Raw genomic sequence first — 144,179 nt, 5'->3', positions numbered from 1 at the left:
ACCATTTTGTTGAGGAGTATATGTTGCGGAGACCTCATGCTTGATCCCAACTTCATCACAATAGGCTTCTATGTTTGTGTTGTCAAACTCCTTCCCATTGTCACGTCTTATCTTCTTGAGCTTCACTTCAAATTCATTTTGTGCTCTCTTGGCAAACTTCTTGAAGCAAGATGCAACTTTGGATTTGTCATGAAGGAAGAATACCCATGCATACCTTGAATAGTCATCAACAATCACAAGACAATAAAGATTTCCTCCCAAACTCTTGTATGTTGTTGGTCCAAATAAATCCATATGAAGGAGTTCTAGCACTCTTGCGATTGACATGAAAGCTTTTGTTGGATGTGTATTTGCAACTTGCTTGCTGGCTTAACATGCACTACAAAGCTTGTCCTTCTCAAACTTCATATCCTTCAACCCTCTCATCAAATCATTCTTCATTAGCTTCTTGAGTGAGCTCATCCCAACATGAGCAAGTCTTCTATGCCATAGCCACCCAAGTGTTGTTTTGGTGAATAGGCATGTCTTCAAGTTTGCATCTTCAGAGGTGAAGTCCACTAGATATAGGTTGTTGTATCTAAATCCTTTGAATATCACATGATCATCATCCTTCTTGGATACAACAACCTCCTTCTCAGTAAACAAGCATTGGAAGCCAAGATCACACAATTGTCCAACGGATAGCAAGTTGAAACTCAATGAAGCAACATATAGCACATTTGAGATGGAATGATCATTTGATATTGCCACTTTGCCCAATCCTTTGACCTTGCCCTTTGAGTTATCTCCGAATGTGATTCTTTCTTGACCATCTACATCTTCATCTAGTGAGGTGAACATACGAGGATCACTGGTCATATGTTGTGTGCAACCACTATCAATAACCTAATGACTTCCACCGGTCTTGTAGTTCACCTACACACAAGAGATCAAGCTTTAGGAACCCAAACTTGTTGAGGGCCCTTCACCTTCTCAACAAGTGACTTTGCAACCCAAATTTTCTTAGGCCTATTCTTGTTGGGAGGACCTAAGAATATGTCTTTCATCTTTCCACTAGAATCCTTTCTAAGCATGTAGTGAGCATTGAAGGCAAAAGGTCTAGCATGCTTGGGCAAGGGTTGTGGTGGTGGAGTTTGGCACTCATGAGCAAAATGGCCTTCTTGTCCACACTCAAAACATCTCTTTGGCTTTGGCTTGGACTTATGTTGTTGTTGAGCTTGAGCCTTCTTCTCTTGATTTGCCAAGTACCCAATGTCACTTCTATCCATCTTCATGACGGTGTTCATTAGTAGCTCACTTTGAAGATGCTTGCCTCTAGTTGACTTTCATCTTTCCACTAGAATCCTTTTTAAGCATGTAGTGAGCATTGAAGGCAAAAGGTCTAGCATCCTTAGGCAAGGGTTGTGGTGGTAGAGTTTGGCACTCATGAGCAAAATGGCCTTCTTGTCCACACTCAAAACATCTCTTTGGATTTGGCTTGGACTTATGTTGTTGTTGAGCTTGAGCCTTCTTCTCTTGATTTGCCAAGTACCCAATGTCACTTCTATCCATCTTCATGATGGTGTTCATTAGTAGCTCACTTTGAAGATGCTTGCCTCTAGTGAACTTGCTTAATCCAATCTTAAGATGTTGTTTTGCCAACTTGAGCTTCTTGTTTTCTTCCTTGAGAGCATCATTGTTTTTCTCTTCCTTGAGCTTCTTGTTCTCATCTTTGAGCTTCTCATTCTCAAGGATCAAACCATCATCATGAAAAATAGTTTCTAGCACAATAGATTTGGTGGTTTTGAGTTCTTTAAGATCTTTCTTGAGCTTTTCATTGTCATTCTTGAGCTTAACAAACTCATCATAATCATTGGCTTCAACCACTTGCTTGCCCTTGCTACTAGAACTTTGCTCAATGCTCTCAATAATCAAGTCATCACATGATGTAGCTATATCAATCTTAACAACATCATTAGTAGCATCATGTGGCTCATTGGATAAGAATTCTTGAGCAATAACAAGATTATCATGATTAACCTTAAGAGTAGTATATTCTTCTCTTAGCTTGTTGTGGCTAGTGATGAGCTCATTATGTGTCCTCTCAAGTTTATCATGTTTTTCTTTAAGCTCTTTCTTAGAAGATTTGAGCTCCTTGAGTTTGGATGATATAGCATCATTTGCTTCTTTAAGCTCAACACTAGCCTTTTCTGCTATATCACATTTGGCTAAAAGAGAGTCATTTTTAGCTTCTAGCTTTTCATTTTTAGCTCTAGTTTTTATAATGATCTTAGTGTATTGTTTTAGCAATCTAGCAAGATCATCATAAGAAGGTGATTCATATTCATCATCATCACTATCACTATCATCATCACTAGCATGCTCATCATCACTACTATCATCATTGTTAGATACCTTACGGTCACCCTTGGCCGTAAGGCATAGGTGTGTAGAGGATGATGGCAGTGGTGGCGATGAAGATGATGAAGAGTTGATAACAATTGTGGCCACCTTCTCATTGTCACTATCATCATCGGATGAGGCACTAGATGAATCAATGTCCATGAGCCAATCATCGACAATGTATGCCTTTCCATTCTTCTTCTTGTGGAAGTCCCTCTTCTTGCCATCTCTCTTCTTGTAGGGCTTGTTCTTCTTCTTCTCTTCTTCTTCTTCATTACTTGAGTCATCTTTCTTGCCCTTGTATTTGTTCTTGAACTTGTCTTTCTTGGGCTTAGTGCATTGGTGTGCTAGATGACCAAGTTCTCCACAATTGAAGTAGTCCATCTCAAAGATTGGCTTTCTTCTAGAGCTAGTGAAGAACTTCTTCTTGCCATCAAACTTGATGCCACTCTTGTTGAGCTTCTTTAGCATCTTGGCGGTCTTCTTCACCATGAGAGCAAGACTTTCATCATCAACTTCATCATCATTGAGCTCTCATACTCAAGTCTTGCTTTACCCTTCTCTTGACTAGCTTTGAATGCTAAGTCCTTATCTTTCTTCTTGGTAGAGGATGAGCCATCTTGTGGTGTGATGTGCATGTACATCTCATGAGCATTGATCTTTCCCAAGATTTGTGTTGGTGTAGCAGTGGAAAGATCACCTTGATGAAGCACGATCACAATATACCCATATTTATCAATGGGGAGGACACTCAAAATCTTTCTTACAATATCGGATGGTTGCATTTGAGTGAGTGCAAGCCCATTGACTTCCTCTACAAGAACATTCAAACATGAATACATCTCATTAGCACATTCTTTAGGAAGCATTTCAAAAGAGTTGAGCTTTTTCATGACAAGATGATAGCATTCCTCATGCTCACTCTTAGTTCCCTAATGGAGCACACAAACGTCCGACCATAGTGCATGGGCGTCTTTGTGGTTCCTCACCTGATTGAACACATCTTTGCAAAGGCCTCTAAAGATGGTGTTTCGAGCCTTTGCATTCCACTTCTCGTAGTTCACCTCATCGCCTTGTAGGTGAGTAGCATCCTAAGGTTTTGGGAAGCCTTATGAGGTAGCTCTAAGTATACCAACATCTAGAGCTTCTAGATACGCCTCCATGCGAATTTTCCAATAAGGAAAATCATCTCCCTCAAAGATAGGAGGAGGTCCATCCCCATGAGACATCTTGCTTGAGGTAGTTAAGCCTAAATACATGAGCATGAGGCTCCAATACCAATTGAAAGGATCAAGATGCCCAAGAGAGGGGTGAATTGGTCTAATTCTAAATTTCTTTGCAATAATTAAATCCTATGGTTAGCCCAATTAACCACTTGTGCCTAAAAAGTGTTTCTAATTGTTCTACCACACAAAAGACTTGCAACCTAAGTTCCAATCCTACTCTAGCATGACAATTCTATGAATGTAAAGACAAGAATTGAATTGCTCAAGGTAAATGCTCAAAGTAAATAGAGAAGGAGGAACGTGGCGATGTTTTGCCGAGGTATCGGAGAGTTGCCACTCCCCACTAGTCCTCGTTGGAGCACCCGCGCAAGGGTGTAGCACCCCCTTGATCTGCACAAGGATCAAGTGCTCTCTATGGGTTGATTCTTCGACACTCTGTCGCGGTAAATCACCCACAACCGCTCACAACTTGAGTTGGGTCACCCACAAGCTCCGCCGGATGATCACCAAACTCCCAATCACCACCAAGTTGTCTAGGTGATGGCGATCACCAAGAGTAATAAGCATGAACTCTCACTTGACCACGACAAGCCTAATGAGAAGGGTGGATACACACTTTGCTACTCTTGATCTTCACTAATGAGGGCTCTCTTTGGGTTTCTCAAATCTCAATCACCTCACTAGGACCTTACTCTTCATGGCACTCTCAAACGTGTTTCTTAGCTATTGGAATGAGCAAAAGTACCCCCACACACGAGTGGAGGTTGTATTTATAACACCGGCTAAAAAACAAACCGTTATGCGCCTCTACGGGGTGACCGGATGCTCTGGTCATGTTGACCGGACGCTCTGGTCATGTTGACCAAACGCTTTGGTCAGTACTCCCCGAACTCCAGTGGTTAAGTGTTGACCGGACACGTCCAGTCATGTTTTCCCCTCACTGGAACCTTACTGATGTCGACCGGACGTTGGACCCCCAGCGTCCAGTCACTTACTGAGCAGTGTCCGGTTAGTAGCCAGAACCTGATCAACGTCCGGTCAGCATTGACCGGATGCGTCCGATCAAGATTCTCCCTCTCTAGGACCTTACTAGAGTTGACCGAATGCTGGCCCTCAATGTCTAGTCACTTCTAGATACTTTCACCTTAGTCAAATGAACTGACCAGACCCTGACCCAGCGTCCGGTCACACCGGAGCCAGCGTATTGTCAGTATTTGACCCTCCATTCACTTCCAACTCTCGATCATATGTGAATGAAGTTTGCTCCATTAGATCAAATGGCTGTTATGGAGCTACCTAGTGCTAGTTTTAACAAGTTTGCACCACACCTAACTCACTAGACTCACCTAGGTCAAGCTACCCATCTATACCCCCCTTAATAGTACGGCCAAAGGAAAAACAAAGTCCTAAACTACTCTAAGTGTCTCTCCAACTCCAATCGACACTTAGAACTAGTCCATCCTTAACCTTGTCGTCCATCCTTTGAAAACCAAAATGATTTCCATCATAGGGGCATGACCACCTTGATTGCCCAATCGATCGCCATTACCGTGACCTAACTTAATTGCCTCTGCAAAACACACGTTAGTCACAGTAATCACGTATTGTCATTAATCACCGAAACCCAACTAGGGGCCTAGATGCTTTCACTATGCATGCTCACCCAAGGCAAATGTCAGCGTACGTCAGCACGCACCTGATGTGTGCCCTGTGCGTCCATTCGTGCCAACACGCCGCCTATCAACATGTAACCGGACGTGCCGATTGAGCCAGTGCCAGCGTCCAGTCGATCCTCCTCGCTCTCGGCCAGCCGAGCTACCTCGCTATAATTGACTAGATCTGGCAACTAGCATCTGGTCAGGATGTGGCCAGCGTCCGATCAATGTTGTCTCCTTCTTTTTCTTTTTCTAAGTCCACAACCACTTCACCCTTGCTTCTATATTGCTAACCATAAAGTGTAGAATTTGTGTGCATGTGTGCTAGCATTTTTCAAAGCATTTTACAAGGGTTAAAGTTAGCACACTAGGTTCATAAATGCATATGCAAAAGTCATGTCACCTAGTGGCACTCGATAAACCGTTTAGCCAAAGATTTCCCCTCTTTATAGTATGGCTATCGATCCTAAGTCACTCACACCCTCTATGGTGTCTTGAGTGCAAAACAAAAACCTATCTTATACCTTTGCCTTGATCATCTCGATTTTTGTTTTTCTCTTTCTTCTTTACCAAGTTGAGCTTGATCATCATCAACAAATGTCCATCTCCATAGACTTCATCATCATGCTCCATCACTTGGTATGTACCAACCTTGCTTACATTACACTCATGACAAAGGTTAGTACTTAGGTTTCATCAATTAGCCAAAACCAAACTAGGGCTTTCAACAACATAGGTAGGTACTGCAGTGCGATGTACCTTAAGCATACCAAAGTGGATGTTGTGAGCTGGCAGTCCTCCTAGAGGTGGGTGCTAAACTAGAGGTGCCTCTTCATCCTCCTTAATCTCCTGCTCATCATCTGGGCTGTCAATATCTGAGCCTCTGTCAGTGCTCTTTCTCTTCCTATGCTCAACTCTGTAATCCTCAGTCTCATCATCATCAGAAGAGGGGCTGCTACCATCACCACTCTCTCTATGCTGTGGAGCACCCCTAGCTGATCTAGTTGGCCTCCTACTACCACCTTGATCACCAAAAGTAGGATAAAGATCCTGCTTTGCTTTCTTGTGCTTCTCAAAAGCATGGTGATCATTTTGGGCCTTGGACTATGGCTCAAGCCTGCCATCCTTGTGTCTCCCCATACCTTGCTGCCCTATATCCAAAGGAACGGCACACAGAGAGTTGTCTTAGAAGCATATCCAAAAGATATCTCTTTTTAGTTGAAATGTAGGAATAAGACCAATCATCTAGTGCTTTGCAATCACCTCGACCAAACCTAGGTCACAAGGTCTACAAAGCATTGCCAACAACTGATCTTAGCCCTAGAATCAACTACTGAGAGGATTGAAATAAATGGAGCAGAAAGCCTGCTCTGTTGTCGGATACCAGACGCATTCGGTATGCACGTCCGGTATGGGCGTGCAGCACCCCCACCGAGGGCATTTGATCCAATCCTCACCAATCTATTCTAAACTTTAACCATGGCTTCTAGACCACCAATGTAGCATCTTGACAAAAAGAATTTGAAATTGAAACCATATCCAACAGATCAGACAGATTTCGGGATTTGAAATACCTAGGATGGGAGATGTGAAATCAATTCCAAATCCATGGTGTAGATCCTTGATTCTTGCTATGGGAACCCTCCAATCATTCTCCCTTCTCTTCTTCCCTCTCCTTGCTTGGCCATAGTCCGAGGATGGCAATGCAGGCTGCTGTGGTTGCTGTAGTGGGCTAGCAGGCTGCTACTACGAAGGAAGGCATCAAGGAAGTGCGTGCGTAGGCATGATAGAGTAGAGGCAGTGAGGGGAAGCCGACTAGTAGTGCAGAGGCACTGAGCCATGGTTAGCAAGGTGTGGAGGTGAGAGCGGGGCAAGAGAGAGCGACAGTGGCGCCGACGGTTGTGACTGAGTGAATGGGCCTCGGACCTAGGCCGAAGGGGTGACTTAACCTAATTACCCTGTGGATACCGGACACATCCAATATTTGCGGGTGCAGCCCAACTTGTTCCAAATATGATTTCTTGATTCCTTACCCCTTCTCTAACATATCTTAGTCCATATCAATATCTATCCTTGATCCAAATTGAGTGTAACTATTTTCTTATCCAAAAGCCAAGAATTGAACCTCTCTTTTCCAAATAATCAGCATATATATGATTTTGATTACTTGAGATAGATTTAGTGGGACATAGGGGTTTGAGGATTTAAGAGAACCATGTCATGTGTGATTAGCGAATCAATCAATCAAGGAGAGCTATAATCACCACATGACAAGGCTAAGTCACAAAGACCAAGAATCAAATAGTTTTTCAAATCTACACCACATACACATACTAGTTAGGGTTTTTTTCAGAAATATCTATCCTATGTCACAGAAATGCACATTCTAGCACACAAAGGCCTTAGATACACTTACAATGTGTAAATGTAAATACACACCTTCACCTTGAGCCCACTAAGATTTCCACTAAGAAGGGGTTTATAACATGATGATCATTATGTTGACCTTTGTTTGCCAAACAATCACGCTAAATTTTAAAATTAATTTCCATCCAAAGGACTACAAAGTGTGCTAGATGAAATCGTTAGTCCACAAAGGTGCAAAATATAAATATGAGCTCCCCCTCAATAAGTGCCACAAGTAACTTGAATAACTTGCCACAAGCACTTTACTCAATTATGAATATGAGAGAGTTAATTTCCTATTTTGACCAACACATGGTAAGATGCCATATTTAGATTGAGTTCAAAAGATGCTCACTATCTACTTAGAAATAATGAATCGTTAGCTTCTAAGTAATCTAGGGATATATGAAGTCACAATGATCAAAACTCAGCAGCAATCAAACTTGTTGTTCTACCCCTTGAAATATCGAACACGTCCGGCAGGTCTGGTATATTCAGGATATAAATAGTGAACTTGTTGGTTTGTGATTCTTCGTTAGGTTCTAGTACTTCTTGTGTATACCCACATCTCAACAAATAAATTGCTTTGCAAGAGAGCCATTAAAAGCACCATATGGCAAGCACTAGTATTCTCAAATAAATCTAATTAGCCACTTTCAGTATTTCACAAATATGCCTATTTGTGAGCTATTGAGCAAGTTGAAAGCAAAGTGGCTATCCTATAGGGTTTAGGTACTCGTTACCAAAGGTGAGAATGAAATAGAGGATATGATCAATTATTATTCTTTGGGTCAACCATATAAGAGATTATGATAAGCAGTGGTTGATAGGTTGAGTGAATATTTCCAATTAGATTGCTCAATCACCTTGAATGGCTTCATCTCACCACCAAGTACCTACATCTACATTCTAAGCACACTTGGGTACCCAACTCTTGTTGTGTCCTTTTGAGTTAGTCAATAAGTGCTTAGGCACCCAAATGGCTTAGTACTAGTTTGTGGTGAACACATCACCTTGCTAGTGCTAATTTCATTTGTGGCTCTCCTAAGCTTATTATAATAACCAAATGTGTTCGGCTTAGGAATGTTACCATTTGGGCAATCATAGCTTAGATGCCCCTTTCTTCTACAAGCGTAGCAATGCGACCTTGATTTGCTCTATGCTTGTTTGCTTGTTGGGACACCTATCAATCATGTGCCCCGTCTCATTGAATCCATAGCACCTTCTTGTTGTAACTTGGGCTCTCCTTCTTACCTCTTTGTACAAGGGGTAATTCTTGGTAGGATGGCCTAACTTCTTGCAAATGAGACAAGCACTTAGCTCATCTCTCTTCACTTGCTTGGCCACCTTGGTAGAATCTTTTTGTTCGGTGGCTTCAACCATGTCAGCCTAACTCTTGTGTGGATACATAGCCCATTCATGTCCATACAATCCACAACCATAACATAATCTTTTTTCCATGCTTCTTGCTCTTGGTTGCTTTGACATTGCTTGAGTTGTGATTCTTTTGTTGGGTTTTGGAGGGAGCAAGGTTTGAACCCTTCTCAAGCTTCTTCACCATGCCATCACAGTTATCTTGAGAAGGTTGTGCTTCCTCCTTACCCTTCAACCAAATCACATCCTTTCTTAGCCTTTTGACTTCTTCTTTGAGCTCATTATTTTCTAGGAGATTTTGCTCAATCGAAGATTGGCTTGCTTGAGAAGCACACTCATTAGTACAAGGAATATTTAATTGAGATGGTGTACAAGTGAGTGTGTGAGTGGAAGGTTGAGATGATTTTACTGATGTGATCACAACCTCATGAGCCACCTCAAGCATGAAATGTGATTCGACTATGTAGGACACTTGGACGCCTAAGAGGGGGGGTGAATTAGGCAACTTAAATATCTAACTCCAAACTATGTCCTCTTTTTCTACCTCTAGCAAAACCTATGCAAAAGATAATCTATCTAGATGTGCAACTATGGTTTTGCTAGTGTGTTGCTATCTCTACCGCAAACGATAATAAAATGATTGTCGACGGATATCGTCGGTAGTCCACCGAGGGGCACCCCATGATGGTAGATTGATCGGTAGAGGAGCGTGTAATCGAGAACAAGAAGGCAACAGAGACACACGAGTTATATAGGTTCAGGCTATCGGTATGACGTAATACCTTACTCCTATGGTCTGTTGGTTTGCATTAGCTATCGTATGATTTGCCGTGAATTCATAGGGGGTCCTTGCCCGCCTTATATGGCCTGGGGGGCAAGGTTACAAGTCGGTTAGATCTGAGAGATAACTGGAAAGTGATAACATATTACAAGAAACATGGGATCATATATATCCTATCAGATCTCGTAACATCTTTAGGATATCCTCTCCATGCCTTGCAGGGGTCGCCAAACAGAATCGTGCCCCGCAAGGCTCCTTCTTGTGGGCTGGACCGCCCCTGGAGGCATAGCCCATGTGACCTATCGTGGGTATCTGGGGTCGTACCCCCCACAGCTAGTCCTCGAGCGCCTTGTACCCGTTGCGCAATGCCGTCTGAGACTTTCTGAGCAGGTGCGAACCAAGACCGAGCTGTCCAAATCGTGGTCCGACCACCATAAGGAGTAGCCGGTCAGTTGTGAGCAACTGCCGAGCAATGTACAACATTGCTGAGCAGTGTGTTCCGAGCACGGCTTGTCATAAGGGTGTAAGGAGCTCAAGTCCAAAATTAAAAATTCCTGCATGGTAAAGTGAAGTGTGCCCACTTAGAATCCGAAAACAATGGTAAAGATACCTGGTTTATCCTTTGGATGCTCAGAGGCTTTTAGAAAAACAAACACATTCACTGCAAGGTGAAGTGTGCCCACTTAGTCCCCGAGCCCAACAGTAGGTGACGTAGTCATGTGGTGCCAGGCTCAGAAATTAATGAACCATCCGAGCAGGTAGCCAGTCCCCGAGCGTAGCCTCGAGACAAAAAACAAGCACATTCACCGCAAGGTGAAGTGTGCCCACTTAGTCCCCGAGCCTGACAGTAGGTGACATAGTCACGTGGTGCCAGGCTCAGAAATTAGTGAACCGTCCGAGCAGGTAGCCAGTCCCTGAGTTTCTGGCGTAGATATCGGATAAATCGAATCGCGGCGAGAAATTCAGAGTAATGGCCGTACAGTATCAGTTACTAAGCCTCATTAAAATGTGGAGAATTCAGAGAAAGTGGCGGCGATAAATGAGCGGCGTGGGCTACTGTGACGCGATAGCCCAAGTTGCGGCCCATCAAACCATTTTGGAGGAATCAATGTAGCGCTGATCGCGGGAACGGTTTCCCAAAAACCCTCAGAGTCAAGGCAGAGTGGGGGAAGTGCTTTATAACCGCGCCACCACTCACATCACCTCCTACCTCCATCAAGCTACCCTGCTTCCTGCCTTCGCAATCCCTATGCTTCACCTTCTGCACCAATCGCGAGCATTCACCTTCAACCCTAGGACCAAACCATAGGAGATGGCGCCCAAAAAAGGAGCTGTAAAGCCGAAGAAAGTGGCCACTGGAACTAGCCGTGACGAGGAGTGGGTGCTGTCGAGGACATCGGTGGCTGATCTTGATAAGATGGTGGCAGCGGGCGTTCTCCCCGACCATCTTACTGCTGGATGGCGGCCAGCTAGCGGTGAGCCCTTCCCGACACCACATACTAATGAGGCTGTAGTATTTGAGGATTATTTCTGGCGAGGGTTAGGGTTTCCTATCCACCCCTTTCTAAGAGATCTTATGGAGTTTTGGGCAATTAGCCTCTGTAATCTGCACCCCAACACCATTCTGCATGTTTCTATCTTTATCCATTTCTACGAGGCATTTCTCGGTGTTCTGCCGCACTTCAACCTCTTCAGGCACTTGTTTTGTCTGAAGAAGAAGGGGGGCAGTGGTTCAAAGGTGGTCGGCAGTGTGTACCTGTAGCTCAGGGATGGGATGGCCAGCGAGTATATCAACGTTCCACTGAATACCTCCCTGAAAGGTTGGAACTCTAGATGGTTCTATATCAAACAGAGTCACCCATTGATTCGATGCGACGTCCACCACATCCCAGTTAACCACAGTAACTGGTTGGAGAGACCCAACAACGCTAACATGGAGCAGGTAATGGAACTTCTGGAATTGAGTAAAGGCTTGGAGCTTAGGGGTGAACTAGTTGCAGCTAGTTTCATAGTTTGGCGCATCCAACCCTACAAAGAGAGGGCCCACCCAGCGTTCGACTTTAAAGGTGACAACGACGGTACCCGTGAAAGCACAGACCGCCTGTTGAAGAAAGAAGTGATGGACTGTGCCATGGATCTATTTTCTTCGAATGTCTCATTCAGCTGGCCTAAAGGGACGAAGGCTTTCAACTGCACCAACCCGCCTCCTCAGGTAACCATTTCGCTTCGCGTCTATCAGGGAATAATTGCTGAGCATAGGACTGACTCACTTATGAAAAGATTCATTCACAGGATAGGGCAATATACTTTTCAAATGTGCCGAGAGCCGATTGGCCAAAAGGAGTAGATCCTCGGCGGCCACTGTAGCATGAAGAAGGTGAGCCGAGCTCCTTGTCAGATAGTCCATCCCCAGTGTCAGAGAAGGTCCGTGGGAAGAGACTGGCAGTAGATGAGCTAGCCCAAAAAAGGAGAAAAACCGCCAGCTCTCATGCACACAAACCAGGAGGCGTCTCTCTTGGAGAGGTCCGAGCAGTTCGGCCACCATGAACTGCTATGCTGGAGTGGTTGGACGATAACGAAGACCAGTCAGCACTTCCACCGAGCACGACAGAGGTGCCGGCGGATAGTGTCGCTCCCAAGCGTCGAGTAGGGGAAAGTTATGGTCGGGCAACGGCGGACGCCCCGGCGATGCAAAGTATCGAAGCCCCTGAACAACGCACGGAAGGTGTGGCCTCCGAGCACTAAGAAGAGCGGCAGCCCACTGCAGAGGCATAGGAGTCCTCCCACAAGGTCGACCAAGCAGCTGCGCCTGGGGGGTCAGGCAGGCATCGCCGATTCAAGAAAATCAATCGAAAGACCAAACTGTGAGTATATTTGCCTTGGAGTAATTATATTGTTCTTTGATTTTGCCTTGTTACTGAGAAGCCGATATGACGTAGTGCGACACCGAGGCCCATGACCTCAGAAGAAAGAATGACGACTGCCCCCATCCAAGAGTCCCTGAGTGTTTAGCGAACAGAGGATGAGCCAGCCGCCACTCCCAGCAGACCTGGCGATGGTGAATCGTTGGCGCACATGATGGGCGCATCGACGATCGCAACTGTGGCTACGACCGAAAAGGTCATTACCGTGGAAACAGAAACTACAGCTGCTGTTGATGCGCTGGAGGTTACAGACGCCACCCCGTCAACTACTGAGGAGCAAACATTGTCACCCGTAGGGGTGCCAGGAGTGGTCGGAGCGGCGGTCCGACCATGGAGCCCCCCGAAGGTGCCTCAAGCGACGATGGAGGAGGACGAGGTCGTGGAGATCGAGCGTGCCGCGCCTGAGCCCCAGTCTGTCTAGATTCTCCGAAAACATAGGGAAGAGGTGGTAGTCGTCGAGGAAGAAAACACCACCAGAGAGATAAAGAGGTTGAAATCCGCCGTCGCCGGAGTTATGACTCAAATCGAGGTGAGTGCCACGCCAATAACACCGATAAATGTTGTCAGAAGATCAAGGTTTATCTTTTGCACTATTAATCCGTAGGGGATAGCTCGGACAGCTGAACAACGGCACCAACTGATAAAGAGGATGGAGCCCCTCGCCCAGGAAAATAAGATACTCCGGGAGGCTTTAAGTCTTTTGGAAAAAAGTATTCAGAGGGCCCAGCGGGAGTGGGACCTTGCGGAGTCGAATTCGCAGGACCTTGAACATCAAAATGGGGTTCTATCTGAGCGACTAACAGCGTCGTCCGAGCAGCTAAAGAAGACATCCGAGGAGCTAGCAATTGCAACCGAGGAACTTAAGAAGATGTCCGAGCAGTTGAGCAAGAAAAACATAGAACTCGATAGTAAAATTGAACAGCTCGACCAGAAGTGCCAGCAGTTGGAGGATGCATCCAAGCTGAAATCGAGTATTCTTTTTCACATAATGTGCTTTGCAGTAAGTGGCCGTATTTTTTTTGAGTCTTATCTTTTGTGTTTGCAGAGCAAGATGCAGAACTCAACCAGCTTCGCCAAACCGTCGAACAAATCCGACAAGAGAAAACGAAGGAGTCGGATCGAGCCGACAAACTGGCCGAAGAATTGAAAGGTAGGTTTCACCTGATCGGAAGTGACGTCGTAATTCTTTTTTTTTTGCCGTGATGAACCATTGTAATTCTTGCAGATTATCGACATAAAACCAAGGCACAGTTCGATGTGCTGGTGCAAGAAGCCAAAGTCCAGAAGGACAACTTCAACATTATAACTGCCGCAATAAAACCTGTGCTGGACTGTGTCAACGTTGAACCAGCGCCCCGTCCTGATGGTAGGCAGCAAGGGCCAGACACCATCATTCAAAGATGCAAGGCCACGTGGGAAAACTTCAAAAACTTCAACCGCAATGCCGTTTTGACTGCCGCTACTCATGCCCTTGCGGTGGTTCGGTCCCATTATCCATCCGTCGACATCCAGTCGATAGGTGGTGGGTTCGCCGATGGGCTGAGCAACACGCAGACCCAGCAGCTGGAGGATGACGTTGAGGATGTGGCAAAAGTGCTTGTCGGTGATATAGATCTGTTTGGCAAAACCGAAGCTACTGGCGAAGCTTAAAGAACTGCTCGGATATTACCGCCTGTAATACATGATTTATCTGGCTAAGAAGAATCTGTGTATTATCAACCCGATGCACTTTTTCCCAATATAAGCTGTGTTCGATCTTTTAGTTTTCACTAAACTAAATGCCTTTGTTAGGTCATGATCCATTACGCATAATGCGGAGCCCATGCGTATGTTGGAGAAATAGGCTTTGTCATAAGACCGTGTCCTGCCGGCCAACATGCCGAGCACCGAGCTCATGGTACGTTTGGTGGGGTGTTAGAGCCTTGTTGCCCTCTAGAATTACTATTGTGAAAAAACATTCTGCCCAGCAGCCAACGTGAATAACGTGGCGAGAGAAATGGCTAAAGCGGCATCCGAGCGGTTAGTTCATAACTGAAATCTAGGCCTTGACTAGCCCATAGTCCATAACGTCGAGCGTGGAGGCACTGACACGTGTGGGACGAACAGGCATGGCCAAGGAACCGCAGCCGACCAACCGTAATGCAGAGGGCAGAGCCCCTAAGCACGTGTAGGATGTAGTCAGGGACTGGGTCGTTTCCATAGAAAACAGAAGGAAAAAAGGTGTGTTGTTTGACGATCGGCGGGCTATGTTGCGAAAATTGAAAGTGCAACACCATCGTTGTTTTTGTAGGAAAACCTACGCGTCCCGGAGGAAACATAGTAGGCGATTTTTGGAAAAATCGTGTTCGGTGATTGGGAGTTAATGTGTTCGGTGAATTGGAGATGTCGTGTTTGGCGATTTGAAGAAATTGTGCTTGGCGATTTGGAGAAATCGTGTTTGGCGATTTGGAGGAATCGTGCTCGGCGATTTTGGAGAAATCGTGCTCGGTGATTTTGGAGAAATCGTGCTCGACGATTTGGAGGAATCGTGCTTGGCAATTTGGAGTTTTCGTGCTCGGTGATTTCGAGTTTTCATGCTCGGCGATTTGGATGTATTAGTCGAGCGTATTGGAGGCCATCGTGGTGTGGCTTACATCTCGCTAACAGTAGTTGGAGCTTATGATGAAGGAAAAAATGTAGAGAAATTATGGAGACCAAAACTTTATTAATATTAAAGTAAAGAATACATATCTATGTTATTTCAGGGGTAGAAACGTATAAGGTGCTCTATGTGCTAGGAGTTAGGAACATCGAGTCCATCTAAATCGCATAGGCGATAAGACCCTGGTCGAGTAACACCTTTTATGATGTAAGGGCCCTCCCATGGTGAAGACAGCTTGTGAAGCCCTTCGGTTTTTTGTTTTCGACGTAAGACGAGGTCGCCGATCGCGAATGAACGACCTTTGACGTTACGGTTGTAATACCTCCGCAGACCTTCGAGGTACTTGGTTGTGCGAACGCAAGTAATCAGATGTTCTTCCTCAGCCCGATCAATGTCTTCTGTCTAAAAAGCTGCGGCTTGGTCTTCATCATAGTTTTCTACTCTGGGTGCTCGGAATGCAATATCCACTGGAAGTATGGCCTCTGAGCCGTAGACCATAAAATATGGAGATACGCCGGTACTGCGACTAGCTTGAGTGCGCAGTTCCTAGACCACAGCTAGTAGTTCTTTGAGCCATCTGCTCAGGTGCTTCTCTTCTTTCTGATAGAGCCTTTTCTTGAGGGCGTCGAGGATCATATCGTTAGCTCGCTCGACCTGACCGTTAGCTCTAGGGTGAGCGATAGAAACGTATTTAACAGAGATGCACCTATCCTCGTAGAAGTCCCAAAAATGATGGCCGGTAAAAGTTGTCCCGAGGTCGGTGATGATGCTGTTCGGGAGACCGAATCTATGTACGATGTCCTCAAAGAGCTCGACTGCTTTTTTAGCAGTAGCTGCGACGAGTGGTTTGTATTCGATCCACTTGGAGAACTTATCGATGGCGATGTACATGTACCGGAAACCACCTGGCACAGGTTTGAAAGGCCCGATCATATCCAGTCCCCAGCATGTGAATGGCCAGGAAGCTGGAATGGTTTGTAATTCTTGTGCCGGCACATGTATTTGCTTGGCGAAAAATTCACATCCCTCACATCGTCGGACGAGATCTTCTGCATCGGTAATGGCCGTGGGCCAGTAGAAACCTGCTCGGAAAGCTTTGCCGACTAGTGTTCTCGAAGCCGCATGATTGCCACAGGAGCCAGAGTGAATTTCAGATAATAGCTTCACACCGTCATCTTGGATGATGCATTTCTACAGTATCCCCTCCTTGGCACTTTTCCTCATCAGGCTACCGTCCACCGACACGTAGTGCTTACTTCGACGAATTAGTCGTTCGGTTTCGATTTTGTCGGTGGGTACTTCACCGTTGGAGAGGTACTTGATGAACTGTTCCCTCCAATCGGCGAGCTGCGAAGGTATCGTGAGCACCAACTGCTCGGCAGGGGGTACTTCTACAACTTCCTTGTCTTCCTTAATGGATGGTGTCAAGAGGTCCTGAACGAAGATCCCCGCCGGAGCCGTGGTACGAGAAGATCCTATCTTTGATAGTTGGTCAGCTATTTGGTTTTGATCCCGTACCACGTGGTGGTACTCGATGACGTAGAATTTTCCTTCTAGCTTCCTGATTTTGGTGCAGTAAGCGTCCATCTTCTCACTAGAATAGGACCAATCTTTATTGAGTTGATTGATAACCAGCGCGGAATCCCCGTATACCATAAGGCGTTTGACGCCGAGCTCGATGGCTATACGGAGGCCGTGGAGACATGCTTCGTATTCCGTGGCGTTGTTAGAGACCGAGAAGTGTATGCGAAGAACGTATTGGAGTTTATCCTTTGTCGGTGTGATGAACAGAATGCCCGCACTGGCTCCATTAATATTAAGGGTGCCATCGAAGTACATCACCCAGTGCTCGGGGCAAGTGGCGGCGACGGGTTCTTGGATTTCGGTCCACTCAGCGATGAAATCGGCGAGCGCCTGCGACTTTATGGTCGGCCTACTTCTGAAGTCAATGGAGTAGGTGTCGGGCTCAACAGCCCACTTGATGATACGACCGTTGGCCTCTTTATTTCGAAGAATGTCTCCCAAAGGGAACTCGATGACCACGGCGATCTTGTAGTATTCGAAGTAATGTCGGAGTTTGCGTGAGGTGATTAAGATTGCATATAACATCTTTTGCACCTGAGGATAGTGAGTTTTGGGCTCGTTAAGTACCTCGCTGATGAAATAGACCAGACATTGTACCTTGTAGGCGTGTCTAGTTTCCTCGCGTTCGATGACAATAGCCGTACTGACAACTCGAGAAGTGGCAGCGATGTAAACCAGCAGAGTTTCATCTGGTCGTGGCGCTATCATGATTGGAGGTTTTGTTAAAAATAATTTGAGCTACTCGAAAGCTGTGTCTGCCTCCTCCAACCAAGAAAAAAGCTCGGAGGCCTTGAGAAGCTTGAAGAAAGGCAGCCCTTTTTCACTGAGGCGCGAGATAAATCGGCTTAATGCAGCCATGTAGCCTGTGAGCTTCTATATATCCTTGACACACGTCGGCTGTTTCATATTGGTGATGGCGGAGACTTTGTCGGGGTTTGGTTCGATGCCCCGAGCGCTGACGATGTAGCCGAGCAGGATACCGGATGGAACTCCAAAGATGCACTTTGAAGGGTTCAGCTTCCATTGGTATTTGCTTAGGTTGGAGAAAGCTTCTTCAAGGTCGGAGATAAGATTGTCAGTGGTTCTAGTCTTGATGACCACGTCGTCGATGTAGGCTTCGACGTTGCGGCCGATCTGTTGGTCGAGGCACATCTAGATAGCCCTTTGGTAGGTCACGCCGGCGTTCTTTAGTCCGAAGGACATAGTGGTGTAACAATATGCACCGAAAGGTGTAATGAATGATGTTTTAACCTGGTCTTCCTCCTTGAGGGAGATCTGATGGTAGCCTGAGTAATAGTCGAGAAAGGAGAGCAACTCGCAGCCGGCGGTGGAGTCGACAACCTCGTCTATCTGAGGCAAGCCAAAGGGGTCTTTAGGGCAATGTTTGTTAAGATCAGTATAATCAACACACATTCTCCATTCTTTATTCTTTTTCTTAACAAGAACAGGATTAGCTAGCCAATCTGGATGATACACTTATTTTATAAATCCGGCAGCTAAAAGCCATTTTATTTCTACCCTAATTGCCTCCTTTTTGTCTGGCGTGAATCGTTGAAGTTTCTGCTTGATCGGCTTAGCGGTCGGCGAGACATTCAAGGAGTGCTCGATCTTCTCCCATGGTACCCCCGGCATGTCTGCAGGTTTCCAAGCAAACACATCTGCGTTGGCACGTAGGAAGGAGATGAGCGTGCTTTCCTATTTGGGGTCAAGGTGAACCCCAATTTTCACCATCTTGGAAGGGTCGTCAAGGCTGAGGCCGATCTCCTTGACTTCCTTGGACTTGGCGGAGGCCTGAGGAGGCTCTGGGATCTCCATGTCGTCAGCAGATGCGGTCTTGGCTTCGGCGACCACGCTGGCCATGTAGATGGAGAGGTCGGTGGCTTCAGCGAGGGTGAGACTTTCCGTCTCGCAGGCGTAGGCGACGGAGAGGTTGGCCCATAGAGATAGGACTCTAGCAGGCGAAGGCATCTTCAACACCAGATACGCATAGTGCAGAACGGCCATGAACTTGGTCAGAGCCGGGCGCCCTAGTATGGCGTGGTAGGCGGTGTCGAAGTCGGCGACATAAAAGTTGATATGCTCCACTCTGTAGTTGGTTGTCGTGCCAAACTATACTGGTAGGGTAATTTCCCCTAGTGGTCTAGATGCCCTGTTGGGCACCACACCCCAAAATGAGGAGTCTGAAGGCGTGAGGTCTGTTGTCCTGAGTCCGAGCTCCCTTAGGGCCCCGGTGAAGAGTAGATTCAAAGCGCTCCCATCGTCGACGAGGACTTTCCTAAAGAGCACCTTCTGAACAGTCACATCAAGGACGAGGGGAAAACGCCCTGTGTAGGGTATGTCTGCCCACTAGTCGGCCCTACTGAAGGTGATGGAGATTTCGGACCACGAGCGATAGCTGGGGTTGGCGGTAGTTTCTTCTGAAGCTATGGCGAGCACTCGTCGGGCGGCGAGCTTCCGTTCCCTTCTTCTTTCATTGGAGGCGAGACCCCCGAAGATGGTGGCGACCACCTTGTCATGGTCCTGGAAGGCGTTATTATTATCCCCTGGTTGTCGGCGTCCTCTGTTCCCACCATTGTCGTCGTTGTACTTTTTCTCCTAGAATTCCTTAGCCAAACCAAGGCAATCTTTCATCTTGTGTTTGGCGTTCTTGTGCAGGGGGCATGGACCGTCTAGGATCTTCTTGTACTGCTCGTCGTAGTTATGCTTTGCGCGTGGCTCATTGTCGTTAGCGACAAAGTGATCTGGTTGGCGGCGGCGATTCTGACTAGGTTTGAATCCATCTGGCTGATCACGTCCGCTGTCCTGGTGGAAACTACAGTCGTCGTAGCAGCGATCGTTGTACTGTCGGTTGTCATTGCGGTCGTCATGGTGGTGAACGTTGTGCTATCAGTCATCGTTGTGGTCGTCGTGGCGGCGAGACGGGCAATTAGTGCCCATGTCTTCGTTAAAACGCACCTCCACTTCCTCGGCGTCGGCGTACTGATTAGCGGTTGTGATCATCTCATCGATGCCGGTGGGTGGCTTTCTATTGAACTTAGAATGGAGTTCTTGGTGATGAAGTCCTCGAACGAAGGCGGTGATGACTTCGGCCTCCGTGATGTTGGGAATAGAATTCCTCATCTCGGAGAAGCGTCTGATGTAGCTACAGAGTAGTTTGGACGGCTTTTGGTTGATGCAGTTGAGATCGTGCTTAGTTCCCGGCCGCCTGCATGTGGCCATGTAGTTGTTGGTGAAGACTCTCTTCAGATCTTCCCAAGAGCCGATGGAGTCTAGGGTGAGGCTTGTGAACCAGCTCATGGCGGCTGGCGTGAGCATGACAAGGAGATACTTTGCCATGACGTTGGTGTCTCCTCCGGCGGCTCAGACGGCGGTGGCATAAGCCTGCAGCCACTGAGTTGGGTTCATCCTTCCTTCATAAGGCTCGACTCTGGTGATTTTGAAACCACGAGGCCACTGGAGCGTTTAGAGTGCCCTGGTGAATGCAGGGGGCCCTTCCGGGCTGTTGGGACCAACATCGGCAGTGTTGCCGGCGACAATCGGCTCCAAAGCTAAGTCCGGGTTGCCGTATTCCTACTCGTACTCCTTGCGACGTCGTACTTCATCTTCATGGTGCCCGAAACATCGTTGGTCGATACGCCGTCGTGTGTCCCGAAGATTGCTGAGGTGCACTCGGGCGTCCTGTTCGACCTCTTGGTCGTGCTGGCGATGATGCTCAGCGTGGTGGCCTCCAACTCCCCCCTGGGGAGGTGGTGACTAGTCAGCGAAGCGACTTTGACTGGGGCGGCGATTGGATCTAGGATCAACTAATCAGCGGATCATGCTTGTGGAGCACGAAGGTCTCTAAACTTCTTGGATCTCGTTAACTTGACAGTGTGTCGCTTTAAGCATAGCGGCGACCTTGGTGAGCTCGGGCGTCTATGGGAGGTGAGCGAGTTCATTGGCGGCCACGGCCAAATTAGCGCTCGGAGTCCAGAAAACGTCATGGCTGTCAACGCAGAGGAATTCTTCGTTGAGGTTGCGATGAAGGAGCCTTCCTTGTGAATTGAACTAGTTATCATGAGCGGCCTCAGCCATCATGATGGCGCATTCATTATCACACCGTTGTGCGCGGTTGGCATTCCTGTTTTCACGGGCAGCGCGTTCCTCATCTGTTTCGCCGTTTCGGAGAGGGCTGTCGATACTGACGTTGAAAATCGTGCCACCCCGAAAAGGCAGGAGAGGAGGTTGCTTGGTGAAGGTCTCCGCGAGGGGCTTGGTGGATCCTTGAGATTCAGAGTCCGGATTTTCCTCGAGGATAGTTTGGAGAGATGCTCCAAGATCCCGGCCGGCGTGCAGCATGTTGACGGTTGGTGGAAATTGGTCGGCGAGTTGGTCAGCGAACTTGCCCCTCAGGGCGTCCTGATATGTAGTTGCGGTGTTGGCGAGCCCGAAAGGCAGGGCGGCGGGCCCTGGAGTCTGTCGAGCATTGAACGTTGACAGATTGGGATCGGAGGGTGCTTGGTGCTGAACAAGGGTGTCCAGAGCCGACTCAACAATGGAGAGGCAATCAGTGAGTTTCAGGCCGACCTGATCGATAGATTCGATCAGATCGTCGTTGTTGACATGCCTCCTCTAGTAGCAAGGAAGCGAGCGGTGGGTGGCTGATGGAGCCAACCTCGGAAGTGGTTCTGAGATTGGATCTGCAGTTGTAGATGCAAGGGTGGTCGGTGCAGAGCCGATCTGCACCGGCTCGAGAAGCTCTCCAACTCCGTCGGCGTTGATGACCCACGTGATGGATCCGACCATGAAGATCTGGCCAGGCTGCGGGAGGGACGAAGAGCCTACGAAAAAACCATCTTGTTCGATAAGGAAACAGCACGCACACCCCTACCTGGCATGCCAACTGTCGACGAAATATCATCGGCAGTCCACCGAGGGGCACCCCGTGATGGTAGATTCATCGGTAGAGGAGCGTGTAATCGAGAACAAGAAGGCAACAGAGACACACGAGTTATACAGGTTCAGGCCATCGGTACGACGTAATACCTTACTCCTATGGTCTGTTGGTTTGCATTAGCTATCATATGATTTGCCGTGAATTCATAGGGGGTCCCTGCCCGCCTTATATGGCCTAGGGGGCAAGGTTACAAGTCGGTTAGATCTGAGAGATAACCGGAAAGTAATAACAGATTACAAGAAACATGTGATCGTATATATCCTATCAGATCTCGTAACATCTTTAGGATATCCTCTCCGTGCCTTGCAGGGGTCGCCGAATAGAATCGTGCCCCGTAAGGCTCCTTCTTGCGGGCTGGACCACCCCTAGAGGCATAGCCCATGTGACCTGCCATGGGTATCCGGGGTTGTACCCCCCATAATGATCAATGTAAATGCGGAAGCTTAAAGAGCAAGGTAGAGATATGCAAACTCCCATCGACGACTCTGGTATTTTTACCGAGGTATCGAGAAGTGCGCAAGCTCCCCCCCAGTCCTCGTTGGAGCCCCTCGCAAGGAATCCCTCGCAAGGGCCAAGCTCCCGGTCGGGTAACTCCGTGGATAGCCTCGGGCCTTCCCCACGCGCAAGTGGGTCTCTGATGTGCCTTTCAGAAAGCCTTTCCCGGATGCTCCCCACCGTCTTCACTATCAAGCTTCCGGACGAAACACCACGGGCCTTGTTCCCTTTGGTACACGGTGGTGGCCGCACCACAAACACGGTTGGTGCGATCTCGCAAGACTTCAAGCCCCTCCAATGTACAACTCTTGTGCTCGCAAGCACAGGGTGGCAAGAGGTATGCAAACCTCACTAAACACTAGGCATACACCTAGAGCAAGCGCATAAGCGGTGGTCTAATCAACCTAAGCACTTCGCAAAGCACCTACGCTAATCACCTAATGAAACACTAAGCACTATGCAAGTGGAGATCACTAAAATGGTGTATCAACACCCTTGGTATGTTTCCTTAGCTCCACACTCTTCAAATGGCCAGTTGGGGGTTGTATTTATAAGCCCCACTGAGAAAGTACCATTGGGGTCGAACTCCCGCAAAACTGCTACTGACCGGACGCTGAATCGTACTGACCGGACGCGTCCGGTTGTCCCGACCATTGTAGCCGTGAACTACCGATCGGACGCTGCCAGTGTCTGGTCGCCTGCCACCAGACGCGTCTGGTCACAGCTTTGCACGCCTGGAACCTCTCTGTACTCGATCGGATGCTATGTTCCTACGTCCGGTCGGTTGTCGCTAGCGTCCGGTCCTTGCGTCCGGTCGCCTATCTGTCGAGCCACCGGTCCAACGTCTGGTCGCACTTCCAGTGTCCGGTCCAGCGTCCGGTCGCCTCTATGAGCTCGTTTCTTCGCGATCTTGCGTACGACTTGGTTCCTATCTTCATGCTTGGACTTTGCTTGATATCTTGGGTCTTCACTTGTGCTGCTAAAGTCTTGCTTGAGGTGTTGATCATCGGATCATTACGTCGCCTTCGTCCAAGTCACGTCTTGCACCCTATTTGACTACAAAACAAACACTTGCAAATTCATTAGTCCAATTTGGTTGTGTTGGTCATCAAACACCAAAATCCAAATTAAATGGGCTAAGGGTCCATTTTCCTTATAATCTCCCCCTTTTTGGTGATTGATGCCAACACGACCAAAGCAAGCGAATAACAAAATTTTTAATTTAAAAACTATCTACTTGCTAGGATGCAATGCAAGGGGCAAGGTTTTATGATGCTAAGAGATACTACATGAAAGACTATGATACCAATTGAAGACATAGCTTGCCCTTGCAAATGTCCCCATGTGGCATTATGGATTAAAGTCTTGCTTCTTATAAATTCTCCTAATTACTTAGACTTAAATCATAATCCACTATCCTCCCTTTCTCGGACCATCACCATTTGTAGACATTAACTTAATGCTTGCCTTTGGTCCTCCAAATTCTCCCCCTTTGGCATCAAACACCGAAAAGGAAGACATTAGTAGCACAAGTGAGGGTCAAACTTTGTGATCCTTTGTATGTAGAATTGAATAGATCACAAAATTTGACTCTCACATTATATAGACTAAGCTCCCCCTAAATATATGCATACATATGGTGGAATGCAAAGCATATGCATAATTTGCAAATTATTGCATAAAGGAGTTTAATCTATATAATGCATGGAGAAAGCATATGAATATTAAAATGAAGTCAACATGATGATACCAAATGAAGAATAATGCTTATCTCCGGGGACTCCATTTTCCTTGCAATGAGACTACTACACACATGATAAACTTGAAAAGGTGTTAGTCTCAAACCATCCATCTTGTAGATGATCCTCCCCCTAAATTTGTGCATGCAAGCGTGGAATACTTGTAGTACTCATGCACATTGATTTTAGAATCAAAATATTATTTGAAGATGATATTTGAGAGAGAATTATCTACAATTTGGACTTTGGCACATATTAGTTAAAAAAATTGTAAGACAAGCTATGTGCCGTGCTTCTAATAAATTTTAAACCATATAGGTTTGCTCCAAAGGTTAAGAATGAAACCGAGCAAGCCTACCATAAGATATACCTATTGTATGCATGGCAAATGATTTAAACATGTAAATGCAAACATAGGCATGAAGAGTAACTAGATGCTTAAAGATACCAATTGAAAATCTAATTGCAAGATGTACCAATTAAAAGGTAATAACATCTAGTTACCTAACATGGGAAGGGGAATTTGGGTCCATAGTGTTCACTAACCCACTTGGCAATAACTTTGTCCAACATGATGCACCCCATGAAATGCACCCATACTTTGCCAAGTCTCCAAATTCCTCGAAGTCCGACAGACTTCTCACTTCCCTTTTGGGATCCAAACCTTCTTGGTGCTTTTCATGTTGGAGATGATTTCCTTTGGCACCCAAAAGCATTTCACCCCATTGTTGGCTTGCTTGTTCACCTTGATGGCCACCACCTTGTCATTCTTCTTCTTCTTCAAGAGATAAGGTGTGGAGGCCTTCTTGTCCACCTTGTTGGTGTAGGTGTTGGAGAGCTTACTTGTTTGCTTTTTCTCTTTCTTCTTTTCTCCTCCCCCATTCTTCACCTTGCACTCATAGGACTTGTGGCCTTCCTTGTGGCACACGTAGCAAACCACGGTTTGTCCTTCATCAAGCTTCTTCACTCCCTTGACGGTGTTATCTTGGTGAAGTTGGGTTTGCTTCGCCTTGCCTTTTACTTGAGTCAAGTCCTTGGTGAGGCGAACTACTTCTTGCTTGAGTTTCTCATTCTCCTTTACAACCTCTTGTGTGCATGTATCTACAATCACTTTCTCAACACAAGCTTGGTTGCACAAGGGTGAGTCTAAATATAAATTATTGCAAGAAGTAGAGGCATCCTTTTTAATTATGTCATTTCTTTTAGATGCCTTGGTGGGGGTATTTTTGACGGCCTCAAGATTAGCAACTTTATTTGTTAGCTCATCACAATGCTTGCACATGATTTCCATTTTGGCAAGCAAGCTTTGATAATCATTTTGTGAGCTAGCTAACTTTTCTCTTAATTTTTCATTTTTCTTTTCAAGTTGCTTATCATTAATTGTGCATGCACTTGTTGTTGCACTAGCCTCAAGTTGCTCAATTTTAGTAGATAGTTCAACATTGAGATTTGCAAAGTTTTCATATTGTTCAAGCAAATTCTTGTATGCTTCTTGTGAACTACCTAGCTCTTCTTTTAAAATTTTGAGCTTCTTTTGTTGACTAGTGCAAACTTTAGCATATTTAAGATTTTGTTGCACAATTGTATTGTAAGAAGGCAAATCATCATCACTATCACTCTCACTAGAGGATGAGCTTTCATTACCTCATGCCATAAGGCACACACGAGAAGAGCTTGATGATGAGTGTTTGCGCCCTCGCCTCTTGTGATGGTCTTCTTCACTTGAAGAATCATCCCATGATCTTATTGATGTGAGGGTTTTGTTCTTGCATGCCTTCTTCTTTGTCTTGGGTGTGGGCTTGTTTGGATAAACTTCCACAAAATGCCCCACCTCGCCACATCCATAGTATCCTCTCTTTCTTTGCTCATTTCTTTGATTGGTGAAAATGAGGTCTTGGATTTGGATGGGCACACCCTTGACATTGAGCTTTTGGATCATCTTCTCCACCTTGTTGATAAGTTTGATTGATTCTTCATCAAGGTCAGAGGTGGAGGAGGAAGATTGATCATCACTTGATTCTTCTTCTTCATCATCATCATCCTCATCATATTCTTCTTCACTTGAGGAGCTTGAGCTTGAGCTTGACTCAACTTTCTTGCCCTTCATCTTCTTTTTCTTGCTACATGCAAGAGCTTTGCCTTTGCTCAATGAAGAGGCTTCTTCTTGACCCATCTTACGTGACATTTCAAATGCCACTAATTTGCCAATGACTATACCCGGGGTCAAGTTGCTCAAGTCCTCCATGTTGTGAAGAATGGTGATGATGCTTGCATATTTCTTTTGTGGTAGCATGGAGATGATCTTCCTCACGATGTCTGTATCATCTAGCTTTAATAATCCTATTGAATGGAGCTCATTGATAATTAGATTCAAACGAGAATACATATCACGAACAAGCTCATAATCATTCATTGTAAAGAAATCATAATTTTGCTTTGCTAGACAATATTTTTGCTCATGGACATTACTTGTGCCGTCATGGAGCTCTTGGAGTTTTAACCAAATTTCATGTGCCATATTTAAAGTAAATACTTGGTTAAAAACATCCATACTAAATGACTCAAACAAGCAATTTTTAGCTCTAGCATTAAAATGCATTTCTTTTTCATCACTCTTTGTGGGTTTTTTGGGATTCTTGATGGGTTTCATCCCATCACGAGTGACTCTCCATACACCCAAATCAACCGCCTCAAGGTGACAAGCCATTCTAGCTTTATAGTATGGGAAGTTAGTGCCGTCAAAGTGCGGAGGCCTAGCGGTATCCATCCCAACAACTCTAAGTAGCATCGGCTCAACGGCGGTTAAGCCAAAGGTCCAAATTGAGCCAACCGGCTCTGATACCACTTGTAGGACACTTGGACGCCTAAGAGGGGGGTGAATTAGGCAACTTAAGTATCTAACTCCAAACTATGGCCTCTTTTTCTACCTCTAGCAAAACCTATGCAAAAGATAATCTATCTAGATGTGCAACTATGGTTTTGCTAGTGTGTTGCTATCTCTACTGCAAATGATAATAAAATGATCAATGTAAATGCGGAAGCTTAAAGAGCAAGGTAGAGATATGCAAACTCCCGTCGATGACTCCGGTATTTTTACCGAGGTATCGAGAAGCGCGCAAGCTCCCCCCTAGTCCTCGTTGGAGCCCCTCACAAGGAATCCCTCGCAAGGGCCAAGCTCCCGGTCGGGTAACTCCGTGGATAGCCTCGAGCCTTCCCCACGCGCAAGTGGGTCTCTGATGTGCCTTCCGGAAAGCCTTTCCCGGATGCTCCCCGCCGTCTTCACTATCAAGCTTCCGGCCAAAACGCCACGGGCCTTGTTCCCTTCGGTACATGATGGCGGCCGCACCACAAACACGGTTGGTGCGATCTCGCAAGACTTCAAGCCCCTCCGATGTACAACTCTTGTGCTCGCAAGCACGGGGTGGCAAGAGGTATGCAAACCTCACTAAACACTAGGCATACACCTAGAGCAAGCGCATAAGTGGTGGTCTAATCAACCTAAGCACTTCGCAAAGCACCTACGCTAATCACCTGATGAAACACTAAGCACTATGCAAGTGGAGATCACTAAAATGGTGTATCAACACCCTTGGTATGTTTCCTCAGCTCCACACTCTTCAAATGGCCGGTTGGGGGTTGTATTTATAAGCCCCACTGAGAAAGTAGCCATTGGGGTCGAACTCCCGCAAAACTGCTACTGACTGGACGCTGAATCGTCCTGACTGGACGCGTCCGATCGTCCCGACCGTTGCAGCCGCGAACTACCGATCGGACACTGTCAGCGTCCGATCGCCTGCCACCGGACATGTCTGGTCGTAGCTTCGCGCGCCTGGAACCTCTCTGTACTCGATCGGACGCTACGTTCCTACGTCCGATCGGTTGCCGCCAGCATCCAATTCTTGCGTCCGGTCGCCTATCTGCTGAGCCACCGGTCCAGCGTCCGATCGCACTTCCAGCGTCTGGTTCAGTGTCCGGTCGCCTCTGTGAGCTCATTTCTTCACGATCTTGCGTACGACTTGGTTCCTATCTTCGTGATTGGACTTTGCTTGATATCTTGGGTCTTCACTTGTGCTGCTAAAGTCTTGCTTGAGGTGTTGATCATTGGATCATTACGTCACCTTCGTCCAAGTCACGTCTTGCACCCTATTTGACTACAAAACAAACACTTGCAAATTCATTAGTCCAATTTGGTTGTGTTGGTCATCAAACACCACAATCCAAATTAAATGGGCCAAGGGTCCATTTTCCTTATAGACTAACTTTTCATATGAGCACTTGAGATGAACATAGTTGGCTTGGAGAACATTGTATTTGCTTGAAAGTTCATCTAATCTTGCCTTGAGCTCAATGTTGTCCTTTTCTAGTTGTGACACACTAGAAGAGGAGTTAGTAACCAAAGCATGCTCAATTGACAATTTTTCATACCTCTCATTTAAAGCCTTTAGTTCTTCCATCTTGGAGATGAGAAACATTTCTTGCTTTTGAAGTGATTGCTCTTGCTTCTCATTCTTTCCAACTATCTTCATGATGATGAACTTGTCCTTGTGGGTGAGATGGTCAAGATTGTAGTTGTCTTCAACTTCAACATAACTTTTATCTTGATCATCTACTTGTGCTTTCTCCTTCACTTGATCTTTCTTGGAGGTTTTCTTCTTGCTTTTCTTGGCCATGAGACACAAGTGATGAGTATCTTGATGTACTAAACATGATTCATCACTTGGCCGCCACCGAGCTTGATCATCATTGCATATGTCAGCTGACTGCCTTGTTGTCACAGCAATACTAGACACATCAGGTATGGATACCGAACATGTCTGGTATGTGTAGCTAGATAGCATAGCATCAGTGGCTTGCACTTCTTGCTCTAGCTCGGTGTGCTTAAGGTCTTGTGGGGCCTCTTCACTGCATGAAGACACAGTGAACATATCTTCCATTGACTCGAGCTCATATGCATCATCACATTTGGGTTTTCCATACAAATCAATGAGTCTAGTCCAAATGAGATGAGCACTCTCTAGAGGAGTTTGTGCATTGAAGATTGCCTCATCTAGAACCTCTGCACTCAATGTACTCAAGATGATATTAATTGCTTGAGCGTTGAGTTGCACACATCTCTCTTCTTCTTTTGGAATTTTTTTGTAGTTGCTCCAATCAACTATAGGAAGAGGGATGCTTGTATCCACAATATGCTCAACAAGAGGACTAATAGGCGTTTTTAAAAATTCAACCCTTCAAAATGCGAAAATAATTAGAATAGGAATTTTTGATGACGCGAAAATTGCAAATTAGAGAAATAAACCACTCACGAGTTACACACTAAGTAAATAACAAGTGTTAAATAAAGCTAGGAGCCACAAGCCTACAACACAAGGATTAGAACTGAGAATGAACAGAAATAGTACAAGCCCCAAATACCGGACATGTCCAGTATTCATGGGTTTGCTAGATCAGCTCCCAAATTGCTCCTATTGACTTCTCTTTTCAAACCACATGGCACCTACTAGTGACCTGTCAACAAGCTCAAGCAACACACATAGATCACAAAAGCCAAGTGAAAAGAGAGACCGAGACACAAGAATTGTTTTACCGAAGTTCGGCCTCCGTCGAGACCTACTCTTCGTTGAGGGGGCTACGAGCGACCCAATAAAGGTCAGCTCTAGAGGACCACAAATGCCACTCTAGCCAAAGTCTTTTCCAACTCCTTTTTCTCCTTCCACTAGATGATCCCTTCCCTTGCGGCGGTGGAATCAAACTGTTACAAACTTTCTAAGGCACACCACAAGCTCTTGTGTGCTCTTCGATGATGCCTAGCCGTCTAGGACCAAAGGGTCCAAGAGTAACAAATACAAATCTCGAGATCGACAAATATGCACAAGTGCTCAAGGGTGACTTGCTCTCAATTTTGAATCTCACTCAAGCCACAAGATGGAGTTTGTAAGTTTGAATCAATCACTCACTAAGAGAGGGTTGGAGAGTGTTCTCAAAGCTCAAAAACGTGTGAGAGTGTCAGCAGAATCAATAGCCTCCAAAGGTGGAGGCTAAGGGGTATTTATAGCCCCTTTGAAAAACTAACCATTATGTAGCCATTGGGGAATACCAGACACGTCTAGTATTAATACCGGTATTGGCCGTATTGCCCCAACGGTCACAATGTCAGTAAAGTTGCAGGGCGTCAGAACTCTCAATGATTGCCGGGACTTCCAACACCCAAAACTTCTGACTCTTGTCAGAACTCCCAATGAGCCAAACCAAGAACACCAAGAAGATCACTGTGGCTAGGCAAATACTGGACACGTCCGGTATCAATACCGGATACGTCTGGTATTGCCAGGCACAACAAACACAAGTTAGCTCTTTTGTCTTTCTTTCACTCAAACCTCACATGGGTTGGCTTGAGCACTTATGGATAATCATCTATCAACATGATGCATCCCTCTTAATAGTACAACATACTTATATACTCAAGTTTAAATGAAAATAGAATTGAAGCACTTGAGTTGAAATCCTTTGAGCCGAATGCCATAACTTTGAAACTTCATCGAGTCAAGATGCCAATCATGTCACCTATGATTTTCTCCTTGAGCATGTGACTTGACTTCATTCAATAAATGTGAGTTGGCTTCAAATTTATCAAGTCACTCCTTTATTACTTCATCTTGGATTTGATCCTCCACTTCAATGTGACCGTCATGGTTTGATTAGTATCCAGACTAAATGCAAGTACTTCCTTCTTCACCTTATCTAGGTTCCTCGGCCGTCAAGTCATCGCTTGCCCTTCACCCTTGCTTAGTACCTCAAAGCCTTTCCTTGCTGTCTTCACCATCTCAAGCCATCAAGTCACACTTGGTGTTGAATCATCCATTTAGATCATTTGTATAAATGTCTTTTAGTGTAGCAAGATTTAGTATGTGAGACCATTCTATATGCAATCTCTTATGTCTCATTAATAAGTTCTTCAACATGCTTGCTTTCATATAAGCCATAGAAATCCCACAATGGGTAAGCCTTGCATGAATTACATTTGCAATGTTGTCTTGTGTTTGAACTAGATTATTTACAACAACACATCATTTTGGCTTTCATTATATACCTGTGAAATAACCTATTTCCTATCCACACTTAGCAATTGAGTTAGACCTTTAATCACATTGACATTCAATCATCCAAAACCCACTAAAGGGCTTGATGCACTTTTAGCTTCTCTATCTCATGATTACTAGAGCAAATAGGTTAGCACTTAGGGTTTCATCAATTCACCAAAACTAAACTAGAGCTTTCAATCTCCCCCTTTTTGGTAATTGATGACAACCCTTTTATAAAGATATGAATTGAAAACATTTTCAATCCATGTTGCTTGTCCAAGTATTTTACCATGTGTAAAGGATATGGACAAGTTTCATGAACCCCAATTGGTAGCATTAGCTCCCCCTACATATATGCTAAGAGTTTGAAATGAAGCTTGCACATATGCATGGATAGGAAATGTGGGAGGGCAATATCTACCAAATTATGCTAAGGTATAAGAGATAGACCTTTGAAGCATGATACTAATCGGAGTGCACCAAATATATCATCCTTAGCACCATTGCTAGCTAGATTCCACTTGAAATTACTTGCAAAACACAAACACTAGATACCTCATGAGATCAACATTATATGCAAGGTTCTAGTACCACTTGTAAAACTTTGAAAGTAAGCAAGGTATATCTAACTATCATCCTATGCATGCTAGTTCTTCATTTCATCATTCAAGCCTACAACTAACATATACCACATAAGCATGGAATTTTAATTTAAAACTTGTGCCATTCAAATACAACATACAAGTTTATGAGCTTGCTCCCCCTACTTGTGTGCTCAAATTTTAATTTATCCCCATACTTTTACTTTCATATTTTCCCCTTTGTCATCTTTTCACTCTATCTTCGTTTCTCTCCCCCAATCTTTGTGAATTACTTCTCCCCCTTTGTCATCAATGACCACAAAGGTTCAATTTTAGATAGGTAAGATTATCAATGTCAATCCATGGGGTGAGGATCATTTTCCCAAATTTGGTACAATCTAGAGCACTTGACAAAGATATTTAACTTGATTTGATCCAAGAATAAGCTTCTTCACACCTCCAAATAAGGGTTATCATGTATCATGTTGAGTTAAACACTTATAGCTCATTTTCTAGATTAAACACTAGGTTCGCAAGCCCACAAACATGTCATATGCTACCACCAGATAAATAAAGCAGAGAGGCAATAATGGTACCATACAAGCATCAAATTCTTTTAATTTTCATGAATGAGCCTATAAAACATGATGAATAACTAGATGCACTAAACAAGTCCTTAGCAAAGTATGTATGCATGCCAATCAACTTTTACCTTGGTTGCTCGAAGGACAAGTATGTCATATAAGTGGGGGGTGCATCAACACATATTTGAGAAATCCAATATGTTCAACTCATTCCTTAGCTTGCAAAACCTCTTCTCATCAAATGGCTTGGTGAATATGTCGGCAAGTTGATCTTCGGTGCCCACACTCTCAATGCAAATATCCTCTTTTTGTTGATGATCTCTTATGAAATGGTGGCGGACATCAATGTGCTTTGTTCTTGCATATTGAACCAGATTGTTGGTGAGCTTGATAGCACTCTCATTGTCACATAGCAATGGCACCTTCTTGAACTTGATTCCAAAGTCATTCAAGGTGGCCTTCATCCAAAGAATTTGTGTACAACAACTACTGGTGGATAGTATTCGGCTTTGGCAGTTGATAATGCAACACCATTTTGCTTCTTTGATGACTATGAAACAAGTGATCTTCCCAATAATTGACAAGTGCCCGATGTGCTCTTCCTTTCAACCTTGCATCCCGCATAGTCAGAGTCTGAATATCCAACAAGTTCAAACTTTGCTACTTTGGGATACCACAAACCAACATTTTTTGTATGCTTTAAATACCTCAATATTCTCTTTGTAGCCTTCAAATGACTTTCTCTTGGTGAGGCTTGAAATCTTGCATACAAGCACACACTAAACATAACATCCGGCCTTGATATGGTCACATAGAGTAGGCTTCCAATCATAGACCGATACAACTTTTGATCCACCATATTACCACTTGCATCACTATCCAAATTGTCATTTGTCCCCATTGGTGTACTAATTGGCTTTGCTTCATTCATGCCAAACTTCTTGAGAATATCTTTGATGTACTTGGATTGACTCACAAATGTATCATTCTTCAATTGCTTAATTTGAAGACCAAGGAAGTAACTCAACTCTTCAATCATGGACATCTCAAACTCATTGGTCATCATCTTTCCAAACTCTTCACAAAACTCTTGATTGGTTGATCCAAATATGATGTCATCAACATAGATTTGCAACACAAACAAGTCTTTGCCAATCTTCTTGGTGAAAAGAGTGATGCTAACCTTGCCCATCATGAACCCTTTAGAGAGTAGGAAGTCCCTCAATCTCTCATACATGCTCTAGGTGCTTGCTTCAAGCCATATAATGCCTTCTTCAACTTGTACACATGGTTGGGCTTCTTGTCATGTTTAAAACTGGGAGGTTGCTCAACATAAACTTCTTCATTGACGTAGTCATTGAGAAATGCACTCTTGACATCCATTTGATAGAGCTTGATATTGTGGGCACAAGCATAGGCTAGCAAGATTCTAATTGCTTCAAATCTAGCAATCGGGGTATATGTTTCTCTAAAGTCAAGACCTTCCACTTGAGTGTATCTTTGTGCTACCAATCTTGCTTTGTTCCTTACTACTATCCCATCTTGATCTTACTTGTTTCTAAAAGAGTAAATTTCACTAGTGGTCCTCGAACTTGTCTCGAGTTCTCATCTAGGTCCTAGTACTTTTAAATTACACATTTAGCTCCCTAAACTTGTTATGAGTTCTCGTCCAGGTCCTGGTACTTCTAAATTGTGCGTTTAGCTCCCTAAGCTTGTCTCAAGTTCTCATTTAGGTCCCAAATCATGCATTTAGCTCCCTAAACTTGTCCCAAGTTTTCATCTCAGTCCTAGGACTTAAAAAATACACGCCAATTCTCTAAAATTGTATTATTGTACCATTTCAGTCCATCTCCTTCGCACACAATGCATTGCATGTGTAGAACTAGCTTCCTAGGACCTGCTTCGCTGCTTGATCGTCCATGTCATGCTTGCCCTACCACACATCCCAGTCAAGACTTTGTTGCTATGGCCCTCCTCAATTGCACTTGACTTGCTCCTACTCCACTTCACCATGGCATCAGCCCTTGCCTCGTGGCAATCGCCTTCAACAGCACTACCACCGCCACCATAGTCCTTTCGCTCCCTCATCAAGCAGGAGCTCATGCTCATTCTCACCATCTATTCACACTTAGTTCCCCACACTCCCATAATGGTACAACAATGCACCTTTAGGGCCCTGAGTGTGCAATTTAAAAGTATTGGGACCTGTATGAGAACTTGGGACAAGTTTGGGGAACTAAATGCACAATTTAAAAGTACTGGGACCTGGATGAGAACTTAGGACAAGTTTAGGGAGCTAAATATGCAATTTAAAAGTACTAGGACCTGAATGAGACCTCGGAACAAGTTTAAGGACTGCTAGTGAAATTTACTCTTTCTAAAAACCCATTTGGTTCCAATCACAATTTGTCCCTTTGGTCTCTCCACTAATTCCCATACTTGATTTCTAGTGAAGTTGTTCAATTCTTCATGCATAGCACTCACCCAATCAACATCTAACAAAGCTTCATCTATCTTCTTTGGTTCAATGGATGACACAAATGAGAAATGCTCACAAAATGAAGCTAATCTTGATCTTATTTGTACACCTCTTGAAATATCTCCAATTATAATGTCCAATGGATAATCTCTTGCAATATGGGTTGGTTGGAGTATTAGAACTTGATTGCTTGCACTTGCTTGATCATTAGGTTGAGATGATGAACTAGCCACTTGATCTTGTACATTGTCATGAGAGCCACTTGAACTTGCTTGATTAGTGTCAACTTGCACATTTGAGTTAGAGAGCACTTGCACTTGATCATCTTCTTCATCAATCACTTGCCTAGGCCTAAATTCACCAACATCCATGTTCTTCATGGCATTTGAAAGTTGAATGCCTCTAACATCTTCCAAGTTCTCATTCTCATCTTGGAAACCCTTGGTTTCATCAAATTCAACATCCTAAACTTCTTCAAGAGTACCACTTTCCAAATTCCAAACTCTATATGGTTTGCTAATGGTTGAGTATCCAAGCAAGAATCCTTCATCACATTTCTTAAACTTGCCCAATCTAGTGCCTTTCTTCAAGATATAGCATTTGCAACCAAAGACCCAAAAATATGCAATGTTGGGCTTTCTACCATTCAAGAGCTTATACGGTGTCTTCTCCTTCAATGGGTGACAATACAAGCGGTTGCTACAATAGCAAGTCGTGTTGATAGCTTTGGCCCAAAAGGATTGACTCACATTGTACTCACTCAACATTGATCTTGCCATATCAATCAAGGTTCTATTCTTCCTCTCAACAAGGCCATTTGATTGTGGAGTGTACATAGCTGAGAATTAAAGTCTAATTCCAAAATCATCACACAACTCATCAATTCTAGTGTTCTTGAACTCACTACCATTGTCACTTCTAACTCTCTTGATGGTTGTTTCAAACTCATTATGAATGCCCTTGACAAATGATTTGAATGTTGCAAACACATCACTCTTGTCCACTAGAAAGAATGTCCAAGTGTATCTAGTGTAGTTATCCACTATCACAAAGCCATATTTATTTCCGTCGATGCTAGTGTATTGTGTTGTCCCAAACAAATCGATGTGCAACAACTCAAATGCCTTGCTACTGCTCATTATGCTTTTCATAGGATGGGTATTTCCAACTTGTTTACTGGCTTGACAAGAGCTGCAAAGCTTATCCTTCTCAAACACAACATCTTTTAAGCCTCTAACCAAATCATACTTAACCAATCTATTCAATTGCTTCATTCCAACATGACCAAGCCTTCTATACCATAACCAACCCATACTAGACTTAGTGAACAAGCATGTTGACAATTTAGTTTCACTAACATTGAAGTCAACCAAGTATAGATTCTCATAGTTAAAGCATTTGAAGATCAACTTAGAGCCATCTATACTATGATCTCTACATCATCTACCCCAAATATGCATTTGAATCCAAGATCACACAATTGAGCCACGGATAGCAAATTAAAGTTCAAGCTCTCAACTAGCAACACATTAGAAATGCTTATATCATTAGATATTGCAATCTTACTATAACACCCTAAAATTTAACCTAGATTTAGAAATCACTAAAAATTTGAACTTTTTAAAAAATGCATAGGAGATAATATATACAGCTAACCTAGATAATTTTTACAAATAAAATTACATAGGAACAGAAAAAAAAATATATGTAAAACTTTGTGTGTGAATGATTGCTTGACTTGTTGAACTTATGGTGGCACCTTTTTACACAGTCATGCATTCAAATTTAAATTTGAAATCATTTAAGCATATACATAATTGAGTTAGGAAATATAAAAGGGAATTGGAAATTGGAAAAAGCCTCACGAGCTCATTCTCCCCCTCCTCTTAGCCTACCATAGCAGCCTAGCCCATCCCCTCCTCCTTCCCTTCCTCTCGTGTGAGCTGGCCCAGCTCAGCCCAGCCTTGCCCGCTCCCCCTTCTCCTCCCTCTTTCCCACTGATGCCCAGGCCTCGCCCGTTAGCTCTGTCACCTACCTCACTATAGCCAGCCATACACGGCATAGCACCCGTGTCAACGCCCCGCTAGTGCCTCCCCGGTGCCAGTGGAGCATCAACGGTGGCACGGCAACAGCGAGACCCCACGATGCCCCTCTTTTCTCCTCTTCTCCCTCTTCCCCTCACTGTGAATGCGTCAACGGTCAGCACCATGGTCGTTGATGTGCCAAGCCTCTAGAGTAGCCACCAAGGCACTCTAGCATACACATGGGTGAGTGCTAGCCATGGTGATGTGACTAGATGAGGATGGCCACAAAATATCTTACCACCGGGACACCGGCTAGCCGGCCTATAAATAGGCCCGGTCGGTGATGCTCTCACCTCGCCCTCTCCATCACCAACTCCACTGGGGGTGGGAACACCTCATCTCCCCCTCCTCTTCCCCTTTCCCCTCCTCTTTCCCCTTTTCTTCCACTTTCCCCAATTCAGGAGCCCACCAGCACCATTTGCGCTGCCCCCTCTTTCTCCTTCTCCGCTACGTCTCTGGCTAATTGGAGTGATCAGTGAGTCCCCAAGCTTCTCCTTTTCCTTTTTCTATAGATAGTTGGTAGCCTAGGTCTTTGTAGTGCGCTGCCCGTGTGAGCCCCACTCCACCGAGCCACCATGGCCATCGGCCATCACCGGTGAGGCCAACCTAAGGCACATCACCACCCCCACTGCACTTCTTGTTCACCCGCACACCTGTACACGTAGTTAGCTGAGTAGTATAGGGCCTCTAGGGCCAAGTCTAGTGCACAGCACCTCCACGACCACTCTGGCGAGTTGCCACCACCACCACAGGCACCCATTGCCGACAGCGACCCTGCCACTAGCTGCGGCGTGACCCCATGAACCCTATCCACCTTTCATCCACCACCTCTAAGGGCTGATACCGCCAGTGAAAGTTGTTCCTATGAGCCTAGCTCCCCTCCCCTATTCTGTCACTAGAGCGGCCACCTCCATCCACCGTCATTCCCCCTCCTCTCCCTTCTCTGTCTCCGCTAGGTGGGACCAGGAGGAAATGGTGTTGCCATCCCCCTCCATTCCCATCAGTCCTTGCCTCTCTCCCCCTCCTTCACTGACACATGGGCCCACAGCTTTAATGTCAACACCATCGTTGTAACACCCTCGGTGTTATCACTTAAACAACTTGCTAAACTATGCCATGAGCCTCATGTTTATGTGTCAATGCATGTGACAAAGTGTGTAGATCAATTTTCGTAACTCAAAATGATCAATAGAAATGCTAACTAGAAAATTATGCTTCTCATTGAACTTGACCGATGATCAGCTAGCTGCATTGGCCATTCAAGGAATGTTGCCAACGTAGAGAGAGAAGCTGTTGGGACAAGAGTTTGACAATTTAGGTCAGTTGGCTCAATGAGTGGTAGCGCTCAATAGCCAATTCCAGAATATGTGCAGAGATACCCAATTCCAGAAGAATGCCGCAATTGCCGAAACCTATAATCCATATTCAGTTGATGACGACTATGAAGACAATGAAGAAGAAGAAGAGGTTGCTATGGCTGAATGGAATTGGGGTAAGAAGACAGTAATGGTGCCAAACCCTTGGGGAAGAGGAGTCGAAGAAAGATATGATTTCGACATCACAAAACCGGACAAGCTCTTCGATTTCTTGCTTGAGAAGGGACAGATCAAGTTGCCCAACAATCATATTATGTTGCCTCCCGATTAGCTAAAGAATAAGAAGTTCTACAAATTTCACAATGCCACTTCTCATTCTACTAATGAGTGCAGAGTTTTTCGGCAACATATACAGAGGGCTATTCAGCAAGGAAGGCTCAAATTTGATACACCTCGAAAAATGAAAGTTGATGATAATCCTTTCCCAAGGGATCAGAACATGGTTGATGCTAGGTTGCTCAAAGGGAAGACTAAAGTCCTAACATCAACTAGGCCCAAAGAAGCCATAACCATCGACCCGAAGATGCAAATATCGGCTAATGAATATAGAGAGATTAAAAGGCATCGTGACCAACAGAAGAGTCGATATGAGCAGGGAAAGATGTCAAGGGATGGGGCGATAAGGCTGTATGTCATATCTTGAATTTTGTTGAATAAATGGCAGTGGCAAAAGGAAAAGGATTATCATGATTGGTTAGAGGAGAAAGAATACCAGCGTCAATAAGAAGAGGAGAGGTATGAAAGAAAGCAAGCTAAATCACATTGGAGTTGTCTTTTCTTCAGACATTGTTGAAATGAATGTTTGAAATTGCCTATTAGAAATAATTGCCCAGAGTGCAGTGAGCAATATTGGGAGTTTAGGCAATCTCAAGCCAACCATCGGTCTATCCATGCTCGAGATGAGTATCATCATAATAATATGGATCGATGCTTAAAAAATAGAAGTGTTCATGATCAGCTTGGGAAGCGAGTTGTTGATCAAAACTGGGCTGATTATGAAGAAGAAGATGAAGAAGAAGAATACGTTTGGTAGGAAGGGCAATGGTGTCTAGGAGGTTTGACAAGAAGCCAGAAAAGGAGGGTGCAACGCCTAAGGAATAGAGAGTTAGAACATGTTCAGGCATCTAGTAGACCTCAAGTGTGGTGTGCTAAACAAACAGCCAATAGGGGTCAACCATCGGCTAATATTCAAATGGCTTTTCTGTTGCCATCAGAATTTAGAGCTCCAGCAGACCAAAAAGTCTATTTGGATTTTGATGAATCGGAGTATGAGGAAATAGTTGCCAAGTAAATAGTGATACAACAGGCTATATCGGATAAGCCAATCAAACATCGGCACTTAAAGGCTCTATAGGGACTCAGGTGTGGGGCTTGGAGTCCAAGTTTGGACGGAGACCTAGACCCCTTGATAGGAGAGTGGTGGGTTGGTCCTGCTTGTGCCTAGGGTACAAGTGGGGCATGTGTTTCGGGGTACCTAGCTGGGATACATTGGTTCATGAATCACCGTGTAATACGGTATGACTTGTCTATGATCTAGCACCGTAGTAAGAACTGGAATATGAAAGATGGTAAAATGGTTCTAATTGCTTACCACCTGCTTGAAAGTAGCATAGGTGCTTACATAGAATGATTAGTTAATGAACTAATGATGACTGCTAATAAAATTGAATATAAGGACGCACATTTAGTAATGCTCCTGCAGATGCAACAAATCCATAAGCTAGATAGCCTTGCATATCCTTGGAGTCTTTTCTTTCCTTCTAACAGGTAAGTCGTGCGGAGTACAATTGAGTAATGAGGGTTTGTTTTACCTTGTTGCAGGTGACTGGTGGATGCTAGAGCTGACACTTGTGTGTGGGAACCTCCTGGTGGGCTCAGCGAGGATTTCCTTAATGTTGCAGACATAGAGTTTATTTGAAACTTTCACCCAAAATGTTTTACAATGGAAAAACTTATAACCTATTATGATGTATATAACAGATCATCATGTTAATGTTTAACTTGCCATTTAATGATTTTATTTCTGCTGAAACTCTGATAACATAGTTATATTCCACTGTTATAAACAATAAATATTATACTTTGATGTTGCATGGAAAGTGATGTAAGAAATGGCTAAAATATTGTAAGCTTTATTCTCCCATTTATGATCCTGTTGAAAAATGTGGATTTTTGGGTTCTCCCATGGTGTGTGCTCGACAGAACTGCCTGATGTAGCTCAACTTTGGGGTGCTTAGTGTTTAGTGACAAGCGCCTCCATAAGTGTGTTATTTCGGGTAGTTCTGCCATAGTCATCACTGTTGACGCAAGCAGGTGGCTTTAGAAAATGCTGGGTACACCCGGCTAGTGTACATAGAGAGTTAGACATGCATTTTCCTAGCTTAGAAAAATTCCTAGAAAATTTTCTAAATAAACTAGATGCATTAAGGAAATTAACCATGTAGTTTGCACCAATTTTTATGCACCAGAAAATGCATATAAAATCCCCCTAGATAATTAGCTATAGAATAAACTTCTAAAATTTATAACTTTTAAACCCTAACTCCTTTTTGCATGAAACCACTTCTAAAATTCATCGAAAATCAAACCCTACCATTTGCACCTAGTACCACCATATAGTTCTATGTTTGCTTTTGCCTTTCCTTTCATGTATAGTAGTAGTCTTATTCAACCGATACGTCCGACAGACGATGGTAATCGTCAAGAGGACGAAGACCCAAATTTCGTAGATGTGTCGGAAGGTGACAACGATGAAGGCAAATCCTAGCTCCCCTCCCTACCATCTTGCTTTAAACCACTAAAATGCTAAAACATGACTATGAGATTATTACCCTAGAGAATGAGCTCGGTTAATGCGATATGATTCAGATAAATAGTTATCCTGTTATTTTATGAGCTCCACACCATGACTAGATTTAGAGATAATAATAGGACCTAAAACTTGTTAAAACTAAAACTAAACCCCGACATGGGGCAAGTAGTGGTAAACTATGGAGGTAATTATCATGGCAGGGATGCCTGGAGAGGATTCCTTTGGGAGATACTCGCCTCGGTCACATAAGGACCAGTTCGTAGTCCCTCTCACCCAGTGAGTTATTTTGTACAGCAACATGTCTATATGGGTAGGCTTGATCTGACACCTCGTTAGAGAGAGATATAATATCTACTAGGAGGCCGGTGTAGGTAGTGGATTGTCAGGAGCTGATATGGGGGATAGGTTTTCTTCCATATCCGATTAGTGTGGATGCTATGTGATCTTCCATGTTAAGCTTTTGGATTTTAGGCAGCGTTCGAGCCACTATTTTCTTGGCCGTGTTCGAGCCATGTTTATCTTTTATGGTGATTTGGTATCATCACATTTGGGGGGATTTGGTATCTTCCTGGTTTTGTGTTCCAACCCCTAAGAAGCCATAGTAGATGTCTCATTAGGTCTATTTCATCCACTGATCATGGATGAGGTTGCACCTATCATGTGGGGAAATATATACACCTCTGTAGAGTTTATTAAATCTATTCAAATAGCCACATCCTTGGAATGGGCAAATGCTAGGATGGAATACTATGATTAGCTTTATTTTTATGTGTAATGAAACTGGTAATAGAATTGATGTTAACCTGGGCACTAGTGGGAATGGTAATACTCCGCTAGGACCCAACCCTTAATTATAATTACCACTACACTTCTATTTCCACCCTATGGTTAGGGCTTGCTGAGTATGTATGTACTCACCCATTGTTGACTCATAGACCTCAGCATAGAAGAAGACTATGACTTCGAAGATGAAGCATACCATGAGGATTAGGTTTCCCATAAGGAGATACGATAGTAGGAATGTGACATCAAGGCTAGGGTTTCACCCACACTCAAGTTACCTGTGGAATAGGATGCCGCTTTGCTATATAATAATCCTGCTTTAGAAACCACCAATAATGTCATTTCACGGTCGTAGCCTTCCCCTAGATATGTAGCCTATGACCATGCCCCTTGGGCTACTATTGTAAAACCCTATTTCTATATATCAATAAAGCTTAGAATCTTTTAATATATATCTATGTACCATCCCTATGATTAGTGTGTATTTGTGTGTGATCCTAGAGCAAATACGGATGCACTGAGGACTCTCAAATTGAGGGGCCGATAGAGTGGTATCAGAGCCGAGCTTGACCATAGGACAAAGCCCTAGGATTAAAAACATGTTAGATAGTTTTATAGTAATAGGAATGACCACAAACCTAATAGTAGTAAAGGCAACAAACCCATCTCATTGTCATTTCTCATTTGTGTTGCAAAAATGTTCTAACCCTTGTGGTGAATTTTTGCAGCAATGGACGACATATGAAAATGTTCGGACTGTTTGACCGCTGGAGGATTCCCACCGCTCCTTTGGGAGACACTTCAGCGCTTGGGGTACACTGAGCCTCCCACGTACTACTATTGTGAGTGCGATGTGGAAGGTGTACTCCAGTGCAAGATGCACCTGCATATTATGAGCATCCAACAAACACTGAGTTCAGGGTCAGATGCATCCCAGCAATCAGAAGAGAATTGAGTGACACTTGTCAGATTGTAGCATCACGAGCTCTCATGAACATTTGTTAGGAAAATGAAGCAAAAATCAACAACACCCATGCAAAGTTCTTCCCAGCGATGGATCAGACTTCTCTGGTTTGGCACAAGAAGATTAAGGCATTGGAAAAGGCAAAGCCACAATTGCTGGAGTACACTCTCATGACTACAGCCAAGTACCTACATGCACTCGACACTCTCTATGAGAACCAGGAGATAGAGCTGAAGATCAAGAACACCAAGCTCAAGGAAGTAGAAGCTGAGGTTCAAGCATTAAGGAAGGAACTACTCATGCTAAACTCATAGTTGTCAACCATAAGAGAAGAAAAGGAACAATGCAAGCAAGAATTACATAAAGCCCTCGAGGGCCCAAAGACAAAGAAAAGAAGAACCTACTGAGGGAGCAACTATCACAACAGCAAAAAACTACTAGAGATGCAAACACCATTGGACCCACTCAAATACTCAGGAATGGATGCTAAGGGACATGCATGTGGACCTCATGATGGGACCTTCGCGTGATGCAGTTCTTGTAAAGTAAATAATGAGAACTATAGTAACAAGTAGTAGTGTCTAGTACCCGAGTACTAGTAGTAAGTCTAGTGTCACTTTGATGTCATTAGAAGTACGAGTAGACACATAGTAATCACTCGAGTAGCTGTTGTATGATGCACCCATATATCATATATGTATGACTATTCATGTGATATATGCATTGTGTGTTTGTTTGTGCATGTGTGTCTTTGCTTGCTTGATATAGTAATCCTAGAGGATGTCTTCTTATCTTTGTCGTTCCATGGCAATAGATGGAATGAAGGTCCAATAGGATACGGGATCACCATGAAAAGGCCACCGAAAGGCCGGTTCATGAGGAAGAAGAGCTAGCTGCACCAAGACCTAGAGGTAGGTAGAATAGAGACAATCATAATCATAGGCAAGGGTATGAGCAACCCCAAGAAGATGACATCCCAAATATAGAAGAAGTACCTCAAGAAAGTGAAGAAGAAGTTGAGAAAAATGTTGGAAATGACCTGGTACAAGAGAAGGAACCCCTGCCACCTCCACCAATATTGGCAGAAGTGATGGATCGATAGACCCGATCATTAGAAAACCTTGCAAGAAGGTAGGATAATGGTAGTGGACAAGGGAAGATGGCCACATTCATGAGACTTCACCCACTGACATTTCATAGTGCAAAAGATGACCCATTGTTAACCGACAATTGGTTGCATACCATCATCAAGAAATTAAATACAATAAGAGCCACCGACGAAGAAAAAGTTATTCTAGCCACTCACCAACTGGTAGGAGCCATTGGTGAATGGTGGGAAAACTACCAAGATGCAGCTAATGAGCCAAAAGCCATCACATGGCAAGAATTTATGGAGAAATTCCATGAATATCACATCCCCAAAGGAATCATGGAGATAAAAGTAGAAGAATTTTGTTCATTGAGACAAGGTCCAATGATAGTAAACCAATACATCAGGAAGTTTATGAAGCTAGGGCGATACGCACCGAAAGATGTTAACTCCAACAAGAAGCAGAAGTGTTTTAGAAGAGGACTCAATGCAACCTTATGAGAGCAAATGGTCACTCATATCTACCCAGATTTCAACACATTGATGAACCACACCATTCTATTATAAGAAGAACGTGTCAGAGGTGAAGGAGAATGGAAGCACAAATTTCTGATACAACATGCTCGCCAACAAGAAAGAACACAATGAGTCCACACCAACAACACCGCACCCATAAGGTACCAGCTGACTATGCAGTATAGGACTTTCGGGACCAACACTTCATAAAACCACACCCAACTAAAAGAACAATAGCAATAACAACAACAACAACCAGCACAAGAGTACCAATAACACAACCATGGAGAACTATTTTGGATGTCGACAACCAGGACACCATGTAGCCCAATACCCTCTTAAAGCCGCAAACTCTGCCCCTGCTTAGTCTATAGCTAGCAATAAGACAGCCGCCTCAAGAACTAGACACTTAGCACCTCAAAACTCTGGACCATCGAGAAGGAATGCCCTGAATTTTGGGCAAGGCCATGTGAACCACTTTAATGTAGAGGAAGTATAGGCAGCACCTAATGTCGTGTATGGTGAGTTTCTAGTAAACTCCACTCTTGCAACCATGTTGTTTGATTCTGGCACATCGCATTCGTTTGTTTCTGCTTGTTTTGTGCTTAGAAATAGTTTAAGAATAGTGTTACTTCCCACCCCTTTATTAATTCAAACCCCTAGAGCTGTCCTCAAATGCACCCTAAAGTGCCCTCGAGTGAAGATAATGATAGATGGAGTAGAATTTCAAGCAGACCTAGTAGTATTGAAGACAGAAGGTTTGGTCATAATATTAGGAATGGATTGGTTAAGGAAACACCATGGCACTATATCTTGTAGTGACATAGCAGTAATCTTGATAAATCACAAAGGATTAAAGGTAGAATGTCACCCTCAAGCCCCCAAAGTAGAACCAATGGTTTGTAGTGTGCAAGCAGCAAGCGTTGAAGAAGTACTAGTAGTATGTGAAGACCTCGATGCGTTCCCTAAAGATTTACTAGGAATGCCACCAGATAGAGATTTGGAGTTTATAATTGACCTAATCCCCAGAACTGCACCCATTGCCAAGAGACCCTATTAAATGGCAACCAACGAGATAGAAGAATTGAAGAAGTAGTTATGAGAGTTACAAGAAAAAGGATATATCTAACCAAGCTCATCCCCTTGGGGATCACCAGTTCTATTCATGGAAAAGAAAGATGGTAGTCTCAGGATGTTTATTGACTACCGGTCGCTCAATGAAGTCACAATCAAGAACAAGTACCCATTACCAAGAATTGATGACCTATTTGACTAGCAAAAAGATGATAAGTATTTCTCCAAGATAGATCTAAGATTAGGCTACTATCAATTGAAGATTTGGCTCAGCGATATACCAAAGACCGCGTTCGTGACCCACTATGGACAATATGAGTTCACCGTAATGCCGTTTGGGCTAACCAATGCCCTAGCGTATTTCATGAACCTAATGAACAAGGTGTTCATGAAAGAATTGGATAAATTTATAGTAGTGTTCATCGATGACATTCTCATTTATTCAAGAAGCGTTGAAGAACATGAACAACATTTGAGAGCAATTTTGAACAAGCTATGAGCACATGAGTTGTATGCCAAGTTTAGCAAATGTAAGTTTTAGCTACAAGAAGTCACTTTTCTAGGACACATTATAACCGCAAAAGGAGTAAAAGTAGACCTAGAAAAGATCAAGGCTGTATCAGAATGGAAGCAACCAACCAATGTGATAGAAGTTCATAGTTTTCTTGGACTAGCAGGCTACTACCGAAGATTTATTGAAGGATTTTCGAAGATTGCAAGACCCCTGATAGCCCTGACACAGAAAGGAAAAGAATTCAAGTGGATAGAAGCTTGCGAAAAGAGTTTTCAAGAGTTGAAGACCCGGTTGACCACAGCCCCAATACTCATGCTACCAGATATACACAGAAGCTTCATAGTATATTGTGATGCATCTCGACAAGGACTAGGATGCATCCTGATGCAAGATGATAAAGTAGCTGCCTACGCCTCAGACAACTGAAGAAACACAAGACAAATTATCCAACACATGATCTAGAACTAGCAGCCGTGGTACACACATTAAAGATATGGAGACACTATCTCATTGGAAACAAATGTGAGATATTTACATACCATAAGAGTTTGAGGTATATTTTCACTCAGCCCAATTTGAACCTGCCACAAAGAAGATAGTTAGAACTGATCAAGGATTATGATCTAAGTGTATAGTACCACTGTGGGGGATATACCCCTAGGTACCACAAGATGGTACATGAGCCGCACCATCCAAGGTGGCCCAGCCCATAAGATCGAGGCGTGCACAGCAAGATTATAAGTTGTACTAGATATTGTAATAGTACCAAATAGGATACTTTACTTGTAACCCTCCTCCTCTAGACTATATAAGGAGAGGCAGGGGTTCCTCTTCAAAAATCACCTCAATCAATACAGAATAATGAGACACAGGACGTAGGTATTATGCCAACACAGCAGCCGAACCTATATAAATCTTATGTCTTGTGCCTCTGTAACCATCTGGTTCCTGATTACATGCACCGTCTACCGATAATCTACCATCTTGGGCATACCCCTAGATGGACTGCCGACCATATTTCGTCGATAGTGGCATGCTAGGTAGGGGGTGTGCGCTTGGTCCCATGGCGAGCCAGATGGCATACCTCAAGATCTTCGTTGTTCGTGGAACTCGGCGGATTGCGGCGACAAGCTTCGACAACCAGAGCATTGGCTTTTCTCACTACGCCGCATGACGTGATTCCATGGCAATATCTTGTGGCATCCCAGCAGATGCCAAATCTGAATTGGCAAGCGTTAGCTGATTTCCAGGCACGACATGGAGGGTAGCCACCAACAGCACCGCTGCGGTAGTTACCCTTCACACAAGATCCAACCGGCTAGGACTCTAGGAGTCATACTGCATGGTAACATGCATGATGCCTTGGTCTCCATAGCCTCAAGAGTCAAGACTCGATCAATAGATGATGTGATGATCTACGCCACCATATAGCTAAATATAGTTTCCATATACGACAACAAGCCAATAAGGAAGGAGCAAGATAGAAGAAGTGGCTACCGGGATGTATAGGCTCGGGGACCACGGACCACATTGACCATGTCCCAAATGGCTACACCGAGCTCTGGCCACGTTGACCATGGACCACGTTAACCACGTCCCGAGCGGCTCCGCTGAGCTCCGACCACGTCTCGAGCGGCTCCGCCGAGCTCCGACCACATCGACCATGGACCACGTCCTGAGTGGCTCTACCAAACTCCGACCACCAGACCACGTTGCAATGATGATCGCCGTGAAGAATAGCGCTATGACAACCGCAACCACCGTCATGACGACAGGTCAAAAAGCTCGAGGACCGGACAACTTCATCACCGTCGACCAGATTTCTATCCAAAGATAAGTACACTTCTAATATTTATATTTAATATAATTTTCATTACGATGTTTCTCCACAACATTCTCGTCATGATTGTTCTTCAAATAACGTTTGTCCATGTATACAATCTTAAATATAACATACAGCTATACTTAATGCAAATCATCGACCAGTCATGTTGACGCTCGATGTCTCTAGAAATGGCCCTGTCTTCGGCTCCTCCCTACACGTGCACAAGCGTCTGCCCTCTGTGTTATGGGTGGTCGGTAGCAGCTCCTTAGCGACACTGTGTTCTTCCTACACGTGCACAGGCTCCGCGTCCCGTGTTATAGTTAATGGGCTAGCTAGGGTTGGAGACTCAGCTATATACTAACTAGTCGGGCGGTTTATATTAAATATAAACACAAACTTCACATTAACACTGATGTTTACAAAGCACCAACTGCTTTATCACATCATGCTCATTTGGAAATGACTGCTGAGCGTCATACACTTTTTCTTCACCGCTGATTTTTTCTCTATAATTTATTATTTTGTACATCATGTACTACCATTCTACAAGAATTTTGAGCTATGCTCGGGGACTTCGTCGCTCGCTTCTCGACCTACGCTCGGGGACTACCTCGATCACTCTCCGACCATAGCTCAAGGACTTCGTCGCTAGCTTCTCGACCTACGCTCAGGGACTGCCTCGATCACTCTCCGACCACAGCTCGGGGACTTTGTCGCTCACTTCTCGACCTACGCACGGGGACTACCTCGATCACTCTTCGACCATAGCTCAGGGACTTCGTCGCTCGCTCCTTGACCTATGCTCGGGCACTGCCTCGACCACTCTCCAACCACGGCTCGGGGACTTTGCATCTCGACTACATGTGACTGGCGACTCGCATACAGTTGGGATATTTTTTTCTCACTTAGACCTTGCTACAAGGCTCATACCTCACCTTCCAGCAAGCTCAGGGACTACATCAGTACAATGCACCTATCGATGCAGCTCGTATCGCCTGTACGATGATTGGACTCTCAACTTAACTAGGAGTTCTTTTTAGACCCTAGCACCACGTGCCTATGTCACCTACTACTAGGCTCGGGGACTAAGTGGGCACACTTCACCTTGCGGTGAATGTGTTTATTTTTTGACCCCTACGCCTCTAATGATCAAAGACGCTATGCTTCAAGACACCCTTACATTTCTTCACAGAAACTCAAGTGGGCACACTTCCCAGGACGGAAATCTTTTTCTTTCTTCTTAAGAGCACCATACATTCTTCGAACAACCTACTTCTCCAGCTACAATGGTGGTCGGAGATCTCAAGAACTCAAGCCTCACTGTTTAGAGAAGGTTAAAATGGCGTGTCGCATCAGAATACATGGCACTCAGGGACTAGCTGTGGGGGATATACCCTCAGGTACCACAAGATGGTACATGGGCCACACCATCCAACGTGGCCCGGCCTATAAGATCGAGGCGTGCACAGCAAGATTACAAGTTGTACTAGATATTGTAATAGTACCAAATAAGATACTTTACTTGTAACCCTCCTCCTCCAGACTATATAAGGAGAGGCAGGGGTTCCTCTTCAGAAATCACCTCAATCAATATAGAATAATGAGACACAGGACGTAGGTATTATGCCAACACGGCGGCCGAACTTGTATAAATCTTGTGTCTTGTGCTTCTATAACCATCTGGTTCCTAATTATACGCACCGTCTACCGACAATCTACCATCATGGGCATACCCCTAGATGGACTGCCGACCATATTTTGTCGACAACCACCCAGGAAAAATAAATGTAGTAGCAAATGCATTAAGTAGAAAGGCATATTATCACTACATGATAACTCTAAACCAAAGACCAGAGTTAGCATAGGAAGTTTGCCAAGTAAATTTGCAAATTATACCACAAGGCACCCTAAATATGCTACACGTCGGACAACTTTGGAAGATCGGATAAAGCAAACCCAAGACAAGGATGAAGAAATGCAACAGTTCAAGGAGAAGAGTAGTAGGAAGGAACTTCCAGGATTCTGAGTTGACGAGCAAGGGAAGTTATGGTACGGAGACTGGATATGCGTACCAAAAGATGAAGCACTTCGAAGGTTAATATTGGATGAAGCACACCATTCAGCCTACTCTATCCACCTAGGATCAACCAAGATGTATATGGATCTTAGGTAAAAATACTGGTGGACTGGAATGAAAGGAGATATCACAGAATATGTCTCCTAGTTCCATACCTATAGAAGAGTCAAGGCAGAACATCAACGACCAGTAGGACTACTTCAACCATTGCACATACCAGTATGGAAATGGGACAAAATCAGCATGGATTTCATAATAGGATTGCCCAAGACACCAAGTGGACATGACTCCATATGGGTTATAGTAGACCGACTAACAAAAGTGGCACACTTTATTCCGATAAGGATGGAATACAAGGGCAACAAGTTAGCACAGCTATACATTAACAACATCCTTAGATTATATGGAGTACCAAGCTGAATAGTCTTAGATAGAGGAACTCAATTCACCGTCCGTTTCTAGAAAAGCATACACAAAGCTTTAGGAACATGCCTGGACTATAGCTCTGCCTATCATCCACAAATAGATGGACAGACAGAAAGAGTAAACTAGATATTAGAAGACATGCTACGAGCTTGCGTATTGACCTATGGAAAAGACAAGGAAAAGAGCCTATCATTCACAGAATTCTCTTACAACAATAGTTCTCAAGCCAGCCTAAAGATGTCACCATTCAAAGCCTTGTATGCAAGGAAATGCCAAACCCCATTAATATGGTCTAAAGTCAAAGAAAAAAGCCTATTTGGCCCCGACATGATCAAGGAAGCTGAGGAATAAGTGGCCAAAGTCTGAGAGAATTTGAAGATAGCATAGAGTAGACAAAAGAGCTATGCGGATACCCAGAGATTTTGTCTACTTGAAGGTATCACCCATTAGGGGTACTTGAAGATTTCAAGTTAGAGGGAAGTTAGCCCCGTGGTATATTGGACCATACCAGATCATTGAGAAGATTGGAACAGTAGCTTATCGCTTGGAGTTACCCCTAGAGATGTCAGACATACACGATGTGTTTCGTGTATCCCAACTAAAGAGATGCCTGAGAGTACCAGAAGAACAAACATCTATGGAAACCATGAACTTACAACTAGATTTACAGTATCAGGAAAGACTAGTTAAAATATTGGATACAATCACTCGATAGACTAGAAGGACAACAGTGAGATTTAGTCAGGTACAATGGAGTAATCATACAGAGGCAAAAGCTACATGGGAAAGAGAAGACGATCTTAAAAAGGAATTTCAGCACGAATCTCGAGGATGAGATTCTTTTTAAGGGCGTAGGTTTGTAACACCCTAAAATTTGACCTGGATTTAGAAATCACTAAAATTAGAACTTTTTTAAAAAATTGCATAGGAGATAACATATATAGCTAACCCAGATAATTTTACAAATAAAATAACATAGGAACATAAAAATATATGTGTGAAACTTTGTGTGTGAATGATTGCTTAACTTGTTGAACTTATGGTGGCACCTTTTTACACACTCATGCATTCAAATTTAAATTTGAAATCATTTAAGCATATGCATAATTGAGTTGGGAAATAGAAAAGGGAATTGGAAATTGGAAAAAGCCTCATGAGCTCATTCTCTCCCTCCTCTCGGCCCACTGCGGCAGCCCAGCCCATCCCCTCCTCCCTTTCTTCCTCCCACGCAAGTCAGCCCAGCAGTGTCGTAGCCTAGCTCGTCCCGGCCTTGCTCGCTCCCCCTTCTCCACCCTCTCTCCCACTAATGCCCGGGCCTCACTCGTTAGCTCCATCGCCTACCTCGCAGCAGGCAGCCATACACGGCACAGCACCCATGTCAATGCCTCACTAGTGCCACCCTAGTGCTAGTGGAGCGTCAACGGTGGCACGGCGATAGCGAGACCCCACGGTGCCCCTCTTTTCTCCTCTTCTCCCTCTTTCCCCTCACTATGAACATGTAAACGGTCAATGCCATGGTCACCGCTGTGCCAAGTCGCTAGAGTAGCCGCCAAGGCACTCCGATGTGCACATGGGCGAGCGGTAGCCATGGCGATTTGACTAGATGAGGATGGCCATGAGAAATGGGCCCAGCCGGCAACGCTCTCGCCTCACCCTCTCCACCACCATCTCCGCTGAGGGCAAAAACACCTCATCTCCCCTCCTCTTCCCCTTTCCCCTCCTCTTTTCCCTTTTCTTCCACTTTCCCCAATTTGGGAGTCTGCCGACACCATCAGCGTCGCCCCCTCTGTTCTCGTTCTCCGCTACATCTCTAGCCAATTGGAGCGACCAGTGAGTCCCCAAGCTTCTCCTTTTCCTTTTTCTATAGATAGTTAGTAGCCTAGGTCTCTGTAGTGCGCTGCCCGCATGAGCTTGGCTCTGTTGAGCCACCATGGTCGTCGGCCATCACCGGCGAGGCCACCCTAGGGCACCTCACCACCCCCACTACACTTCTTGTTCACCCACACACACGTACACGTAGTTAGTTGAGTAGTATAGGGGCTCTAGGGCCGAGTCTAGTGCACAGCGCCACCACAACCACTCTGGTGAGTCACCATCGCCACCATAGGCACCCATTGCCGATGGTGACCCCACCATCGGCTGTGGCGTGACCCCATGAACCCCGTCCACCTTTCATCCACCAACTCTGAGTGCTGACACCACTGGCGTAAGCCATTCCGGTGAGCCTAGCTCCCCCTACCCTATTCTATCACTAGCGCAGCCACCTCCATCCACTGCCCTTCCCCCTTCTCTGTCTCTGCTAGGAGGGACCGAGAGGAAACGGCGTTGTCGTCCCCCTCCATCCCCGTCAGTCCCTCCCTCTCTCCCCCTCCTTCACTAACACGTGGGCCCTCAGCTTTAACACCGACACTGTCATCACTGCTGACGCAAGCAGGTGGCCCACCTATCACACACAAACACACCTCACACACATAGCGCGGGGTACACTTTAGAAAATGCTGGGTACACCCGGCTAGTGTACATAGAGAGATAGACATGCATTTTCCTAGCTTAGAAAAATTCCTAGAAACTTTTCTAAATAAACTAGATGCATTAAGGAAATTAACCATGTAGTTTGCACCTATTTTTATGCACCAGAAAATGCATATAAAATTCCCCATAGTTAATTAGCTATAGAATAAACTTCTAAAATACATAACTTTTAAACCCTAACTCCTTTTTGCATGAAACCACTTCTAAAATTCATCTATAATCAAACCACTTCTAAGGAAATACATAACTTTTAAGGAAATACCTAGTGCCACTATATAGTTCTTTGTTTGCTTTTGCCTTTCCTTTCATGTATAGCGGTAGTTTTATTCGACCGATACATCCAACAGACGACGGTAATCGTCAAGAGGATGAAGACCCAAATTTCATAGACATGCCAGAAGGTGACAAAGACAAAGGCAAGTCCTATCTCCCCTCCCTACCATCTTGCTTTAAACCACTGAAAAGCTAAAACATGACTATGAGATTATTACCCTAGAGAATGAGCTCGGTTAATGTGATATGATTAAGATAAATGGTTATCTTGTTATTTTATGAGCTCCACACCATGACTAGATTTAGGGATAATAATGGGACCTAAAACTTGTTAAACCTAAAACTAAACCCTAACATGGGGCGAGTAGTGGTAAACTACGAAGGTAGTTTATCATGGCAGGGATGCCTAGAGAGGATTCTAGTGGGGGATACTCGCCACAGTCACATAAGGACCGGTTCGTAGTCCCTCTCACCTAGTGAGTTATCTCGTATAGCCACATGTCTATATGGGTAGGCTTGATCTCACATCCCGTTAGATAGAGGTATAATATCTACTAGGAGGCCGGTGTAGGCAATGGATTGTCAAGAGCCAATACGGGGGATAGGTTTTCTTCTGTATCCAGTTGGCGTGGATGCTAGTGATCTTCTAGTTAAGCTTTTGGTTTTTAGGCCACGTTCGAGCCACTGTTTTCTTGGCCGTGTTCGAGCCATGTTTATCTTTTGTGGTGATTTGGTATCATCACGTTTGGGGGGATTTGGTATCTTCCTGGTTTTGTGTTCCAACCCCTGAGAAGCCATAGTAGAGTTATATGGACATCTAAGGTCACGTACATTCGGGTACGAGGTCTCGTTAGGTCTATTTCATCCACTAATCATGGATGAGGTTACACCTATCGTGTGGGGAAATTTATACACCTCTATAGAGTTTATTAAATCTATTCGAATAGCCACATCCTTGGAATGGGTAATTGCTAGGATGGGATACTATGATTAGCTTTACTTTTATGTGTAATGAAACTAGTAATAGAATTGATGTTAACCTGGGCACTAGTGGGAATGGTAATACTCCGCTAGGATCCAACCCTTAATTATAATCACCACTACACTTCTATTTCTACCCTAAGGTTAGGGCTTGCTGAGTATGTATGTACTCACCCATTGTTGACTCACGGACCTCGGCACAGAAGAAGACAATGACTTCAAAGATGAAGCGTACCACGAGCATTAGGTTTCCCATAAGGAGATATGATCATAGGAATGTGACATCGAGGCTAGGGTTTCACCCACGCTCAAGTTGCCTATGGAATAGGATGCCGCTACGCTATATAATAATCCTGCTTTAGAAACCATCAATAATGCCATTTCACAGCCATAGCCTTCTGCTAGATATGTAGCATATAACCATGCCCCTTGGGCTACTGTTGTAAGACCATATTTCTATATATCAATAAAGCTCAGAACCTTTTAATATATATGTGTACCATCCCTATGATTAGTGCGTATTTGTGTGTGATCCCAGCTCAAATATGGATGCACTGAGGACTCTCAAATTGAGGGGCTGACACTTACCAAGCCCCTTAACCTTTCCTTTGCCATTGTCACCAAATGTGATACTATCATAACCATCATTACCATTGGTGTTGATTGAGTTGAACATTCTTGTATCACCGGTCATGTGTTGAATGCACCCACTATCAAGAACACAATGCCTTCCTCTGGCTTTGTAATTGACCTACAAAAGAAGATCAATTCCTTTTAGGTACCCAAACTTGCTTGGGTCCTTAAAGGTTAGTTACTAAGCTCTTTAATACCTAAATGGCTTTCTTCTTTGAGCCCATCCATGGTGCACCAATGAATTTAGCAAGAACACCATTAGTACCCTTAGTAAGCACATAGAAGGAATCAAGCTTAATTGAGGATACATTAGCTTGTGATTTCTTATTCATGCATTTTTGCTCTATGTGACCAATTTGCTTGCAACTAGTACAAAACCGACCATTGTTCTTCACAAAACTAGTCTTTTGAGGAGCAAAGGTCGTCTTGCCTTTCTTGGGGGTATAGCTCAATCCCTCTTTGTAGAACAAAGCTCTTTGGCTCCCCAAGCACATAAGCAAGCGGTCCTCTCCACCATAGGCTTTCCCTAAGGCAAGAGTGAGCTCATTGACCTCCTTCTTTAAGGTCTCATTCCCAACCATAAGTGAGGCAACACAAGTGAAACCATCACTCATAGGTGAGGTGGAAGTGGATAATGAGCTACATGAAGGGTTAGCGGGAGCAACAATAATAGGCTTATAGAAAGATTTATCAAGTATGTCGCATGTTCAGTCTACATCACATGTTACTACCACTTTCTCACTTTGCTCAACAAGAGAGGATGAGCTTTTTCAAGCTTGGAGTGAGCTTTGCAAAGCTTCTCATGGGCTTCCTCTCGCCTCTCATGAGATGCATTGAGCTCATCAAAGGCTTGCTTAAGGTCTTTTAATTCCTTATGCAAGTCTTTGCATTCCCTCCTATTGATGTCAAAGTGTTTTTAGCATCTTATAAGCATGTAAATTAGCTCATCTTTAGTGGGTTCATCATCATCATCACTTTCATTTTCATTATCACGTTCCTCATCACATCCATCATCACAAGTTTGTACCTTAGTGGCCTTAGCCATGAAGCAAGTCGATGGAGTGTCGAAGAGAGAAGGCTTCTCATTGATAGCAATGCTTGCAAGAGCCTTCTTCTTAGTGGTCTTGTCATTATCACTATCACCATCATCACTTAAGGAAGCACCACTATCCTAAGTGACCACATATGAACCACCCTTGTTATTCTTGAAGGTCATCTTGTCTTTCTTCTCCTTCTTCTCCTTCTTGTCCTTCTTCTTGCTCTTCTTGTTATCATCATCATTGTCACTATTGTATGGCATTGAGCAACAAGATGATCCTTGCTTCCACACTTGAAGCACCTTCTTGACTCTTCCTTATTCTTGGATAAAGACTTCTTCCTTCTAGCACAATAGCCCTTTTTCATCATGAACTTGCCAAATCTCTTCACAAAGAGAGTCATCTTCTCATCATCATCATCATCCCAAGAAAATGAGCCTTCATCTTCACTTGATGTGTCTTGCTTGGCCTTGCCCTTGGATGATGTGGCTTTGAATGCCACACTCTTCTTCTTCTCGTCCTTCTTCTCATATTTCTTCTCTATTTTTTCTTCCTTCTCATCATCATCTCTATATGTGTCATCGGTCATCACATCTCCCAACAATTGGTTTGGTGTCATGGTGTCCAAACCACTGCTTACTAGAATAGTGACCAATGTGCCAAATCTCAAAGGTAAGCATCTCAAGAACTTGTGGGAGAAGTCCTTGTCTTTCACCTCTTCTCCAAGTGCTTTAAGATCATTAACAAGCACTTGAAGCCTATGGAACATCTCCTTGAGGATGTATGCCTTGGCACCCATCATGGCTGGAGTGCCCTCAAATGACTCCTCCAACTTTCTCCATGCTTCATGAACCATCTCAATGTTCTTGATTTGCTCAAATGTCCTCTCATCCAATGCATCATGAATGGCACTAAGAGCAATATCATTATTTTAGAGCAATACTTCTTCAGTCGCGATGGGAGCTTCCGCATTGGAAACCTCAATCGTGGTCTCCACCACCTTCCACACCTTTCTATTGATTAACTTGATGTAGGTGGTCATCTTAGCCATCCAATAAGGATAATTGGAGCCATCAAATTGGGGTGGCTTCTTGGTGTTGTTGATTTGAGCCATTTTGACACCGAAGGTTGTTAAGCCTCAAATCACGATGACCACGGCTCTGATACTACTTGAAAGGTCCTAATGGCTAGATAGGGGTGAATAGCCTATAAAAATTTCTACAACAACACTAAGCAAAGTGGTTAGACAAATACGAGGTGAAGCAATTCTTGCGCTAGCTTACTAAAAAATGTAAGCCACCTACCACAATTTTAGTATCTATAGTCTCTAAGCTCACAATGCTAGGTCACTACCACTAAGTTAGTGAGCTCTCAAAGACTAACTAAAGAGCCTCACTAACTACTAGACAAGACACAAGCTAGCTCTCAAAACTAATTACACTAAAGACTATAGCAACACTAGAAATGTAAATACAAGAGAGGGTAGTGATGATTATACCGCCGTGGTAAGGGAAGATCAATCAATTCACAATGAATACCAATGAAATCCTAGTGATAAGATGACACAATGATTTTTCACCAAGGTTTACTTGCTTGCCGATAAGCTAGTCCCTATTGTGGCGATTCACTCACTTGAAGGTTCACGTGCTAATAGGCATGACACGCCTAACCCACAATCGAGTGCCGCACAACCAACACAAGATGAGGATCCACAAGCCACGAGCAATCCACTAGAGTACCTTTTGGCTCTCTACCGGGGAAAGATCAAGAACCCCTCACAATCACCACGATCGGAGTCAGAGACAAGCATCTTCCTCCGCTCGACGATCCTCGCTACACCAAGCCATCTAGGTGGCGGCAACCACCAAGAGAAACAAGCGAATCCCATAGAGAAACATAATCACCAAGTGCCTCTAGATGCAATCACTCAAAGCAATGCACTTGGATGCTCTCCAATCTCACCAAATGATGAATCAATCAAGTAGGAGTGGATGGAGAGGAGTAGCTTAGCTCTAAGGGAAGAGAAATATGTTAAAGTGCCAAGAGGGAGCACCCAAGGCTAGCCTTTTCACTTAAATAGACACCCCAAGAGCTATTGATCGTTAGGCCACTTAAGTGAACATCGGACCCACAAACACAGGGCGTTGGACTGTTCAATGCCTAGGTTCGATGCCTCCCATGGCCAACCACGTGCTGCCACATAACCTCGTTCAAACAGATTTGACTATTGTCACGCAAATGGTCACTAACATGCTAAAAACATCGTCGTCGGACTCAGCTTTGGACTAACCATCAGACTCCACATAGGGAGGGTCCGACGCAGTCTAGAGAGGTCCAGAGAGCACCAAAATGGTCAGACCCCGGTCTGACGCCCACCGTCATACCCAAGGGTGAGTCCGATGCTGCCACGTGTCACGCCTGCGTGCGCCTCGCCAAACACCATGTGATGAACAGTGCACATGACTTGTTCGATGCCACCTATCAATAGGGTCTGATGCTAGGGTCCGATGCCTATCAAATTTACACTGAGAGGTTCTAGAGCCGTCGAACCAAGTCCGAGGCTTGGCCATTGGATCGAGGCTAGTCCGATGCTCCCCTAGGAGCTCTCACATGCCACCACGTCTACACCCAGCAGGGTTAGCCATCGAACCTAGGCCAGAGGCTGGTCCGATGCTCCCTTAGGAGCTCTCACACACCACCATGTCAGCACCCAGCAGGGTTAACCATTGAACCCTAGGCCAGAGGCTGGTCTGACGCTTCTATGAAGCAGGGTCCAACGCCCCTGTTTCACCTCCTTTTCAAGTGCGAACACTTCACCCTTTGTTCAAATGTGCCAACCACCAAGTGTATCACCTTATGCACGTGTGTTAGCATATTTTCACAAACATTTTTAAGGGTGTTAGCACTCACTATAATCTAAATGCATATGCAATGAGTTAGAACATCTAGTGGCACTTTGATAACCACATTTCACGATGAGTTTCACCCCCCTTAATAGTACGGCTATCTATACTAAATGTGATCACACCCATTAGGTGTCTTGATCACCAAAACAAAATAGCCCTATCAAATTCACCTTTGCCTCGAGTCCATTTTGTTTTTCTCTTTCTTCTTTTCCAAGCCCAAGAACTTGATCATCACCATGGCCATCACACCATCATCATGATCTTTACCATTTGCTCCACTACTTGGAATGTGCTTCCCTATCTCATGATCACTAAAGCAAATAGGTTAGCACTTAGGATTTCATCAATTCACCAAAACCAAACTAGAGCTTTCAGGTGATGACGTCCTACGCACTTGCTCGTCCTGATGATCGACACTAGCCACCATTGATAAGGGGCTACTCCTACTCGTCTACATCTCTATCTCCTTTGTCTCGCACCTGCTCTTCCCATCTAGGCCCTTGCTCTTCTCCACCTCCTCTGCACAAGTCACACACCTCTCGCGACCCTCCGAGCCCTAATGAGCTTGTCGATGCGCCAGCCTTTGACCGCACGCGCGCTCCTACCATTGCGTCTTCAGGAACTTTGCCATGTGCGTGCGCCACTCACTCCGTGGAACTCTGGCAGTGAAAACACCATGTGGGGCAGTTGCATCAGCGACAGGGAAGGGTCCTATGAGGCTCCAGCGGCGGTGGTGTTAGAGCAGTGTGAGATGAACGTGGTGGTGGGAAGGTGACTTGAGTCAGCGGAATGGCTTAGACGAGTATGCACCCCCCCCCGTGTTTCTATGAAGCCTGGCTAAGAGGCTCTAGTTGCATTGCCTAAGCGCGGCTAAGAGCATGCCACTACTGGATTTAGGTTCTTTGCCGAGTGCCTGAGGCACTCAGCAAAGGCCAAATTGCACTCGGCAAAGCCTTTGCCAAGTGCGGCACTCAGCAAAGAACACACGGCAAAAAATTGATCGGCAAAATCCTCTTTGCCGAGTGTCTTTCATCGGACACTCGGCAAAGGCTTTGCCGAGAGCCCCGAGGGCACTCGGCAAAGAAAAGCGACCATCATGGCGCCGGCCCCATTGACGGTCGCTTTGCCGAGTGCCAACCCTGCAAGCACTCGGTAAAGATTTTTTATTTTTTTAAAAAAAAATCTTTGCCGAGTGCCCCCTGGCCGGCGCTCGGCAAAGTTTGAACTTTTTTTTTTAAAAAATCTTTGCCGAGTGTCCTCTGGCCGGCACTCGGCAAAGTTTGAATTTTTTTAAAAAAAAATCTTTGTCGAGTACCATGGTCATGGCACTCGGCAAAGCTGGAAAAATGGTTTTCCGCGCGCCCATTTTTCCAGCTTTGCCGAGTGTTGTGACCATGGCACTCGACAACGGGGTCCTTTGCCGAGTGCAACACTCGGTAAAATGACCCAAAACAGCAATTTTTATTTTTTTTTACATTCCATCATGACAAATAAATTCATACAAACATATATCACATATATAGCTCATCCATCACATATATATCTCATTCATCACATATATATCTCATCCATCACATATATATCTCATCCATCCACACATCCATTCGCACATATCACATCCATCACAATATATATCACATATATAATAATAAGTGCTCAAGTCCATCCAAATAAATCCACAAGTCCATCAAAGTCCACAAGTGCATCACAAGTATATCACAAGTCCATCACCAAGTGAACAACAAATGGAAAAAATACAACGTGCACTCATCTCGGTCACTACGACTGTGGTGAAGGCCCAGCCCCATCATTCGGAGGTGCATGAGGTAGATTATTCGAACCACCGTTAGATGGAGACTGCACAAAGGAGAAAAGATTACATGTGAGACAAGATTATTTGGATAGCTAATCTAGGAAGGTAGAGGCCATACAGGCAAAGCACAAGCGAAAGTAAAAAACTTTCATACTCACAGGAGTAGCTGCAGCTGTAGGATGCAGAGGCGAAGGCGGAACCAATAGCCCAGCTGGTAGAGAGAAGCCCACATGTTGCCTAAGCCCTTGTAGGAACTCCGTAATGTCCGTCAGCCTCTGCACCTGGGCCTGCCGCTCGGCCCGCTCGGCCTCTAGCTGGTCCGCCATCCTCTGCTGTCCGGCCTCCAGCTCCTGACGTTGTCTCATTTCTTGTTCTAGCCGGGCCTGCAATATTTCACTCCAATGTTTCAGTAATGCAAAGCTAATTAAGATGTGTAAAGATCAATGTATGATGAGTAAAATAGGAATAACCTCGAGTGCGTCGACCGGTGCTGTGCAGCGGTCGGCCGTGTGCGAATGGCCGGGCTCTCGCTCGTGCTCTGTGCTCAGATCTAGGAGAGAGAGAGGGAGTAAAGGCCATGTCGATGACGCCATCACCAAGCCAGAACCGCTCATGCTTCTTGCCTCGCCCCGCCCTCATGACGGCCTCTCCATCGAAGTCCTGGGTGCTCGGATCGTGGTCTAGCCCATGGAGCGACCTTGCCACCTCAGTGTACTCACTGATACAGGAGTGGATGCTCGGGTTTGTGTATGCCTCGGGCGGGTCCTCCAGGTTGAAGGAGATGTCGGACGTCGCCTTGCCCTTGTGGGCCATACACCATGCCTGGAAGTCCGAGCAAGCCTGGTCACTATGTGACGCCGACTGCGAGAAAGGCAGCACGATGATTAGAAATCAGGCAGAACTAAGTGTCACAATAGATAAATGAATTCGCGTACCCATGCTTGTTTGTATTCGGTGAGGCTACGGCTGCCTTGATGGTGTGCTGGACCTTGCATCTGCAAACGATGGTCCTGGGTATCCCTATGCATCTTGAGGTACTCCTCCATGAACCACCTCTCCACCATCATCGCCCAGCACTCGGGATACGCTTGGCACCACCAGGGAATCATCTACACGTCATCAAGTATTGGACATATAAGAAGATCAAATTAAATCAACTTAATCTCAAAACAAATCAATATTGATGTTCTTCATTTACCTCAAGGTACTACTCCTGGGTCAGCTGCATCTCTCTTGCGTCATTCTTGGTTTTCCTCTCTCCAAGCTTTAACCCGTAGTAGGTTACGATGGCCTGGACGCGCACCTCATGATGCATGTCGGTGACGAGTTTTTTACAGGCTTTGGTAGTCACCTGCTCCGCCCTGGCCTTAAATCCCTCCTCGCATCTATAATAAGTCTGCATACAAAAGTGATGTATCCATTCATTATTTCAAGAAAAGTCCAATGAATGCGACGTATTGAGCAATGTTGTGCGAGGGAGACTTACCCAAAACTCTGTCTTCACCCGCGCCGCCTTGTTGGGGGTACTCCGCATCGGGGGCGACGGCGTAGTGGTCAAACGAGTAGGCCAGCTCCGTCTTCGATGCGTACGTGACAATGCCGGGGAAGTGTTGCCTGCACAGAAGACCCAGGATGCCGTTGACTAGCCATGCACTACCACCCGAAACAACCACCCAGTTCCTACACAAGTGATTAAGAAAAATTATTAGTTTTTTTCATCATATCATATGAAGTAGTGATGATAACATATAAAGTTACTTACTTTTGCCCTTCGGGGCGAATCACTAGGCGTTGGTGAGAAAGCGGAACCTGTGGGAGGCTCACGGGACCTCGCAAGTAGACACTTGAAGAGAGGAGTCGGAGGAAGCGGAACCCGTGCCTGCCGCCTCCCACGGCGTGGGAGGAGACTCGATAAGTTTGTAAGCATCATACGTGATAACATGCACCAAACCTTCTCAAATTTTTTATCACATCCTCCACATACGATATCATGATATCTCGATAAGTTTCATGATTTTCGGACTTCGTTTCCATTTTATAGAATTTAAAAACAATTCGTCCACAAGTTCGTGGTCTTGTTTCGTGAACAAGATGTTTGAAATTTCGGGTCCATTCCTGGATACGGCCTCACACTACACTCAATACCATGAATATCATTTTTTGAATCATTAAATTCCATTATTCGATGTAGTTCAAATTTGTATTTTCCGAAAAAAAATCAATTAAATGAAATAAATTAACTAAATATAGCAAAAAGCAATAAAATATACCAAATTTTAACATGGAGTCTCATGTACTGTAGGAGGACTCAAGAAAAATTTTGGAGTTCAAAAGTGGGAAAAAATAGTTTACCGTTATTCTTTACCGAGTGTCAGGGTCTGGCACTCGGCAAAGAAGTGGTTTACCGAGTGCCTACCCGCTGGTACTCGGCAATCCTGGACGGCAGGCGGCGGCCGTTACCTGACACCGCTTTTTGCCGAGCGCCAGGGATTGCCGAGTGCCTGACACTCGGCAAAAAGGGCATTTGCCGAGTGCCTGACACTTGGCAAAGCCTTCTTTGCCGAGTGTATATCGTTACCGAGTGCGGCACTCGGCAAAATAGCTCTTTGCCGAGTGCCCGACTTTTAGCCCTCGGCAAAGAAAGTTACACTCGACAAAGGATCTGTTTCCCGTAGTGTGCAATAGGCAACCAAACATGTACAAAGTGCATCCAGGAAGTCTGGTTGGGGGCTAAGCCACCCAAACAAACTGGTCCATACACGTAATTACACATAACAATGGTCCCAACTAGACTTGCTGGACTGCTTATGTTTGCCTGTTCTATACTCGCATGCATCATATATAGCCAAGGTTGCGAGTGTAGGAAACGTGTATTAATTGGATTCATATCATTATAATTTTATTAACTAATGGTTCTGAGAAGATTATTACTATTTATCTATTCTATGAACTGTTTTATTATAATTATGTCAATACCTGAAATTTGTCATTTTATATGTCTCCTATGACTTGGGCCAATCCGTGCAGAACTACATAATTTTGTGTAGACAAAAATACCACAAAGTTTCTTCTTACTTCCTTTCCCCCTTCCCCCCTACTTCCACGACCACTATCCTCCACGCCCTTCTCCGTTCCCTTCCCCGTCCCTAGCCCTCCTCAGCCTCCTTAGTGCCTACGCCTGGACTTCTCACCATCGCCCGCTACTTGGACGTGCCGCCATGTCCTCCCACCGCCGTCCGTGTGCTCCTGCCTCCATCCCCTCTCCCCCATGGCGCTAGGGATGGCAATCTTACTCGCGGGTAAGGGTACCCCGTGGTTTTTATACCGATGGGTGTCGGCACGTGCATGAAAACTCACTCACGGGTACATGAGGATTGGGTACCCGCAAAGATGCGGATAGAGTGCAGGTATCAAATTTTATCCGCGGGTACCCGACGAGTATCACAATTTAGGAATATATATAAATATATGTCACACATATATCATATGTATATCATGTCGACTAGCTCATTTAACGTACAATTTGTAGCATATGTATAGCATTTCGAACTATAAAGATGACTTTTTTATGTATGACTGAATAAAAGTGATTGTGTAAGCTATTAACTTGTTACTTTCTTGTGTAATTTGTTTTCCATTAATTGTATGAGCATGAATGGTCGAACAATGAATCTATGATGTATTGTGGCTTGCGAGCTACCGTATATCATCCTAGTAAACTCTATGTAAGTGAGATTGGCATATTTGTGTGTCATTTTACTGCAAATTATTATTTTATATCACTTTGATTTTATTGTTTGATTTCTCTTGAATAACCCATCGGGCGCAGACGCAGGTACAAAATCTTATCTGCGGATATGCTAGCAGACATGTAAAAGTTACAGTCGCGGGTATGCTCGGAGGCAAGTAAATGTTTTACCCATACCTTACCCGATCCACTGCCATCCCTACATGGGGCCCATGCTCGCGCAGCTGCACATCGCCCAAGCTTGTGTAGCCGCACGTCCCTGGCCCCGCGGTGGCGGTTGCATCCTCTCATGAGCCGAGCAAATTGCCGCCGAATCGACTCTAACGACCCGCTGGTCAATTTTGCTGATCTCGGGCATCCTTGCTGAGTGGTGGGTCGTGTGCGACCTCGGACGTGCTAGCTGTGTGACCCAATTCAACATCAACACGAGCCATATACACTCGCAGGTGCGCTGTCACATGAACGGGCTTGGGCAGCCAAGACATGACATGAATGATGCAACGCCAACGAAAAGTTTTACGGTTCCAAACTCAAGAAGAGAAGGGAGAGAGTGAGGGATCTCGGACCGAGTGATAGAAGGGAAATGAGGGACGGATGGACGGGGTAGAGAGCGAGAGAAGCACGAAAGTAATTTTCATTCTTTAATATTCGGTATAGATATAGATTAGCCAACATGTCTATATGTTGCAACTGGACGTACAATTTGTTGGGCAATGCTCGTGCCAACGATAATGACAGTCATTTTTGTTGGATTTAATTGACTTTGATCCGATCTTAAATCAAATAAATTTTAAGATCCATAATATACCTGCTGGTCTTTCTTCAGGCTGTGACCGTGATTATGATTGTTCTACTGCTTAATGGAGAAATGAAAAGGCTGCAAACGTCCATGAATATCTTTTCATTTGTGCTTGTACTGGTACAATTGTACATCAGAAACTGGAAATAGTTGGTAAATCCCGTTTGCCAATCAATTCAAAACCACAACGGTTTCACTGCCAATAGCAGTTATGGATTTATAAGGTAATCTTTCATGTTTTTGTCCTAAGTGAACACAATACACAACAACTCTTTCAGAAACTATGGAGATACATGATCCATACATAATAGTTCATCCATATTCATTTTTTGTGGCTTCTATACATGATAGTGCACACCATCAGAAGAAAAGGAGAAGTGCAGAATCAGGTCAACAATTGGGATAGGAGGATCATATAGCAAGAGGTAATAGGCACACATAAGATTACATAAAGATAGCATATATAGTCCAATAACTGCAGCATGATATCACACTTCACAACAGCTGGATCGGAAGCAAATGATCCCACTATTTGGCCTAGCGCCTGGCTAGGGCAATGGCGGAGAGTAATATCAGCAGTATCAGCATAACCATGGCTCCGAACGAACCAATGAGGGATCCAGAGATACGCTCGCAGAATGAGTCAAACTGCTGGCAGATGGCAAGCCAGTTTGCCCTGACATTGCCTTTGTGCGCTAAGTACACAATAGCCGCTGCTGCAGATGCTCCCGCAGTCACCAATGCTAGCATTGCCTTCAAAATAATCACAAGAAAACAGGTAACCAATTAACCGATATATATACTTGCTGGCACTTTTCAACATACTATTAGTCGATTACTAGTTGAATAACCACAAATGCTTTCATGGAGGATTATTTTCTTTGAACTGTAAAAAGAGTTAATTAGTCTTACAGCGTCAAGAAAGATCAAGAGCAGCCTGCTGTATTTAGCCCTGCTCCTGATGATGTGCACTATAGATAGTGGGAGCGAAAGGATGAGATAGGCGCAGACAATAGAATTTGCCACCACAAAGAACCTGCAGTTCACAAACGAAATTGAAACAGTTGGAGCATCGGAGGCTCATCGTATATGTGTTCCTTAACTGAAAGTGTTTGTTTCTACCAATTAATTAAGTTGCTGAGGTTAGCTTACGTGAGAGTAGGGAGATCACTGTACTGCGCCTTGAAGCGGATGAACTGTGTGAAGAAAGGCAGCGTCTCGTTGGTGGTGCCCATTGCAATGGCACTAGCAAGGGTGCCGATGATGGCGATGAAGCGAAGTATGAGATCAAGCACGGACACTCCTTTACTGACACCACCCCTGCCCAGGGGCGCCTTCGAGGTCTCGCCATGCTCGCTGGATCCTTTCATTGTTAACGCTCTACACTACAGGTCTCACCTTGATGGAACCTGGTTGATCGGCTGATTTGCAGAGCACAACCCATCTTCCCACATTTATATGCATGCTGAGCTGCGCGAAGTGCAGTGCACATGGATTTGGTCAGCTCGATATATGCCAGGGCAGGTGGCCGTACAGGATGTCTATGTTCTGTGACAACTCCCAGGTGCATTTCGGTTGACACCTACTCTAGCTACTTGCTCCATGCTTGGGACTGGTCGCTTTTCTTTTTCTTTTTCTTTTTTTTGAAACGACCGGCAGGAGTTCTATTGGTCTCTTTATAGCCGTGGACTTCCGCTGAGCACTACTATAGGGATTGGCATATGTCATTGCTAGTTGTCCTAATATGATGGAGGCTTCAACTAAACACTTGTTAGCTCATTCCTACTCCAGAAGCAATGCGATGATATTCATCTTTATGTCAAGTCATGAGATCTGGGGTTATCTGTTTGCACGGACGAAGCAAGGTAGTTGGTGAATTGTTTCGTGCTCGTCAAGCTTGATGAAGAATCTTACAGGCCCTGTTCGCTAGTCTAAAACTTGGGCTGAAAAGCACTATTCCAGCTGAATTGTTATGAGAAAAAAATACTGTTCCAGCTGAATTGTTATGAGAAAAAAATACTGTTCCGGCTGAAAAAAGAAACCGAACAAGCTGAATATGGGGTAAGCCAAACTGGGCCATATAGGTTATACCGACCTGGAATAGCTGGCTGTCATCAGTGTTTTGGAGGATCCAAACATCAATACTGAATGTTCTCTTTCGGGTATCTCAGTTTTCACCGGGACAACATTATGTTGAACATAAGTTTTTACCAAGAAATTTTATTTTCTTCCCCCTGTTTTTCTGTTTTCAAGCATTGGCTTGACTCTTGAGGATCCAACGGTGCAAATTTAGCACAATGGATATGGCTTGCCACATTGCTACTTTAATTAAGAAACGACCCGGATTACTTCTGAATGTTGTTATATGGATTGCCATATTGCTACTTTAATTAAGACACGAGATACGGAGAGCTGCACCTTCACCTGTATTCTTTGTTGTGCTGCCGCGCAGGTTACGTTGCGAATTTGGTATCGAGTTCACTTCAACAAATTCTATCCCATCATCCTCAAATTATCAACAAACTAACATGGTAAGAAATGTAAACGAGATACAGAAAAAATATGACAATTTGAATTGCTGGCCAGATGTAATTTGACAACACCAAACCATTCACAGGCAGACAGGCTGTGAATCACAGCCCCACCAAACCTTCATAATTCCTGTGCATACATAGGCCCTGTTTGGGAGAGCGAGCCAGATAAGCCAATAATCCCGCACAAACGGCTTGCGATACGGGCTTGGTCGCAAACGCGCGTCCGCGACTCACGGTCGCCCGCAACGTTTTCCAAATCACGAGCTCGACTCCGCTTTTCGAAATCGCGAGCGCGTTTCCTCTCCCTGCCCCTCCCTCCCGTGCGCTCCATGCCCATGACCGACACCCCCGAGCGCTCGGCCCCTCCCATGCGCTCCGGCCGCCCCTCCCATTCCCCTCTGTCCCGGTCCTCGCCTCCTCTTCTCTGGCCCGGCTCCCCTCCCCTCCGCCGGATCTGAAGGAAGGGCGTCGGCGGCCCTCTCCTCCCCCTCCACCGGATCTCCATCCAGGGCATCAGCGGCTCTCCCATCCCCCTCCACCGGATCTCCATCCAGCAAGGGCGCCAGCTCCCCTCCCGTCCCCTCCGCCGGAGATCCAGTAAGGGCGTCGGCTCCCCTCCCCTCCCCTCCGACGTTTCTACAGCAAGGGCTCCGGATCTTCGACCTCGACGTCCTCCACCGCCTGCTGCCCTCCCATTCCCACCGCCGGCTGCCGTCCGTGCGCGGAAAACTGCAGCCGCCGCCGTGCTACTGCTCCGTGTCAATGTTTTTGACGCGTCGCCTAGGCGACAAGGCGTGGCAGAGGTGCTGGGCATCGGGGGCGCCACAACCTGCAGTGGTATGGCATCCACCTAATCGTATTAGGCGTCGCCTAGGTGTAGAAAGGCGTCGGGCGGACGCCTATAGCCGTGCCGCGGACGCCGTATGCCTACTCACGGGGGAAGGGCGCCAAAAGACCGTGCGAAAAGCAACAGACGCGGGAAATCGAGCACGCGGCCGCCCAGATAGGACCTACGCGCGGGAAATCGACCGCGCGCCATGAGTGCGGGCGAGGGGAGAGGAAGAGAGAAGGCGGTGGGCTTACCTCGAGCTCTGCTTGGCTGCTCCTCTGCTCCAGTCCACCGGCCGTCTGCCCCTACCGTAGAGCCAGCCCTGCATCGCATGTCGCTGCTTGCCACTGCCTCTGCCTCCGTCCGCACCTCTGTCGACTCTGCCTCCGTCTGCCCCGTCCGCAGTCTCCAGTCCGCCGGCTGTCCGCAGTCTCCAGTCCACCAGCTGTCCGCCCCTGCCATGAAGCCAGCCCTGCATCGCACGTCGCTGCTTGCCTCTACCTCTGCCTCCGTCCGCACCTCCGTCGACTCTGCCTCCGTCCGCCCCGTCCGCTGTCTCCAGTCCGCACCTCCATCGACTCTGCCTCTGCCTCGAGTCCGCATCTCTGTCCGTAGTCTAACTCATCGACTATCGGCACTCGACAGCTGCTTCTCCGCTTGGCCGTCCGCCCCTGCCGTGGAGCCTGTCGAGCCCTTCCGCCTGGCCATTGAAAGCTCTAGTTTGGTTTTGGTGAATTGATGAAACCCTAAGTGCTAACCTAGTTTATCAAGTGATCATGAGATAGGTAGCACACTTCAAGTGGAGAAGCTAATGAAGATCATAACATGACAATGGTGATGGCATGGCGATGATCAAAGGCTTAAGCTTGAAAAGAAGAAAGAGAAAAACAAAAAGCTCAAGGCAAAGGTATAATTTGTAGGAGCTATTTTGTTTTGCTGATCAAGACACTTAGAGAGTGTGATCATATTTAGGTTTGATAGCCATACTATTAAGAGGAGTGAAACTCATATCGGAATGCGGTTATCAAAGTGCCACTAGATGCTCTAACTCATTGCATGTGCATTTAGGATCTAGTGGAGTGCTAACACCCTTGAAAACATTTGTAAAAATATGCTAACACATGTGCACAAGGTGATACACTTGGTGGTTAGCACACTTGAGCAAGGGTGAAGAAGACAGAGGAGATGCCAGCGTCGATCAAGTGAACGAACGCTGGATCTGAATGCACCGGACACTGACTGCCTGCGTCCGGTAATGCTGACCTGGTGGTACAGTGGCTAGGGTACTCCACCGGACGCTGGGTTGTGTCCGGTCGAGGTGGATCGGACGCGTCCGGTCAAGGAAAAACGGATTTGGACCCTTACTGTACTCGACCGGACGCTGAGGCTTTAGCGTCCGGTCAGTTTTGCCGGAACGTCCGATCAGCACTTAGCCGTTGTGATCTGACGATTCAGTTTTAACACAGAATGACACATGGCAAAAATCAGTGGACCGAACGCTGTGTCCAGGGTCCGGTCAGTATGACCGGAGCGTCCGGTCAGAGCGCAGTGTGCCCAGTGAAGGGGTACAACAGCTTTATTTCGTGGGGGCTTTTATTTAAGCCCTATGGCCGGCTATGGCTCATATCTTTGGTCATTTTCATTAACATAGCAACCTTGTGAACCTAGCTAAAGTCCTCTCACTCATCTCCATCATTGATTCATCACCATAGTGAGATTGGGAGTGAATCCAAGTACATTGCTTGAGTGATTGCATCTAGAGGCACTTGGTGTTCGTGTTTCACTGTGGATTTCACTTGTTACTCTTGGTGGTTGCCGCCACCTAGACGGCTTGGAGCAGCGAGGATCGTTGAGCGGAGGGTGGTGATTGTCTCCGGCTCCGATCGTGGTGATTGTGAGGGGTTCTTGACTTTTCCCCGGTGGAGCGCCAAAAGGTACTCTAGTGGATTGCTCGTGGCTTGTGTGATCCTCATCTTGTGTTGGTTGTGCGGCACCCTATTGAGGGTTTGGCGTGTGAAGCCAATTAACGTGTGAACCTCCAAGTGAGTGAATCGCCACAACGAGGAGTAGCTTGCCAGCAAGCAAGTGAACCTCGGTAAAAATCATTGTGTTCATCCTTTGATTCCGAGGTGATTGGTCTTCTTTGTTATTCATTCTTGTGATTGATTGGTTCATTCATCTTCACGGTGGTATAATTTTCTTGATCACTCTCGTTATATTATCACAAACTAGTTGACAAGCTCTTTAGTATAGCTAGTTGTGAGAGCTTGCTTGCTTGATTAGTGTGGCTCTTTAGTTAGCTTTTGAGAGCACACTAACATAGAGTAGTATCATAGCTATTGTGTGAATAGATACTATCTAAACTAGAATTGTGGTAGGTGGCTTGCATTTTGAGTAGGCTAGCGCAACACTTGCTTCGCCTCATAATTATCTAACCATTTTGTTAAGTGTTGTTGTAGAAATTTTTATTAGGCTATTCACCCCCCCTCTAGCCATTAGGACCTTTCAAGTGGTATCAGAGCCAAGGTCACCGTTATTTGAGGCTTAACAACCTTTGGTGTTAAAATAGCTCAAATTAACTACACCAAGAAGCCACCCCAATTTGATGGCACAAATTATCCTTATTGGAAGTCAAAGATGACCACACATATCAAGTCAATCAATAGAAAGGTGTGAAAGGTGGTAGAAACCAAAATTGAGATTGGTGATCCGGAGAATCCCACCGCTGCCGAAGAAGTACTTCTCCAAAACAATGACATTGCTCTAAGTGCTATTCATGATGCAATTGATGAGAGAACATTTGAGCAAATCAAGAATATTGAGATGGCTCATGAGGCTTGGAAGAAGTTGGAAGAATCATTTGAGGGCACTGAAGCCGTGAAGGGTGCAAAGGCATATATTCTCAAAGAGAAGTTTGTAAGCTTCAAGATAAATGATGATGAGAGTGTGCCGGAGATGTTCCATAGGCTTCAAGTGCTTATCAATGATCTCAAAGCACTTGGAGAAGAAGTGAAGGATAAAGACTTCTCCCACAAGTTCTTGAGATGCTTACCCTCAAGATTTGGTACATTGGTCACTATTCTAGTGAGGAGTGGTTTGGACACCATGACACCAAACCAAGTGTTGGGAGATATAATGACCGATGATACTTATAGAGATGATGATGAGAAGGAAGAAAAGAAGGAGAAGAAAGATGAGAAGGATGAGAAGAAGAAGAAGAGCGTGGCATTCAAAGCCACATCATCCAAGGGAAAAGCAAAGCAAGAAACATCAAGTGAAGAAGATGAATCATGGGATGATGATGATGATGATGAGAAGATGGTTCTATTTGTCAAGAGATTTGGCAAGTTCATGGTGAAGAAGGGCTACCATGCTAGAAGAAAGAAGTCTTCATCCAAGAACAAAGAAGAGTCAAGAAGGTGCTTCAAGTGTGGAAGCAAAGATCATCTTATTGCTCAATGCCCGTACAATAGTGACAATGATGATGACAACAAGAAGAACAAGAAGGACAAGAAGGAAAAGAAAGAGAAGAAGGACAAGATGGCCTTCAAGAAAAAGAAGGGTGGTTCCTACGTAGTCACTTGGGATAGTGATGCTTCCTCAAGTGATGATGATGATGATAGTGATGATCACAAGACCACCAAGAAGAAGATTCTTGCAAGTATCGCCATCAATGAGAAGCCTTCTCTCTTTGAATCTTCATCATGCTTCATGGTTAAGGTCACTAAGGTACAATCTTGTGATGATGAAAGTGATGAAGAACATGTTGATGATAATGAACATGAAAATGAAAATGATAGTGATAGTGATGATGATGAACCTACTAAGGACGAATTATTTGACATGCTAGAAGATGCTAAAGAACACTTTAACATTAAGAGAAGGGAATGCAAGAGCTTGAATAAGGAGGTAAAAGCCCTTAAGCAAGCCCTTGATGAGCTCAAAGCAACTCATGAGAAGCTAGAGAAAGCCCATGAGAAGCTTGGCAAGGCTCATAAAAGGCTTGAAAAAGCTCATTCTACTTTGCTTAATGAACAAGATAAAAAGAAGCATGTTGAAACTTGTGATATAGGTGTAACTTATGATTTAATTGATACATCACTATCTATGCCTATCATTGTTGCTACTACTAACCCTTCTTGTAGCACTTCCACTTCTACCTCATCTAGTAGTGATGGTCTCACCTGTGATGCCTCACTAGTGGTTGAGAATAAGAACCTCAAGAAGGAGGTCACTAAGCTCACTCACACCTTAGCTAAGGCTTATGGTGGTGAGGACCGCTTGCTTATGTGCTTGGGTAGCCAAAGAGCTTCTCTCTACAAAGAGGGATTGGGCTATACCCCCAAGAAAGGCAAAGCGGCCTTTGCTCCTCACAAGACTAGTTTTGTGAAGAACAATGATCGGTTTTGCACTAGTTGTAAGCAAATTGGTCACAAAGAGCAAGAATGCAAAAACAAGAGTAAAAATGCTAATGTATTATTCATAAAGCTTGATTCATGCTATATGCTTACTAAAGGTACAAATGGTGTGAAGGCTAAGTTCATTGGTAAACCATGGATGGGCTCAAAGAAAAAAGCCATTTAGGTACCAAAGAGCCTAGTGACTAACCTTCAAGGACCTAAGCAAGCTTGGGTACCTAAAAAGAATTGATCTTCTTTTGTAGGTCAATTACAAAGCCAGAGAAAGGCATTGGATTCTTGATAGTGGGTGCACTCAACACATGACCGGTGATGCAAGAATGTTCAACTCAATCAACACCAATGGCAATGATGGTTATGATAGTATCACATTTGGTGACAATGGCAAAGGCAAGGTCAAAGGGCTTGGTAAGATTGCAATATCCAATGACATGAGCATTTCTAATGTGTTGCTAGTAGAAAGCTTGAACTTCAATTTGCTATCCGTGGCACAATTATATGATCTTGGATTCAAATGCATATTTGGAATAGATGATGTAGAGATCATAAGTGTAGATGGCTCTAACTTGATCTTCAAAGGCTTTAGATATGAGAATCTATACTTGGTTGATTTCAATGCTAGTGAAGCTAGATTATCTACATGCTTGTTCACTAAGTCTAGCATGGGTTGGTTATGGCATAGAAGGCTTGGTCATATTAGAATGAAACAATTGAATAGATTGGTTAAGCATGACTTAGTTAAAGACTTGAAAGATGTTGTGTTTGAAAAGGATAAGCTTTGTAGCTCTTGTCAAGCCGGCAAATAAGTTAGAAACACCCATCCTAAGAAAAGCATGATGAGCACTAGTAAAGCATTTGAGTTATTACACATGGATTTGTTTGGGCCAACACAATACACTAGTATTGGTGGTAATAAATATGGATTTGTGATAGTGGATGACTACACTAGATACACATGGGTATTTTTTCTAGTGGACAAAAGTGATGTATTTGCAACATTCAAATCATTTGTCAAAGGCATTCATAATGAGTTTGAAACAACCATCAAGAGAGTTAGAAGTGACAATGGTTGTGAGTTCAAGAACACTAGAATTGATGAGTTATGTGATGAATTTGGAATTAGACATCAATTCTCGGCCAAGTACACACCCTAATCAAATGGCCTTGTTGAGAGGAAGAATAGAACACTCATTGATATGACAAGATCTATGCTTAGTGAGTACAATGTGAGTCAATCTTTTTAGGCCGAAGCTATCAACATGGCTTGCTATTATAGCAACCGCCTCTATTATCACCGATTGAAAGAGAAGACACCATATGAGCTCTTGAATGGTAGAAAGCCAAATATTGCATATTTTTGGGTCTTTGGTTGCAAATGCTATATCTTGAAGAAAGGCATAAGATTGGGCAAGTTTGACAAGAAATGTGATGAAGGATTCCTACTTGGCTATTCCACCACAAGCAAAGCATATAGAGTTTGGAATTTGGATAGTGGTACTCTTGAGGAAGTTCATGATGTTGAATTTGATGAAACCAAGGGTTCACAAGTAGAAGATGAGAACTTGGAAGATGTTAGAGGCATTCAACTTTTAAATGCCATGAAGAACATGGATATTGGTGAATTGAGGCCTAGGCAAGTGAATGATGATGAAGATGATCAAGTGCAAGTGCTCTCTAACTCAAATGTGCAAGATGATACAAATCAAGTTAGTGCAAGTGGCTCTCATGATAATGAACAAGATCAAGTGGCTAGTACATCATCTCAACCCAATGATCAAGCAAGTGCAAGCAATCAAGTTCCAATACTCCAACCAACAAATATTGCAAGAGATCATCCTTTGGACACTATAATTGGTGATATTTCAAGAGGTGTACAAACAAGATCAAGATTGGCATCATTTTGTGAACACTTCTCATTTGTGTCATCCATTGAACCAAAGAAGATAGATGAAGTTTTGAAGGATGTTGATTGGGTGAATGCTATGCATGAAAAATTGAATAACTTCACAAGAAATCAAGTATGGGAGTTGGTAGAAAGACCAAAGGGACATAATGTGATTGGAACCAAATGGGTCTTTAGAAACAAGCAAGATCAAGATGGGATAGTAGTAAGGAACAAAGCAAGATTGGTAGCACAAGGGTATACACAAGTTGAAGGTCTTCACTTTGGAGAAACATATGCCCCAGCTGCTAGATTGGAAGCAATTAGAATCTTGCTAGCCTATGCTTGTACCCACAACATCAAGCTCTATCAAATGAATGTTAAGAGTGCATTTCTCAATGACTACATCAATGAAGAAGTATATGTTGAGCAACCTCTCGGTTTTGAAGATGATAAGAAGCCCAACCATGTATACAAGTTGAAGAAGGCATTGTATGGCTTGAAGCAAGCACCTAGAGCATGGTATGAGAGATTGAGGGACTTTCTCCTCTCTAAAGGGTTCACAATGGGCAAGGTTGACACCACTCTTTTCATCAAGAAGATTGGAAAAGATCTATTTGTATTGCAAATCTATGTAGATGACATCATATTTGGATCAACAAATCAAGATTTTTGTGATGAGTTTGGAAAGATGATGGCTAATGAGTTTGAGATGTCTATGATTGGAGAGTTGAGTTACTTCCTTGGTCTTCAAATCAAGCAATTAAAGAATGGTACATTTGTGAGTCAATGCAAGTATATCAAAGACATGATCAAGAAGTTTGGCATGATTGATAGCAAAGTCATTAACACACCAATGAGAACCAATGGCAACTTGGATAGTGATGCAAGTGGAAATATGGTGGATCAAAAGTTATTGTATCGGTCTATGATTGGAAGCCTACTCTATGTGACCGCATCAAGGCTGGATGTCATGTTTAGTGTATGCATGTGTGCAAGATTTTAAGCCTCACAAAGAGAAAGTCATTTGAATGCTACAAAGAGGATATTGAGGTACTTGAAGCATACACCAAATGTTGGTTTGTGGTATCCTAAAGGAGCAAAGTTTAAGCTAGTTGGTTACTCTGACTCGGATTATGTGGGATGCAAGGTTGAAAGGAAGAGCACCTCGGGCATATATCAATTATTGGGAAGATCACTTGTTTCATGGTCATCAAAGAAGTAAAATAGTGTTGCATTATCAACCACCGAAGCCGAATACATATCCGCCGGTAGTTATTGTGCACAAGTACTTTGGATGAAGGCCACTTTGAGTGACTTTGGAATCAAGTTCAAGAAAGTGCCATTGCTATGTGACAATGAGAGTACAATCAAGTTGACAAACAATCCGGTTCAACATGCAAGAACAAAGCACATTGATGTCTGCCACCATTTCATAAGAGATCATCAACAAAAAGGGGACATTTGCATTGAGAGTGTAGGCACCGAAGATCAACTTGCCGATATATTCACCAAGCCATTGGATGAGAAAAGGTTTTGCAAGCTAAGGAATGAGTTGAACATATTGGATTTCTCAAATATGTGTTGATGCACTCCCACTCATATGACATGCCTCTCCTTTGAGCAATCTAAGGTAAAAGTTGATTGGCATGGCATACATCCTTACTAAGGACATGTTTAGTGCATCTAGTCATATTTTCAATCTTATTAGGACCTTTCAAGTGGTTCTATTTTATTAGGCTCATTCATGAAAATCAAATGATTTTGATGTTTATATGATATCACTATTGCTTCTATGCTTGACTTGATCTAGTGATGGCATATGACATGTTTATGGGCTTGTAAACCTAGTGTTTAATCTAGAACATAAGCTATAAGTGTTTAACTCAACATGGTACAAGATAACCCTTATTTGGAGGTGTGAAGAAGCTTGTCCTTGGATCAAACCGAGTTAAATATCTTGGGCAAATAATCTAGACTAGACCAAAATTTGAGAAAGTGATCCTCACCCCATTGATTGACATTGATAATCTTGACCCTACAAGTAATACTATCTATATTTAGAACCTTTGTGGTCATTAATGACAAAGAGGGAGAGAAACAAAGATAGTAGCAAAGATAGTGAAAAAGGAGAAGAAATATCATAAATGGAGTGAAACATAAAGATATCTTGATATATGATATAGGGAGAGAGATATGACAAAGGAAAGGGATCAATTAAAACTTTGAGCACACAAGTAGAGGGAGCAAGCTCATGAACTTGCATGGTGCATTTGAATGTGCATTTTATATGTTTGCTTGCATAGCATAAGTTCTAAAATTCAAAGTATCCATGCTTGTGTGATATATGCTAGTTGTAAGATTGAATGATGAAATGAAATCACTAGATAACTTTCATTTCCAAGTAAGTCTTTATAAGTGGTATCTTTCTAAAGTATATTTCCAAGTGATATTGAGCTAACCATGGTGCTAAGGATGGTATATTGGTGCACTCCGATTGGTATCACGCTTCAAAGGTCCATCTTTTATACCTTAACATCATGTGGTAGACATTGACTCCTATATTTTCTATCTAAGCATATGTGCAAGCTTCAATCCAAACTCTTAGCACATATATAGGGGGAGCAATTGCTACCATTTGGGGTTCATGAAACTTGTCCATATCCTTTTACACATGGTAAATATGCTTGGGCAAGCAACATGGACTCAATTGAATTTCAATTCATATCTTTGTATAAAGGTTGTCATCAATTATCAAAAATGGGGAGATTGAAAGCTCTAGTTTGGTTTTGGTGAATTGATGAAACCCTAAGTGCTAACCTAGTTTATCAAGTGATCATGAGATAGGTAGCACACTTCAAGTGGAGAAGCTAATGAAGATCACAACATGACAATGATGATGGCATGGCGATGATCAAGGGCTTAAGCTTGAAAAGAAGAAAGAGAAAAACAAAAAACTCAAGGCAAAGGTATAATTTGTCGGAGCTATTTTGTTTTGGTGATCAAGATACTTAAAGAGTGTGATCATATTTAGGTTTGATAGCCGTACTATTAAGAGGAGTGAAACTCATATCAAAATGTGGTTATCAAAGTGCCACTAGATGCTCTAACTCATTGCATGTGCATTTAGGATCTAGTGGAGTGCTAACACCCTTGAAAACATTTGTGAAAATATGCTAACACATGTGCACAAGGTGATACACTTGGTGGTTAGCACACTTGAGCAAGGGTGAAGAAGACAGAGGAGATGCCAGCGTCGATCAAGTGACCGGACGCTGGATCTGAATGCACTGGACGCTGACTGCCTACGTCCGGTCACGCTGACCTGGCGGTACAGTGGCTAGGGTACTTCACCGGACACTGGGCTGTGTTCGGTCGAGGTGGATCAGACGCGTCCGGTCAAGGAAAAACGGATTTGGACCCTTACTGTACTCGACCGGACGCTGAGGCTTCAGCGTCCGGTTAGTTTTGCCGGAGCGTCCGGTCAGCACTTAGCCATTGTGATCTGACGATTTAGTTTTAACACAGAATGACACGTGGCAAAAATTAGTGGACCGGACGCTGTGTCCAGGGTCCGGTCAGTATGACCGGAACATCCGGTCAGAGCGCAGTGTGTCCAGTGAAGGGGTACAACGGCTCTATTTCATGGGGGCTTCTATTTAAGCCCCATGGCCAGCTATGGCTCATATCTTTGGCCATTTTCATTCACATAGCAACCTTATGAGCCTAGCTAAAGTCCTTCCACTCATCTCCATCATTGATTCATCATCATAGTGAGATTGGGAGTGAATCCAAGTGCATTGCTTGAGTGTTTGCATCTAGAGGCACTTGGTGTTTGTGTTTCGCTGCGGATTTCGCTTGTTACTCTTAGTGGTTGCCGCCACCTAGACGGCTTGGAGCAGCGAGGATCGTTGAGCGGAGGGTGGTGATTGTCTCTGGCTCCGATCGTGGTGATTGTGAGGGGTTCTTGACCTTTCCCCGGTGGAGCGCCAAAAGGTACTCTAGTGGATTGCTCGTGGCTTGTGTGATCCTCATCTTGTGTTGGTTGTGTGGCACCCTATTGAGGGTTTGGCGTGTGAAGCCAATTAACGTGTGAACCTCCAAGTGAGTGAATCACCACAACAAGGAGTAGCTTGCCGGTAAGCAAGTGAACCTCGGTAAAAATCATTGTGTTCATCCTTTGATTCCGAGGTGATTGGTCTTCTTTGTTATTCATCCTTGTGATTGATTGGTTCATTCATCTTCACGGCGGTATAATCTTCTTGATCACTCTCGTTACATTATCGCAAACTAGTTGACAAGCTCTTTATGTAGCTAGTTGTGAGAGCTTGCTTGCTTGATTAGTGTGGCTCTTTAATTAGCTTTTAAGAGCACACTAACATAGAGTAGTATCATAGCTATTGTATGAATAGATATTATCTAAACTAGAATTGTGGTAGGTGGCTTGCATTTTGAGTAGGCTAGCGCAACACTTGCTTCGCCTCATAATTGTCTAACCATTTTGTTAAGTGTTATTGTAGAAATTTTTATTAGGCTATTCACCCCCCTCTAGCCATTAGGACCTTTCAGCCGTTTGCCCCTGCATCTCCGCTTGACTGCGCCTCCGCCGGGCTCTTCCACCTGGTATGTCCCCCGCCTCCACTCTGCTCCTTGCTTGCCTGCTCTGCTTGTCTGCTGTCTGCTCTGCTTGTCTTCCGTCGAGTCCTTTTGCAAATCTCGTGCTCCTCTGCTGTCTGCTCTTGCTGTACTGCTGCTCTGAAGTCTAAACCCGCTCTGCCTCCTCGTCCTCTGCTCTGAACCTAGAATCCTGGATATTGTTATAGCTGTTTCTTTAGCACTGAACTGATGCAGTTGTTCTCTTTAGCACTGAACTGATGCAATTGTTCTCTTTAGCACTGAACTGATGCTTTGAACTATTGGAAGAGTTATCATCAATTTTCTATAGCACTAAACTGATGCTTTGAACTACTAGAAGGGTGATTTACAGTCCAATGTTGATGAATTTTTGTTGTGGCTGCTTTTGCTTAGCCTGAAATAGCTCTCTATCTTGATTATCATTGTTTTAATTTTTTCTGAAATAGCTGTTTTTGCTTAACCTGATTAGCTAGTGACTATCTGTTTTCTACTTATTGGTCAACTTCTCTTTCTATCAAAGTTGAAAACTGAATGTCAGTGTGCAAGCTGTGACCAGTCTGAAAATGGCTGCTTCCATGTTGCTTCCATGTGTGCAAACTGAATGTCAGTGTGAAAACTGAATGTTGTACTACATAAGGCTCTTTCTTTCTTTTATGTAGCATCCAGCAACATGGCAAGCTCAAGTGAAGCACCTGATTATGATCCCAAGACTGATCCAGCAAGGAAAGCGAAGTCCAATGATCTAGGCTAGAAATATGCCTACTAGCAGGACCCTGCTAGGAGAGACTGGGTGACATGTATCCTGTGTGGAAATGAGGCTTCAGGAGGCATAAAGAGGTTCAAGCAACATTTGGCTAGTGGATATAGAGATATTGTCCTTTGTCCAAAAGTTACCACTGAAATTAGAAAAGAGATGGAAGCTTACTTGCAAAAGAAGAGAAGGCCTTTGTTCTTGGATGGTATTGAGGAAGAAGATGGGGAAGATGAAGTTGTGGCGGTGGCAGCAGCAGATGTACAAGCAGCAACAGATGGGGGTGCAACACCAAAACCGGCTGCAAAACCAAGTTATGGGACAGCCACCAAGAGAAGGCATGTTATCTATCAATTCAAGGCTTCAAGACCTAGCAATGGCAATTCAACACCAAAGACACCAAAGACAACAAAGTCTGTTGTTGCTATGCTTAGAAGAACACCTGAACAGATAGTAGATCAAAGGCGTGCAAAGGACTTTCAACCCACCATTGAGTCCAGCACAAAGACTAAGGAGGAGAAGCAATATGTGGATTTGCAATGGGCACTATGGTTCATGGAGTGTGGTGTATCCTTTAATGCAGCAAATTCAAGGCAATTTGAAATTGCCTATGAGGCAACAGCCCAATATGGTTCAGGGTACAAGCCTCCAACTAACCAATAGCTTGGTGAACCTTTGCTTCAAGAATGTGTTAAGGTGACAAGTGCTATGAGGAAGGACCATGAGCAGGCCTGGAAGCAATATGGTTGTACACTAATGTCAGACGGATGGACTGATATGAGAGGGCGCCACTTGATTAATTTTCTTGTGAACAGCCTTAAGGGAACGTACTTTTTGGAGTCAGTTGATGCATCAAGTCAAGTTCATAGTGCAACAATGTTAGATGATTTGTTATAGGAGAAGATTGAGGACATTGGAAAGGACAATGTTGTTCAAGTTGTGACTGACAATGGCGCTAACTACAAGGCTACTGGTAAGATTTTGATGGATAGGATTCCCACACTGTTTTGGAGTCCTTGTGCTGCACATTGCTTGGATCTGATGTTGGAAGAAATTGGGAACTTGAAGGCATTTAAGAAACCTATTGCACGTGCTAGGCATGTCACCACATTCATTTATAGGCATGGGAGGCTTCTTAGTGCAATGAGGGCTCAAACAGGTGGGAATGGTCTTGTTAGGGCAGCAAAGACTCGATTTGCCACATCATTTCTGACATTGAAGAGTTTGTACAAGAACAAGGATGCCTTGAAGAGCTTATTTGTTAGTGAAGCATGGATTGGGAACAACTTGTGTACAACTACAGCAGGTCAACAAGTGCAAGACATTGTGCTATCTACTGAGTTTTGGAACTCAATAGAAGATTGCCTAAGAGCTTCAGCCCCACTCTTAATTGTTTTGAGGGTTGTTGATGGTGATGAGAAGCCTGCAATGCCAGAGGTCACAGCTCTAATGAATCATGCAAAAGATAGGATAAAGCTCAGCTTCAATATATCAACCAAGTAGGGACTGCTCAAGCGTATCATGGACATTATTGAGAAGCGTTGGGTGAACCAAATGGAGCATCCATTGTATGGGGCTGCACTATATTTGAACCCAGGAAAATTTTATCCTCTTGTAAAAGCTAATGATGATGCCACTATTGGGCAGCTAAGAGGTTGTTTTATTGAAGTGCTTGGAAGAATGATACCAGATGCGGAAACACAAATGAAGATCAATAGGCAAGCCATTGAGTATGAAGAGCAACGTGGAGATGCCTTCTCAAACAAAATGGCAAAGGAAAGCTATGACAAAATAAGTCCTCGTAAGTGTTGTTAATCTCAGCTTACAAATTTTAGCAACTTAATTGCATTCCAAACTCCTAATATGTGCTGTACTTTTCATCCAGTTGATTGGTGGCGTTCTTATGGTGGCTGAGCCATTGAACTACAAAGACTTGCTAAGCGTATAGTTAGTCTTTGTGCTTCATCATCTGGTTGTGAGAGATGCTGGAGTACCTTCAATTTTGTGAGTATCCTTGTGATTAACAATTTTTATTTAGATGCATACAATCTAATTTTTTGTTTTGCTTCCATCTGATTTTTTTGTTTGTAGATGCATACAAAGAAAAGGAATAGACTGCTGCACAAGAGATTGAATGATATTGTTTTTGTTTCATACAATCGAAAGATGAGAACAAGGTTTCAGCTTATGCGTGAGAAGGCAAGCAAGAAATATGATCCTTTGATCATTGAGGAGTTTGATTGGGACAATGAATGGGCTGATTCATTGCATGTGCCCATTCCAGGTGCTCGAGGGTCTGATGCTGTCAATGAGCTCACATGGCAGCATGTTGATGCAGCCACCGGTGCATCACAAGCGCTGCAGGGTCGTAATCTTCCTAGGAGAGCTACTGCTACTCAATATTATAGTCGTTCAAGAAATGTTCCTGTTTCTGCTACTGAAGATGGAGAAGAGGAAGATGAAGTTGAAGACCCACATGATGATACGGAAGTGAGCGAGTGTGAAGAAGATGGCAATGTTCTTGCTACTGAAGAAGACAAGGCTGCTGATCCTGATGAGTTTGATGATGGATTTTGAGTGTTGAACTGCTGAAACAAAGATTTGCACTCCTGCTGATGGATTCTTTTGTGTCCTGCACCCTTGCTATACTTTTGTGTTGTCCTGCACTCCTGTTGTATGGCTTTGGTGTAGTTGACTTAATTAGTATGCTTTAGAGTTCAATACTTCATTCTAAGCTTGTGGACTATTTGAGACAGACTATGATGTCATTTGTCATGCTCATGCATGCACTAATGCTTGCTAATTTGTTATCTTGCCTCTTGTGTATTGTTTCCTATTTAATTCTCAGCAACTGATAATGTGTTTGATTGTTGAATTCTTTAATTGTCATGCAGTTTCCTTCAAGGGGTTGGATGCTACATGGGAGAAGAGCTTTTGGAAACAAAAGAAAGGAACATGGGCTCAAGAATTGGCAACAAACGAGGTATGTATGTGCTGCACTAGTATATAAAATTCTAGCTTACAACGCCTTACAATGTGTGTATGGCGTCGTCTAGGCGTCCGCCACAAACGCCTAGGCGTTGTGAAGGGGGTCGGGCGCCGCGCCTCGCCGCGGCGCCTCAAAAACATTGCTCCACGTAAGAGGTCGCCGCCCGCCGCGAAAAGATCCCGTGCGCCGGCTTCTTCAATTCGGCCGCGTGCGTGTGCCGGCACAACGCCCAGTCGGCGCCATTTTTGCTATCGCCGTTGTGCACTGAGGCTCCTACGCGCGCTGCTCTAACGGCCCCGGTTGCGCGTGCCGACCTCGACATCCTCGACGGCCTCCACCGCCTGCTGCCCTCCCATTCCCACCACCGGCTGCCGTCCAGCAAGGTGAGCACGTAAGACTGGTGTCCTTGCTTTCACTAGTGTCCTCCCATTCCCACCGGCGGGCGACGACCTCTTACGCGGAGCAGCAGCACGGCAGCGGCTGCAGTTTTCCGAGCACTGAGATCCAGCAAGTGCTCTGTTTGTTGTTTGCAAAATGTTGAAACTATGGCTCACTGCTTTCACTTCTCATAAAATTGTATGCAACCGCTAAAAGTTTTTTTTGTTATTATTTTTTTCTAGATACTGCTAGTGCCTCAGGGGTACATAGGTCAATTTACATCCTCTACCAGAAATAATCGAGATAGCCAAACGCCCAGCTTATTCAAACAGCAGATTCTCTAGATCGTGACTTATCAAATAAACCTGCTCAGCTTATAAGCAAGACTCAGAAACGCTCTCCCAAACAGGGCCATATACATTCCAGACAGAAGCAAACCAGCGAGCAGATGAGCAGCAGCAATCAACCAGAGTTGCCAAGCAGACTTCAACCGAAGAAGTGCATTCAGATATACATTCTTATTCTTAGCAACGTACCAGGTGCAAACTAACCAACCTGTGTAAACTTAGAAACTACCAATCAGAACCACTAGATGCTAATCCAATAGATGGGGTGAGAGGTGAAATTTTTTTGCGCTTAAGCCTCCCACCCGCCGGCCTTTTTTTTTGCGCTTAAGCCCCCTTACCCCATCTATTGAATCAGCATCTAATGGTCCTGATTGATAGTTTTCAAGTTTGCATAGGTTAATTGGTTTACACCTGATACGTTGCCCTTATTCTTATAGCAAAAACACCAGTAATCATCACGCTAGTATATCAAACAAAAAGGCAATCCTGAAAGCTGACTCATGATACCAGGAACAAGCTCCACATGCACGAAATGCAACAGAAACACCATGTGGTCATGTCTGGCAGAGCCTTTATAAACTTTTTTTTTATCTACACAAACACCCGCCGGAGCCTGCTCGGCCAGCTCGAAGGAAGAAAATAAGAGCAAGGCAAGATATCAACGGATGGATGCATGGATGGATTGACTAGCTTATAGTTGCTATCAGAGGGAGTTCAGTACACGATCGACCACCGCGGCCAAGCTGGCTTCAACCAACAAGTGTATTCAGATCTCCATTCTTAGTGCAAAGGTAATCATCAAGCAGTTAGACCAGATTCGCCAGAACGCCCCCATGACAAAGGGCCTGTTTAGATACATTAATGCTAATTGTTAGTAGCTAAAATTAGCACTAGCAGATCCAAACATCCTAACTAATAGTACAACTAATAACCCAGAATAAACTACCTAGCTAATAAAAAGTTATTGACTAGCTTCCCCAAGTTAACTAGTACAAACTACTACCTCCATCCCAAATAAATCAACTTCTAAAGTTGTCCTAAGTCAAAACTTTTGTAAATTTAACAGAATTTATAGAAAAGAATACCGATATTTATGACACAAAGTGAGTATCATTAGATACACCATATAATATACTTTCATAGTCTATTTATTTGGTGTCATAAATGTTGATATTCTTTCTTATAAAGTTGGCCAAACTTATAAAAAATTGGCTTACAACTTTCAAAGTAGATTTATTTGAGGATGGAGGGAGTATTAAATGGAGGATCCAAATAGGGCTCAAATAATAGGTTAGCTAATTGTCCTGCTAATAAAAAGCTATTAGCTAGCTTCCCTCTGCTAGCCGCTAACTATTAGTACTAATGGATCCAAACAAGGCCAAACACTCAAACTGAAGCTAGCATACATGGAACCTGCAGACTTTAAGTTTGCATTATGCCAATTTCTAGAAGTTTGTCTATACTAGCACTAGTTACATCCACGGTCTAACAGCACCCACCCATCTATTAAATGAATGTGTCTATACTAGCAATAGTTAAAACCACGGTCTAACAAGCACCTGTCCATCTATTAAATCAATGGTCATAAAAATTCATTTCATCTCACCTTGTTTGCAATGCAGGGTACCTGACTATGTTGCCATTCCAAATCCCTGGTTCACTTCCAACAAATCCCAACCTTGAATCATCAACCACTATGGACATGTAAATTAAGATCCAAATCCAGATGGAAGAGAACATTTGACAATACACAACTCCAACATTTGTTTTTTTAAGCCAAAGAATAAACAGTGAAACTAGAGGTCACTGGCATTGCAGTTAAGAAAGGGCAACAATTCAGCAAACAGGGTATCCAAAAAAACAAGAGTAAAAACACCAACCATATAGAGATTACTTTTACATGATAAAATTGTTTGGTTAGGGGGCATTCATGCCAAGCCTTCATAAACCTTGCATCTGCATATGCATTCCCCGGAGCCCACTTAAGCCAGCTTGGTTCACAAAATCTCACACACACACATCCACACGGAGGCAGGCATGAAGCAAGCAGCCAGAGAGAGGGGGAGGAACAGGGACAGGGACAGGGACGGGGCTGAGAAGGTAGTAGTAGTAGTAATAGTAGCAGCACCACCACCACCAGAGTGACCAAGCGGGCTTCAACGGGATAAATGCATTCAGATCTCCGTTCTTAATGCAAACACCATAATCATCAGGTTGGTATATCAAAATGCCTACCCCCTAACAAAACCAAAACATTGAACTACTTGCCTCCAAAATGAACAGAAACTCAGAAATTTTTTAAGGTACCACGCATTGGCATTTCTGCAAGTGGAGTGGACTCATGCTTTCACAAATGATCTTTCTTTAGCACAAAATGCAATTGTACTACAGGGACACTTGCCATAGCCTCTTAGCCAGGATGGTCGATGGACTGATATTTAGAATATGATAGACAACATTGGACAAGCCAGAACAGAAAGCCAAACATCATCACAAGAGACGAGACAACTTGCAAGAAAATATGTTGAATCTGATATTGGAATCAGAGATTCCCCAAAACAGGCATCATGCAATTACGTCCCTGATACCAGGAACACTGCAGATGTCCTTGTCCTGTTTCTTGCCATTACCTGCTTTTATGCAGTCAAATGTTGTGATGGCAATTCTCATGCAAATACCAAACATAATTCCTCCAAACTACACCTAAAGCAAAAAATAATAAAAAAGAAAGGAAACAAGAGCCACATCTTGCAAGAAAATAAATAGGGTTTTCAAAACAATATTACTAGATTAGCATCATAGATTCCCCAAGTCATCATACTTTTGCATCGCGAAATTGAATTGACAATACTGCAGATGTTCTTGTCTTTCTTCTCACAATCTGACATTTTTTCTTATGCGGTGAAGTGGCGAAATATGGCAACTCGCACACCAGACATGTTTCTGATAGGAAAGAATCAACAGACAGTGACTTAATTCCAGACAACCAGCACCCAGCGACGGAGCCAGCGGTGGGGCTAGGGGGGCTCTAGCCCCCCCTACCGATCCTAGGCACGTGGTCCCTTAAAATTTTATGTATATATGTATTAGGTAAGAGGGGCTAAGGTTAAGAGAAGATAAAAAAAAGCCTCTATTCTTTTGTTCAGCCCCTCCTAAATTTTTTTCTGGCTTCGTCACTGCACCCAAGCTAAAATGGCTTATCTCAGTCACAGATGAGATGCCAAAAAATTTTATGGCCATAAAAAAGCATCTAAAATGCATTACTCCGATTCAAAAGATACCTATCACTAGCATGGTTGTACACACATCAATCTATCCACTTTGTAAGCTATATAAGAAAATTCGCATTAGCATTAGCAACAGAGATTCCCCTAGACAGTCATCATGCCGTTGTGCCGACTGCCCCCATGAACCAGGAGCACAGCAGATGCAACTTTCTTTGCTTTTCATAATCTGCCAATTTTGCCCATAGGGCAAAATACTGCATGTTTGTACCTCAAATATCTGTCAAGCTACAGTGAAATCATTAACAGCATGCTGACCAAATCACAAGCAGCCCAGGCTGCATTGCAGTGCTTTATAATAGGAACAGCTTTTCAGATAATGATAAAGAACTTGTTAAACAAGTTAAAAATGAATTTAAGCAGGGCATTCTTCCAATCTGGGATAGCCTTCATAACTTTTCCATCTACAGATGCATCTCCCGGAGCCTGCTCGGCCAGTCAGTGATGGAAGAAGAGCGAGGATATATATACATGCATGTGTGTGTAGTAGCTGGTAGTTTCCCTGAGAGGAAACTGGTCAGCATAAGCCAAATTTCAGCGAAACGAACAGGGCCATAATTTGGAATGGAGGGAGTAGTAAGGGAGTCAACGAGCTGAGCTCACTGGCTCACATGACCCACCACCGCGGTCAAGCAGGCTTCGACGGAAGGCACATTCAGATCTCCGAATTTTGTGCAAAGAATGCTAATCATCAGGCTGACGGATTAGAATAGCCATCATGAAAAAAAACGATCATCTAGTCAGCTCGGAAATGAGGCTGAAACCACAACCTATTTAAAAGGGATTAGGCATTTCTACAAGCTCATAGAGCCAGGCCCTCAAAATCGTCAACAATCCATACGAAAAGTCGAAAACAAAGTAACTCAGAACGCGTGCTTTAGAAAGCAGATTCGTCGAGATATGTTTGTAAGGCAGGGGGATCCGGAATAAAATAAATTAAAAAAAATGGAGACACAAGGTAAGGCAAGGGGGGCAAACAAACTGAGATTACCATCGGATTTCTTGCGCCCCCGGACGAATCGACAATCGAGGGCGCCGCAGATTTACCTGTCATGCGATAGATAAGATGAGGGATAGCAAAATAGCACCCATAATCTCCCGAATCAGATGTTTGCTGCCGTAAATGGCGAAGAAGTGCGGGAGTGAGAAGCCGAGCGAGCAGTGGAGGCTCGGCGCAGAAGATGGAGGAAGGACGGATCTAGTCAGGGACGAAGTGAGCGGGGTGAAAGACAGCGAGCGATCGGACGATAGCCCAAGGGGCGGGCATATTGGAAGAAACAACACCGACAGAAAAATGGGGGCCCTTAAAAACCTGAGGAATGGTTTTAGGAGGAATTTCTTTTAAAGGCAAGTGCTGGAAGACGGTTTTTTCAAAAAAAAAAAAAAAAAAAAAAAGGTTAGGCATCTTAATGGTGATGCTCTAAAAAGACTTTATGGGATCATCGATCCCGTATTTAGGCATGTAAAATTAATCTATCATTTTTTCTAAGAAGAAGACTAAATCCCATTTCATGTCATATACTTAGTTACTCAGAGCCTCCAAGGGTACACAATAATCCTTCTCAATCCATGATTTTTGGGATGGATAAAAAAAAATCCATCTCCAACAACACCCAAACTCATCTCCTAATTTTTTGTCACTTGAGAAAAAAAAAACCCTCTTGCGCGTAAAGATCCGTGGACTCCAGGTCACGCGTATCTTCTTTCGGCCAATCTAAAAGTAGAAGGACGTGAATAAAAATATAGAGTAGAAAATGGTTCCTGATGCAAATGTACAAGAGAGAGAATCTAGATTCCTAATGTAAAATTGTCTTCTATATTTTAGAAGTGGATTATTAGAAATTCTTGGAGATGGCCTTTTTTATTTCTTCTAATACTTTTTTGGAAGTTGCAAAATACAATGTTTTGGGAAAAAATAAAGGATACTCTTGAGATGCTCAATGTCAATTAGCTCGATGTCAATGTGGTAGTTGTAATCCTATTATTAACTAAATGGTGACTTAAATGGCCATGTACCTTCAATCACATTTAGCTCGATTCTATTTAGACATTTTAGACGGTTTTTAATAGTCCAATTATTTAGTTCACCGTTTAGGGTCATGGCTTTCATTTATTATTTAAGTATTGTTTACACAGACTAATATGCTGTTTATACTTCTTCGCCTAGCATCTTTTATGACGCGGACCAGAAAATTTTGACAAATATGTATACTAAATATTGTTTAAACTAGTCAAGCTACTCATAATTAGTTTATTATAGTTGCACGAAGGAGGTGCTAATAGATGCTAATAAGTCACGTACGCCTCAGGCTATCTATACACATTATTCACCTAAACAGTAATATACTAATATGTTAAAAACATTGTGTAAACACTACATGACGTCATTTTCATTTAATTGTCTGTTTATCCCCATTATTCGCCTAAACAATAATATGTTTAAAAACATCATGTAAACACTACATGATAGTACGTCATTTTCATTTAATCTTCTACTTATCATGTTTAATGGGACATTTAGCTCGTCTAATAGACCGTTTTACATAAATATAATGGTTAAATGCTAGGTAACTGACCGTTAACCCTTCGGAGTGGCCAATGCCCCGACGTCCAAAAGCACGTCTGGACTCGCGCAGCGTGCCCCCGTCCGCCTTCACCTCGCCCATGAGTGCACTCTGCCCCATTTCTACGCCCGCCGGTTCTTTCTCTGACCCCCTTCTCTCTCCGACTCTTCGGGCGGGCAACTCTGCAACTCCCCAGCGCCCCCAACCCGTAGCACACCGGTCCGCGCGTCCCCCGGCGTGCCGCGTGCCCCGTCCACTGCCCCCTGGCCGAACAACATAAAACACTTGCAACATGAAAAAACATTTGAATGCAACATAGATAAAATATTTGAAACATGCACTTGCAACATGTGTGTGAAACCAGTGAAACACCCAAATAAAACACTTGCAACTTGCATTGCAACATGAAAAGCCGCTGCAACATTAGAAACATATTGTTGCAATATATGTGTGAAACATATGCAACATCCAGATAAAAAACGATTGCAACATATGTCTAAAAACAGATGAAACATTTTAAACAAACGTTTGCAATGCCTCTGAAACACTTGCAACATGTGCAACATCCCCTGATCTACTTTTTTGCAACACCAAGATGAAATAGTTGCAAGATACATCTGAAACGTCTGAAACACTTGAAACATACTTATGTAACATAGAGGAGGGGAAGGCCGGGCCAGTCGATTCCGAGCGTCGAGGTGGGAGTCAGCGGTGAGCTACCGCGCACGAGCACCACCAGCAACTACCGCGCTCATGGGTGCCCTTGGCTCAGCCGAGGGAAACCTGAGACACCACGGCACACGCGCCCCAATGGTCATGGCGGGGTCAGCGGCGCGCGCGACGACGATGGGGACGAACAGACGGCAAGGTAGCGAGCGGTGCAAGTGACTGGGACGGGCGTGTGGCACAATCGACGATGGAGCGCGAGGCAGCGGGGGAAGAGCATGGCGTGGCAGCCGACGAGCGCAGAAGGGGCGCAGACAGATGAGCGACCATGCTACACCGAGCGCCGGGCAAATAAGCAGATGAGCAAGTGGGGATTTGTTTTTTTGTCAGAGATAGGGCCCGCTCCTGTGGAGCCGCGTCCAGATGAGAGTCACAGGTCGGACGCCTGTGGCATATCATTATCGTTTACCCTTTAGCGTCTAGGAAAACACTATTTACCTTTATCGTTTAAAAAAACACTGACTATGTCAAACACTTATAAATAGGTAGATCCAAACAGACCCGTCAATAATTACCTAGTTAAGTTAGCAGCAACTATCTAGTATCTAGCTACTATTATAACTGGTGACTCAAACAAACCCGAAGTCACCAAGCATCTAACTTTTAGAACCGGTGGATTAAACAAGCCTAAAGTCACCAATCATTAACGGAAAAGATCCTTGTAAAAAAAATATAGAAAAATTTCAATAGCCTATACCACCGGGATCTGGACTCTGGTCTTCACCAAATCATTCACAGGAATAGGAAAATGAATAACCTAGAGGTCTCAATAGCCTAAGACCGTGCTCTTGCTGTCTTGCAAACTGACATCAAGTGCTCTGGTCTCTGGAACTAAACTATATCCTAGGGGGAAATGAATTTCCTGTGATTTGAACTTCGGGCTTGTTCCAGAGAACAGGCCGGTCCTTAGACCTGTGCTTTAACATGGGACAGACGAGGGAATTTTTTTAACCCCAGCCTGAAATTCGCTCCCACGGGGAGTCGAACCCAAGACGCTCTAACCAGTCAGACAATCTGATTTGCTACATTTGCCATGGAACTTATGATCAAGTCCTATCTGTAAAGCCATGAAGGTGCTAATGAGAGCCATTTCATTGGGCATTAGTAAATAGAGAAACCTTGCACTACAGACAGCCTAACCATCGTTCCAGGTATTATACATCAAAATTGTGCAAGCTGATTCATAATAATGAAATGTCTTGAAAGCTCAATGCAACAGTACTACAGGGACAAGTTATGGATGAACTTATATTTGTGATGGGAGGAAATATTAAAATCCACCACAGCAGCCAAGCCTGCTTCAATAAACAAGTGTATTCAGGTTTCCATTCTTACTGCAAAGATAATCATCATGCTGGAATGCCAGAACGCTGACCTAGAGCTCACTTAGCCAGCTTGGTAGCACATAAATCAGATCCAAATTTTGACAAATCACATAAGTTCAACAGCTGGCTACATGGACGATGACATTTGGCAATAATAAAACCATTCACAGCTCCATTTGATTTATTACCGCAAACATAAACCACAAAAACTGAGGTCCCAGTTAGGACAAGACAACAAAACACATAGTGAAAGACAAGCTTCTAGGCAGAAATCACTCAAAATAAAAGAAAATATTTGATCAGGGGCATTCTTCTATCTGGTATCTGCCAAGCCTTCATAAGCCTTGTGTCTACATAAGGATTCCCCAGAGCTCACTTAGCCAGCTTGGTTGTGGACAAGCAGGAGACAGACAGACAGACAGACAGATGAGCCCCATGAAGGCAGTAGTAGTAGTACTAGAAGTAGCAGCAGGCCAACCAGAGTGGCCAAACACCCTTCAATGGGAGAAATACATTCAGATTTCCATTCTTAATGCAAACATCATAATCATCAGGCTGGTATACCAGAATGCCTGCCCCCATAACAAAACCAAAAGACTACTAGCCTCAAGAAACCACAGAAATCAGAACTTTTTTCAAGGACTTCTGAATTTCTGCAAGCATAATAATGAAAGACCTTTTTCTGAAAACACAATGCAACAGAACTACAGGGACGAGTTATGCCTCTGCCAAAGTGTAATTTCTGCAATCATCAACTATTTATGAAGTGGCACACTGTGTAGCATATAAACTAGATCCCAATCTTGAAAATCGCATAATTTCAACAGCTGATCAGATTGGATAACAAAATTTGACAAGACCAACACAACTCCACAATTAATCAAAAAGAAAAATCGGAAAAAGAAAGGTTAACTGCAATGATGTTTGGAAAATCTGCTTGCCAAAAACAAAGAGTAAAACATCAAGCTCATAGAGATAAGTCATAACAAAAAAAAATTGTTGCAATGATACGCAGATCAACTATTTATGAACTGGCACATTGTGTGGCATATAAACTAGATCCCAATCTTGAAAAAACGCATAATTTCAACAGCTGATCAGATTGGATGACAAAATTTGACAAGACCAACACAACTCCACAATTTGCTTTAATCAAAAAGAAAAATCAGAAAAAGAAAGGTTAATTGCAATGATGTTTTGGAAAATCTGCTTGCCAAAAACAAAGAGTAAAAACATCAAGCTCATAGAGATAACTCTTAACAAAAAAAATGTTGCAATGATACACAGCTCTCCTTCGTATTCGAGAAAAACAAAACAAAATTGTTCGTGATCAGGGGGATTCTTATATCAGGCAAACCTTCATAATCATTGCATCTACATATACATTTTCCAGAGCCCACTTAGCCTGCTAGGTTGATGGAGAGGGGGAGAGAGAGAGAGAGAATGATGATGACGATGATGAAGGCCATGGAGCAGCAGCAGCAGACCATCAACCAGAGTGGCCAGGCACATCCATTAACAGGAAAAGTGCATTCAGATCATCACTCTTGATGCAAATTACCATTAATCATCAGGCTTGAATATCAAAATGGCCCATAGCAAAACCAAAACACTGGACTACTAGCTTCAAGAATAAAACCAAATAAATCAGAACTTTTTCCAGGCACTATATATGGCAGTTAAAGAAGGGCGGGCCTGGTGCAAGTGGTAAAGTCTTAGCGCCTGTGACCGGAAGGTCCCGGGTTCGAATCGCGGTCTCCTCGCATTGCACAGGCGAGGGTAAGACTTGCCACTTACACCCTTCCCCAGACCCCGTACAGAGCGGGAGCTCTATGCACTGGGTACGCCCTTTATATATGGCAGTTATGCACAAATAATCTTCCTCGTGCGCATACAAAGGTACTATAGGAGCATCCTATATGTCTGTCAAAGCCTTAATTCCTTTTTTACCTACACACATCCTAGTCGGAGCCTGCTCAGCCAGCTTGGTGGAAGAAAATCAGAGTGAAATATGCATGGATAGATCGATGGATTGGACTTGTACTTGGAATCGGAGGGAGTACACGATCCAACCCAGCGCCAAGCCAGCATCAACAAATATGTGTATTCCAATCTCCACTCTTAGTGCAGAGGTAATCATCAGGACAGCAAATCAGAACACCCCATGACAAACTCTGAAACTAGAATACATGTAGGTTGCAAGCTGCATGCTTTTGCATTATGCCAATTTCTAGAACTTGCTTAAACCAATCCATGGTTTAACAAGCATCTACCCATCTGTGAACCCTTACAGCTTAATACTCATAAGGAAAAACGAAATAAACAGAAAGAGCCTCAGATTACTTAAGAATACTCAAATAACACCCAAATCAAATATGATCATAGGAAAAAAAGACAATGTGCAAGAAAATAAGCAGAAGAACCTGATATTGGCATCAGAGATTCCCCTAGACCGGGATCATCATGCTATTGCATCCCTGATCCAGGGAACACTGAAGATCTTCTCGTCATCTATCAATGTTTCTATGCAGTGAAATGGTGAGATATTGGCATATTTTAACTCCCAGATGCATGACAGACATACATCCTCCAACAAATACCTAAAGCGAAATAAGAACACCAGGAGACAACATGATAGAAAATCAGATATCAACTGATACTAAAATTGGGAAACATTAAATGTCTTGTCAAGCTATTAAGAACACTGCAGAAGTACTTGTTTTTCTTTTCTCCATCTGCCGATATTTTCTTACTCGGTGAAAATGTGTGCCAACCATGTATTTGTGAACCCGAGGGAGTTTTCGAGAAAGGGCGTGCTTGCTTCGCGGCCTCCCAGGCGAGCTTCCCGCCAGGCAGCAATCCTCGCCACAGGCACCCAAAATCGGACGCCTGGGAGCAGCGCTCACGCCAGGCAGCTTTGCCCAGGTGCAAAGCAAACAGCCCAAGCATGTTTGGATTCTCTCCCGGCAAGGTTGCCTGGCAAACGGAGCTTTGAACGCCTGTGGAGGAGATCATTGCCTGGCGAGACTCCTGCCTGGGAGGTATCGATCCAAACATCTCCGCTCTTAAATGCAGGTTGACAGATTATGGTAAACACACATTACACAAACTTATATTCTATCTGTAAAAGGAAAAACCACATATCTTTTATTCAAAGAGGCTAGCATGGTCAACACGAACCAACCTCATTCAATGCATAAGCTATAAACAAAAACTGGCACTACCAATTCAACATCAGAGATTCCCGTAGATAGAGTCATCATGCTATTGTGCCCCCCAGGAACAAGTAGCACTACAGATGCCATTATGGCCCTGTTCGCTTCTCATCATCTGCCAAATGCCAATGTTGCCCCCATAGAGCAAAAAATTGCAAGTTTGCAACTCAAATATCTGCTGCAGTAAGATGTTGGGATACCAACCACATCAAAAGCAGCACAGTCTGCATTGCAGTACTTCAAAATCAAAATAGCTTTTGCACTAGTAACAAAGAACTCGTTAAACAAGTTAAAATAAATTCAGACAGGGCATTCTTCCAACCTGCCACCTTCATAACTTCTGCATCTACAGGAGCATTCCCCGGAGCCCGCTCAGACTGCTCAGTGGAAAAGCAGGAGCTGAGGATATATAAATATATATGTGTGTATATATGCATGCATGCATGTGTGTATGTGTGGTTGCAGTTTTCCTCTCAGGGAGGAAAACTACACCAAACATAGCAGAGCAGAGGGCCTGAGGGAATGGTAGATTGTCAACGGTCACCAGAGCAAGCCTGCCTGCCATGAGAAACAGTCAAGCGGGCTTCGACGAGGAAGCGCATTCAGATCTCCGTTCTTTGTGCAAACAATGCTAATCATCAGGCTGGCAGATCAGAATCCCACGAGAAACACAAATTAATCATATACTAAGCTCGGAAATGAGACTGAAACCCTAAACTATTCGCAATATATTACCACATTTCTACTAGTTCATAGATCCAGGCCTCAGACAAACCAAATCAAATATCCATACGAAAACCTGGTGACCGATAACATAAGGAAGGAAAAATGAAGACACGAGATGCGAACAAGAGAAGGCAAGCATACGAACTGAGGTTAGCACCGTAGCTCCTTGTGCCGCCGACCCGAATCGGCAACCGAGGGCGCCGCAGATTTGTTACCTGCCTAGCTCCGGGCACCTGGCGGGGATACAACGGGCGAACAAAAGACCACCCGGAATTATCCGGATCACACATGGTTAGTGTGGGAATCTGCGAGGGGTAGCTCGCGCAACGCACTGGTGCCTGGATGGCTGGATCTGATGGAGGGCGCGACGGCGGTTTCCTCGAGCGGAGTAGGGTTTTTCAAGGTGGAGAGCGTCGATTTCGCGGAGGATCGAGAGAGAACACAGAAGGCAGGACGGGTTTGTGGGAAGGGGAACGGGAGGTGGTGTTTCATATTAGCATCGTCTATTAAATATAGACCGGTTACGAAACTAATTACATAGTTTACGACTAATTTGCGAGATGAATCTTTTAAACTTAATTAGTTCATAATTTGACAATGTGATGCTACAGTAAACATATACTAATGACGGATTAATTAGGCTTAAAAAATTCGTCTCGTGCAGTACTAACGGATTATGTAATTTATTTTTTTATTAGTATCCGAACACCCACACCTCCTAAATTTTAGTCACTGGATCCAAACGCCACCTAAGTGGTGGGAATTGACAGGGGAGTTAGGTGGAAAATTTAACTTTTTCTAATTTTTTGTTTTGTTTGTGGAGGAAGAGGGCTGCTTGGTTACTTGGCTGGGTACTGTTTAACCTTACTGAGAGAGGATAATATTTCTGCATGGCTTGTTTGGTTGTGTTGCATAGTTTTTTTAAGCTTTTAGAGACACTTTCATGATCTCTAAATATTTTGTTAAGCTTAGAGATATTCTTTGTGGTTTAAGCCTTACTAGGTATTTATCGAATTCTTTTTAAAACTAAAAAAAGATGAGACCACCTTGAGAAACCACTTCTAACCGTGGCAAGGAGGTAATTTAAACAGTTTTGAGAGTTGAAGAGGCAAGATGTCCGGTTTTAGAGTTTGAGGCAAATCAGACTACAACGATAGCCCAAAGAGCTAAAATGGACTTTTTCATGGTAAAAAATGTCATAGAAGTGAAACAGTATCACAAATAAAACTAGTTGACCTCTTGCGTGTAGAAAGAACAGAAAATACATTCAAAAGAGAAAGAGAAAAATACACACTCACATAATGATTCATTCAAAATAGTCATCTATATCATTGTAGGCATGAGGTTCAATGTAACGTATACACAAGATCAGTAATAATACAAAGATGTCACCGAAGAATCGAACCGTTGACAACAGAGGAAATTAAACATCCTATTGCCCAGCTCTGCCAAACTCACCACAAAATGCTCTAGAACTAAAAACAACCTGAGGAAAGGAAAGGGTGAATTTCTACTGGTTTTACTAAGCCCTTCTAAACTAGACTTGAACTAGGGTACCAAAGCTCTGGACTTTGGAAATTAATCAAAGGCAAAGATGAATGGGAACAAAAAGGCAAACAATAGCACTATGGGGTGCGCGACTACTTGACTAGAGGTGGATCAACACTAGGTGAGTCCAGGCATGCCAAAAAAAACTAGCGGATTTGTTACATTTGCCATGGTGTAGATGATCAACATCTATCTGTAAAGCCACAGAGGTGCTAACGAGGAAGCCATGCACTTCATTCCATTGGGCATAAGTAACTAGAGAAATTCTAGCTCTGCATAGATTGTCGCCCAATAACCATTCTGGGTTCTTGCAATCATTTGACCAAATTGGCCATCATGCCACACATCTATTCAGGCGGCGGCAACAAGAATACAAAACCAGAGTTCTCTCGGATCAATGGAGGTGGCTCAATGTCAGATATGTCAATCTGTTGCATCGATTTGGATATGTCATCCACAGAGAATGGTATGCTGCATTAAAAAGTGCAGTTGCATAAGTAGAAGTACTTTAAAAAAAAGTGGCATAGGACAAAAGATTGATATGAGCGAAGAGAAAGTAACCTCGAGTCATCATCCAGGAGGAATGAATTGCTTACAGGATTGTTGGAGTCTTCTGTCATTAATACTCTCATGTTTGATATTACCTAATATGATAATCATACATGCTCAATTATTATCCAGTTGCAATGAAATGCAAAAATGTAGTACAGTATGAAGTTTACCTCTGGGGAGACACTATGCGTTCCATACTTGTCATCCCAGTACATAGTACTAATCCTGTATAGTTGTTGTATACTAAGTACCTAAAAAGGAAGTCATGATGTTCTTAACAAGATCCAAGGGAATATCTCTCTCCTAGCAGAGTGAGGGACAAAATTAGACAATAAAAAATTTGTCCCTTACCGGACAAAGGTCGTGACTTATTTCATCGAATGTTTTCTTTGGCTTTTGATGAATTACCTGTAATAAAGATTAAAGAGAGAACTGTATATTTGATTTTGCTATATTTTCAAGCTGCAATCTTACACTTTATGTATCACTCCTTGTATTGTCATGATAGGAGAAATGGAAAAACAAATTACCAGGAAACCAATAGCTTGTTTAATATGTTTAAGCTCATCCCAGGCTGAACCTGCATACTGCAAGTAGGAAAAGCACTAGATGAGAACTCAATTTTGATGCTGAGTTGCAAGCGTTCAAATAACATGTATCTTTGTTTAATATGTTTATTTTTCTTTTGTTATTAGTCACAGAAGAAGCATGTGCATAAAAAGTTAAAAACTAGCATATGGTTTAGAACAAATTGTTGTGCAATCTTCAATCATGAATATGTTTATATCATCTATAATTGGCATGTAACAAGAATAGCTAATGATACCTCATCAGTAGCCCTATAGCACCAATGTTCAAGTTCAGCTAATCCTGCTTTTACATACTCGCCATTACTGAATGAACAGCACTCCCTTCTTAGTAGTAAACTGAAGACAGACAGACCATGTTAAAATGAAGCTCAGTAAGACACTTCTGGAGTATGGAAAGTCAACAGTTAAGAGCTCTGTTTTAAACGTACTTTACCTGTTAAATAGTTGTACATTGATAAATGAGAATATCTGAGTGAATACTTTTCGCACCAAGAATGGAGGAACCTGCAGCAGTGTCATACACAGGCAGGGCACAATGATACACAACTTTAATCATGTTTAATGATCATGCAAAAAAATTATATGAATAATGCTTTTCTAGCTGTTCAAAAAATTTCTCCTAAGAAATGAAGGAAAAAAAAAAGAAACATTATACCGACATTGTTCACTTTCAGTATGTTCACAAAATTTCCTAGGCTCTTCACAATCCCTTGCCAGTGAGCAATCAAAGCTTGTTGGGCAGCAGTATTAGTGTTTGAACGTGAAGACCCTTTCATTAAGCTTGCCCTTGATGTTCTCGGGGCCTGCAGTGTTGGTATTCGAAAGGAGAATCACATGAAGCCATCAGTTAGACAAGCCAACACGATGGTTATCATTCTGTGGACTAAGAAATCGTGAATACCTGAATGCACAAGCCAAGCAAGGGAGATATCTCTTTCTTCAAATTATCCCGGATCATTCCATATATCTTCTCCACGTATGCTGTAAGCTGCTGTTTAAACAGTAAAGCGGGATACTTGGCTTCGACTTGTCTCAGAGTTTCAACTCCAGTAACCATGCTTCCATTTATGAGAGAAAGATTTACACCTTGTGGCGCTCCTCTGAAGCTCTAGAATTAGATAGGGAATAAAAAGCATATTCATTAAATATGAAGCTTCATTTAAAGAAGAACAAAAGAAATGAGCGCAAAAATTAAGAACATATATATATGCCCCCGCGTCGCTCCCCCCCCCAAACCCTAGCAGCCCCTCCCCTCCCTTCCCTGCCGCGCCGCCGGAGCTGGCCGCCCGGCCGACAGGGATGGGGCGGCGGGGCCCTTCTCCCTTCTATTGGCGGCGCGTGGGGCAGCAGGCCGACGGCCCCTCCCCTCACGTGAGCTGCGTGGAGCTCAGCGGGGAGGGCCATCGTGGCTATGGCGGCGCCGACTGGTGCCCGAGCTGGCGCAGGGGACGGCGGCGGGCTCTCTTTCTCCTCCGCGCGTTCCCCTCCTCCTCTCTTGACGGCGACGGCGGCGACGGCGGCGACAGCTGGGGCTGCCGGTCCGGGCCACGTGAGGTCAGATACGGTGCCCGGGAGGCCGGATCTGGACTCCAGGTGGCCAGTTCGGCTTCGGGGCCGGCGGCGGGTGCAGTGGCGGCCGGTGTCGGTTGCGGCGGCGACCGGGGCTTGTGATGGCGCTGGGGGCAGCGCTCTCTCCTCTGCATGCCTCTCCCCTCACGGCCCTGGCTGTTGCGGTGGCAGCCGGGCCTCTTCAGGGACTGGCTTTGGCCAGGGAGGCAACCTGTTGGCTTGCCTGCCCGTGGTGGCCGGTTTGCCAGCCACGGCGGCGGGCAGGGCGACGGGCCGGCAAAAGGCGGTGCCTGCGGTTGTGGTCAAGACGGAGGCGGTGAAAGGTCCTTGTTTGGTTTTGGTAATTGAGTGACAACTTAGGTGGACTAATTGTGTTTATGTAAGATACACAGGTGATTAGTCCACAGGTACATGTGTGTGAGCAACATATGCCATGAAGGTGAAAATGGCTTGGAGATGTTGCAAAGCTCACATATGTGATGATGAAGGAGCTTAAATGCACATGAGACATGACATTGAGTCATGTGATCAAGGTGGAGAAGATCAAGACAAGACTTGGCTTGATGGACCGGTTGCAAGCGTGAAGGGCAAGTCGAAGGCTTTTGAGTGATGGACCGCGTGGCGGTGAAGCTTGAGCAAGACTTGGCGCCGATGGACGATGGCAATGGTGAAGAGCAAGTAGAGTCAAGATCGATGAACCAATATGATCATGTGATGATATGAAGTGGATCATATCATTGTTGATCATGTTGGTGCATGTGTTGCATCGACATTGAAGGAGATGGAATGGAATGCGCAAGGCAAAGGTATAACCTAGGGCATTTCATTTCACCGGTCATAGGTGTGTAGAGAAGTTTATGACCGGGTTTAGGATAGATGGCCGTACTATCAAGAGGGGCAAACTTGTTTGCATATCGGTCATCTAGTGCCACTCGAGTGATCTAACTTTGTATTATCGCTAGGATCGAGTGGCGTGGCAAGTTGAGTGGCTAACATCCTTTGGGAAATGATTGTGAAAATGCTAACACACATACACATGGTGGTGTACACTTGGTGGTGTTGGCACATTTACAAAGGCGGTGGTGTTTGTAGGGTTGAGATGGGTTTGGGTCCCTCTCTCCCTCTCGCCGAGCTTGTTCGGCGGGATTCGGCGCTTTCGGGAAAATGAAATGTCTATTTTCTATTGCGCTGGATGCAAATTCTTGTGGTTAGCACACTTGAGCAAGGGTGAAGAGAATGGAGAAGATGCTGGCGTCGGTCAACTGACCGGACGCTGGATCTGAATGCACCGGACGCTGGATCTGAATGCACCGGACGCTGGCTGGCTGCGTCCGGTCGCGCTGACGTGGAGTGTAGCAGTCGCTGGAGTGTGACCGGACGCTGGCTGCGTCCGATCGCATTCGACCGGACGCGTCCGGTCATGCTCGGGAGCTTACTGGAAACGACCGGACGCTGAGGGTCCAGCGTCCGGTCAGTTGAAGCTAGAGCGTCCGGTCAGGTCAAGTGACCGTTGGAACCGGGACACGTGGTCGTCTGTGAGCGACCGGACGCTGAGGTCCAGCGTTCGGTCAACACGACCGGAGCGTCCGGTCGGCCCGACCGTTGCCCAGTGAAGGGGTAACGGCTAGTTTAGCCCTTGGGGCTATAAATAGAAGTGGCCCTCGGCCATGGCTGTAGAGGAGCACCAAAGGGGACTTAGTGTCCATGCTTGTGAGTGCTTGGGAGCCCTCCATCACACATATACTTGATAGTGATCATTCGATTGTGTAAGTGAGCGATTCTAGTGCGATTGCATCGTGAGGTTGCATCGAGTGGCACTAGGTGATCGAGTTGCAAGCCGGTGGTGCTTGTTACTCTTGGAGGTTGCCACCTCCTAGACGGCTTGGTGGTGGTCTCCGTCGAAGCGCGCAAGAAGCTTGTGCGGCGCTCCGGAGAAGTGCTTGTGAGGGGCATTGTGCTTGCCCCGCGGGAGTCGCGAAGAGCAACTCTAGTAAAGCGTGTCATTGAGCTACCCTCACTCAAGGGGTAGGTTCTTGCGGCGCCCGATGTGCGGGCTTAGCGGGTGATGCTAATTAGCCGCCGAACCACCAAGTGAGCGGTCGACACAACGGGGACTAGCGTGTTGGCAAACACGTGAACCTCGGGAGAAAAATCATCGTGTCAACCTTGTTCTTCCCGTTGGTTTGCATCCCCATTATATAAGCTTGCAATTACTTTTATACATATTAAGCTTATGTAGTTGCTCTTGTAATTAGATAGCTTGTGTAGCTTGCTAATTACCTTCTTGCTTGTGTAGCATAGAAGTAGCTCCCTTGCGTGGCTAATTTGGTTTTAGTAACCTTGTTAGTCACATTATTTAGTTTGTGTAGCTAAGTATTTGCGCTCTCTAATTAGGCATTGGTTGCCTTATTATTGAGCATTGCTAGTGAGCTTAGTTAGCTTTGTGCTTTTGCTTACTAGCATGTGTAGGAGCTCCCTTGTCACTTAAAGTACTAGTGGCATAGGTTTGTGTAACCTTGCTCCTAGAATTGTTTAGGAGAGCTCTAGCTAGCCCGGCACCTTTATTGCTTAATTGTTATCTTTGCAAGGTGCTAGTGAACATATATAGTGGGGTATAGTCTTGGCTAGACCGATAGTCTTAATTCCGCATTTGTATCGGTTAGCCGACGCAATTAAGTTTTAGAAAAGACTATTCACCCCCCCTCTAGTCGCCATCTCGACCCTTCAGGCGGCGGCGGCGGCATGGGGCGCCAGGTTCGGGGCCTGGTGTCCGGATCCGGCGGTCCAGGGCTGGGGGCGTCGCCCGAGATGGTGGGGCACACGCCCTGTAGCGGCTGGCGGCGAGGTCGGCTGCGACATCGGCAGGTGCTAGGGCCGACGAAGATGGCCAGTGGCGGCCTTGTCGTGCGGCATTGGGACGCGAGCGGTGGAGTCAGGTCCGGCTCTGCGTGGCCCGGACGGAGGGGGTGGCGGCCGACGCAGTTGTGCGGCTGCTGCATGCAGCCGGCGCGTCGATGCCCCTCTGAAGGGGCTTCCGTGGGGCGGCGGGACAGCGACGATGGCGGTGAAGGCTGGCAGGGGGTCCGGCTTCGCGACCCGGCGTTCATGCTAGAGGGTTCTTGGGCGAAAGCCTTGGCGACGGCGACGCCATTGGGCGCCGCTTCCCTGTTGGGGGCGTCGTGTTTTCCCTCTAGCATGTCATCCAAGGGTGAAAACCCGGTCCACTTTGGACGTGCGACGGTGGCGCCATCGGCGTCGCTCCCTTCCTGAAGGCGTCGCATCTGGATTATCGCCACGGCCTCGAAACGAGGCATGGGTTCGCGACTGGAAGTCGGAGCTGCTCTTCGTTGGTTGAGCTTGGCAACGATGACCGGTGGCGGTACTTCCTTGGGACCCGTCGGGAGGTGACCACTGGGTGGCCTGCCATGGGAAGTCCAAGTTGCTGGAAGCTTTGCTTCCATGCTCGGCAACGATGATCCATGGCAGTGTGTCGTGTTTGTGCTCAATCGCGTCGCATGGGGTGGTTAGCCTCTCGGGTGCCATTTTGGCTACTCGATTGGCTAACCTTCTTGTACATTATTATACTCTTTCGTCTTAATTGAGCGGCAGAGCTCCTGCCTTTGTTTCAAAAAAAAACATATATATATACCTGCGTCATTCGTCCAAAAAGTGTAGCAGAAGATGACCGTCGACGCTGTGGAGCCATACCAGTCGATCCACTCGCCTTTAATGTCCGTTGAAGCAGCAATAATAGCGTCGAAGCATTTGAAAGCCAGTATGCTAGGACTTCATTGTTGTCTTGTGTCTACATAACACAAGCAAAATGATGTTACTTTAGCATTGTAGGTGATAGCAAGAAAATTGCATCATGATTATAACCTCAATTGCATGTCCAACGGTTTGAATGATGCGATCAAAAACACTTGTCCGTTCTACTTCAAATGATCTCCAATGGAGAAGGCATTTGTATATAATACAAGCAGCAACTGGCCTATTCCCAGCATAGCCTAAATGTTGTGCGATGCACCTAATTAATAGATCTTGATTCTCCTGCAAAGGTCCAAAACATATCAGTTGACAGAGCAACATGAATCCAAGGATCTATGTAGTGATCCTAAAGACACATGAATAGATGGCAGGCCACACCTGCTGCTTTTCGTTAAGTGACTTCTGTGGCTTATCATCAATATCGTATTCCTTTTTAGGTGAGGACGTATTATTGGATTCCTGAAGCACCAATAGAGAAACAAAGGTTTACTTGATATATTTCAAGTAATTTATTGTATGCTGCTATAACCTATGGAAAGCCACTTACTGGAGTTATTTTTGGATCAGTGCTTGATACTTGAACATTTTCAGAGCTTCTCTGTAGACCAAACAAGAGGCGTAATTCATTGATAGAATCTTGCAAAATTGAAGATAAGATAAAAGAAATAGCAACACTCACTTGTAAATTGGACTTGGAGCGGCCAGAAAGAATTTTGCTTGGAGCCATTGAAACAGCTTGCTGTCGAAGCACTTTATTTTCAGATTCTACATTAGCGAGTTTCTCTTCTAACCTGAATGAGAACATGCAGATCACACACACATAAGGTTTAACGAACTCTAGCATGTACTTTGCTGGAAAGATTTAGTCTAAAGATTAAATATGAAAGGAGAATTTGGACATGGCTCGTGCAAAATAGGACAAAACATAGAAACATCAGTGGTGGAAGCACAAAAGAAAATGATGAGCATGTAAAAAGCTTAAACCTTCTCAGGTAGTCCTGAAATTGACGCATTTTGTTTTCAGTCTCATCCAGTTTCTTTTGCTTTTCTTCATTTGCTTGTTCCTCTTCAGAACGTTTCTTTTCTAAATCATTAGCTCTTTGTTTTTCTGATTGTAATGAAGTCTACAGCAAAATGAAGTCAGACGTCACAAATTTTTTTTTGACCGCAAATCAGACGTCACAAATTGAGTGTAAGTGTTCAATCGTCCAAATATGAAGCACTTCAGTTTATCTGATAGGGTCACGTTGTTGTAAAAGGATGAGCAAATGAATAGGAAATTCCAGACAATAGTTGTTGTAGACTGCAAACCTTAAGTTCTTGAACTTCTGTTGTCAAGGAATCAATCTTTTCGGTGTCTTGGACGACGACCTGAGTTTCCTTCACTACAGGAGGCGCTTCTTCAATAGTCTTGGCAGCTTCTCGCTCCTTGGCAAGCTTTGTGCTTGCCTCATCCAGTTTAGCTTGTAATGCTTCCATAGAGCTCTGCATTTTTGACAACTCCTGTGCTTTTGCTTCTTCCAAGTCTGTCTGTGTGCACATGAATTCACTTGTGTCAAATAATTGAAAAAAATAGTCATATGTCAATATCTTAGCACATATTAAAACTACAGAAGCTGAAATATTGATACAATTATGTTTTGCTTCTTAGAAGTGCTTACGGAATGGAACACATGAGAAGAAACAAAGAAGTTAAAAGAAAAGATACCCTTAGTCGTTTCTCTAACTGCACGCGCCATGTAAGTTCTTCCACTTTCTTTTCGAGTTTATCCTTTGCTTCCTTGAGTGCACCTGTTTCTCTTGCTTCCTGAAGAGAAGATGATAGCATATTGCAATGCATTAAAAATGACAGTCTTTTGCACACTCTGATGCTGCTACATCGTTGCCAACTTTATGAACTACTCCACAGAGAATGGCATCATTTACTCTGCTCTGGCATGTGGTTATATCTTTCATTCCATGAGTTTTAATAACACGAAACATGACATGTACAGTAGTGCATTTACTGGGATACAATGCATACCATTTTGAGTTTCTTTAGTTCTTTCCTTGCAATTCTTCCCCTCCATCTGCATTGTGCAACAATGGCTGCCCATTTCAACTTCTTATGGTACTTATGAGCCCTATGGCACCTATAACGAGCCTGCCATGCAGAGTCAGAGCATTCAGGTAAGGTACATATCCAATGTCGAAGCATTATCTCAGTTGAGTTGCATAATTGTTTACTAGTAACTCAAAACCACCTGAATTGTAACTGCCCCCGTAGATTGCTTCTTAAATCTGAACTCCTTTCGTGCTGCCATTGCTCGCAATGCAGTTTGCACTACAAGAACAGAAGCATAGTGGAGCTTGTAGGATCTTCTTGCCTGATGCCTACGTTGGTTTTTCTGAACTTTGATGGCAGCTGCTTCCCTTCGCATGTTATCATACAGTTTACAAGCCAATCTTCCTAAAACGTGAAGCATGATATTGTCAATTGGTTATTAGTAAAATGAAACAGGGTTAGTGCTACAGTTAATTATATGAAAAACATACCTCTCCATATGGCCTGAACACATACAGATGCCTTCCTCAAAGAAAGGAACTTCTTTCGCATGATATGTGTCCGCATTTTCCCCTGAATTGTTTTTGCCGCAGCACTGAGTACTTCAGTCCTCCTAGCATCTAGTTCAGCCATCTGGCCGGCTCTCAGAAAAACTTTTGTTTTACCTATCTAAGAAATATAAATCCGAGTTAGTGTGATGAAAATAAGTAGTACATTGAAGCCCTAATGCAAAACAGTTATCAAGGTCCTGTATTTGTCTGTATTTCGGTGCTATGCTTGCAGTGTTTGGTTGCCCGGAATGTAAAAATAAGCAAGCACTAGTAAATAGGTACCCCCTCCTCCGTTTTAAAATATATGATATTTAGGAGGAGCTAATCAATTCATTTTTTAACTAATTAGCTTGCCCTATAAACGCCATATATTTGGAAACGGAGGGAGTACAAAAAAATCCATGAACAAATTCCTTTGAGAGATCACTAATAGCTCTCCATCATAGGTTAGGCATTAACTTTGATTAACAAAACTATGCGATAAGAAAAATGAATTTGAGTTCATGTTACCTGAAAGCCTAAAAGGCCTTTTTTTTCCAAAATCCTCTTGCATGCAACTTTTTCATCGCTACTGTTAAGATATTAAAAAAAAGGCGCTGTTAGAAGCACTAGCAAAACCATTGTGAAAATACTTATCAGCACAAGCTCAATAACGAACTTACTTCCCTTCAAGGGCCTCAGGTGCAAGTATTCCAAAACGATGCAAAAACTCATAAAATGTGCGACGTGTCGGATACCCGGCACAACTGATCCTGATAGCCTCAAGTACACCCTGATGATAAATGGCATGAAATTTAGTCAAGCGATTTTGCCATAAATAGATTTCAACTTAATTAGCTACCATGTGCACTATAGTAGACTGTAACAATAAGTCATTGTTCAAGATCACTTACACCACATCGCAATTGTTGCATGACATTGACATTCTCAAAAATCGCTGGTTTTAGAACATTATTTGGCTTCACGCATCTGATATAGTGAGGCTCTGTAGAGTTTAATGTATCCATAAGGGCTTGAAGTTGTTGCTGCCACGTAGAAAGCATAGAAATGAAAAATCCACCGTGCATATTAGCAAAATGGAGAGAAAAGTAAATGGATGTAGAGCTGACCTTAAAGCGAGCTCCAATGGAAGAGAACTTGGAAGATTTAGACGTTTCCTCTGGCGGAGGTGGAAATAATCCAGAGATAAACGAGCATTTAGAAGCACTTAGCAGTTCCTGGTGCTCTGCCACGACATAGTCTTTATTTTTGTCAAGGAATTGATCAGACTGATACAACACCTGAATACCACAAGTCCACAAGCATCAGCGTACAATAATACCCTCATGTAACTGAATTCCACAAAAAAAAGTTACCTCTCCAGCATAGTGACAAATTGTAAAATCGGTACGAGATAACTTTGGCTTCACAAATCGTTTGTGCTTTTGAAAAGTCTGGTACAGCTTCTGGGCAAACGTCTCGTGTGTTGACTTGGGAAACATACTGGATGCAGTAAAGAGAGAGGGAAAGAGAGCATGTTAACATAGCTTTTCATCTAGTCATTGGTCATAGACTCACAATCAGTTATATCACAGGTGAATATGGATGGAGAAGACAGGAAAAACAAGAAAGATGAACGTTAGGCATACCATGCCTCATCAAGAAGTGCAATAACACCACCAGGTTTCTGCAAATGGAGGACAATCAAATAAAATTCGGTATTATCGTTAAAATTGAGAATCCACTGGAAAACTGACTGATAAAGATTTCTGAGATCTAAAAACAAGTACAATAAAAATGGGTGAAACATCTTTCCCTGGCCTAAACAAGGGTCATTTGCATTGCTGTGGCTTCTCTCATGAGAAGTTTATGAGCACCAGATGGCCCTTCCACTGTATTCAGCTTTGCTGCGGTTTTCAGCAAAAAAGGATGTTACACGTCTAAATAAGACGAGAGTGGATTTGGCGCCCTCCTTATCTGGAGCGCCCGTCTCAATAGAAGTAAACGGAAGCAAACAGAGCTAACGGAGCCGTCTTTCTCTTCCTCACCGCTCACACCGCCGCGGGCCGCGGCGCCGCCCGTCTTCCTCACCGCCAACAAGCACGCCAGCAATGGCCCTGCTCCTCCCCACGACCGCCTCTGCTCTTCCCCGTATCCTCCTGGCCTCCAGCTTCTGCGTCACGGGGAGGAGGGGCGGATCCACCGCCGGCTGCCTCCGCTCCCCACGACCTCCTCTGCTCCTCCCCATCTTCTCGTGGATCCAGCTGTTGCATCACGAAGAGGAGGGCCGCGCTCATAGGGAGGCGGACGGGGGCGGACTGCTCGCGCTTAGGGGGAGCGCGGACCAGGGCGGAGAAACGCGAGACGAGGAGGGAGGTGGAGGAAGAAACACCGTCACAGGCTGACAGGCTTCTGTCAAAGCGAACAGCACCCTCTGGACGCCATATATTTATCGTATCCATAATTAAGTGCTTGATTGCATTTCACATCAGCACATACGGAGTATACTACTATGCATGATTGATGCAAGGTAACACCAAAATGTTGGGAAAAAAAAATTAAGCTATACATTACAGAATTTGGAATGTTCAACTTCAAAATGCTTTATATTAAAAACTTTATGTTGATATCTACGTGTACCTTCTCAATAAGGTCAAGAACATCTTGATTATCGACAAACTCAATATAACTCCAATCAATTTGTTCTTTAGTGTACTCCTCTTGTTCCATCTTGAAAACGTGCTGAAAAGAACAAAGAAATACCTCTGACATAAATGTGTATTCTTTTGGTTGCTGATAAATGGCTATCATCAGGTCTCAATCTCTCATTCACATGAAACATTCCTTTGTGTGACTAAATGTTACCTGATTGAAATGCTGTTGCAGTTTCTCATTTGTATAGTTGATGCAGAATTGTTCGAAACTGTAGAAATAAATGATGTGTCAGTCTTTCAAAAGAACATTGTGGATGGTAGGTACAAGATTAAATTGCAGTGAAGGTTACCTGTTGGCCTTGAAGCTCTCGAAACCATAGATGTCCAGCACACCAATAAGACATTTAGAACTAGCATCTTGCCCAATGGAACTATTAATTTTATCAACAAGCCTGAAAAAATAGTAGTGGTTCACAATGGAGAGTGAGCTTTTGTTTCTTCTTGTATGTTGCAAAATGCTATAAAGAACAAAAATGGCATTATTGTGTTACCAGTCAAACAAGCGAGAGTATATCGTCTTTGCTAGACCATCCCTGCTAATGGTTGCATTATAAGGATCAAGGCTCCTTTTTATAACCTCCTCTGGTGTTACCATGACACGCTTGCAAAGAGCATCTTCCAAGGCTCCAGGATTACACCTGACACACAGAGAACCCTCAACACTCCATACAGGATGCACATGATAATCTCATCAACAATGAATCAAAACAAAAGACAGGTAGTTATTACATAAGAAGCTCAGCAGTTGTTTCAAGATGAAACTTAGATTTTTCATCTTTCAGGACAGAGGAATCAACTTCTTTCCCCTTGGAAAATTCGATATTGCCAATATGAAGGATAGCAGCAACAACCCTGAAAATAGCATCCTGGATAGAAATTAAATTGTAGACAAGTGAGAAAAAACATTCAGTTAAAGTAGCCATCAATCATGTCAATGAACAGATGGACATAACTGAGTTTTTACCTGTTCCTGAGTACTAATACCAACAATATCCATTGCTCTTCTGGTAGCTAAATATTCATGGGCATCACTTACCCCAACCAACTCATAGCAATTTGATTGATTGAGATAGTGGAAACTCTTAGGATTTCCTAATTTGTACTTTTCGACGTCCTGAAAGTTTGGTGCCACAGGATTTAGTTGTATTACTAACCAAATATCCTCTAAAAAGTAGGCAAACTTTAAAATTTGTGTAAAGAATGCCAGCCACAACTCCACAAGTGCATAACTCATAACAAATACATAAGGACAATGTAAACCAATACCTCCTGTGGTGCTGCACAAAGGAGATAAAAGCAGTGGTAGTTGCGCTCTGGGTCGGATATTTGGCATACACGTGATCTTTCTAGAAGGTAAGTTCTGATAGCAGCACCAGAGATCCTCCCATGCTTATCAAACTGAATCTCAACAAACTTACCAAACCGACTGCACCAACCATTATGAAAGGAAAAAAAATGAGACCTACACATATGCAGGTCCATGTTTTGGAGAAAGAAAAAGGCAACTGGCTGTACTTAGGATACTGAGTTTCTTTTACCTAGAATTGTTATTTCTCACAGTTTTTGCATTGCCAAAAGCTTCAAGAACTGGATTTGACTGCAGGCACAAGAATAAACAATACATTTTTAACCGAGGTATAAGTAATATAACAGTACAACCACCTTGCAAATCCGAACACTGGCTGTCTTACCTCGAGAACTTGTTGCTCTACTGTTCTTCCTTCAGTTGCAGCTCGGCCACCCAAATAGGCAAGATATCTCATAAGCATTTTTGTTGTTTCTGTTTTTCCAGCACCACTCTCACCACTCACAAGAATGGCATTGCTCTTATTTTCATTAATCATAGCTCTGTTCAAGTAAAAAATAACAGTGAGAACAGCTTGTAGGATGTGGAAATACTGAGCTGATTCTAACTATCAACCTTTTGTAGTGCATTAGAGAAGATAGAAATGCACAGAAATTTTTTCAAAGAAACATAGGAATCTAGGAAAACGAGAAAACACTTAACAAGGTTGCAACGTCCTCTAGCTATCATACTTACCTGTACGCAACATCTGCCACAGCAAAAACATGTGGACTTAACTCTCCAAATGGAGCACCCTTATACTGTTGCATCATATGCGGATCATATAAATGGGGCAGCCTTTGGAAAGGATTTACAGCAATGAGAATATTGCCAGTGTATGTCTGAGTAAATGATAAAATGTCAGCCATAATAAAGAACATAGGGTGTCTCTCAAAGCATCAAAAGTGAAGTGATCACACAGCAATCTGTAAAAAAAAACAACTAACGTACATAGATTTCATTAAGCTCGTATCTGATCGCCAAATTCTGCAGCACTCCTGGTTCATGGAGATAGGAGAGCTTTGTCATGTCATCAACTCCACCAGCAGCTGCTTCCATATCTTTGGGATATAGTTTCGACAAATTCGCAACAATCTAAAAATGTGGCAGCATGACGGTAAGCAGGATTACATAAAATTTAAAGCCCAGAAGCAATTTACAAGACCAAATTAAAAAATGTAGAGCTGACAACATCCGAATGCATGCATGTTACCTTTTTCCCATTGGTTGCCTGGATCTCAGCCTCTTCGCCATTGATCTTAACCACCTCTCCATCGACCCAGCAAGTATCGGGATCTTCAGCCCACACATGAGACCCCACGATTATATTAACTTTAGTCCCCTGCATTGGAAATTTGGGAGTCTGTTATCGTCTAGAAGAGTTTCTTAAACCTATTTAACAAAGCATTTGCATTCCCGCTCAAATCCGTTGCAAAGCCAAACACGCATCAGGTTCACACGCTATAATCGTACTAAGCAGTCAGTCCCAGCCAGCACGACTCGAACCGGTGAACACTGCCAATACGCCATCGCGGCTGCGGGCCTGCACTGCATTATGCAAAGAGAAAGGCAAGAACTCACCATTTCGCCGGTGGCGCGGCACTCGACGGAGGATGATCAGTCGAACAACGACGCTTTAAGACAGGGGGTGGACGGGCTCATATCTCTCTCTGACTTTCCCCACCGTCGTTGTCGTCATCGTGTCAGGGGAGGGAGCTGTCGCAGCGCAAAAGCGGGGGAGTGGAGAGAGAGATGGAGATGTGAAGCAGTGTGTAGAGGGAGAGAAGGGGCTGAGGGTGAGGTGGAGTACGTGGAGCGGCCATGGCCGGCCCATGGCCAGCCCCCGCCTCGATCTCTGCGGGGCGCCATGCACTTCGCCTCGGACAAACACAAACCACATACACCTTATTCGTGCGCTGATCGCATGCAAGTCGGGTAGCGTGCTCGGCCCAGGTCCCCAGCATGATTATTGAGCGGGTGCATGCATGTAAATGCATCACTGCTATATATAGCTATTTGATTTCCATTTTGTTTTTGCATCTACCCAGATTTTGTTCGCTGCAACGTTTAATTCCTAGAGTTGTGTAGCTTCACCCTCAGTAGTGGTTCTGGTGATTTCTGAATGTCCTCGATTATACTTTAGGAAAACAATTTGCTCATAACTATTCGCAATCAAATTTTGAGAATATGCAGTTTTTTTGGCAGAAACTTATCTCTGCTATCGAATTTTTGGTTCACTCGCTAACTTGTTTTATTTTTGGTAAATATTGTTGAAATGTATCTTAGCATACACATGATCTTACATCGTCTAAACATGATCACTAAGTCTAATCTCAGCAGAAGAGTTTTATATACATTTAATAGATTAGTAAATAAGCTTTTTTTATAATATGGCAATTTTTTTAAGAAGAGAGAAGAAGCAAGTTTCATGTAGGCGAAACTCTCTTGGCTCGGTTTCCAACTCTAAATTGTTACTGACCTATAATATCTAAAGAGTGTAACAAGTCCCTTAGGGATGACCACCATATATATAGAAATCTTCATGGGCCATATAGGCTTAGAATATATAAGGCTATGGGCCTTGACATACTTAACATAGATGAGTCTGGAATTAAATACTACTTATATGAAACAAAAGAATGAAACTATGCATTCAGGGTGGTTGTTCATCCATATTTCATTGCATTCTACATTCTTGAAAACAAGGCTATGAAACTCTCCACTAAAATTGCATTCTCCAAGAGCTTCATGCATGGTTTTAGAAAGATTAGATTAGAGAGGAGTGATTACCTCAGCTCTTAGGTTAGTTTCTCATCTGCAGTGGGAGCTAGGATGTTTGGGAGGAGGCTAATCTGGAGTGTAGATCAATTCCGGGTTAATTCATTGAAGTTTTTGCTGAAATTCGAGTTCATCCTTTCCCTACTCCATTTTTTTCTTTTACGGTGACTTCCATGGTAATTTTTGAGAGATTTTCTTGCTGCTGTGTTTTTTAGCTGATCACTTGGCTGGATTTTGGTGTGTTTTGGGTCCCTTGTAACTCTACCACAACATATTCTATCTCACATGTTCCAAACTCCAAAACACCTTTCTTGCTCATTTTGGTGAAATTTGTGAAGTTTCTTGAGCTGAGCTTTTCGTCGTGATGGGGAGGAACACAGCTTAATCGCACTCGCCGTGTGTAAATGTATTAACATTGACGCATCTCAAGTAGACGCCTGTAATGTTCACGATTCTTACTGGCCTTTCACAGTGGCCGACTGGTGGTGGCATGAAAATGCTTCTGGAGCCGCCCGTGCAGAACTTCGTTGTACTAGTGATCAGACGTCTAATTTTCTTAAACGCCATGTATCTCTCCATCAAAGGCGGGGTCTCACAGAAGACGGTTTGGACGTGGTGTCCACTGAATTTTCTTCCGAATCACGTACTACATTCCTACCTTCCTTTTCTTGAAAGGAAAAAGGATAATATAAAGAGAAAAATAAAGGATATCCTTTGTCTTCACGGTATGCATGACAGTGCAATCTGCAATGAGGTTATTAGTTATATCACGAGTTCATGAACACGCCTGTGCGTGTACTACTTTATTATAAGGAAGAAAGCAAGTGCGCCCCTCCGCACGTCCAAGCGAGGAGCTCAGACAGACGGCGCCAAGATTACATGAAAATGACGACCAAGCGAGCTCCAAATAAACAACTTGTTATGAACAACGTATAGGAATATGAAGTAAAGAATCAAGCCACAGAGAATACACACGATTTAACGTGAAAAACCCCTCCGATGTGAAGGGGAAAAACCACGGGCACCAGCTAGCAACAATCTCACTATCTCAAGAGTTTTAGGTTACACGCCTATGGTGGCTTACAAGAGAATAAGTCTCCACGAAACCCTACGCTCCGGCCCAAGCCTCCGGCGACGGGCCTCCGCTTCGCTCCGTCAGAAGCCCGGCCTATATCCTGGAGTGAATTTAGAACAACTCCAACAAACTCCACCTTGAGATAAATTCATCTTGTATCATAAATCAACCCTTCATCCTGAACATAACAAAGATAGAAAACAACTGGTGCCAACAATAGTCTCTTGGACTATCCAATTAAACCAACTAAGCTTGAGCACAGCTCAAACTTAGCAACAGGAACAGGCTTTGTCATCATATCAGCAGGATTATCATGAGTACTAATCTTGCATACCTTTAGCTTACCTTCTTCAATCACATCACGCATAAAATGATACTTGATATCTATGTGCTTAGTTCTCTCATGGAACATCTGATCTTTAGTGAGGTAAATTGCACTTTAACTGTCACAGTACAAACTTATGCAAGATTCAACTCCACAAAGCTCAGCGTACAAACCTTTCAGCCAAATTAATTCTTTGCACGCTTCACAAATAGCCATATATTCTGCTTCAGTAGTAGACAAAGCAACAACTGACTGTAAAATAGCCCTCCAACTCACAGCACAACTGCCAACAATAAACACATAACCTGTAAGTGATCTTCGCCTGTCCAGATCAGCAGCATAATCAGAATCCACATAGCCAATAAGACCCTTATCAGTTCTTCCAAATTTTAAACAGGAATCTGCTGTGCCTCTGAGGTACCTGAAAATCTACTGAACTGCCCTCCAATGTTCTTTGCCAGGATTAGACATATATCTACTAACAAGACTCATAGCATATGACAAATCTGGACGAGAGCAAACCATGGCATACAACAAAGACCCCACAGCACTAGAATAAGGAACCCTTGACATGTATTCAATCTCTGCATCTGTACTAGGACACTGAGCAGCTGACAACTTAAAGTGAGGTGCAATAGGGGTACTAACAGCCTTAGCATTTTGCATGTTGAAACGCTGAAGAACTTTCTTGATATAATTTTGTTGACTAAGAAATAGCAAACCAGATTTTCTGTCTCTACTAATTTCCATACCAAGAATTTTCTTAGCACTACCAAGATCTTTCATATCAAAACCACTACTCAATAGCTTCTTTAACTTAGTGATTTCAATCTTACTCTTGGCAGCAACAACATATAACAGCAAATATATAGGTGATCCATTAACATGCTTGATGTAAACACAGCTGTCATACTTAGATCTTTTAAAACTGTGCTAACATAAATGAATCAAACCTCTTGTTCCACTGACGAGGAGACTGTTTCAAACCATACAAGGATCTCTTCAACTTGCACACATATTTTTCCTTGCCAGGCACTATGAACCCTTCTGGTTGGTCCATGTATATGTCCTCCTCAAGCTCTCCATGCAAAAACGCAGTCTTCACATCTAACTGCTCAAGCTCAAGATCATGTGAAGCAACAATACTAAGGAGACACATGAAAATGACGACCAAGCGAGCTCCTAATAAACAACTTGTTATGAACGACGTATAGGAATATGAAGTAAAGAATCAAGCCACAGAGGAGACACACGATTTAACGTGGAAACCCCCTCCGATGTGAAGGGGAAAAACCACGAGCACTAGCCAGCAACAATCTCACTATCTCAAGAGTTTTGGGTTACATGCATATGGCGGCTTACAAGAGAATCAAGTCTCCACGAAATCCTACGCTCCGGCCCAAGCCTCCGGCGACGGGCCTCCGCTTCGCTCCGTCAACTCCAACACAACTCGCTATGCACCCCTAACTGTGAAAAACGACCGTAACCTATGGAAGCCCGCATTGATTCAGGTGCAAGCCTCCTCGTTGATCCTAACCGCCAAGATGGCAGGTGAGCTTGCTGAGTTGTCATGCACACGACGATTGCATTCCTTCCAAATCATCCATAGCACCAAGAGGAACAAAGTATCAAAACTCCTGTTTTGCTGACTCTCTTTATGTTCTTTAGCCACCAATTCACAATAGAACTCCAATGGTCTCCAGAAGCAATGCCTGCATCCCCAATGGTTGAAGAACCTAAAACCAAGAGCCTCTCAGCTGTAGAAGCAACCTATGAGGTGGTGATCAAAGTTCATGGCCTAACTTGAACAATTTTTCTGTTGGATCAGTCCTAGCTGTTATGTACCGTTATGAGTTGGAGCTGGATGTTCCGCAGAAACCGGTGCCAGCAATAAGAAATGTTATTGCCTGTAAATATATGTAAACGAAATAGAAGTCGTCTCCTAAAACCAAGTTGTATGTGGCACAGAAGAAGAGGAAGATGGCAACTAAAATCTCTGATATGGTGCATCTGCAAGGAGCATGGAAACAGGTGGACAAATTAGAGTCAGCTCGAACTAAAACTAGTTGATGAAATTTCTCAGGAACAATAAATAAAACGTCCATCAGGCTACCTGTCCCAAAACCTGCAGCGAGGCTTTTCAAGTATTTGTGGCTCGGACTTGGTGCCGTTTGAATTACCAAGCTTCTCTGTGACAACCCACTCGTTTACACTCCCAAGCTCGAGCAAACCGATGAATGTCGCCTTTGTTCGGTGAAAAGACATCACATTCTCAAAAAGGATCCAGAATGGTATGAAATGGATAGAACTGAAAGCAAAACAGTTGTTAGAAACATTTTTGACAGCCTATTTAATGCCAGAGTTTTTGAAGATACAAACCTTGGACTTCTGATGGCGTAAAGGAGCGTTATCGTTGTTGGGATATAAACCACCCCCCATACAGGAACAGTGACCTCAGGAATTAGGACAGACAAAGGAATTACTACACAGTAGAGCATGAAAGGTACCACATGGGCAACAACCTTCCTAATGAAAAAGAAGCTGTAGATCAAATAGAGCTTCCTCCAAAGCGACACCTCCTGCTTCAAGATTTGACATCAGATAGATATTGCAAAAGAAACAAACAACAACGCTGAAATGGTATGGTCAAATCATGAGAGGCTCTACAATTGATACTCATGTTTTTCCTCTTTTTTTCTGGAGGAATTGATACTGATTCTTACTAGAGAAGAAACCACTTTATCTCTAAACACATAGATTGTAGCGAAAAATTACCTTAGTCAGAATAATTTCCGCTCCCATCTTCCGGAATAAATTTGCTGCCCCACATGTCCACCGATGTTGTTGACGGCGATATGCCTTCAGATTGCTTGGCAGTTCACTTTTTACCTATGATTCCAACAATAATAAGTTCACATCACATTATAAATATGACTACTGGCTGTAGGACTACATATCATAAGGGAAAAAATGTTGAGATAGCTTTGACATCTCTTCAGTACAATATATGTACAGTAATTATAAGTAGAATTGCAGAAAAAAATAGTGTAACTAAACTAGAAAACTGAATCCTATGAGTACATTATACTAGTACTATTTGTTACCTTAACATCCCCAACGTAGATGAATTTCCATCCTTTCAGACCTGCTCTGACTGCTAAATCCATGTCTTCCACGGTGGTTCGATCCTCCCAGCCCCCGGCTTCCTTGATAGAAGAAATTCTCCAGACACCAGCAGTTCCTGAACTTAAATAGGTTAGTCCCACAAAATGACTAATATTGAATTCTGACACAGAGAATTTTCTGTTATACCGTTAAAACCAAAGAAGCCAAAGATGGATGAACCTGCTTCCTGCTCTACTTTGAAGTGATAATCTAATGTCATCTTTTGTATCCTTGTCATCAGGACTTCATTGGGATTAACTGCAAAACCGTCCCGAAATGCCAGTCAGCAAGTTCCTGTCAATTGTAACAAGAGATGCATCAGACAGATAAGGCTACTCTGCACATAAAAGAGACAAAACTTCTGTTTTAATCAGCATGTTTTTTTTCCCGTGCTGTAACTGTAACCATAGGTGTAATAGTGGTGATAAGCTACCTGTCAATTATATATGTACTTATGCTGACTGCTAAAACTAGGCAAATAAATACAACAGCATGGTCGACCAAGGACATACTAAGCGGCAATTATTAGTTGTTTTGGACTTTTGGTGCAATATACTACACGATAAGAATTATTGCTAATTCAAGTCAACAAAATCTAACAGCTTGAAAAAGGATTCTTTCGGCTAACTGTTATATCCAAAAGGTAGAAAAAGGCATGTTCATAGCCACTGCATTGCTAAAGATTATAATTTCATTTTGTGGTTCCGTTTTCAAATATTTTGGTAGCTGGTTAGCTATTTGTCTCAAACCAGTTTACAAAGGACACGACTGTTGGAGGCAAGATTTAATAAACTACAAATCTACAATTTATTTTGCCAACCTTACGAGAAATTCTTCGAAAACTGCATTCTTATATCAGATCAGATCTTAAAATAAGTGTAGCAGCATGACAGCCACAAAGCATGCCCTAATCAAAGGAACTCATGACCAGGGAGTTGAGCGTTTTCATGCTTACCAAATTCCCACCGCGCTTGAACAAGACCAATTTGTGGATTATGAACAAGATATGGGACAGTCCTCATGAGGAAGTCAGGTTCTGGTTGGAAATCAGCATCAAACACAGCGACAAAATCACACTGTTGAACGTACTCGTAGAGCATCCCTTGTTTCAGCGCACCCGCCTTGTAACCTTTCCGATTGTTCCTCACCTCGTATTTCACGTTCTTGCCTTTGTTAGCCCAAAACTTGCATTCAAGCTCCACCAGATCCTATTGAGAGCATTAAATATGTGATGTATCTTTGAGGAGGGTAACGGCAAAATTCAGTGATGTTAGCTCAACCTAATGTACGCAGTACTTGTTTTATTCCAACAGGTAACTAATTCAAGTACCATGAATGTCTCTATGTTGCACTGAAAAGGTGTAGAAATCTGTGAAGTGAAATGTTTGCATGTCCATTTGTAACCAATGTAGCTGTATGCACCTTTTGTAGCTATATGCAGTTATGCACCCTGCCTTGTAATGTACTCCTTCCGTTCCAAATCGTAAGTAATTCCGACTTTTCTAGATAAATAGTTTTTACTATGTATCTAGACATAATATATATCTAGATGTGTAACAAAAGCTATGTATCTAAAAAGCTAGAATAACTTATAATTTGAAATGAAGGGAGTATTAGTCCACTTGATCTCCGGCATGGGTGAGTCGACATCTCCTCTGCGTTGCCGACCACGCACTATTGTTGCCGACCACACACTATGGCTAGAGGTAGAAGAAGAAAGGGAGAATAGAGCACACACAGAGCACAAGCACCAGCGTTGGTCGGAGCTCTGCAGATGAGATGTCAAACTGAACACGCTCTCTTTATTGAGTTGCAGTGACAAACTATATATACAACTCTACCCATCTAATCCTAGTACACAGACATGTCAGGCTACCATGCTTCTACAGTGACTAGAACTGATAGCAGGGCTGACTTTGGTGCATGTCCCTACTGTGGCTACAGTACGGCATGAGAGTCATTCGGTGCCTGCCCCTGCAGCTGCTACAGTGCAATAGCAGAGAGCCATTTTCAGCGCCGTCTGTCCCTGCCGTGCGTTCACACAAGGGAGCAGCAGATTACTTAACAATTCTTCCCCTAATCCTGCTGCTAACCCTAGAACCCCCACCATGCCGATCATCTTCTTCAGCTCTGTGAATCAAAGACGGCTGAGCGGCTTGGTGAGGACATCCACGAGTTGCCGACCAGTGCTGGTGGGTGAGCTTCCACACCGGTCAGCTCGCCCAGCAGCCGGCGCAGCCATACAGCTTGGCACACCGCTGTGGCCGTCGCCACGTATTCTGCCTCGCACGTGGACAGCGCCACCACCTTCTGTTTCAGCGACAGCCATGAGATTGGAGCCGACCCGAGGAAGACGAGCACGCCAGAGGTGCTCCGTCGTCCGTCGATGTCCCCCGCCATGTCTGCATCGCTGAACACAGTGAGCTGTAGTCTACTTCCGCCGGTCTTGGGAAAGACGATCCCCTGATCCACTGTCCCCTTGACGTAGCGCAGCAACCGCTTCACTGCAGCCTAGTGATCCTCTCGAGGATCCTTCATGAAACGGCTGACGTAGCCCACGACGAACGCAATGTCCGGCCTCGTGTGCACTAGGTAGCGCAGACCGCCGACGATGCTCCGATAGAGTGTTGCATCTACCTTCGCCGCGGTACTGGCCTTCATCAGCTTCAGCCGCTCCTCTATCGGAGTCACGCACGGCTTGCACTCAGCCATGCCGCTCCGCTCCAACAACTTTGAGGCGTACGCGCTTTGACCGAGCATGAGCGCCTCCTTCCCCTGTCTCACCTCGATGCCGAGGTAGTAGGAGAGCGCGCCGAGATCGCTCATTTCAAAACGAACCGCCATCTCGCGCTTGAAGCTGTCATTGTCCTCCGCACGTGCGCCGGTGACAATTAAGTCGTCCACATACACGCCGCCGATGAGCTCCTCCTTCCCCCTTCGCCGCGTGTAGAGCACGTGCTCGGTTGCGCACTGCGTGAACCCAAGCTCACCTAGCGTGGCATCAAGGTTGGCGTTCCACGCTCGCGGGGCCTACCGCAGCCCGTAGAGCGCCTTGCGCAGTCGGAGCACCCTGTGCTCCGCTCCCTTGACGGCGAAACCCGGAGGTTGCCTGACGAAGACTGTCTCCGCCAGCTCGCCATTGAGGAAGGCCAATTTTACGTCCAGATGATGGACGCGCCAGTCCTTCGCTGCTGCCAAAGACAGAAGCAGCCGAACAGACTCCATGCGCGCTACCAGCGCAAAGACTTCCTCAAAGTCGATGCCCTCGCACTAAACAAAGCCTCGGACGACGAGGCGCGCCTTGTGCTTGACAATGGCGCCGTACTCGTCCCCCTTGACCTTGTACACCCACTTCAGGCCGATTGAACGGCATCCTGGAGGGTGGATCGACGAGCTCCCAAGTCTCGTTTTTCTCGATCGCCTTCATCTCCTCCAGCATCGCCCGTCGCCAATTTGCATCGTGCTCGGCCAGCGCGAACGTAGGTGGTTCCTCTGCACTGACAAGAAGCAGCTCTGGGTCATTGAGCAGCCGACCCGCCAGGCCTGAGGACCCTGTGCCGTCGACGATGTCGTCCAGCCTGCGGAACCGCACCTCCTCACCGTCGTGGAAGGCATCCACAAACTCAGTGATGTCACTTGAAGGTGAGGCGAACTCAATCAGCGTCGATGGAGTTCCCTGTTCCATTGGAGTGGTCGGCACAGCACCTAGAGTGCTCGACACCCCGGCTGCAGTGCTCGCCACTACTCCTGGACTGCTCGTCACCACTGCAAGAGTGCTCGGCACCAGTCTTGAAGTGGTCGACACCACTGCAAGACTTCTCAGCTCTGCTACGGGAGTGTTCGGCACCCGTCCTGGAGTGGTCGACACCACTGCAGGACCGCTCAGCACCACTCCTGTAGTGCTCGGCACCCCTCCCGAAGTGCTCGGTACCGCCCCAAGAGTGCTCGGCTCTGTTGCTGGAGTGCTCGGCACCTCCTCTCCAGCGTCTCCACCATCGTGGATGACCAAGTGCTCGACGACGAAGGTGCTAGTGAAGCCGCCAGCTTCCCCCGTGCTCGGGCTGTCCCAGTCATTTTCTTCTTTGTCGGTGCCCTTGTTAACAGCATTTCAGAGCTGTCGGGCTCTGAGCTTGACCTTCATAGTCACCGACCACTCGTCATAGTTGGTGCGAGTCAGCGTCGGCCAACTGGTGCCGCTGACCTCCCGCACCGTTCGCACAACGACCTCCTGTCATAGCTGGGCAGCCACAGCAGCGCCGCTGCTGTCGCACATCTCCAAACCGTCCGTCATCGCCAGCGGTTAATCTGGCGACGGCGCTTGTACGACTTTGATACCACTTGTTAGCCCACTTGATCTCCGGCACGAGCGAGTTGACCTCTCCCCTACGTTGCCGACCACACACTATGGCTAGAGGTAGAAAAAGGGTAGGAGAACAGAGCACACACAGCACAAGCACCAGCGTTGGCCGGAGCTCTGCAGATGAGATGGCAAACTGAACTCGCTCCCTTTACTGAGTTGCAATGGTAAACTATATATACAACTCTACCCATCTAATCCTAGTACACAAACATGTCAGGCTACCATGCTGCTACAGTGACTAGATGTGACAGCAGGACTGACTTTGACACCTGCCCCTGCTGTGGCTACAGTGCGGCAGGAGAGCCATTCGACGCCTGCCCCTGCAGCTTCTAAAGTGCAGCAGCAGGGAGCCCTTTTCGGCGTCGCCTGTCCCTGTCGTGCGTTCACACAAGGGAGCAGTAGATTACTTAACAGGGAGTACGTAGTGCTCTGTCCATTTTTTACAAGGTATACTTCATTTTGTTAGAATAAGGCTTTGACCGGTAATTGCACCATTAATATTTTACTTATGTCATACAAAGTTATAATCATATAAGCAAGCATTTTTTTTCAATATGAATCTAACAACGTCAATTTTGAGCTACAACAAATATGTATTAATAGAGTAATTGTTGGTGAAAAAATCCTAATGAAACTAAATAATAGGCTTTATAATTTCAAAAAATATGTAAATGTCACCCTAATACCATATACGTATATTATGCAGTTGGCTCGATAACATGCCCTATCATCTTACCTATAATATTTCTATTCTATTCACTCTATTGTAATATATTTTATGTTTGTCCTAAGTTAAACTTTACAAAATACACAAACAACTACAACATTAAACAAGATCCATTGGATACAATATGAAATATATTATTATAATGTATTTATTTCGTTCAGCTGAACGACTCGTTTGATGACACTAATATGCGCTATGTGCGGAGGATTCAAGAATCGGAGGTCAGAGAAGCCTTGAAAAGAATGAAAGGGGGCAAAGCGATGGGCCTGATGGTATCCCAATCAAGGTGTGGAGATGTCTCGGGGATATGGCTAACCAAGATGTTCAACAATATCTTTCGATCGAACAAGATGCCTGAGAAGTGGAGAAGATGCATATTGGTACCAATCTACAAGAACAAGGGAGATATCCAAAGTTGTACTAATTATCGGGAAATTAAATTGATGAGCCACACTATGAAGTTATGGAAGAGAGTCATCGAGCAGCGCCTGCGAGGAACGACGTAGATATCAACAAACCAATTTGGTTTCATGTCTGAAAGGTTAACCACAGAAGCAATCTTCTTAATAAGACAGGTTATGGAGCGGTGTCGGTGTTTTGGACCGGGGGGTCCTCGACCGACTAGTGAATTTGTTCTGCGTGCTCCCGATTTCGGATGATGATGCAAAGAGACATAAGGTTTATACTGGTTCGGGCAATCGGCGCCCTACGTCCAGTCTGAGGGATAGAACTTGTATTCCTTGCACCGAAGTGCTCATAGTAGGGGGTTACAAGCTAAGGGAGAGAGGGAACTAGTCCCAGGTCTCGGTAGGGTGTGAGTGAGCCGTCTGAGACGTTGCTCTCAAGCGGCTGGAATGTGTGCGTGTGTGTATGTGTTATCCGGTCTTTTTTCCTTCCCTCTAAGAGGCCCAAGTCCTCTCCTTTTATAGTTGAAGGGAGGACGAGGGCAGTACATGTATCACTATGCGACGTCGTGCCAATAGGAGTGGCACGTCCGAACCCTGTGGCCCGTTCCGGTGGCGGCGTGGTCGTAGGAGCGATCCGTCCTTGGAATACTGGAGCGGCGTGGTTGTCCCATCAGGTCCTGTGCGTCGTGGGAGCCCCGGGAATGTCTCGGAGCGGACGTGGCGGCGAACGTGCAAGCCCCGGTGGACAGATTGTGCGCGAGGCTGAGGCCTGGTCGGTGCCGAGGCTTGTACTGCGGTGGGGGGGTCTCGGCAGGCACGAACCCCGAGATTGCCGAGGTCCCGGTGTACAGTGCCGAGGCCTTGAGCGGGCGGCGAGTCGTGGGTGCAGCGTTAGGACACAGTGGCCGGTAACCCCCGTCATACCCTGTCCCAGGCGCTGATCGTGGACACAGTGCTGGGACACAGTTGCCGGTAACCCCCGTCATACCCTGTCCCAGGCGCTGATCGTGGACACAGTGCTAGGACACAGTTGCCGGTAACCCCCGCCGTGCCCTGTCCCAGCTGGTACGGCGCTGATGCGACTTCGAGTCGCGTCGGCCATTCTGTGACGTTGAGCCGCTGTCCGGCTGAGATTGCGGGAGTGGTTGAAAGTATTAATGAGACGTGACGCGCTGTCGGGAGGGTCGGCCGAGGCGGGGGGCGACGGACCGCGGACGAGCCGGCCTCGAGCGACACGGAGAATGAGGCCTCGCGCGAGACGGAGATCAGGCTCCTTGCCGAGGCCTCGCGCGAGAGGCCTCGCGCGATACGGAGAACGCGCTTCCTGCCGAGGCCTTCCGTGGAGAGCCTCGGGCGGGGTGGAGACGCGTTCCTTGCCGAGGCCTTCCCTGGGGAGCCTCGCGCGAAGCGGAGTTGGCGTCAGGATGCCGAGACCTCCTGCTCGAGGCTCGAGGCGAGGAGGGGGAGGACCCGGTGGGCTTGGTCGTGGCGGGTGAGGGGCCCACGACTTACCTTCTAGCTTTTTCTTTTTTGATGGGACTTTAGCAACCTATTTTGATGTTTTGCTTGGGGTACCCCATTCTAAGATACCCGACAGTAGCCCCCGAGCCTCAGGGGGAGTGCGTGCACTCCCCCTGAGGGTTTGCCGAGGCTTGGTTCATACCTGCCCCGTAAGAATTAGGGTTTATTTTCTCTAGGTTCTGGTGGGTGCGCGCGAGCGCACCCGCCGGATGTAGCCCCCGAGCCCCTGGGGGAGTGAAGTTACTCCCCAGGGGCTTTCTTCATTTCCGTGTCTGAACGAGTAGTTCTTATTGCATTTGTTGAGCCCCTAAGCGCAAGTTCGGTTTGCGGGGGTCTCGGCGAGGCTGCAGAAGAAAAGCCCTCTAGCCTCCGCGCGGGGCGAGAGGTTCGTCAGGGGGCCCCTGACTTTGGGTATGACCCTCACGCTTCCTTTCGCTCGGGAGGAGGGGTGGAATGTGCCAGGCTACCCTCGATGGGCACGAGCGTGGACACTTCCGGTGAGCTGTTAGCGGGTAGTCCGAGTGGAGGCCCGAGCCCCGTTCGCTGGGGGACGGCTAGTGGTCCAGAGACGCACTCCAAGAGTACCAGGGGGTTTCTCTAGTGGGTGCCGAGGCCGTTCGCGGGCCTCGGTGGCTCGGTGCCTCCCTACGGTGGGATCCCATTCGGATACTTCCCCGCCAGGTCTCGGACACGACTTAGGACGCCCCGAGCGACCGTTCGCTCGGGCCTAGGCCATTCGTAGGCTCGTCCCGATGTCAGTCCCTGACTCTGTTGCCCTGGGGCGGCTGTCGAAGCCTTTTGGAGGCCCAACCTTCGAACCCCTGACCGTAACGGGCTCGGCGCCCTTTTATCGTGTTTGTAGCGAAACCTCTAGCGCAGTTTTGGGCTGTTTATCTTTGTCTTGGGTGTTCTGGCCCTTTCATCTGATCTTCACATGTCCCTTTCGTTCGAACGGAGGGTTAGTTTGCCGAGCCCATTCTGGTCTCGGCGAGGTTGCAGGAAGAGCCCCTAGCCTCTGCGTGAGAGGGCCGTCGGGAATTCTCCTGACTTTTTATACGCCCCTCGCGCGTGAGGGTTTGTTTGCCGAGGCCCCTTTGGGTGCGAGCCCGGAACGTGGGGTCTCGGCATATTTGCAGGAGGAGCCCCCTAGCCTCTGCATAGGGCGAGAAGGCCGTCAGGGGTTCCCCTGACTTTTTATGCGACCCTCGCGCTTCCTTTTCGCTCGGAAGGAGGGGTGGAATGTGCCTCGCTACCCTCGATGGGCACGAGCGGTGGCACTTCCGGTGAGCTGTTATCGGGTAGTCCGAGTGGAGGTCCGAACCCCGTTCGTTAGGGGACGGCTAGCGGTCCAGAGACACACTCCAAGAGTACCAGAGGATTTCTCTAGTGGGTGCCGAGGCCGTTCGTTGGGCCTCGGTGGCTCGGTGCCTCCCTACGGTGGGATCCCATTCGGATACTTTCCTGCCGGTCTCGGACACGACTTTGGGCGTCCCAAGCGTTTCGCTCGCTTGGGTCTCGGCCCCGTACAGGCTCGCCCGCAGTCGCCCCTGACTCTGTTATCCTGGGGCGGCTGTCGAAACCCTTTGGGGTCCAGCCTTCGAACCCCTGGATCGTAATAGGCTCAGAGCCCGGTTCCTTCCTATGAAAGGAACAGGCCGCGGGAAATATCTTCCCTATCGGCTCGGCCGCGGGTGGCGCGTCTTTTGAGGCGGTTTCATGGGGAGGCGAAACGACGCCTGCTGCCGTAGTGGACCGAGCACGACGCGATGGACGGGACGTAACTGTCCTCGCATTTAATGCGGGAGACGTGGGCGCGTGGGCCGCCGAAATCGGCTCGTGGTTAACCGCGCCGGACGGGGAAAACCTCCCCGATTTCGTCGCTCGTTCGTTTCGCCTCCTCCCTGCATAAATACCCGAAGAGTCTTGCCCCTCCTTGTCTTACCTTGCCTGCCACCTCCGTCGAGCCATCGCCAGAGCAGTGGGTGCCGGGAAGAAGAGGAGAGAAGAGCGAGCCTAGGGAGAAAGCGAGAAAAAAGCGAGAGCGTGGAGGGAGAGAGAAAAACTCACCGCCGCGCCCGATTCCTCCGTCGCACTCATGGCCGGCAACGTTGTCGTTGTCGAGGCGGACCCTTGGGATCCGTCGGACGTCACCGAGGAGATGCTCCAGTCGCTTGTCGACGGTGGACTCCTCCGCCCGGTGACCGACCCTAGTAGGCCGGAGTGGATTGCTCCGTACGGCGAGCTGGAGCCGAGGCCCCGCGACGGCTACGTCGTAAGCTTCGTCTCCTTCCACGAGCGCGGCCTCAGCGTTCCGGCGGACCAATTCATGCGGGCGCTCCCGCACTACTACGGCGTGGAGCTCCACAATTTTAATCCCAACTCCATCGCTCAGGCGGCTATCTTCGTTGCCGTCTGCGAGGGGTATTTGGGGATCGCTCCCCATTGGGATTTGTGGCTCCACCTGTTCCGGGCGGGGCATACTACCAAGCCGACGGGCACGTCGGGCAAGAGGAAGGCATCGAGGGCCGGAGGCTGCACTCTCCAAGTGCGTCAGGACCGCCTGCACCTCTACATCCCGGCCCAACTCGCGTCCTCCAACCGCCGATGGTACACGAGTTGGTTCTACCTCCGCAACGACGACGAAGGGCTTCCCCCTTATACTGGGCGGATTGTGGGCAGTTGCCCGGAGAAATGGAAGTGGGGTGTCCCGAAGGTCGACCAGCCCAAGCTGGAGCCGCTCCTAGAGGGGCTGGCGAGGCTGTGGGGCCATGGCCTCACCGTCGCTGTGGTTGTGGCCGCCTTCCACCGCCGGAGGGTGCTGTCGCTGATGGCTCGACGGCGGCGGCTGTTCGAGATGAGGCCGGGTGAGCCCGTCGAAGGCACCCGGATGTCTTCCTCCGCCCTCTCCGACGAGGAAATTCATCGTCGGGTGGGGGAGACGGTAGACGCGAAGTTGAGGGGCGGCAACCTCACCCCCTTCGCGATGCGACCGTCGCGGGGGTTCCTTTCGCTGGTAAGTCGAGTGCCGCTGTAGCCTCTGAACCTCCTCAATCTCCCTTTATCCCTTGTTTCCTTATGAGCGTTTGTCGTTTCTTCAGGGGATGAGGGACGTGCGCTCCTCCCCGCCGCCCGTTCCCGAGGACGCGGGGCAGTGAGCGATCAACCGCGCTCATGCCGACGCGCAGAAGAAGCGGAAGGATGCTAAGGCGGCGAAGCGCACGAAGCACATCCTTGCGCGCGAGGCGCTGGATAAGCGCCGCCGTCAGCAACGGAAGGATGGTCTCCCGTTGGAGGAATCCCCGTCGACGTCGTTGTCGACGGAGGCCTCGGACGGAAACGACAAGGGCGAGGTAGGGCGAGGCCCCCTAGACCACCTTCCTGACATCGTGGAGGTGGCGCCTGGGGCGTCGGCAAGCAGCCCGGCACCCCCGGGAAGGGGAGGAGAAGCGGACCCGGGGCCGAGGCCGACACGCCCGAGGCGCGGGCGTTAGGCAAACGCGCCGTCAGCCTGGTAAGCTCGGCCATCGCGGCGGAGCCGGTGGCGGTGGAGGCGACGCCACCAGGCCCCGCAGAGGACCGAAGGGGCGTCGGGGTCCGCTGAGGACCGACCGGCGCCGATGGATACGGATGCGACGCCACCGCCGCCGCCTCCGCCGTCGCAGATGAGGTTTGCTGTGGCGAAGCTGGGGCTGCCCCGTTCAAAGTAAGTGTATTTTTGGCTGGGTTATGGTGTCTTCCGTTCGCTTTTTTGGTCTCGCGCTGACCCTGTAGGTTAATTTTCTTTAGTCGGAAACGGCCTGCGGACGACCTCCCCTTGGCGCCCCTTAAGGCGCTTAAGGCGAGCCCCGGCTCCTCTGCCCACTGGGTGGCGGAGGCGCAGGTCGCCATCCAACGCGGCGCGGCGTCGGCGATGGTCGACCCAAAGGAACCGGTCGCCCAAGGAGGGGTTGCCGAGGCGGCCCCTACACGGTCGGATGGGGCCATCGTACCCTTTGTTGCCGAGGCTCCCGGGGCCTCTGGGGCTGAGGCGAAGGAGGCCCCTACGCCCATGACCGCCGAGACCGCAGTGTCCGCGGTCGGCGTTTCTGTGTCTGCCGAGGCCACAATGACGGAGGCCGGAGCCCCCGAGACCGCCGAGGCCGTGATTGCAGAGGCCGGAGCCCCCGAGGTCACCGCAGCCGTCGTGATGGTGGCGAGGCCGTCTGTGCAGGAGGCGGAGATGCAGGCGGCGGAGGCCTCGGCCGTGCCCTTGGCTCAGGGCCCGCCGTTGTTGCGGGAGAGTGCCCGGGAGGTGGAGGTCTATCCGATCTCCTCCGACGACACTTCCCGGGCGCGGGAAGTGGTCGGCGCCGAGGAGACCAATGCCGTGGAGCAGCCGGCGCCGCTCCTAGACGAGGGAAGCTCGGCCCTCGTGCGGGTGCGACCCGAGCCCCGCGGGTGGGATCACCCGCGGGTACTGTGGCGGAGCCGGGACGACCCTGAGGGGGAGCCTCTGTTCGCCCTCGAGGACATGGCTGAGGGCAGGCGCTGGAGTACCTTCAAGCAGTACCACGAGCTAGTGGAGCGGTCGCTACGGACGGCGCAGTATGTGGTGGCCGACGAACTGCCCGGAGTCGCCCAGGTTCGTGTTTTCCTTTCTCGCGCGACGTTATTCTTTCCTTGGTTTTGTCGCAATCGACGACCTCTGCTCTGCCTCCTCAGGAGCTCGAGACCCGGTCCCTCGGGAAGTCGGTCTTCCTCCGGCGGGAGAGGGGAATCTGGGACCAGCTTCAGAGGCAGAGGGGCCTTCTTGCCGATGCTAACGAGCTTCTGTCGGCACGAAGCGCGGAGGTGGAGGACCTCCGCCTTCGCTGTGCCGATGCGAAGGTCGAGGCGGCCACAGCCCAGACGCAGCTCGCTCCCTTGGCGGCGCGGATCAAGGAGCTGGAGGAGGAGCTTACCCGCGCCGTCAGCGATCGGGATGCCTTCAGATCCCGGGCTGAAGAAGCGACGGCCTCGGGCAAGGCCCTCGCCGGGCAGCTGGGGGCAGAGGAGAGTGCGCACCGGCTGACCAAAGGCGCTCTGAATGAGGCCCTTGCTGCGGTTGAGGCCTCGCAAATCGAGGCTGTGGTTTTGAGGGGGACGGTCGAGGGTGAGTTTGAGTCCCCTTGTTTTGTTTTCTTCCTCTTATGTTCGCTCCCTAACTTCCTTGTATGACGCAGAGCTAGGGAGTGAAGCTTCCAGGGCGGCCGAGGCCTCTCGGGTCGAGGCCCAGTGGTTGAAGGAGAAAGCCGAGGCCTGTCAGGCCGAGACCCGACGCTGGGAGCTGAAGGCCAAGGGTGAGCTCCGTGGGCTTCCGTCCCTAACTTAGGTTGTTTTCTTCTCTGGCTCGACCTTATTCCATTTTCCGTGGTGCAGAGTCTGAGGCGGAGATCATTCGGGCCGCCGAGGCTTCCAGCGCGGTGCAGACGGTGCTCGAGACCGAGATCGGGGAGCACGAGGCGCTAAAGCGTGCTGCCCTTTCCGCCTGCGAGGCCCTGGAGGTCGAGGGGGTTCAGTCGGGCAGCTCCCTTGGGAGCCGCTTGATTGCGCTGAGCAGCCAGATGCGCGAGCGGCTTCGAGGGGCGCTGCACACGGGTGTCAAGCGGGCGATGGCCGTCATCTCCTCTCACTACCTTGGCGTCGACCTCCCGGCCATCAGTGATGGCTACGTTCTGCCTGATGATGACGAGGAGGCCCACGCGGCGGTCGCGAAGCTGCTGGAGGCGGCGGAAGGCCCTGGCACGGCGCTGGCGACGCTCTTTGAAGACGAGGTGGTTCCTCCCCTGCCATCTGCCGGTGCTGGAGGCCCTGAGCCTTAATCTGGGCCCCGGGGGCTACGTAAAGATAGAATAGGGGTTATTTTTGTATCATAACGTTTGTGGCCATCGAGGCCTTTATTTCTGACGTATTTGTGTTTCTTAGTTGTTTTTCTCATGTTTCCGAGCCTTTGCCCTCTGTTGCTTCTGATCAGATTTCGTTTGCAAAACACCCCTGTGGGCCCTAAGCCGTCCCTTGAGCGAGAGGTAGTGAGGGAGTGCCATAGCCCGGGGGCATAGGCCGTCTCGTGACTCTACCGGCCTCTTGCTTAGGAAACGGACTTTGGTCCGGCGAGTCTTTACAAATGATTCGTCAGAACCTGCTAGAGACTTGGCGTAGGAATTTTTTCGAAAAGCAACTAAAAAATGGTGCGTGGGACCTAGGGAGAGTCCCCCATCTAGCCCCCGAGGGAGGCTTGGTTCTGCTGAGGCAGAGTCGAGTCTCCCTTGTTGTGTTTATTGTTCTGCCGAGACCTACGGTGGGCTCGGGGGGTTTCTCGAAAAGTAAAGACCAACTAAAGAGCACTTTTTAATTGTATTTCGAGAAACGACATATACAATGCTTGGAAATTTAGGGATAAAAGCGACGTAGCTGTTCTATGTTCCAAGCGTTGGTGAAGATTTCGCCCTTTTCGTTGGCCAGCTTGTAGGTCCCGGGTTTCAGGACTTGGGCGATGATGTACGGTCCTTCCCGTGGCGGGGTCAGCTTGTGGCGACCCTTGTTGCTCTGTGCTAGCCTCAACACCAGGTCGCCTACCTTCAGGTCTCGGCCTCGGACGCGTCGGGCCTGATAGCGCCGCAGGCTCTGCTGATACTTGGCCGAGTGTAGTAGCGCGACGTCTCGGGCTTCCTCCAGCTGATCGAGGGCGTCCTCTCGGGTTGTGCGGTTGCTTTGTTCGTTATAGGCTTGCAGCCTTGGGGAACCATATTCTAGGTCGGTGGGGAGGATGGCTTCGGCCCCATAGACTAGGAAGAAAGGCGTGAACCCCGTTGCTCGGCTTGGGGTGTTTCTCAGGCTCCAGATGACCGACGGGAGTTCGGCGAGCCATTTCTTGCCAAACTTTTTCAACCGGTTGTGAATTCTTGGCTTGAGGCCATGTAGGATCATGCCGTTGGCACGCTCTACTTGGCCGTTGGTCCTTGGGTGTCCTACGGCCGACCAGGCCACACGGATGTGGTGGTCGTCGCAAAACGTCAGGAATTTTTTGCCGGTGAACTGCGTCCCGTTGTCGATGATGATGGTGTTGGGGACCCCAAACCGGTGGATAATGTTAGTGAAGAACAGCACTGCCTGCTCGGATTTGATTCGATTGATCGGACGGGCCTCGATCCATTTGAAGAACTTGTCGATTGATACCAGTAGATGGGTGTAGCCCCCGGGGGCCTTTTGCAGAGGCCCGACTATGTCGAGCCCCCACACGGCGAACGGCCATATAATGGGGATGGTTTGCAAGGCCAGGGCCGGGAGATGTGTCTGCCGAGCGTAGTACTGGCATCCTTTGCAGGAGCGTACTAGCTGGGTCTTCGTCGGGCTCCCCCGCCTTCGCCGCGGCCTCGCTGTTCCTGTTCGAGAGAGTCCCGAAGCTGCTGCAAAAGGAGTTGGTCTTGTTCGACCTTGGCCTGGAGCTCATGGAGCTGCTCTAGGTCTGGGCGCTGAGGTCGTGCAAGAGCGACGTTCTCATTTCGTGCGGCCGGCAGGACATTGCGTGGGGGTGTGACGGCGCCCGCCCCTGGACGAAGTGGGGAGCGGCTACCTGCACCCTCATCCTCTCCGCCTGCCCTCGGCATCCCGAGCCCGACGTGGAAACACTCGCGAGTGGGGTCGTAAGTGCCTTCGTCGTCGGAGTCGGAGCAACCGAAGCAGTAGTCGCTTGCGGCCAAGAACTGTCGCAAAGCCCCAGGGTCGTGGAGCCCGGAGAAATCCACTCCGGGCCGTGCCTCGTCCTCATCCGGGGAGTCGGCATGGGTGCTTAGGTCAAGACCGAAGCGCTGGCAGCGCTCTGAGGGATCCTCGTGAGTGGCAGCATATGCATAGGCGTAAGAAGCGGCGACATTTCTCAACCCAAAGGGGTATGAGGATGGTGCCGTTGCCAGATTCTGCTCCGCCGGGGTCGGTTCTTCAGGGAGTGGTGGAGCGGAGCTTGACGACTGGGCACCATCGCAAGCCACCGGCGATTTCCCTTTGTCCAAGCTCAGGCCAGACAGGTCCCCGGCCAGGGACCCCGTACCAACAGCTGGTCGTAGGATATCGGCGGGGAGTGGCGTGCCGCCCCGGGTTCGCGTAGCGTCGGGGTGGCCCTGCTCGCGTCGTACCTGGCGAGCGCGGCGAGAGCGGCCGCTCGGGCGCCGCCTGCGCCTGGGCTGCCGGTGCGTAACTTCATCGTCGGACGGCGGCGCTCGAGGAGTGAGGAGTACCATGTCATACTCATGCCCTAGAGACATGAACTCTAGGCTCCCGAACCAAACTACGGTGCCGAGACGCAATGGCCGTACCGGGTCTGCCATCCGAAACCTGCTGGGATGACGAAACCGACACGCAGCGCCCCCTACCTGGCGCGCCAACTGTCGATGTTTCGGACCGGGGGGTCCTCGACCGACTAGTGAATTTGTTCTGCGTGCTCCCGATTTCGGATGGTGATGCAAAGAGACACAAGGTTTATACTGGTTCGGGCAATCAGCGCCCTACGTCCAGTCTGAGGGATAGAACTTGTATTCCTTGCACCGAAGTGCTCATAGTAGGGGGTTACAAGCTAAGGGAGAGAGGGAACTAGTCCCAGGTCTCGGCAGGGTGTGAGTGGGCCGTCTGAGACGTTGCTCTCAAGCGGCTGGAATGTGTGCGTGTGTGTATGTGTTATCCGGTCTTTTTTCCTCCCCTCTAAGAGGCCCAAGTCCTCTCCTTTTATAGTTGAAGGGAGGACGAGGGCAGTACATGTATCATTATGCGACGTCGTGCCAATAGGAGTGGCACGTCCGAACCCTGTGGCCCGTTCCGGTGGCGGCGTGGTCGTAGGAGCGATCCGTCCTTGGAATACTGGAGCGGCGTGGTTGTCCCATCAGGTCCTGTGCGTCGTGGGAGCCCCGGGAATGTCTCGGAGCGGACGTGGCGGCGAACGTGCAAGCCCCGGTGGACAGATTGTGCGCGAGGCTGAGGCCTGGTCGGTGCCGAGGCTTGTACTGCGGTGGGGGGTCTCGGCAGGCACGAACCCCGAGATTGCCGAGGCCCCGGTGTACAGTGCCGAGGCCTTGAGCGGGCGGCGGGTCGTGGGTGCAGCGTTAGGACACAGTGGCCGGTAACCCCCGTCATACCCTGTCCCAGGCGCTGATCGTGGACACAGTGCTGGGACACAGTTGCCGGTAACCCCCGTCATACCCTGTCCCAGGCGCTGATCGTGGACACAGTGCTGGGACACAGTTGCCGGTAACCCCCGCTGTGCCCTGTCCCAGCCGGTACGGCGCTAATGCGACTTCGGGTCGCGTCGGCCATTCTGTGACGTTGAGCTGCTGTCCGGCTGAGATTGCGGGAGTGGTTGAAAGTATTAATGAGACATGACGCGCTGTCGGGAGGGTCGGCCGAGGCAGGGGGCGACGGACCACGGACGAGCCGGCCTCGAGCGACACGGAGAATGAGGCCTCGCGCGAGACGGAGATCAGGCTCCTTGCCGAGGCCTCGCGCGAGAGGCCTCGCGCGATACGGAGAACGCGCTTCCTGCCGAGGCCTTCCGTGGAGAGCCTCGGGCGGGGCGGAGACGCGTTCCTTACCGAGGCCTTCCCTGGGGAGCCTCGCGCGAAGCGGAGTTGGCGTCAGGATGCCGAGACCTCCTGCTCGAGGCTCGAGGCGAGGAGGGGGAGGACCCGGTGGGCTTGATCGTGGCGGGTGAGGGGCCCACGACTTACCTTCTAGCTTTTTCTTTTTTGATGGGACTTTAGCAACCCATTTTGATGTTTTGCTTGGGGTACCTCATTCTAAGATACCCGACAAGCGGTTTAGAGAGCAGAAGAAGGACCTCCACTTGGTTTTCATTGACTTGGAGAAGGCTTATGATAAGATACCAAAAAATGTTATGTGATGGTCTTTGGACAAACATAAAGTCCCATCAAAGTATGTGACCCTCATCAAGAACATGTACAACAATGTTGTGACTAGTGTTCGAACAAACGATGGTAACACAAATTACTTCCCGATTAAAATTGAACTTCATCAAGGGTCAGCCTTAAGCCCGTATCTCTTTGCCTTGGTAATGGATGAGGTTACCAGGAACATACAAGGGGATATTCCTTGGTGTATGTTGTTCGCTGATGATGTAGTGTTAGTGGACGAAAGCCAGGCGGGAGTAAATAAAAAACTAGAGTTATGACGGCAGACCCTTGAGTTTAAAGGTTTTAGATTGAGCAGAACTAAAACCGAAAACATGAGATATGACTTTAGCGGAGTTGTACAGGAGGAGGGAGATGTGAGTTTGGAAGGTCAAGTAGTGCCTAAGAAGAATACCTTTTGCTATCTAGGATCGATGCTACAGAGGGATGGAGATATTGATGCGGACGTTAGCCATAGAATCAAAGCAGGGTGGATCAAGTGACGACAAGCTTCTGGCATTCTCTGTGACAAGAGGGTACCACAAAATATAAAAGGCAAGTTCTATAGAACGACGATTAGACCGGCTATGTTGTATGGAGCAGAATGTTGGTCTACAAAGATTCAACATGTTCAACAACTGAATGTTGCAGAAATACGTATGTTGCGATGGATTTACGGTCACACAAGAATGGACTGAGTTTGGAACGATGATATACGTTATCACCTAGAGGTAGCACCAATTGAAGAAAAGCTTATCCAACATCAATTGAGGTGGTTTGGCTATGTCTAAGGAAGACCTTTAGAGGCATCAGTGCATTATGGAGTCCTAAGCCAAGCTAATAATATGAGAAGAGATAGAGGAAGACCGAAATTGACATGGGGGAAGGCAATAAAAAGAGATTTGAAAACTTGGGATATACCTAGAGATCTATATTGAATAGGAGTACTTGAAAATCAGCTATTGAAGTGCCTAAACCGTGACTTGGGGCTCTTGGTAGGTTTTAACTCTATTCTACCCCAACTTGCTTGGGACTGAAAGGCTATGTTGTTGTTGTATTTATTTGATATTATAGAAGGGTGGGCCTGGTGCAAGCGGTAGACTCTTACCGCATGTGAACGGAAGGTCCCAGGTTCGAGTCGCGGTCTCCTCGCATTGCACAGGCGAGGGCACCCTTTTCCAGACCCCGCACAGAGTGGGAACTCTCTGCACTGGGTACGCTCTTTTTATTTATTTGATATTATAGATGTTAATATATTTCTACAAATTTATTAGATAAGTCTGACTAAAATGAAAACTAAAACGGCTTACAGTTTAAAGCGGAGTATTGAATATGCTAACCAACGGGGACATCAATTTTTTTTCACAAATTACCAACAACTCCGCCGATGAGCTAGCTAGAGTGAAGTGAATTTAGGTCCTCTTTGATACAGCCTATGCAGCTTTGGCTTAATGCTACAGCAGATATGAGAAGCCAAAGCTGGTGAAGCCCAAAAAGTGGCTTCATCGACATCTAGTAATTCTAGAAGAGATTGAAAACTAGCTTCATTAATAGTGTCTAGTCAGTGCATATAAACAATGAAATGTCAGGTGAAGCTGAAGTTACAAAGAGCTATGCCAAAGAGGACCTTACTCGCAAAGAGTTATCATGCTGTCGCTATAGGTCTACTACATTATCATTCTTCAGTCTATGCGTTGAAACTTACCCAGCTCGATAAAAGAGTGTAATGTTAGATTTGAATGAGTTAAATTTTTTTAGTTTTAGTAAATTTATAGAAATAGTATATACATTAATGTTTTTAAATAGATTTATTACGAAATAGAGTATATTTTATGATTAATATAATAATATTTGTTTCGCAAAAAAAACATTTATTTGGTATCTTAGTTAGTGTTTTTTTCTTGAGTTTGGTTTATAGGAAAAATAGTATCAACATTAAGTATTAAATCGCTAAATCTGTACTACACTATAAAAATATATTGTGTGATTAATATAATAATATTTATTTGGTATATAAATGCTAGTATTTTTAAAAAGGGATTAAACTTAAAATTATCTCACTCATGGGATTCAAAGGCTGCAAGAAGATTGAAAGCTTTACCTTAACCGTCGGATCAGTGGAATCGTCGAGAACCTGTACGATGACCCTATCCGACGGCCACGACATCCCGCATGCTGCTCCAATGGATAGCTTGTACACCTGCGCGCCCAAAAAAAGGAAAAAGGAATGGTACGTATTTTACACGTATAATAAATAAATATAATCGTATAAAACCACCGTTCCCAACATCGCATTGCGTTGGTGTGCCCGAAGTACAGCGAGAGAACACGGACCTCTCGCTCGTTGTACATGGGGATTTGGACCAGCACCATGGGGTAGCCGACGCTGCGGCCAGCCTCCTCGTCCCCGTCCTCCTCGGCGGTGGGGCCAGCAATAATGGGGCCCGGCGCCCGGTACGGCCTCCTCCGCCGCGCCAGAGCGCTGGCGGCGGCCAGGAACACGGCGTCCGCGAGGAGCATGGCCGACAGGGCCAGGCAGAACCACGACGCGGCGGCCAGCGCCGGCGCCACGGCCGCCGCGCGCGCCGCGTCCCACGCAGCCCGCAGCGCCTCGACGCCCGACGCCGGCCACAGCCAGACAAGCAGCGGGAACGGGAACAGCTCGGCGCCGCCGCCGCCGCCGCCCGACGACGACGGCCACAACCGGCGCGGGAGCAGGGCCGTCGACCCGTGGAGGTCGAGGTCGAGCCACGCCCCCGCCACCGAGGCTAAGGAGGCCATCGCCGCGGCGCCGGCCATTGTTCACGCCTTCCTGCACGCGCGTCCGCGTCCCCGTCCGCCTGCCCTCTGCCCTGTGGCTGCGGCCTGCGGGGGCTGCAGCTTCTGGGGACGTTGCTTTTCGCGGGTCGCGTCGGTGCGGGAGGCCCGCTTTTGCCCACACCTCAGCTTTGATTTCTGACATGTGGGCCAACGCACACCAGACCCCACAGTTCAGATGTTAAGGGCTAGCTCCTCTGTACCTCACTGCTGCGTAGTAGTACACCGCAAGCTTGTCACTTGCGCTAGGAGCATCACGTTCCAATGGCCTACAGAGTACTCGGCGTCCCGTATGGGTACCGTCCGTGGGCCCAGCGCCTGTTTGCGGCCCCAATGTCACTTCCAGAGTTCCACGAGACCACAACGCACGGGTAGGCTTTGGACTCATTGGCCCATCAGCCATCGGTAACAGCAACCCAAGCCCAAGGGAGGAGGAAATGCCAAGAGGCAAGAGCGAACGTCGTAGAGATGAACGTGCAGGGATTCGTTTGTTGGTGGTGGTTGGCTTGGGTGCCGCCGGACGAAATGTCGCCGTCGTGGCCGCGCGCCCACACCGTGACCGGCCGGCCACGAATACTCGAATAGTATGGGTGGATGCCCAGAGCTTTTTCTGCCCCAGTTTTGGATGCTGCTCCCTCGTCGTGCTTCTCGTGCCTCAGCAACAGGATAGGCGGCGCGAATCTAGTAATCAACCACCCCACACCTCTCCTGGGTCGCGCACGGATGCAGGATGCAGGATGCACAGTTCACCCGGACGGACGCGTCCGTTCCGTCCCGTGCATGCACCTGCACGATGCGATGACGTACATGCTGATGGGACTCGCGGTACGTGAGCACTGCTTTTCGCGGAAAATGGTACTTGTTTTTTTCAAAAGGATACAGGCAAAAGAACCACGGGCACGCCCGGAGACAGCTCTAAACGTTCAGTTCGGTGAGGTGGATCTAAAGAAGCACCGTTGACTGGTTTGTGTGAGAGAAAAATACTGTTTTGGTTGGAAATTTACGATCATTTACGACAAGACACAGCCAAACGAATAGGCTGAAAGCCGTGGGTTAAACGGTTCGGTCGTTTAAACCCATTTAAACAATAGCCGTGGGTCCAAACTCTAAACGGTAAACAAAGGTCACTCATATCGTTTAGATCATAAATAGTGAATTAAACGGTTGAGTCGTTTAAACCCATTTAAAAACATCTAAATGGTCTAAATAGAATTGAGTTAAACACGATCAAATGAGTGAGACGGTCATTTAAGTTCACTATTTAGTCAATCAGCCCGTTCGCTCTTTGGTTTCTGGGTTGATAAACCCGGCTGTTGCTGGTTTGTTGTGAAAGAAAAATACTGTACCATGACTGATAAGCCCTGGCTGAAACCAATAAGCGAACAAGGCTAATAGGAGGATTACAACTACCATATTTAGCACTGACTCCACTAATTAGCGAACAACCATTGATTTCACAATCAAAGATCAATGCCACAACCCCGTACCTTTCCTCTTTTGGAAAAAGACATTTTCGTACCTATTCTTCTTCTTCTTCTTCTTTGAAATGCTACAAAGTTATGCATATAACTGGTGTGCATAACATTTTACATGACAAATTGTCATCATAACTTTTTATCCTTACTTTTCAATTTTTCTTTATTTTTGTAAAAATAATTTCATAACTTTTCAATTTTGATGTGCATAACTATTTATGGAACAACTTATCATCATAACTTTTTTACTTTTCTTTTTTAATTTTTTTCCACAACTTTTCATTTTTAGAAAATTATAAAGTTATGCTCACAACTTATGTACATAACTTTTAAGGGACAATTTATCACCACAACTTCTCATCATAACTTCTTTACATTCCTTTTTAGAAATGAAAATTTCATGACTTTCCTTTTTTTTAAAAAAATTACAAAGTTATACTCATAACTTATGTCATAACTTTTTACGTGGCAAATTATCACCATAAGTTCTCATCATAACTCTTGCAGATTTATGGTTACAAGATTCAATTAGATCGAAAAAAGAGTGAAAGGGTGAAAAAGAAAAAAAAAACATGTGCACGGGCGAAAAAAAAGGCATCCTACTATTATAAAATAGATAGTTAATGTATAAAAAATAAAAAGGCAAAAAAAAAAGTAGAAAATAAAAAAAGAGAATAAATAGAGAAGGAGAGCACACCTGTCCGTGGCGCGTGGCGTGGCAGATTGTTTGCTCATTTGGAAACGAGCAACCAAACTGGATTTACGATTTGAGATCCGGCTAACTAATTAACATCTTAAGTATATGAGGTGAAGTGAAATTTGGTTAATTTTCTTCCAAAAAAATTATTTGGTGGAATACATATTTTTTACATGCATATATGTATATATATTTTTCTAGCATATTTGATTTTTATATATACATACATAAATTTGTATATTTAACTGTTATTAAATAAAACCGTTTAGGTCTGTTTAACACTGTTTAAACAGCATAAATGTTAAATAAAGAGTGACAGACTATTTACCGTTTAGCGTTTACAATAACATAGGATCTAAACAATTGAACATCTAAATAAGTACTCCCTCTGTCCTAAAATAGAAGTCGTTCTCGCTTTCCAGGAAGTCGTTTTTTTAAAACTTTGATCAATTATATATAAAAAAATATTAATATTTATAATACATAATTAGCATCATTAGATAGATCGTTGAATATACTTTCATAATAAACTTATTTTGGAGATATAAATGTTGCACGTATTTTCTATCAACCTAATCAAAGTTAAGAAAGTTTGACCTGTGCGTATTCCATAACGAGCTCTAGTGTGAGACTGAGGGAGTAACATGGCACTGTCGACAGTACCGTGTTTAGGACAAAGGAGTATCACCTAAATAAGTAACATGGTTCTGTCGACGGACATATATAGTAGTAGCTTCATTTATTGAGTTGGCATTCCAAGCATCAGTAATGAAAAAACTAAATTTGCATACTTCAATACAACCTCCACTACTGCGCTACAAAGTACTTACGAATCCAAGTCGAACTCGACCGCACACAGCTCAGTACATTCACATAGTACTACTACCCCTCAGTCTCTCCCCGAGACGCTGCCGGTGCCACCTCTGGGCTGTGGCCACGCACCAACCCCCAGCGACGCGGCGCGGCACTGCATACGAAGTTCTTCACCGAGACCGTCGACTGCGCAATGTACAATGGATCAAACCGAAGATTGTAAAACCGCACGACCAGAAGTTGCTCGACGTATCGATGCGGAGGCCGGAGGGTTCACCACTGGTACTTGGCCTTGACTAGGACGTCCTCGTAGAGCTCAGCCGCGTGGTCCCAGCTGAGGTCCTGCGACATGCCGCGCGCCTGGATACTCTTCCAGCTCTCCCCGTAGTTCCGGTACGTGTCGAGGCAGTGCCTGAGCGCCTCGATCAGCTTGTTGGCCTCGGCGCGGTCGAAAGTCCAGCCGAGCCCGGCGTCGCCGAACGGGTCGAACGGCGCCACGGTGTCCCTGAGCCCGCCCACGGCGTGCACCACGGGGACGGTGCCGTACGCCATGGCGTAGAGCTGGTTCAGCCCGCAGGGCTCGAACCGGGAGGGCATCACCAGCACGTCGGCGCCCGCGGTGATGCGGTGCGCCATGGGCACCGAGAACCCGACCCACCCGCGCACCTTGTTGGGATGCTCCCGCTCCAAGTGCTGCAGCATCCGCTCCAGGTCGGCGCGCCCGGTGCCCAGCATCACCAGCTGCACGTCCTGCCCCGCGATCCACGGCATCGCGTCCCCGATGATGTCCACGCCCTTCTGTCCGTCCAGGCGCCCGATGAAGCCGAGCAGCGGCACGTCGTCGCGCACTTCCAGGCCCAGCTCCCGCTGCAGGGCCGCCTTGCACTGCCGCTTTCCGGCGTCCAGTGTCTGGAGGGAGTAGTTGGTGTAGCCGTCCGACCGCAGGTGCACGTCCACCTTGGGGTTCCACTCCTGGTGGTCGATGCCGTTCACGATGCCATTGATCTTCCAGTCGTTGGAACGGATGATGTCGTGGAGGCCCCAGCCGCCTTCCACTGTCTTCAGCTCCCACAGGTAGCCGCGGCTGACCGTGACCACCCGGTCTGCCATCTTCAGACCCGCGGCAAAGATGTTGGCGTGCTCACCACCGACGGGATCGTACAGCTCGAAATGTTGGAGGTAGTGTTCAGGCAAGTCCATGTACGGGAATTCAGCTACAGGACCACGACCCTGAAAACAGGAGGGAAGCCGTTATGATGCAGGATAGTGAATTCTTTCTCTCTCTCTTTTTGATTCCCAGGATAGTTCCAGTTGAGAACCAACCAAAAGCAATGTTTGACTGAAAATCTGAAAGAAACAATTGACCAACAGAGCAGTGCATGCAATTGTTCATTTTCTAGATAAGGAGCCTTGTTTAGTAACCTTCCATGTGCCACGAATTAAACCATTTTAATTTCTATAGCAATGGCTCAGCAAATTCATGATTAGGAGAAGGAAACGACCTGGTGAGCGATGTTATGTATGACAAGAATGGAGCGAGTGTACTGCATTAACCCATGGTCTCTGTAATATGCCTTCAGATAAACAGGCAGGAGTGCAGTGTGCCAATCATTGGCGATGAACACCAAATTTCCATCTCCGTAGCACACACCGCCACATGGAACGTGCCAAGGAACCTGTAGGTTATGGAGTAGTCACATATATAACATAACAATATTCAGGTACAGAATATAGAAGAGCATGCCAATTGAAGAGCAATAGTGACATGAGTAGGGACAAATAAAGATAATAAAATATCCGCTAGTGCAAAAGTTGATCCCAGCAGCCCAATCATTTAAAATTTGGTTATATTTGGATTTACGTATGCCACACTTAGCACAAAACTACCAACATGTCTGAAACCCACAAAATTAAGAAATTTTCAAATTGGTTGACAGTAGAGTTCAGGGAGATACCTCAACAGCAACCTTGCAGAACAAAATCATGCGCTTCAAAATTTCCTGAAATAAAATGGGAATTCTTATCTCAATCAATAAGCTATGGCTTTGGTTCGATTAGAAGTGCAGTGAAAGCGAATTGTGAAAAATCAATTGAAAGATAGATGCTTCACCTGTCTACTTCCCCCATATATGTCATCTTGACGGTGCCGGAAAAGAGGTGCATCAATAAAAACAAAATCGACTCCATCAATAAATGCATGGAAATAGTTCACTTCTAAGTCCTGCAAGTCAAAACAAAAGCTAATAATCGTAGGAAAATAAACAAAAACCAATTTTTTTTAAATAAAACAAAAACCAAAACTGACTCCATCAGAAAGTGCATACGCCTGCAAAGAACTTTTGCTTAGAGATCATGGAAATCTAATGATGTAATAGTCTAGGATGCTTATCAGGATTCTAGATTTTTTTTTCTTTTGACGCTGGAATCCTCAGCTAAACAGTTGCACCGAATTCTTTAGCTTTCTTCCAAAAAAAATAAAATAAAAGGCAATGTGTGCTAAAAAGGCAACTTAATTGAATATTTTGCAATTTTAGGGCTTGGCATTCCCTATGTCAAGCTCCCTTTTATCTAGAGGTTTACACATACCTGTCCTGCAGCTTTGTAGTATTTCCGGATTCCCATATCGAAGGCTTCCACATAGTCCCCATACCTTGGTACCACAACCTAATTATTGAAACACGCCTCATAGTGTTAGATCAAGTCATCTCAGGATACTGATTCAAAATTCGCAATATGTGGCTGTGATGTTTTATAGCTAACTTAGCTATGTAACACAAATACACAAATGCACCTCAAGCAATGTTTTCTGACAAGACTTCAATTCGTGCTAAACTTTTGTATATATGATCATGGTTTCAGATTTTTGTTATCTAACAATAGGGATGGCACTTTCAGATCTTGTTTTTTATGTGGATTCAACACCGTGCATCTCATGAGATCCAAGTATCCAACTATGAGCAACTCAAGTTGTCAACTTATAGATTCACCATATATGTAAGATGATGAAAAACCATGAAACCAAAAGAAAACAGAAGGGCAAGTGTACTACCATAACACGATGTCCTCTTCTCGCTAAAGCCTTGGGTAAAGCTCCCACAACATCTCCGAGGCCACCTAAAAATATTCAATAATTGCACACATCAGTAACTCAGGCAAACTGAAATGAAAAGCACTTCTGAAAGAATCCACAAAGAGTAATGTCCTTGCCTGTTTTGCACCATGGAGAACATTCAGCAGCCACCATGATCACGTTCATGACATTCTCCCCGGCCAAAGGGCCAGAATCATTGTTCTCGTAGTGTTCAAAAGAACCAGCACCATCTGCAGCAACCCTGGAATCATCCTTCGCTTCCACAGGCTCGTCAAAACCGATGTATTTCTTGAAATCCCAAGTGGTCTCCTGTACTACTGGCTCAGCTGGAGGAGGTGCAGCAACTCCATTTGAATCTCCGTCAACCTGTGCAGGTTTCTTTTCAGCAAGTTCAACATCACCATCGGTGTCAGGATCAGGAATCGAAGCCGGCCGCACGGAGTTTGCCCCAGGCGATTCATGCAGTGGCTTCGGGGCTGGGAGGACGACAGTCTCCGGCGCTATGTCCCCGGAGGGAAGGATCACCCTGTAGCCCGGGGCTGGGAACTTCACTATGCTCGTCGGCGGCGCGGCGACGATGGACTTGATCTCAACGGCCGCCAACGCGGCGTTCTGGATGGAC

At 45.6% G+C, this 144,179-nt stretch overlaps 4 protein-coding genes and 1 pseudogene across 6 annotated transcripts in view; 1 reads left to right on the top strand and 4 right to left on the bottom strand.

Moving 5' to 3' along the window:
* Positions 1-65,433: 65,433 nt before the first annotated feature.
* LOC136529786 (casparian strip membrane protein 3) lies at positions 65,434-66,557 on the bottom strand. Its single transcript, XM_066522852.1, has 3 exons — positions 66,285-66,557; positions 66,045-66,168; positions 65,434-65,885 (listed from the first exon to the last, which is right to left on the bottom strand). Exons 1-3 carry the CDS (start codon positions 66,500-66,502, stop codon positions 65,670-65,672), a joined length of 558 nt encoding a protein of 185 aa, XP_066378949.1. The 5' UTR covers positions 66,503-66,557; the 3' UTR covers positions 65,434-65,669.
* A 14,003-nt stretch (positions 66,558-80,560) lies between these two features.
* LOC136526767 (uncharacterized) lies at positions 80,561-81,996 on the top strand (annotated as a pseudogene).
* A 15,032-nt stretch (positions 81,997-97,028) lies between these two features.
* Positions 97,029-112,155, bottom strand: LOC136527484 (myosin-11-like). 3 transcript variants are annotated; one of them, XM_066520236.1, is made up of 39 exons: positions 111,977-112,155; positions 111,609-111,737; positions 111,347-111,490; positions 111,092-111,237; positions 110,742-110,898; positions 110,589-110,647; positions 110,317-110,476; positions 110,015-110,164; positions 109,780-109,916; positions 109,542-109,688; positions 109,341-109,442; positions 109,202-109,259; positions 108,977-109,078; positions 107,986-108,023; positions 107,713-107,839; positions 107,467-107,637; positions 107,251-107,382; positions 107,020-107,129; positions 106,868-106,928; positions 106,298-106,475; positions 106,006-106,211; positions 105,786-105,905; positions 105,471-105,569; positions 105,074-105,292; positions 104,747-104,886; positions 104,442-104,553; positions 104,310-104,360; positions 104,141-104,221; positions 103,874-104,044; positions 103,644-103,799; positions 99,327-99,533; positions 99,085-99,228; positions 98,859-98,929; positions 98,662-98,761; positions 98,366-98,422; positions 98,187-98,243; positions 98,006-98,086; positions 97,845-97,927; positions 97,029-97,754 (listed from the first exon to the last, which is right to left on the bottom strand). In XM_066520236.1, the coding sequence occupies exons 1-39, from the start codon at positions 111,977-111,979 to the stop codon at positions 97,631-97,633; spliced, it is 4,590 nt and encodes a 1,529-aa protein (XP_066376333.1). In that variant the 5' UTR covers positions 111,980-112,155; the 3' UTR covers positions 97,029-97,630. The 3 variants fall into 3 exon arrangements, 2 of the variants coding, with proteins under 2 accessions (XP_066376333.1, XP_066376332.1); XM_066520235.1 differs by lacking the exon at positions 111,977-112,155 and having other exon boundaries at positions 111,609-111,743; XR_010776801.1 differs by lacking the exons at positions 97,029-97,754; positions 97,845-97,927; positions 98,006-98,086; positions 98,187-98,243; positions 111,977-112,155 and having other exon boundaries at positions 98,387-98,422; positions 99,081-99,228; positions 111,609-111,743.
* A 1,735-nt stretch (positions 112,156-113,890) lies between these two features.
* LOC136529121 (probable glucomannan 4-beta-mannosyltransferase 3) lies at positions 113,891-137,618 on the bottom strand. The gene is made up of 9 exons (XM_066522191.1): positions 136,999-137,618; positions 136,766-136,864; positions 118,694-118,946; positions 117,886-117,996; positions 117,678-117,814; positions 117,349-117,462; positions 116,953-117,152; positions 116,687-116,881; positions 113,891-116,583 (listed from the first exon to the last, which is right to left on the bottom strand). The coding sequence occupies exons 1-9, from the start codon at positions 137,461-137,463 to the stop codon at positions 116,421-116,423; spliced, it is 1,737 nt and encodes a 578-aa protein (XP_066378288.1). The 5' UTR covers positions 137,464-137,618; the 3' UTR covers positions 113,891-116,420.
* A 2,712-nt stretch (positions 137,619-140,330) lies between these two features.
* The window catches only part of LOC136529120 (soluble starch synthase 2-3, chloroplastic/amyloplastic-like), a 4,730-nt gene continuing 881 nt past the window's right edge, over positions 140,331-144,179 (bottom strand). Inside the window, exons 2-8 of the mRNA XM_066522190.1 lie at positions 143,674-144,179; positions 143,516-143,580; positions 143,053-143,130; positions 142,577-142,687; positions 142,422-142,466; positions 141,969-142,142; positions 140,331-141,696 (exon numbers count right to left, since the gene is read on the bottom strand). The exon at positions 143,674-144,179 is cut by the window's right edge and continues 83 nt beyond it. Coding sequence (XP_066378287.1) covers positions 140,740-141,696; positions 141,969-142,142; positions 142,422-142,466; positions 142,577-142,687; positions 143,053-143,130; positions 143,516-143,580; positions 143,674-144,179 — 1,936 coding nt within the window. The 3' untranslated portion in view covers positions 140,331-140,739. The remainder of the gene's footprint in view (positions 141,697-141,968; positions 142,143-142,421; positions 142,467-142,576; positions 142,688-143,052; positions 143,131-143,515; positions 143,581-143,673) is intronic.

Source organism: Miscanthus floridulus, chromosome 19 (genome assembly GCF_019320115.1).
Source record: "Miscanthus floridulus cultivar M001 chromosome 19, ASM1932011v1, whole genome shotgun sequence".
NCBI lineage: Eukaryota > Viridiplantae > Streptophyta > Magnoliopsida > Poales > Poaceae > Miscanthus > Miscanthus floridulus.
Note: the sequence above shows the minus strand (reverse complement) of the source record. Positions and strands in the feature narration are given on the sequence as shown.

What these genes read in the sequence shown, in the direction of transcription:
- LOC136529786 (XM_066522852.1), bottom strand. Translation starts at nt 66,502, where the DNA reads ATGAAAGGATCCAGCGAGCATGGCGAGACCTCGAAGGCGCCCCTGGGC. An exon ending in AGTGATCTCCCTACTCTCAC is followed by an intron (nt 66,169 to 66,284) that starts GTAAGCTAACCT and finishes TGTGAACTGCAG; the next exon opens with GTTCTTTGTGGTGGCAAATT. An exon ending in TCTTGATCTTTCTTGACGCT is followed by an intron (nt 65,886 to 66,044) that starts GTAAGACTAATT and finishes ATTATTTTGAAG; the next exon opens with GCAATGCTAGCATTGGTGAC.
- LOC136527484 (XM_066520235.1), bottom strand. Translation starts at nt 111,743, where the DNA reads ATGCAGGGGACTAAAGTTAATATAATCGTGGGGTCTCATGTGTGGGCT. An exon ending in AGTTAGAGAAACGACTAAGG is followed by an intron (nt 105,293 to 105,470) that starts GTATCTTTTCTT and finishes ATGTGCACACAG; the next exon opens with ACAGACTTGGAAGAAGCAAA. An exon ending in CCGTTGGACATGCAATTGAG is followed by an intron (nt 103,800 to 103,873) that starts GTTATAATCATG and finishes TGTGTTATGTAG; the next exon opens with ACACAAGACAACAATGAAGT.
- LOC136529121 (XM_066522191.1), bottom strand. Translation starts at nt 137,463, where the DNA reads ATGGCCGGCGCCGCGGCGATGGCCTCCTTAGCCTCGGTGGCGGGGGCG. An exon ending in CCATGTACAACGAGCGAGAG is followed by an intron (nt 136,865 to 136,998) that starts GTCCGTGTTCTC and finishes TTGGGCGCGCAG; the next exon opens with GTGTACAAGCTATCCATTGG. An exon ending in CCACTGATCCGACGGTTAAG is followed by an intron (nt 118,947 to 136,765) that starts GTAAAGCTTTCA and finishes TGCTCTCAATAG; the next exon opens with GATCTGGTGGAGCTTGAATG.